The sequence below is a fragment of the Acipenser ruthenus genome, chromosome 3, assembly GCF_902713425.1.
Source record: "Acipenser ruthenus chromosome 3, fAciRut3.2 maternal haplotype, whole genome shotgun sequence".
Taxonomy (NCBI): domain Eukaryota; kingdom Metazoa; phylum Chordata; class Actinopteri; order Acipenseriformes; family Acipenseridae; genus Acipenser; species Acipenser ruthenus.
The window spans coordinates 7,552,078-7,668,337 of record NC_081191.1 but is presented as its reverse complement, the minus strand read 5'-3'; the positions used below and the strand labels follow the sequence as shown (position 1 = coordinate 7,668,337).

The 116,260-nt window shown below is 38.4% G+C and overlaps 2 protein-coding genes and 1 pseudogene across 3 annotated transcripts; 1 reads left to right on the top strand and 2 right to left on the bottom strand.

Annotated features, from left to right (window-relative positions):
- Nucleotides 1–15,968, top strand: part of LOC117435798 (dynein axonemal heavy chain 11-like) — a 52,601-nt pseudogene extending 36,633 nt beyond the window's left edge.
- A 258-nt stretch (nucleotides 15,969–16,226) lies between these two features.
- LOC117435271 (cell division cycle-associated 7-like protein) lies at nucleotides 16,227–22,633 on the bottom strand. The gene is made up of 10 exons (XM_034058315.3): nucleotides 22,366–22,633; nucleotides 21,378–21,515; nucleotides 20,357–20,491; nucleotides 19,689–20,012; nucleotides 19,437–19,508; nucleotides 18,817–18,999; nucleotides 18,481–18,621; nucleotides 18,244–18,393; nucleotides 17,345–17,481; nucleotides 16,227–17,090 (listed from the first exon to the last, which is right to left on the bottom strand). Exons 1-10 carry the CDS (start codon nucleotides 22,381–22,383, stop codon nucleotides 17,060–17,062), a joined length of 1,329 nt encoding a protein of 442 aa, XP_033914206.3. The 5' UTR covers nucleotides 22,384–22,633; the 3' UTR covers nucleotides 16,227–17,059.
- Nucleotides 22,634–35,096: 12,463 nt separating this feature from the next.
- Nucleotides 35,097–115,794, bottom strand: LOC117435465 (rap guanine nucleotide exchange factor 5-like). 2 transcript variants are annotated; one of them, XM_059011648.1, is made up of 26 exons: nucleotides 115,328–115,794; nucleotides 110,891–110,947; nucleotides 110,508–110,614; nucleotides 109,272–109,393; nucleotides 97,960–98,128; nucleotides 92,354–92,435; nucleotides 85,026–85,074; nucleotides 81,918–81,994; nucleotides 77,329–77,457; nucleotides 67,094–67,224; nucleotides 66,477–66,574; nucleotides 54,545–54,623; nucleotides 53,428–53,572; nucleotides 52,052–52,149; nucleotides 50,856–50,886; nucleotides 49,910–49,988; nucleotides 48,676–48,825; nucleotides 47,204–47,301; nucleotides 45,913–46,035; nucleotides 44,927–45,105; nucleotides 42,707–42,797; nucleotides 42,297–42,347; nucleotides 41,932–42,019; nucleotides 40,750–40,814; nucleotides 39,839–39,893; nucleotides 35,097–37,949 (listed from the first exon to the last, which is right to left on the bottom strand). In XM_059011648.1, exons 1-26 carry the CDS (start codon nucleotides 115,496–115,498, stop codon nucleotides 37,888–37,890), a joined length of 2,586 nt encoding a protein of 861 aa, XP_058867631.1. In that variant the 5' UTR covers nucleotides 115,499–115,794; the 3' UTR covers nucleotides 35,097–37,887. The 2 variants fall into 2 exon arrangements, with proteins under 2 accessions (XP_058867631.1, XP_058867623.1); XM_059011640.1 differs by having other exon boundaries at nucleotides 35,098–37,954; nucleotides 115,328–115,791.
- Nucleotides 115,795–116,260: the final 466 nt, after the last annotated feature.

The following is a 116,260-nucleotide window of genomic DNA, read 5'->3' as shown; positions in this document are numbered from 1 at the left end:
CTAAATAAATTAATTATTGCTTAGACTGATACCTGCAATTCTGTGGAATTCTTCTTTGATGAGTCTTGTAGGTCTGTGACTTGGGAACACCACAAAAGTGTACAGTAAACGTTTCAGTGCAAGAGTCACATTTCTGACAGCCCGACAGACGGTTGCCTTGGAAATATGCTCAGCATCACTGATGTTATATAGAAAACTCCCGTTGGCAAAAAAACGAAGTGCAACACAAAGAATTTGTTCCTAACTGAGAGCATGTTCACGATGTGTCATATGAACGATATGAGGGCTGAGAATATTGTCCAGATGAATGATCGATTGAGCAGAAAAACGGTAACGTTCAAACAGATGATCATCAGGGAAGGATAAAACATCCAAGCGGGGTCTGATCACCCTCTACCGACTGAGATTTCTGCGGAGTATTTGTGCTTCAATATCAACTAGCTCTTCAAGAAAAGGACACGCCATGTCTGAAACCTCCTTGTCTGCAGGCTTCAGCTAATGAGGAGGAGAAACTCAGGGTTACTTGAAGAAAACCTGCTAGCGAGCAGGTTAGCTTCACGGAGTATGTTGCCTATGTTGGTCTGAAAGTTGTATTATTATTATTATTATTATTTATTTCTTAGCAGACGCCCTTATCCAGGGCGACTTACAATCGAAAGCAAATACATTTCAAGTATCACAGTACAAGTAATAATACAATTAAGAGCAAGATAAATACAATGATATGTTTAGGGCAGAAAGGGTAAATATACAGAATCACAAACAGCTTCTTTGAAATGCAAAATATAAGTTTAAAAAAACATGTCCTGTGCCAAAATAAAATGGAATATAACAAGAATTTAGCATATCTGAAACTTGTGTCCATCTGTTTTAAAGAAGTGTTGCAAGTAATAATTTATTTTGTGCTTTTCGATATTTAGATTCTATTGCGAGAGCTGTGGCTGGTGGTGAAACTGTTGAAAACCTGGAAGAAACAGTGGAGCTTGTTCTTGATCCATTGCTGGGGCGCAACACTATTAAAAATGGAAGGTTCAAACCATTCCTTCATCAAACCAAGCATCCAGGAATACAATGACATAGTTCAGGATTAAATCTACATTAAGTGTCTTATTAAGATTATAAAATAGCGCATTATTATTTTGAAACTGTGATTTTACTGATTTGGAATGAAAGGAAAGATCTCAGCCTTTGATCTTTCTTGTGTAACCATATGGCATTGAAATTGTTGGCATCCAGTCAGGATGCAGGACATTTCTAAGACATTTTTGTAACTGAAATTGAGTCATATATCTTTTCAATACAAAACAACCGTGCAATTAATTGTTTGAACATTTAGTGTTCCTAAAGCCCTGCAAGTAATAATATATGAGAAAATATTAAAGGTTTCTGATTGATACGGACCAACATTCAATATCAGTAAATGTCACATCCCATTCCCCATACTAAAGCTGCACACAGGTTTAGGTGGAGAGGCTGTTTGATTTGTAAGCATTTCTTTTGCTTCTAAAATGTAAAGATAATTTCTTATACGTGATCAGCAATACATTGTCTGCTAAACAAACAAATAAAAATAATAAATCTTCTAGTGCTTCTTGTTTGAACACTGTATAAATATATAGCACTGGTTTAGATGATATGCTACCACATGGTCAAACTTTGCTGCAGCCTGTAATAATGTTTATCGAAGACCCCTGAGGCTGAACAGTCTTACATTCATCTCTTCCTTGCTCATTCTCAGATGCCTCTTGGTAACGAAACAGGCAGAAATTCTTTACCTAGGCCAATATCAGATAACCCCAAACAAGAAGTATGAGCAAGTCTCCTCTCAGAATAGAATAGGGGAGATTCAAGGTTACAACCCTTGCAGTTCAGGGCACCCGACTGAATTCCTATCTGATCATTGAATCTGATTGAAAAGGCCAAGGTCAATGTTGTTAGTCACAATTACAGGGCATGAGAAGGAAAGGCTCTGGTAATCTTCAGGGCAGGTCAATGTGTTCTCGGGGCTGAGGAGTGAAACACCTCCCTAAGGACGGCTTGAAGAACTGATAAATGTCAGCACCAAGCCTGAGAGGAGCCATGCATCTACCCTGCAGCATTTTGTTCAAGCAGCATAGTAATCACAGTGCTAGGAAACAATATTCCATCGAGGGATGACTACTAGAAAGGACAGGCTTTCTCATTATGGATGGAGTATTTTAAAATGCCCTGTCGATTGCATTAAAACTTGTAGGGCATCCAGCAGAATTGGACTTGATATGCAAAAGACATAACAAATTGGTTTTGTGGAACAGAAGAATTGTTCTTAGATTGGTGACAGAATGAACTCTACTTAGTTTCAACTACACAAGATTTCAAGTTAGAAGATCTGGCATTCCTTTCTTGGAGAGACAGGCAGGAAGGTAGCTAATCAAAAGTGTCAGACAGGAGGAGTTTTTGTCCAGATTTTCCCCACATCTGATTGATGCTGAATTAAGTTCATGTACAGTTAAGGTACATTTAGGAGCAATCTCAGCCAACACAGCAGGAGGTCCTCCCTTAATACTCTTCCTTCAGTATGGATCTGGTAGGTACTGTTTTAGCAAAAATATGTATTATCTGTGATATGAATTTGGTTGTGTTGCATATATATATATATATATAAAGTTTTACCAGCATTTTCTACTCACATCGTATCAAAGTTTGTAATCAGGAGATAAATTACTGCAGAAGGTACCATATCAAGCAGTTGACAATCCAACCTTTTTTTTTCATTTACATTATTATGAAAATCTGAGGACATTTTCCTATATCAGTGCTTCCTATAGTATGGGTGATTAATGGCATGGGGATATTATAGTGCAGAGTGATCCCATTTAATGACATAAATGAGTAAGTATATTAAAAGTAAATAAATGGTTCCATTCCTCAATTGAGTTCCTCCACCACTTACATTCCCAGAACCTTGCTAATTCCTGCTGGTAAATCTTATTAGAAGTGTATTCCTTGTAGATGACCTAGTACCTTGTTTTTCCTTTGATTAATAAAGGCTACTAAGTTGTTAGTGATGGATATGGTGCAGCCCAACAGCTGAAGTTCATTAATAATTGGAATGTTGTAGAGTGTGAAGTAATGAATACTAATTATTCCTTTCTTGTCTGACATAATCCCTTGGGTCAATCCATCAGCAGAGACTTTAATTTGGTCTAGTAATGGTTCCATCAATAGTGCATTAATTCTGTGTTGTAAAGATATAGAGTTGAACCTGGCACACACCGTTGAAATCAGGGCCATAAAATGCTGACAACCGTTTGGTAATTAGAAAATAAAAAATTAAAACATGGAGTTTCAGACAATCTTAGTTTAAATGAAATACATATAGTGATATATATATATATATATATATATATATATATATATATATATATATATTGACTCCAAGGAGAGAATTTATTTCTGTTCTGAAATTTAAAGGACTGCGTACGGTTTATCGGCAAGGCATCATTAACCTATGTTATTTCAAATGTACTTATAGGTCACTTGTGTTCTACGTTTCTAATTATTCACTAAAATGTGATGTCGTTGAATGCTGTAAAGGTCCCACCTATGGAGTATAGCGTATCAGATCACAAGTGGTCTTTATTGTAGATGGAGAAAAAAAAAACAACTTACAGTACAGCTGTGACCAAAAGTTTTACATCACCCTGTAGAATTAACTAATTTTGCTTCAAAAAGTCAAATGAAACCTGCTGAATAATATTACGTTAGCATATTGAATTGCATACTGCTTTGTAGTTTTGCATATCCTTAACAAAAAACTGACAATTGAAAAATGTGACTAACAGGGGGTTTTAGTACCTGCTACTTCAGTTGTGGGTGTCCACTGAATGATGAGAGAGAGACAGAGGGATGCAGTTGACAACGCCACTCAGGCGTCCAGGTTTTATTCAAATAAACAAAATGTTCTAGTGACAGGTGGCTGCCACTAGGGTACCAGCAATGATAGCCCTAGTGCACGAGGACATACACAGACAGAGTGGAATCAAAATAAGAGCTCCAAAAATGCAACACAAAACACAGTGAGAAAACAGATAAAAACAAGTGTTTGCAAAACACTGGCTTAGCGCTGCTCCCACTAAAAGGGAGGTCCTGCTCCAGAACCTACTCTGTGACACACTAAAATAAACGGTTGTGGGATCAAAATCCCCTAAATTAATCCCTACACAATCCATTCACCCTGGCGCTCCACACAGTAGTGAGGTTGCATGCTTGCTGGCACTAGAACAAAAGAACTGGCTTTCCAGCTCCTTTTTTATACCATGTGGCTGGGCTTAATTGATCATCAATTAGTCAATTAAGCCCCAGCCACATTCCACACATGGATTTGGCAGAGTTGGATTTAACCCCATCCATGCCAAACTTAAATTAAAAACTTTATAACTTTATGTACAACTGCAAAAACCTGTCATATCTAGTGCACACTTAAATTCTATATATTTTTTTAAACTATACATATACACAACAATACATTATTTACATGTGCAGGGCTTATGCCCTGCCACAGTGACATTTTAAAATCTAACTGTACTACTATTATGGCTTCCGGTAGGCTTTTATCATTCAGTAGTTTCTTTGATTGCATGATGTTTAATAAATTGTTAATAAAGTTTTTTTTTTTTTTAAATGATGTCTCAATCCTAAAATTGTAGGTGATGCAAAACATTTAGCCATAACTGTATAGTGTCCAGTTCTAGTGATAGCTTAAAATCCAACACGATCTACTCTTCAGATACATCAGGATCGGGGATAAGGAGTGCGAGTACAGTAGCATGTTCCGGTTAATTCTGCACACCAAGCTGACGAACAACCACTACAAGCCGGAGATGCAGGCCCAGAGCACACTCATCAACTGCACCGTGACCCAGGATGGGCTGGAGGAGCAGATGCTGGCTGAGGTGGTCAGCACAGAGAGGCCCGACCTGGAGAAACTCAAGGTGGGTCTTCTAGAGGCTTCACTGCACCTGACTTCACTCAAGTGCAAACACTGAATCTATTGTCACTTATCACAGGGATTAATCATCATCATCAATGTACATAACCGATAACCATTTCAAAGCCCATTCTCACACTGTAGATGCCATTGTCACAACATACAGTAAAGAGTAATCAGCTTCATTTTCATTTCTATTTCTTTTTCTTAGTTTACATTTTTACTGTCCCCTTAACACCTATACAGCTGCACCAGGAGCAGCTTTATAGGTGTACAAAGAGGTTAAACAAATAAATCAATAATACAAACAAAAGAAATACTCACACCCAAGCAATGCTAGCACGGTGCGATAGCTTGCTACTCCCAGCTCTTCCCCTAACTACCTTCACCAAACAAAGGCGTTTGTTCCCTTTATATACCTTGTGGCTGGGACTTGATTGATGATCAGTTATCCAATCAAGACCCAGCCACATTCCCAGCCACATTCCCACATGTATTCGGCAGGGATTGAATTAATCCCATTCCTGCCAAATTTAAATACAAAATACACACTATTTACATGTGCAGGTCTTGCCTATCACATTCCACTTACATTTCATTGTTTCATACATTTGAGTCCGTAAGAAAGCAGCGTCTATTCAAACAGCAAAGTCAAAGGGTAGAACTTTTTTTCTGAAAGCCACCCTTTTCCATTTTGACCAGTTTTCTATTTCCTCAGTAATGTCACACTGTATCTTTACAGGTGGTTGAAGCAAAAGAGAATGAAATAAAGATCAATGAGGCTCGTGAGTTCTACCAACCAGCAGCAGAAAGGACATCTGTTCTATACTTTATCATTAATGACCTTTATTTTAAAAAGAAAATCCAGATAATGTGGAGGAAATAAAATGTATGATTTTTATAACAATAAGCACTGGAAATTGTATTGACACATGATGCTTATTGCAATGTTGCTTGCTTTTAAGAGAGTTCAATTATTTGTAAATTCCAGTTTTTGGGAAACCAATCGCTATGGCCAATTGTCAAATTTAATGTGCTTAATTAGTTATTTTTTGTGCTGAAATAAGTTTCAGTAGATGCTTTATTTATTAATGTATACAATACCAATAACACATTGCATTGTTTGCTAGTGCCATTTGAATGTGCATTCTAATATCTCTGGTACATTTCCACCAAGGTGGCAAGTACAGGTGCAATCCACTTATAACGGACTCCAAGGGACAAAGGAAGTCAGTACTTTATCAACGAAGTATGTAGTAAACACAATTCGAAATACTGTATGTAACTGCGAACATAAGTACCTTCAATATAAACAATACAAGAAAGCTTAACTGCCAAAGAACGTGAGTTTGTTATTTGTACAAAACACCCCCCTGTGGACCGTACGATGTAATAAGTAGTAGCATTTTACAAATTTATATTTTCTCTAAATGTAATTACAATTGTCTACATTATACGTTTAAACTATGCAACAGAAACATAGAAGAATAAAAGTAAACAGCAACTGTCTTTCCTGCCTGATGTCACAAATACAGCTGTGACTGTCATTTAATGTCCCAGATGTACCTTATTTGTGCAAAATATCTACCTGTATCACAGGAAAACTGTACGTATCAAACGGTATATATTTTATAGACAAGTCAGTTATGGGGGAATAATTCCCCATTAAAACCCATGTTGTTTGGCAGGGACATACCTCAATACGTTGTAAACGGAACTCCGTTCTAACAGGATCCGTTAAGTGGAGTGCACCTGTATTTGTCAGTTTTAAAGTTACTGTGTTTACTCTGGTATGTTAACCTATCAGTGTGTTGTAACATATCCACCTGTGTATTCTGCCAGACCTTTAATACAGCGGGCTGAGAAGTGTGATGAGGTGCAGGAGAGAGTTGTCAGCTTGAAGGACTGCATCACCTACTCTGTGTTCCTGTACACCAGCCGTGGGCTCTTTGAACGAGACAAGCTAACCTTTTGTCACAAACAGCCTTCCAGGTAAGCAAGTCTGAAGCTGTGCCAACAGTCATGAAAATCCATCATCGCAAAACTCCAAAAATGCTAATTAAAAAGTATTAATACCCTTTGATGCTATGATAGTATTGTCTACAAGATGATAGAAATTTCAATATTATTATTATTATTATTATTATTATTATTATTAGTAGTAGTAGTAGTAGTAGTAGTAGTAGTAGTAGTAGTAGTAGTAGTAGTAGTAGTAGTATTTATTTATTTATTTATTAGCAGACGCTAAACAAAAATACATTTCAAGAATCACAATTAAGAATCACAATTAATATTAATCAATATTAATACAATTAAGAGCAAGATAAAATACAATGACTTTGGTTCTAGCAAGTACAAGTATATGACAAAATACGATTCAAACTATCAGTGATAGTTACATCAGGATATAATTAAATACAAAATACTACAGATTAAATAACACTTGTGACAGATTACAGTACTCTAAAGTACAGGATTAAATGCAGATAATGCAGAACCTAATGAAAAACGGTATTTGAATGATGGATATGAATTCTGGTTGAAGGTTTTGTGGAGTGATGAAACAAAAATCAAGCTATTTGGTAATGCTGATAGTCGTTACATTTGGAGAAAGTCTAGTGAGTCATACAACGAAAAGAACATCATATCTACTGTCAAGCATGGAGGTGGCAATATCCTTCTATGGGGCTTGATTTCCTCTAATGGGACAGGAAAATTAGGTCCAATGCATGGTAAAATGGATTCCATAGCAAACCAAAAGATATTGGCCAATCATCTGAAACCCTCCGCTACAAAACTTGGTTTAAAGCGCAACTGGACGCTCCAATATGACAACAATCCAAAGCACACATCAAAATCTACTTCAGAATGGTTAAAGAAGAATAAAATCAAGGTTCCGGAATGGCCTAGTCAAAGTCCCAATCTAAATCCGATTGAGAATCTTTGGTATGAGTTGAAGAAGGCTGTGCACAAGAGAAGTCCTCAGAATTTAACTGGAACAATTCATTAAATCATTAAAGCTCATTGACAAATATACTAATCGTTTAAAATAGGTTATTATTGCTAAAGGTGCCTCAAGTAGATATTAATTGCATTTTCCTTGTCAGGGTATGAATACTTTTGAATTGGCATTTTTGGAGTTTTGCAAAAGAAATTACTGAAATAAATAATTGTGGACATCTATTTCTTGTAACCAGTATTTCATGTTGGATTTCAAAATGTCACAGTTTTAAATTTGTTGTCAGTTTTTCGTTAAGTATATGGAAAAATACAAAGCAATATGTTATTCATAATGTTAACGTAACATTATTCAGCAGGTTTCATTTGACTTTATGAAGCAAAATTAGTTCATTATATAGGGTGAAGCAAACCTTTGGCTATAGCTGTAAATTTATACCTAGAAGCACCAGAAGTCCCTTAAAATCAGGAGGGGCTTTAGTTGTTCTGCCCCGTACCTCTGGAACTGTGTCCCACTTTCTATTACAAATGCTAGCACAGCTAAATCCATTAAATCAGTTTCACTGGCTTATTTTTGAGCTGGATTGATTGGCCAATGGCTTTTTATATTTTAAGAGTTTTTACTGTAAAGCATCCTGGGATACTCTGCATGAAGAGTGCTTTATAAAAGCAAATTGTATTGTATTGTATTGTATTGTATTGTATTGTATTGTATTGTATTTGAGACTTACCTTTCTCTACAATACCACAGTTCATGAAAAGTGTGGGTGCATTAGTCACTTCGAAGGTTGCAGTAATGAAGCCTCCTTTGTGCTGCAGACCATGTCCATGTGGGATGGGTCTCGGGGGCTGGACAGAGATGTCGAAGGGTCAGCAAAGCGCTGGAAGAAGCTGGTGGAGTCGGAATGTCCTGAGAGAGAGAAGTGGAAAAACAAGAGCTCTCTGCAGAAACTCATTATGTTGAGAGCTCTCCGCCCTGACAGAATGACATACGCAGTCAGGTCTGGCATTCCTGTCTTACACTGGACTTCTACAAACTGCTAGGCAATAAATGGACCAGCATATAAATGCACAGTGTGTCTTTTACAAAGTGTTCTTTAGCTAAACCCAGCAATGCCCAATGCTCAATGATTCAATTACAAGCTTTCATGGCTAGAACAGCCTGTCAGCCAATCTGTTGTGTCTCCACTGGTTTCAGAGACCATAAAGATAAATTAGGTGATTGAATCACCTATGGCTGTTTTTTAGGTTGTTGGATTATTTTTTTCCACAACATGGAAAAAGGTTTGCTCATAGACAAAGTAATGTATTGCCTGCTGCTATGTGACTGCATATTTTTAACGTGTGGAAATAAGCTGCAATAACATGCTGAACTGCTGAAAAGTGAAATAGTAAGGGCCTTTTATACAGTGACAGGTATAGTACATTAATGCAACATGGCCTGCAGTCACTGTAAATGTATTGAATATGTGAATTATCGAATTGTGGAATCACAAGAGACAGTGTTTTACAATCTCCATTGCCTGAAGCTACCTTTCCCCTGTTAAAAAGACTGCAATAAAAGGAGCCCCTGCCCCTGTAAACTACAGAAACTTCACCACAGAAACTACATAAGAGGAACAATTGTTTGTACTGCATGTAAAACAAATACGTTATAGACTATACAAAATGAAATGTCAGTGATGTAACAATTGATTTTCTTTTGAGATTATAATTGTGGTCTTTTGTACAGAAACTGAGTTGAAGAAAACATGGTCTCTAAGTATGTAGAGGGTTAGGGTTAGGGCTCTAAGTATGTTGAGGGTGCCCAGATGGAGTTTGCTAAATCATATGAGGAGAGCAGCCCTGCCATCCAAGTGTTCTTCATCCTGTCTGCAGGAGTGAACCCTCTGAAGGACGTGGAGTCTCTTGGAGTGGAGTCTCTTGGAATGGTTACAATTATAATAATAATAATAATAATAATAATAATAATAATAATAATAATAATAATAATAATAATAATAATAATAATAATAATTATTATTATTATTATTATTATTATTATTATTATTATTATTATTATTATTGAACAAATAACAGAATAATGATTCAACTAATTGTATGTCAATGGGTTTTGTGTGTGTAATTTCCATTGTAAAGGTAAGAAGCTGGGATTCACTATTGATCTCGGGAAGCTTCACAACGGAAAAGGCGTCCCGTGAAGAACACTGGGTAATTCTGCAGGTGAGAAGTAACCACTTCAGGTTTATAATTTATAATTTTTTTTCAAATGAATTATAGTATTAAGAATTTTGTGTGCTGTCAAGGTAATTTACTAAACCTTTCAATGGAGTAATCTTATATTTCCTGGAAGGTCTCTGATTTGTTGCCCTGCAGTATACATGGCTTCATTTGAAGGGTAAGGTCACTTCCATCATTCAATCATAGAGTTCTAAACAAAGAGCAGCATGAATATTGTATGGTCCTTTCACATAATGTCCATTTGGTGGCCAAGTGGGTAGGAACCCTGGAGAAGTTGCTGGAGCAGTACAGTGAAGACTACAGGGTGTTCATCAGTGCCGAACCAGCAGCAACCCCAGATGAGCACAGCATCCCACGACACATACTGGAGAACTCCATTAAAATGACCAACAAGCCCCCTACTGGCATGCTGACTAACCTGCACGCTGCCTCCTGCTAAAGACCCAGTTAATTAAAGCTATCTTTTTTGTTTTACCTTTAAATACCAACCATTTCACAGTTTGATAAAATGTAATGTCATTATTTGACCACACCTGTCTACTTGCTTTAATTTGATCATTTCCCCTCTTTCGGAGCTGCAGGTGGTCCCACTTTGCTCTGTTCAGTTCAGTGACCGTGCTCCAGGACTGAAGTGCCCTGTGCATAGTGGATATTTAGTTCACTGACTAACGATATTTGTTGCAGGGAAAAAAAATAAAAATAAGGAAGATAAGAAATGCAAAAAAATTGCCAAATGTTATGAACATTTAAAAGTAATTATTCTCTTTACATTTTTTTCTGAGTACAGGTTGCAAAATATAAAAAGTTTGGGTTGGGATTATACAATGTAAGCTACTGGTTAGGAATTAACAGAAAACGTCATTGTTGGCTAGTTAGAAGCTAAATAATTTGGAAAGGGTATTTGGGGAGGGGGGGGGGGGGGCAGGAAACTATTATCTTGTAATTTATCTTTGAAGAATTCTGTAATACCAAAACAGCTTGTCAGAATGTATATGTTGATGTTGGAAATGTGTGCCAGGGAGCAGGCGTTCAAAAGCACCCTGTTCTGTCTCTGTTACTTCCACACCTGTGTTACTGAAAGGTGCAAGTTTGGACCGCAGGGCTGGAAGTCAAGCTATTCCTTCAACACCAGGGGCCTCACCATGTGCGTCAATGTCCTGTACAACTACCTCCATGCAAACACCAAGGTATGAGATATTTCATACAACAGTACATGAATCATTACATCCATGTAGGGGCCAGTATGTGAAGCACTGGAGATAGTTTTATATTTATTTTAGAATTAAAGCAACATTGACCGCAGAACATTTAGATTTAGTACCAGCTTTGATTTAAATCAATAGATTATTAATACCCTCAGAATGGGGGCATAGCTACAGTATAAAGAAGTCCAATTGTACTGTTATCTGCTGCTGTTTTTTATAACGCTCCATATAGTTCAGGTCATAACCAGTTACTTTCTATTGGTATTTTTTCTCTCCTTTTTTCAAGAATAAATGCCCTTCATTATGTTAACAAAACAGTAAGTTGCATGTGAATATACAGAGAATTCATTAGGCAGGCAATGAAGCATTTTCTCAAATGTAATTACGTGCAGCAAATGTGACAGTTCATAGCACTGCATAAGTGATCACTGCAATTAGTGTTGATGATGGCAGCAATTTCCAGCACAATGCAGGTACAAATGATAGTGTTTCCTATATTTGTCATTGTTATGAATTTAGGACGCTGCTTTGCTGTGACTTTTTTTGTATCACTCTTCCCAACTGAAATTGTACAAAGGTTAATGGTTGTTAGAATGAATAATAAGTGTGGACTCGCATATGATCTCATGTGATCGGTTGAAGTGAAACAGACATTTTAAGCTTATAAGATTGTACTGTTTATTTAGTGGTAGTAATGAGCACTCAGAAGCAGTTTGGTTGAAACATTGAAAAATAGCAGAAGTCTTTCTTCTGATGAGCCAGATATGGGAGGGTAAATCAGTAAAAATCAGTACAACTCCCTTACTGTCTGTTTCTGGCAATAATGTTGGTGGTGTTTAAGCGCCTAAACTCGTTGGTGAAATTGAATGTTACCATAGTACTGCAAGAACAGTAAGTGCACATTTATACAAGTTTCTTTTATATTTTCATTTTATCAGTGTCTTATATTAAAATGAACATTACATTTCCTAACCATTGGCACATTATTGTGAAGTTTCTTTTTAATTATTATTATTATTATTATTATTATTATTATTATTATTATTATTATTATTATTATTATTATTATTATTATTTTATTGATTAATTTATTTAACTGCATGTTTTGTCACAACGTGTAAGATTAAAAACAAAAGTTTGTTTATACACCATGTTTAGGGGGGGGAGTAATGATTACATTAGTTGTAGTGATTGTGAGAGTAATGGTTAAAAATGGAACCAGCAGATTTGTGAATTAGTTTTCCCCCTAGTTTAAGCCTGCATTTCAAATAGGCTTATTTGTGCCTATTATTGTTGTCTTGGACTATTTCGCTGTCATTTTTAGAAAGGGAAAAGGTTATGCAATTTGATTGCAGTTTTCTAATGTGACAGTGTAGGTGCTGTGAAACGCAGGAAAGAACAAAAATGCAGCACTCTGATTGGATAAAACACTTAACAGCAGTGTCGTTATCGGCATGAGATGGGATGTCGATGTGGTTCAGTTTTGCGTACCCATGTGAAAGATTTCTGGGGGCACGCCTGGCACCTCCTGCATCAGGTCTTCCTGTAAAAATGTCTTCTAAATTCATAACATCGGCTGCTTCAAGCCAGCCTGTTCAATCAGAAACATTTCATTGGTTCCCTGACTCCTCTCAAAAGTAAGCATTCTGATTGGTTAATCTGTCTTCCATCTTTACCAGGATGTTGCCTGCTGCTTCATGAACAGGTTCAGAGGGACAGGGACAGCTTTATGAATATGCACGACAAGCCCCTTATAATGGCAATAATTAAATAAATCACATTTTGAATATAAATATTCATATGTTTGGAGGTACGCCGGGCGAGGGTCTGTAAAGTGGATGCTGAGCTTGGTCTGAGGAGTTGGGAACTAATGAAATGTTTCTGATTGAACAGGTTGGACTGAAGCTGCCAGTGCTGTGAATTCAGAAGACTTTTTGACAGGAAGAGCCAATGCATAACACTGAAACAAAAATAACAGGCCAAAACTGACCAGGGATATGTTAATAAAAATATCAAAACAATCATGAATGTTACAAAAGATATTGTAGGAATACGTACAACAAAGCAGAGGCCAAGGGAAAGTAATGTGTTGTGTTTTAAACCCTACAGCCTGTTTGTTCAGTAACACTTTGATTGAATGTTGTAATTACTTACACCACATTTCTTATGAGAATTCAATATATAGTAAAATAACAATCAACTGGTCAAATTGATTATGTGCAGAAGCTGTTTTATCAAAGACATATTCTGGAAAAGTATTGGATTACCAGGGAGCAGCATAAATGGCATTTGATTTGCAATATGTTTGGATTGAGAATTCAATATTTCTCTAAATCAGAAACTCCTGATATGTAAACCGTATTGTCAGAAGTTCTTATAAATAACATGCTGCATCTCCCCACGTGCAGATCCCTGGAGGATCTGTGCTATCTGTTTGGTGAGATCATGTATGGAGGGCACATCCCTGACGACTGGGACAGGCAACTGTGTCACACCTACCTGGAGGAGTTCATGCATCCTGATATGGTAAATATTCATTTCATCCTTAGAGGAACATTATTTCTCTTCCTGAGGATTTAAGGTATTCAGCAATCCTTCAATTTAACAACTGTGAGGAGTGTTAATACGTCATGGCCTGTTGCAGTTTTTTTAACTGATGACTCAAGAACTACACTTAATGTTTTGCAACTGTTCAGAATATGAATCTTGTTGTGAATGTGGTACATAGTGGTAAACAGCATCTAAAGAACAAACCAAAACATGTGTTGAAGGTTAATAGCACCCCCTACTGATATTTTATCTGCAGTGATTCATCTCTTGTAAGATATTGCTACTTTTCAGTTTTGCAGCAGAATAAGCACAGTATTATTTAATGAACAGCATATGGTTTTATATATCTATATAGTGTATACTGTACTTTTTATTATACAATGCTATATGCTGGGAAGAAACACAGTATTTATGACACTGGCTACCTGATACATGGGTACCACATTTATTTCCCAAATGCTGTTTTTGTGCTAAAGCTAATCATTTTGTGTAATCACATACAGTGCCATATTTCTTTGGAACAAATCTGTGCTAGTGCTTCTGTTCAATGGAGTTTCCTCTGTGTTTCTGATGACTTTCTGTTAATCATGATCCCCCCCACCCCCCTCTATAGCTAGAAGGGGATCTCTTCCTTGCCCCTGGTTTTGTTGCTGCCCCAAACCTGGATTACATTGGTTACCACAAGTATGTTGATGACGTGCACTCCTCTGAAAGCCCTGCACCCCAACACTGAAATTGAATTCATGACAGTCATTTCAGATTACCTCTTCAGGACCATCTTGGAAGAGGGCTCAGTTCAGACTGCGGAAGGTGGTCAGATATACTGTAGGCACCATGTGCACTATTCACAGCAACCGGAATCTATAGGGGTATCTAGGTGATAAGCAGCCTGACATGTGGTTTTATAATTACCATCTCTTAGCCTTCAATTCCTATGGCAGGTTTCCTCCAAACAGAATATAGTGATACACTTTTTGAAGGATCAATGATCTGCTGCTGCACTGGCGTGAGCTTGACACCTGGACACAAGACCTTGTCCTCCCTGACATTGTTTGGCTGTCTGGGTTCTCTAATCCTCATTTAATCAATATGTATTAATAAATGTAATAAGTATTAATAAATGGTACAATTTTAGTTTATGATTTCCAGTACATGAGCGTAGATGTTAAAACTTCAGGCTGATTTGAACTAAGCTCTTACCAAGTTAGTTGTTGAGCTGACATTTGATTTTCATATTAAAAAAAACTATCAAAACAGCAAGTATGGGTTATGATGTTATTTCAAATAGAAACTAAGAACATTTATGGTAATTTACTAAGTATGCAACATGTTATTGAAAAAATAAACACGTGGTTAAAATATTTTTGTTTAAAGGAACATGTTGCACATTTACAATATCTTAGCTGTTTTATTCATATCACCAGACAGAAAATGGTTTGGGTTAAGGTCATATGTACATTACATAGGTTTATTAAATAGCACACTAAAAAGGCAATGGCAATATTTCTGAAGTGGAAACAGACCAGAACCCCCGAAGTGTTAATTTCAGCTGGAAGCCTTGTAATGCATTGGTTTCTATTATTACCATGTAGGTAAGACTTTCCAAATGCAGCACCACATATCTATCTTAGTAAATCTACTTTTTTGTATTTTTACATAAAGCATGGCTCATAAAAACAAATGGCCTCAGGATAAGATGTGCCCCACTGTAGATGTAACAAAGAAAACCAAAGATGATTATGGACATCCACCAAGAGAAGGGGCTTATATTCATGGTTTATATATGGAAGGTAAACATCTCGCACTGCTTTTAGGTAACCTATTCCAAGACAAGTTATATATACGTGTGTGTGTGTGTGTGTGTGTATGTGTATATATATATGTGTATGAATATGTATATATATATAGATGTGTGTATCATCTATGTCAGAGCTATTCTGGTTAACAGGCAAGAAAAGAAGAGCATATACGCGTGCCCTGTATACAAAACCAAATCAAGAGGGCCTATCTCTGTCTGAACTTTTGATCTTCCCCAGTAATGTTGTTGAAGCTGACAGCCTGGGATCCTTCAAGAAGCTGCTTGATGAGATTTTGGGATCAATAAGTTACTAACAACCAAACGAGCAAGATGGGCTGAATGGCCTCCTCTCGTTTGTAAACTTCCTTATGTTCTTATGTTCCTCTTGTCTGTGAAATTTTTGTAAAAATCAGATTTGTAAAAAAAAAAAATCGCATTTTATACCATGACATTTGTTGGCTTACTGTGGTGTATATTTAATGTCAATTCATATCACAAAACAAGATTTAATAAAATGCATTGATGTATTTATTTAAGACTCACAAATATGTACTGAAGTAAACTGCAGTTTACATATTTAAAGTGGCTTTCTGTCCAGTGTACATAAATGACTTAACCATGCCAACAAACAAAACAGTACCACTACCATTGGTAATCATTCTATATATAAAACGTTTTTAAAAATCTGCATCTCTGTCACACTCACAAAAGTGTAGCCTATTAAAAGTCAGAAAAAGACCCTTCAATATCTTAAAAAAAAAGGTTATATATATGTTTAAGAGTGCAAATATAACTGGTAAGGGTTTAAACAAATGTGCAACTATGCATTGGGATCAACATGTTTCTTAACTAGACTTTGTCTTAAAAAAAAAAAAATCTAAAAACAGACACAACTTCTCTCAGCCTCTTTGCAGCCTTTGATATCCAATTAGAATATTTTCATACTTTTGGACCCTTATCGAAACTCCTCCAGCATTTTGTTTGTGGATAGTGTTTCAGTCACACTTAGAAAGTTAACATGTTCTTGAATAAACAGTGTGTAAACATGTGTATTCAATAACATGTTACAATTGTAGATAATTAAAAATGTAATTATCTGAAGACAAAATATAAATGGCTTAGTGGCAGTTCAGGTCTGTGAAACAAGGCATGTATTTAATTTTAGTCTCAGAGATTAAACAAGAATTAGAACTATAAACAAAGACTTTACAATACAGCTGTTGAACTGTTGAAAAGGTTTGTGTTCAACTAGAATGATCTTAAACTGCTGAAGAATGACCTGTTCCAAAACCCAACTCAGGCACAGCATATCCAAGCCCCGTTCTGTCTTTCAGGGCCTCACTTTTCCAATGATAGTTCTTTCTGAACGCTAAACAATAAGAGAAAGAGTACACGTAAACAAGTCTTGCTAAAAATAAGAAAAATTCAGACACACTAATGCAGTGTGAACAACAAAAGTAACAGGCAAGGAACAGTTTGTCGTTAGGGTTAGAAGAGAAAATAAAATCGCAAAATTACAAATAACAAAATACAAATAAAAGAGCACTAAAGCAGACACTCTACCAGCTTTGCATTGCTAAGTTAGATTGTGGCAACATTACATAAAGGAGAAATATAGCATACCTTTCCAAGTATTCCTTAACATTGCCGTGGCCGTAGAATTTGGCCATATGGATCAACATGCCGGTGGCACATCGGCCATCCCTTCTGCGACAGAAGCTGCAGTTGCAGACACCTCTACATGGAGGGCAGACCCACAGCTGAAAAATAAAAAAGTGCAGCCATTAAAATGTGACCCCATTTGGGCCCCAGTTTCTGTGTCTTTTTGTCATAAATCACAAAACCTCTATGGATACGGATAACTGGTTTAAATCTCAATAAACTGTTACACTGGCTCAAACTGGATTGTAAACTTGTTCTCTTGGGGAGGGGGGGTTACTGGACAATTCTTCCCGTTTCTTCTCAAACCATACTAAAGCTGTGTTTGGATAAACAAATATAAATGAAGGGAGCATTACTAAAGGGTATTTTGTTTTATAACAGGGATGGCAATACGACTCCCATTGCATAGCAGTTTGATCAATTCCTAAGCTAACTTAACTTGGAATTGGAGAAACTGCTATGCAATAGCTGTCTTGTTTCCACCCCTGCTATAGGAATGTTATAGCATAGTCTGGGTACATTCTTGCATGATAAATATTTTACAGAAACTTGCTTAGCTCTGATGATTTGAAAGCATGACGTGAAGTGACTTGCCTGTATAATACTGACAAGGTTTACTGTAGGTCCCTACATACAGTAACATAAAGAACTTCTTACTGCACTACTCCTGTACCCCTTTGCCCACTCCACAGCGGGATGTTTTTTACATGCCAATCAAGAACATACAACGATGATGTAATGTATGTGGGACTGCTTTTCAACTGAAAAAGTTACGAATTTCTGTGTGAAACACGTATTTCCATAGTCGTTACACCCAAACGACATAAAAAGAGACCAATCAACAAAAGCAAAACACTTACAGGGTCTAGCAGTGCTGATCGCACATCTTCCCCATAGCGATTGCGAAGGCAGGGCCCACAAAACTGGCCTCTCACACCCCAACAGTTGGGATTCCTGCAGACTGTTTTACTGTCTATGGTTTTCTGTCTGCACTGATGACAAGTGCTCCCCTACCGAGAAATACAAAGTGACACATGCTTACAAGGGTTGATTATGATCCACAAGGGTAAACAAGCTCCTAAAAATAATGAACTTACGTTAATTTTATCGTAAAGTTTGTCTTTAGAGGATATGGCTACATTCTCTAGTTCCTCTTCTGTTATGTCTTCCACAGAGCGCTGATCACTGTGTTTAGAAGCCCTCTTTCTGGGGCTGCCACTGCTCATCTCTTCATTCACCTGCAAGCATCAATTCTATTAGAAATCTGTGACTAAGAGCTGTACTGTAGCAACAGAGCATTTCACACAATGTACTCCCCACTTTTCACTCATCAACATGGTCAAAAAGACATTGCCTGAAACTTGCATCTTTTCGATATTCAGCACATTTTCTCAGTCAGATTTTGGTATAAAAGAGAAACTTTAAATGGAAACCTCAGTCAACTTCTTTCTCATTGCTGCTCTCCTGCTAATGCTGTTCAGCTGCTCCATTAGTTTGGTGGGGGACATGTAAAAGCCCTCCAAGCCAAACCGCTCAGGGGGTCGGGCTCTCCGGGAAGGGTTTCGACGCCCGCTCTGTCCTTCTGAAAATCTCTTCTTTGGGGATTTTTTCTGTTTCTAAACAATAGTAAATAAAAATAAATGATTATATTGGGACAACATACACATCAGTCTGAGTTGAAAGTAGAGGCCTTCACTGTAGCCTGTCCCGTGCTTTAAAAAAAAAAAATCAGACACCGATTTAGTTTTCACACCCTTGGAACTTTTTACAAAAATGTTTTCAAGGAAAGAAAGAAATCCCATTCATATAATGATGATGTCCATGCTATTTCTGACAGTAAGAGATCCTTTGCTTTCACAACCAATCAGCACTGAACATAAAGAAAGGTTGAAGCAGTTCAAAGAAAATTCTACATGTACAATGTGTTGTACATTGCATTCAAATGTTCAGATCTGTTCATTGCAGTTATGATCTATACAGACATTGGCACCGAAACGTAAACAATTATATTCGAAGTCTACATTACCGATTAGCTATATTGAGCTGTACTCACGGGAGTTGTACTGGGTGTCTTCACAGGGAAAAGGTCAGGCATGGAATTAAGTTCGGCCAGTAACTTAGCAAGCTGCAAAAAAAAGAAAATAATGAAACAAAGGTTTAAGCCACCCAACATGTGATTTTAAAAAATATATATTATTTATTAAATATTACTCTTTAACACATGAAAATTGTATCTGCTGATTTTGTGTTTACCCCAATTAATATTCCGTTTTGAGACACTATACACAGGTTAATAAATAAATACCATGTCTTTGTTTTCTTTGATGTTCTTTGCCCGTTTCTGTAAAGCGTTTGGCTGGTCTGCTGCATTGTCATGGTCTTCCTCAGGCTCAGAATCAGAATCAGAGACTGCTCTCTGGCGCTGTGCCTGGGCTTTCCCTTTGCGGTTACACTCCTCCTCCTCATATTTCAAAGACTCTTTCTTCCCCTTTGATAAAGGTATTCCAACGGTCTTCTTGATGGGGAATCTGAATGCAACACAAAGGCCGGAGACTCTCTTCTTTGGAGGGATTTCTTGCTCGTCATCAGAGGAGAAACCAATGTCCTCTTCAGAACCAGAATCCATGGACTTGGAAAAATAAATCATATAGGAGTACATTATGTTTTTATACAGTACTGTTATGATGATGTGCAGTTAAACAAGAACAACTAGTACAAAACAGCAGTACATCCTCCTACAAATATTAATACACCCATTAAAGTTGCTTGGTTTAAATGAAAGTTGCTTTGAAAGAGTGCATGCACACAACTGGACTTAATATCAGCAAAAATAACTGGATATAAAAACCGGTGTAGGAGGTATGCCAAGACAACATTTGCTTCGATCCCATTTTCATATTTTGTGAATAAGGCTGAATAGCTTTCGTAATGGTTTCAAGAGTACAGGTACAGCTTTAAAGAAATAGTTCTCACCATGAATTTCATCCAGTCATTCAGTTCCAGATCACCCTCTGTAAAACCCTCAAACTCCTCATCCTCGGTGTCCGTGTCCTCTGTAAAAATCTTCATCAGCTCCTCAGTGATATACTTGGAGCGAAAGCAGAGATCCTGAAAATTCAGTGAAGAAACTGTTAAAACAGCTGACCCACGGGTTAGCATGTTATATCTGCATTGCCACTTCATTCTGATTACTGTCACTAGCATATGTAATGCTACCCATGTTTGGAGTTTGTCAGTTACACAGCTGTTCATAATGCTAAACATGCCAATAACGATGGTGGAATTGTCAAGCAAACAAACTTTTTGCAAAGACTTCAGCTACGGCCAAATGTTTTGCATCACCCTATTTGCAGCACTACTATTATGGCTTTGTAGTTTCTTTGATTACATGATGTTAAATAAAAGATCTAAATTATGTTCATAATATATATATATATATATATATATATATATATATATATATATATATAGTATAACTGTGTTGCAATCCTAAAATTCTAGGTGATGCATTTTCCAAAAAAAGCAGAACTTGTGACTATTCTTTCAAGCAAGGTAAACCCTGTGATGCTCTCATGAACATCGTCTCTTTTAGTATATACGTTTTAATTGGGAAAAACACATTCAGTCTACCAGTTTGTCTGCAGTCTCTCTCAGATTAAATTACAGCACTGCTGAAGACCCAAAGCAACTATTTTTTTTTTTTGTAAAGTAGCCATGGCATGCAAGTGCAAATGTGTGTAGGTGTTCCCCACTTATGTTGCAGTGTATTGCAACCTCCACAGACATCTCAAGACTACCCTAGACCCGCCTGTGAAGGAAAGCAGAAGTTCCAGAATGGCTGGAGAAAGAGTTAGAAGTGTGGAAAGCACTGCTGTTTATTCTTTTGGTGCTGTTGCTGTGTTCTTTAGTTTTGCGGAAACAGCCTCCTGGGTCTATATATACTTATGCCTCCCAGCTCTTCAGGTGGCAATACTGTGCAGAGTGCCATGCTTACTCCCTTTCCCGAATCCAGTGACTGGAAGCTGTCCCGACTATCCTCAGATGATGTTTCCATTGGAAGGGAATTCCTGAACCCTTTGAAATCTTCATCATCACTTTGGGTTTCAAAAATCTGTAACAGTGCTTTGGGTACCTGTACATAAAATGGGCACATGGGAGAAAGGAACTGTTCTTTATATACATCTTTCCACACATTATTTAGTATATGAGAATATGGAGTTCTGTGGCTCATGGGAGTGGTATATGTTATAACTGACAGGAGAACGTCACTGGAGTATATCCACACATGTTGATGAACTTTATATATTAGAACAACATGTATTGGCCAGGTGTTTTATTTATTTATTTAACAATAATAATAATTTTATCCAAAGCGATTTAAAGGTGTTACAGCACAGTACAGGGTTACAATGGAAAATGTGCATTTAAATACAGTGTATAGTTCACATTACGTGCAAAATAATACCTCTAAATACAATACGAAAAAGTATGCAACAAGTTAAGTCCGTTAGTATGAGAGTTTTGAATGAGATTACTGGTGCCTTGGTGCTGTCCAAGTACAGTTTTATTAGTAGTAACCGCAATAGTAAATTAGAATAGAGGATACTGTAGAAATGCGCTGTGTGGATAAAGCGAGTGATGCGTGGGCGTGTGCACGAGCTTTTACCGATAAACTGAAACAAACCCGAGTGCACTTAACGTACAAAGACTGTTTACAATGTTCCCAAATCAAATACAAGCTGGTAACACTAGTCCAGTTATTTCAAATGCATAAAAGGCTCGTTTGCATTACATTTTCTTGAAATATAATAATCAATCTGTATGCAAAAAAAAAAAAAAGTCCCCAAACACAACATGCTTTCCGCAGAAGTCACAATACAGTAACTCAATTTAAGATTGTAGGCTCTCTTAACACGTAGAAACTTTATTTCAGAGGTGAGCCAGTTTCAATAACGCGACAGCAAAACGTGTATAAAACTCACCTTTGTAGATACAGGCATATTCTCCTTTTTATAAAGTTCAAAAGCCCTAATTAGAACTCTACCAAAACAAATGAATGAAGACAATTCTCAGATCCCAGGAACAGTCACAATATCTTGATCGGGGTGCCTTTGAACATTTTGTTTCGAACTTTAACTATTTCTAACATAATATATTATTTTAGTCAATGTTTGTAAGCTATTTAGTTTGATTTTATTAAGATTCATTGAAACATGTTTATAGACGGCTATAAGCTTGATTTTATCAAAACAAATACGTTCTCCCCTCCCCCCTTGCTTGTTGGAATGGGTTAGTCCAGTTTCAGTCCAGCAGCGCTCGTTGCAGTTTCGCGGGAAACCATGTGTTCTTACATAGGTGCTGTATCTCAGCTTTCTGCATGACTTACCTGCTGTGGTTTGGCCTGTTAAAATAAAGTACAACTTTCATATAATGTTGGTCATTAAAAATAAATGAATACATTACTTAAAACCCACAGGCAGAGTTTATAATATTTGCCACTCCTTAGCTCATAACACATTAAGTTTACCTCTGACAACTTTAGACTCTTAGCCTAAATATTGTCCTGTTTTAATGAGATGCTTCGATTTGTTGTTATTAATAATATATTAAATAAAACAATCACAAGATATTGAGAATAATTGGGCTCTGGGCATTTTACCACAGATGTGGTCCATCTGAAAGAGTTTACCCTTAAGGTTATTTTAACTGATGAGCAACAAATTGGGTTATCTGGAATTGTAAACATACAGTTTTGTGGGTGAGATACAGATTGTCTTGTTTGTAGTGATTTGTGCAGCAGTCAATCACAGCACTTGCGAATGAACATGTTGTACCATTTTTTGACGTTACACAGGTTAGGTTTTGGTGCATGTACCACATTATTATTATTATTATTATTATTATTATTATTATTATTTATTTCTTAGCAGACACCCTTATCCAGGACGACTTACAATTGTTACAAGATATCACATTATTTTTACATACAATTACCCATTTATACAGTTGGGTTTTTACTGGAGCAATCTAGGTAAAGTACCTTGCTCAAGGGTACAGCAGCAGTGTCCCCCACCTGGATTGAACCCGCGACCCTCCAGTCAAGAGTCCAGAGCCCTAACCACTACTCCACACTGCTTCTTACAATGTACCACTTTCTGGCCCTACACTGGTACAGGATGTCTGTATGGGATTTTTTTTTTTTACCCCGAATAAATTGGCTTCTGCAATGGTGACTCCCAATGTTACCATTGCACCCCATGTATGCTGTATGTCTTTCTTACTCATTTCTCCACACCTTGCTTCAAAGGTCAGGTAGGTAAATAAATATGGCTAATTAAAAAATTACCCTGACTGGGGTTCACCCATAGGAGTATAAAAGTGTTATCTGGGTTCGGACAATAGGTTCTACAAACTAATTGTCAAGAAATTAGCTTTTTTACTTTTAATCACATCAACCCGTTTAATTAAAGTCCATTAGAGCCAAATATATATTTAATAGAATATCTTTGATAGCGCCCACATTGGTTTAAACTGACAGGAGACAGAATCACTTTCCATTGGGTCTTGTACTGTAGCATGGTTTGAGTGGACTGAAATAGGATTCAAACACTCTTAATTTATTTGTAACCATAATAGTTAGAAACATCTGCAGTATCCCATATGCCAGACTGTTTAAAAAGGATTTGCTTGCTTAAATGTTGAATGTCTATAGGCAGCTCTAGAACTGGAAAAAAAGGAAAATAATCTTTTAGTGCTTGCTGTAAATAGGGCATCACTGCCATCTAATGGAATGAAGGAATGTTACAGTCACATTATTGGAAGGAAAGACCAGACGATTAGAACTAGGGTTACATAAGACACCTTTAAAGATCTTACTGCAAATTAGATTGTGTACGTACGCTTTTGCATTATTAAGAAATGGGCTTATTAACTGACTATTAAAACAAAATGAGTAACATCTGTTAACTTGTTAGTTCTCTAAGTTAGAAGTGTTTTTTGAACAGTTAATAAACTTAAGTGTAACCCTTAAGGCAGGAAAAAGCAAAACAAATTGATAAAAACAGCAAAGCCCAGAAATATATGGTGAATGCACAGTACACGTATGTATATATGGTGAATGCACAGTACAGGCATGTACTGTATATATGGTGAATGCACAGTACAGGCATGTGTATATGGTGAATGCACAGTACAGGCATGTACTGTATATATGGTGAATGCACAGTACAGGCATGTACTGTATATATGGTGAATGCACAGTACAGGCACGTACTGTATATATGGTGAATGCACAGTACAGGCATGTACTGTATATATGGTGAATGCACAGTACAGGCACGTACTGTATATATGGTGAATGCACAGTACAGGTATGTGTATATGGTGAATGCACAGTACAGGCATGTAAACTATGAAAGTATCATGCAGAGTTACCGTGGCATACTTTTATAAAATGTTTGCCCATGTGTACTTTGCAAAGAAACATTTTAAAAAAGAAAATGTACCTATAATTCATTTAAAACATATGGTATATATCTTCATATACCAGCCTTAATAAAGTGATGTTGTTTTTATGGGAGGGGTTGCAATTGATTTTACTTCTTACTTTTGGGAGGATGATTTGACTTGTTTCCCATAGATGCTGCTTGTACTTCTTTTGAAGGATGGGGGAATTTAAAAGTACACAGTGCATAATTGCTGAGATGTATCATCAGTTTCTACTGGCTGCAAAGAGATGTTGAAAGTAACTCATATTTACTCCCTTGACCATGGTTTTTACTTCTCATATATGTACTTGTATTGGATGGGGTTTTTAATTTAGCACACAGGGATATCAGATAGCCAAATGTTGTCATTGCAGTATAGGTTCAAAGTCAAAGTCATGCAGACATAGCCACCAATGCACCCTGGCCCTAAGTGTCGCTCATCCAAGTTGTATGTCTCCATTTTGAAGCTTTGTATTCCTGATACTGGTGTCATGTGAAGATGTTTTTTTTAAACACTGCACAAGTTGCTTGTTCCATTCTGGAGTTGGTAATAAGATATACTTTGGTGTAAATAACTAATTGGCCATAGCTGTTAGTGGAAAACCTAGAGTGGCTCTTTAAAGAATATTCCCTTCATGTGCAGCTGTATCTGGCTTTTTTTTTTTTTTTTTTACATACATTTTTTAGTAGAAAATTCTATAGGCCTCCATACATTACCAGTGTCATTACCAGGTAATGCAATCGAATATGCAAATTGGTTCTGGTAATGGGGAGAGATTTTCCAGTTCAAAACACTAGCACAATAAAGAGTTCTTACATAGCATTTTGCATCCTGAATGAGTTTATCTAATCGGGTAAATTATCCATAAAGACCACTGACAAAATGAGGTTTCCAAGAAGAAAATAAACTACAAATAATTAGTAGACAAGGGTGCTGAACGCTGCCCAAGACACTAATTGTTTTAAGTCAGGAGAAAGACAGCTGAATGCTCATCTTTTACATTTAAACCATGGATGATTGCCTGGGATGAGTATCTTTCACCCACAAATAACAGTTTTTTGTACGTAATTTTCTGCTAAATTGGAATCTAACCACATCCCGCATTGTTGCTAGAACACCTGCAGCTGGGCTGAATTTCTGCACAACGTTTCTTTGAGGTAAAACAGCGCGCTACTTCCGTCAACTCTTCTTTATTCTTGTACTCTTCCTTTCATTAGACTCCAGTACTAATGAGTCAGGCAAGCTAGTCAGTCACTATGTGACACACAAATGATACACTGTGCAAAGTGTGCCTAATCAGCCTGAATAAATGAAATCACAGACTTGCTTTATTACCTTCCCTTTTACAAGCACTCACTCAATGGTTCACAGCAGGTAGCTTCGTTAAAACTAGCTTTGTATAACCACGTTTGGGGCAGCTGTTTAAGATCACATGGTGCTGCCTTGCTTATTTTCTTTTGCAGTTGGAGAATCCACAGAAGTAAAAGAGCATCAGAAAGCTTGCTGTAGTTCAGTAGAAGCCTGACTTCACATTCTGATGGTTTAATGGTTCAGTGGTTCTGGAGAGATCCATGACCATTCTTCAGTGATTATCAACTCTGATTCCTTCAGGGATGTTGGAGGAATAATTTTGCAACAAGTCAGTTCTCCAGATGGCTCATAAAGTGATTACTGTTCCTCTGAAAAATGTGTAATTTGTGCAGTCTTAAGCACTGACTCCACCAACTGAGTGTCTCCTATAGGTTTTATACCAACATACCTAGGTGTACATTTACTAACCCCCTTACTGCCACAGTTGTCTGTCAAAAATGGGCTGATACTGTATTCTGCCTTCCCAATAGTGACTGAAATGTACTTGCAATGGTGAATTGTAGCTTTTATATATTAACAGAATGTAAAGATGCATTTGAATAACAATTTAACCAGTCTGGTGAGGGGTAGGTAGCCTAGTACATACATGTTGAGTGAAACATATTGAAGGGTTTGTTTTTTTCAGCCGTATTAGGGGTTCATGTATTACATTTAACAATTACAGTATGGAGGATGGAGGATTTGAACTACAGAATGATTGTTTGGTGTCTTCAGAGAAAAAGTCTAATAAGGTCTGCGCAAGCCGGCACCTAGCTCCTCTCGAAAAAGTGTGTGAAATACTGTGACTATATACAATATATGAGCGTTTTGAGAGGACCTGGTCCTGAAAGGTGCTATAAAAGCACATTGTTGTTGTTGACTTTCTCAAATTGTGCACGACTTCTAGTCAAAACATTTCCTAATTTTCCACCATTGAGTCTTTGTATAGTTTATGCTTGAACATATGATACATATTCCTTACTGCAGAGACTTCCCATAATTCATATTCAAAATAAATAATGTTTTCTGTACAGATCTAACCTTGTAAACATATCACAGCATTTTTATTTGTATCCATAATCAATCCCAATCATAGGTACAGTTTCATGGGACAGGAGCAAGGGCTGCATGGAAGAATTCAAATAGTAGAGAAGTCCTTTGTGACATAGAAAAGAGGGCAGGGATTTCCCTTGGCTCGCAGAGAGACGCCGTCGCGGAGGTGAGACCGAACCAATCAGCCTCCAAGGCTGGGAATCAATTGTTACTTCCCCCCATGGGGAACCTAGAGAGGGCAGAGAATGGGAAAATGAAAGAGAGTTATGAGAGATTTGGCCAGGGGTCCCCTCTGGCTCGAGGAGAACCTTCCTAGCAGAGGACAAGGCCAGTGCAGCTGGCCCTCAAAGTTTGGAAAGTGAGGTTTAAATAGGTAGATTGACAGATAGTTTAGCTGAACAGAAAGGGGGAGGAGTCCTAGCCCTGCCCTCTGAACCACACTCAAGTTTACAATACAATTAGCCAAAGTCTAGGAGTTTTTGAAAAGGAAAATAAACAGCATCAGTGTTGGTCATTAACACTTGAATGTTGGATTTGAATAGATGCCAAAGTGATATGTTCATCACACTCTGCTCCGCCTAAACCTCAATAGTAGGCTTTGTGAATCCCATATGAAACCTCTTTAGTGGAATGTGTGTGTGTGTGTGTATGTGTATCTGTAGGATGAAGACATAAGACAACACCAACAAAGGATCTTATTCAGCCACACTATTTTAAAACGTGTAAAACCAATTACCTCTACAGGGTATCAATCAGATACCTTGTCATGCTATTAGGAACATAGCGGGAACAGAAATGTTATTTGAGCCCCTGCTGAAATAAAACTGTTCCCAGGTGCAGAAAATAAACAGACACCTGGGACTGAAGGCACTTTAATTCAAATCTCTGAATGTGTCTCTTCCTGGCTTCTTTCCAGTGCCTTGACACAGCAGGGTGTGGAACAGTCAGTGAAATGCACGATTTGTAACTCAAGCACACACAACAAAATGATGCTTTAAAATGTATTATCTAAAAGTTTAACACATGATTTTAAATCTATTTGGTCTTGTTCTTTAAAAATAAAAAGGTGGTTAAAAGGCAATAGCATGTGCCATAGAGGATCTTGTTGAATTAATCCAGTGGGATATGGTAACTGAGTGACACAGCTGTAGACATAAAAACAAGATGTCTATGTCTTTTAATATAAAAAAAACAAAAACATTTGTTTAAAGAAGAAAATAAAATATTGCACAATGACAACATAATATTAAAGGTATTAACAAATATTCTTACCACTCATTAGCATGGCTGCATTCTTAACTAATGTATTCTTCATGACTAAATGCTGAATACCCCTGGGAGAAGCGCTTATCGTATTGAAAGTTCATGTTTGTATGTCCATATGTCATGATTACATTTTTGAATATATCTGCAGAAACGCCTCTCCAAATTGTCATAAAACTTGGTAATAACATTATCTCAAAGTTATTGAGAGTATTACATTTCTGGGGGATATAGGGGGTGTCTGTCTCTCCATAGATGTCTATCTGTATATCTGTCTATGTCCAGAAAAATGTATTCAGAATGTAGTGTAAAATTAAATTTTCCAGAACTGCAATTGTCAGCAGATAGTCTTTTAAAATACATGTAAAAACAATTCTAATTGTACTGATACAGTTCTTAAATTGGTGATGAATAAAAAATAACAGCGTGATTCGTAGTTATTGGATGCAGAGCTCCAGCAAAAATACGGGATATATATATATATATATATATATATATATATATATATATATATATATATATATATATATATATATATATATATATATATACACACTACAGGGCATCGTGATGATTGAAGTTCTGCGGTGGTGATGACCTCATAATCTCAAGGAATAGGAAAAATAATAATAAAAAAAACCACCAAAGCTAGTATTTACCAGCTAGATGCTTTCGAAACAAGCCAACATATGGTTCGAAAACCGCCAATTTGACACCACTGACAGGGTGGAGTAACCAATAAAAGTCGCATGCATTACCTATTTAAACTTTACCTCAAGCTCAATGAACAAATCAAACGTGAATTTGTATAATTTGTGTTTATGAAAATCTATATTTATTGGCGTTGCAGTACTTTCCGGTGTAGGACTACACCACTGTCTGCTAGAAACAATCAACACCGCATTTCCGAAGTGCAGTTCTTCCAAACTAGATCCGGCTGGAAACTGTTCCTCATTTTCAGAAATATGCTTGTGAGCAAGTACCTCTAAACTTTCTGTTAGCGAACAGCAGTGACCCCTGCTGGTAGGAAGGGTGGCTGCACTTCTAAGGAAGCTGCTACAAACGTTAACCAGGCCTTAGATGAAAACAACAACAGCATCGCACTTAAATAGCGCCTTTCAAGACCAGGTCCTCTAAAAGCGCTGAAATGGTTCACTAAAAAGGTCAACAGTGGTTTTCATATTCTGTACAATTAGCTTTTTCACATCAGTGTTACAACATGTCTTCAAAATCAACATTTATTGCATGCTATTCAGGAGAATAATATTAAAATGAATAGCGGGCAGCCATTCTGGCAAAACTGTATTCGTTTCGGCCTGTTTTTAAACTATTGCTGTTCATCAGTTGCCTTCAGGACTGAGACAGAGCTTCTACAGCACTATCCCAGGATTATTTATTTATTTATTTATTTATTTATTTATTTATTAGCAGACGCCCTTACTCAGGGCGATTTACAGTGGTATACAAAAAAATACATATCAAGAATTACAGTACCATTAAGAGCAAGATACAAAATACAATGACTTCAGTACTAATAAGAGCAAATACAAAGCACAGTACGATTTGATATTATCGGGGCAATTCAAGAGCAGATAACATTGTTGATAGTTACGTCAGGGTTAGATACGAGTGAAAGTGAAATACAAAATACTACAGATTTTGATTCCGTAGGAAGATTGTTCCACCACTTCGGGGCGAGGGTGGAGAAGGAGCGGGCTCCGGAGGCAGTCTTCTAGTGCAGGAGGAGCGGAGAGGTCGGGTGGGGGTGTAGGGAGACATGGGGGTCTGGAGGTAGCTGGGTGCAGTCTGGTCAAGGCATCGGTAGGCGAGTACAAGAGGCTTGAACTGGATGCGAGTGGTGATCGGGAGCTAGTGGAGTAGCATGGGAGAAGCGAGGCAGAAAGAACACCCAGAGAACCCCCCCCTTTCTCCCTGTGTGTGTCTCTGTCACTGCCTGGTTCTGTTCAGAGATGACCCCCCCCCCCCCCCCTTTATCCCTGTGTGTGTCTCTGTCACTGCTTGGTTCTGTTCACAGATGACCTCCCCCCCTTTCTCCCTGTGTGTGTCTCTGTCACTGCCTGGTTTTGTTCAGAGATGACCCCCCCCCTTTCTCCCTGTGTGTGTGTCTCTGTCACTGCCTGGTTCTGTTCAGAGATGACCCCCCCCCCCCCCTTTTCTCCCTGTGTGTGTCTCTGTCACTGCCTGGTTCTGTTCAGAGATGACCCCCCCCCCCCCCCCCTTTATCCCTGTGTGTGTCTCTGTCACTGCTTGGTTCTGTTCACAGATGACCTCCCCCCCTTTCTCCCTGTGTGTGTCTCTATCACTGCCTGGTTTAGTTCAGAGATGACCTCCCCCCCTTTCTCCCTGTGTGTGTCTCTGTCACTGCCTGGTTTTGTTCAGAGATGACCCCCCCCCTTTCTCCCTGTGTGTGTGTCTCTGTCACTGCCTGGTTCTGTTCAGAGATGACTCCCCCCCCCCCCCCTTTCTCCCTGTGTGTGTCTCTGTCACTGCCTGGTTCCATTCAGAGATGACCCCCCCCCCCCCCCTTTCTCCCTGTGTGTGTCTCTGTCACTGCCTGGTTCCATTCAGAGATACCCCCCCCCCCCCCCCCCTTTCTCCATGTGTGTGTCTCTGTCACTGCCTGGTTCTAGCACTTGTAAGTGCTGCATTGGCAGCTCAATAAAAGAGTGTTGTTTTCGAAGACTCCTGTCTCTTGCCTCTGCTTTACTACGCCAGCGCATTGGGCGCTACAATATATTGTGTTAATGTGATCTATGTTGGGTGTGTTTTTTGTCTGGTTTATTTTGTTCTTTTTATCCTCAACATTTTTGCAATTTATTTATATTTTTCTTTTTATCTTGCAATGTATCATTGTGCTTTCAATATGAAGGCAAAATCAGTCATGTATTTTGTTTGCTTTTGCGGTTAACATTCACCAATTGATAAAGCGCTCCTTAGTTATGCTTCAGTTATTACTATGGTTCTAGTCCAATCGAATGAAAAACTGGTGAAAATCTGAAGATATTGTAACATGTGTAGAGTGAAGACATCCTCTAGGTGGCAGTGTGGTATCATCTTTTTCACATCTTCACATGATAGTAATCAAAAAGGAAAAGATACCAAACAGTAGAGTAACATTTAAAGGTTTTCACGAAGAATACTCATACTGTGTATATAACAAAATAATGCCACAGCAGGTGGATACCTATTTACTTTTTCAAATCTAATATTACCAGAATATTGTAACCTTCTGGTTATCACAATCTTCTCTGTGTCTCAAACCCTTTAAAGATATATACTAGAGTGTTGTATGCCAGCTGGTAACTAGTTTCAATCTGGCTGCAGCCCCACCCAGATTGTGTGTGGGCGCAATCGGATTTTAAAGGGTAATTTTAAGGGTAATTTGTATGGGAATGGATTATCAGTTATCTTAACTAATGTATTGTTCTTGTCACTTTGCATCATCACAAGCGAGTAACCATTAAACTGCCAATCAGAAAGAAAAGATAGCAAGCAGCATATAGAAAAAGATCAATGCCTGTGTTTCCAGACCAGATAGAGCTACACCACGCTGATTAATGTTGTATATGTTTATGTGAGCACGGGTTTGTGCATCCAAGAAAATAAGTTATTTTGGTGTGATGGTTTAAAGAGCTTAGGGAATGATCTGATCATGTACAGTATATGCTGGCTTCCTCTGCCAGCCGCTCCCAGTGTGCTACATCGTTTTCTTCATATCCACTCATGAGCAAAGGCCTATATAACTAACTAGTGGTTGTGCCAGGACACTTTTTGTAGTCGAATGGTTTGATGGATTCAGGGCCTAAACACAGAGCTCGAGTTAACTTCTCAAATAGCCAGCTAAGAGGTGTAGGTTGAAAAACTGAAGTTCTTCAAGTGAAAAAAACACTGTGACTTGCATTTATTATTGTTTATGCAGCACTTTTTAGATGCTCACCACACCGCCCCTTCCTACCCCCCATCCCTAGTGTCTCCCTGCACGCCCTCCGGTCTCCTCTTTTACTGGTCATGCCTTCCCTCCACTCTCCATCCTGTTCCCACTCCTTCTCTTCCTTAGCCCCTCTGTGGTGGAACCAGCTGCTGTAGAACTTCAGGATTGCTCTGCCTCCTCAAGACCTGTTTGCACTCTTGATCTACCTCTCTACTATGTACCGTATTCGTCTGACCTCAGCACCACATTACTGGATCCTTGGCTGATGCACTAACCTTGCACTAATTCACTACTATTGTGTCATGGTAGATATAAATTGTTGTAATCCTAACTTGTTGCATCTTATTTCATATTGTATATTGTAATAGTATAATTTGCACATAAGAAAGTTTACAAACGAGAGGAGGCCATTCAGCCCATCTTGCTCGTTTGGTTGTTAGTAGCTTATTGATCCCAGAATCTCATCAAGCAGCTTCTTGAAGGATCCCAGGGTTTCAGCTTCTACAACATTACTGGGGAGTTGGTTCCAGACCCTCACAATTCTCTGTGTAAAAAAGTGCCTCCTATTTTCTGTTCTGAATGCCCCTTTATCAAATCTCCATTTGTGACCCCTGGTCCTTGTTTCTTTTTTCAGGTCAAAGAAGTCCCCTGGGTCGACATTGTCTATACCTTTTAGGATTTTGAATGTTTGAATCAGATCGCTGCATAGTCGTCTTTGTTCAAGACTGAATAGATTCAATTCTTTTAGCCTGTCTGCATACGACATGCCTTTTAAACCCGGGATAATTCTGGTTGCTCTTCTTTGCACTCTTTCTAAAGCAGCAATATCCTTTTTGTAACGAGGTGACCAGAACTGAACACAATATTCTAGGTGAGGTCTTACTAATGCATTGTAAAGTTTTAACATTACATCCCTTGATTTAAATTCAACACTTCTCACAATATATCCGAGCATCTTGTTGGCCTTTTTTATAGCTTCCCCACATTGTCTAGATGAAGACATTTCTGAGTCAATATAAACTCCTAGGTCTTTTTCATAGTTCCCTTCTTCAATTTCAGTATCTCCCATATGATATTTATAATGCACATTTTTATTGCCTGCATGCAATACTTTACACTTTTCTGTATTAAATTTCATTTGCCATGTGTCTGCCCAGTTCTGAACACATACTGTAAACTATACTGTATATCAAAATGGAGCCATCTTCTGCTGTCACAAATACAGTTAAGTAACAACTTGGTTACTATTCGTTTTAATGGGATGTAAACCAATTTTTTGCAAGGCACAGTTGCTATAATGGTGTGTGTGTAAGGCAACTACAAGGATTCTAGTTTAGTTTAAAATGGGTTTCCAGATGGCTTTACTTATTGAAGCTGATACATTTGATATGTACACTTTCTCTGCCATATCTTGCACATGATATACACAGTCCGTGTATCACAAAATCTTAGTTAAATATACATAATTTGACTGTGTTGGCTTCTCAATGATTGCTTAGAGAATAAGGCCAGAGCAATTCAGACCTGATGCAGTGTACCACCTGTGGCCTTTCGCAATCAATGAACAGTAATATTTAAAGATTAGCACAAACAATACTCTCTACAAAGAATATGTATAAAACAAAATGTCACCCACAGCATGTGGATAAGGGGATCAAAATTGCCATTAAAATGTATCAGGCCATCATATGCTCAAGACTGTAGGCTGTGTATATCCAGCAATTACTGTAAAATAGAACTAATAAACAAAACCTATTTCCTTTTTTAGTATCTGATGTCACCTGAGTATTATAACCTTCTGGTTATCACAACGTTCTCTGTGTCTCAAACAGATATATACTAGTGTACCAAATTGTGTGTGGGAGCAATCTGATCTTAAAGGGCAATTGGTATGGGAATGAAATATCAGTTATCTTAACTAATGTATTGTTCTTGTTATGTCACTTTGTATCATTTTTGGTTTCAGTCATCACATCATGGTGATTTTTTAAAACGTGTCTATAAAACCTCTGTGGCCTCAACAGAGCTCCCTGAATCATGCCTGAACCAAAGCGTAAGCGTAAACCTGCCCCTGTAACACATACCACATTCGCCTTATGATATTTTCTGGAGTAAATATAGCATTGCTTTATTCCACACAGGGAAGACTGAATGGTTGGTGTACTTGAGGGACATGGAGTTCAGATATGATTCAGAGACCACTGTTCAGGGTGCAGATGTGCTTTAATCACTGGGATCACCAGGGTGTGATGACTGTAACAGGAAACGATACACAGTGAATCTAAACAAAAGGCTTTGGAATAGTCTGCTGGAGGATATTAAGAATGCACAGTACTGTCTGTTTGTAGATGTAATTGCAAAGCTGCATATTATTCCCTGGCAGTAAATGTGGAATCTTTTTTCTGTTGAATTTGTTGTCTATTGTCTAATAAAACTGTTGTATATACTGTGTTGATCTATAGTAAGGAGCCACCTATTTCCTTAGCCTCAGTTTACTCAAACTCAGCTGAAACTGAGGGTTGCTTATTCCATACCTGAAAGAACCACTTGTAGTCATGCTTTTAATTAATATAAAATTTAAAAACACACACACCAAAACACAAGCTTTATTTCTTATTTTAATATTTTTAATTTAATTTTAAAAAGTCGAGGATAACCGTAACACACTTAAATGCATTGCTCATGGTTGTTGTATATTTAAATATAAATTATAGCTTTAACATATCATAAGTATATGTACAGTTACAAGGTTATTACAAAAAGAGAAAATGGTTATCATACACATTGAATAAAGAGGTCTGTGGTCCATCAATGGAATTGCCATTTCATACAGACCAGCTCACGCCACCTGAAGTCTGCATATGTGGGTGTACAGGCAGCACACAGTCAAAGAATGAATTTACAATAAACTCTAGTGTTTTAAATACATTTCAGTATAGAGGGTTCTACTTCAGTCAGAAGTAAGCAAACCCTGAGTTCATTATATTCCAGAACTCTATAATAACTAACATCTGCCAATAAATACTAGTCTTAATGCCCAAAGATCAATATTTACAGCATACTGTAAATAATCTATGCCTTATCTTTGTAAAATATTATAATTGTGTATGCCTGGCAGGAATGCAAATTGCTCAAGTTATTGAAATGACAGTAACTCTATGCACTGTACGGGCATTACAGCAACTACTATGTTACATGACACAGGTGAACCCAACAAGAATAGAAACAGGCCTGTGGCACACTATGTAGATAACCACTGCTCTATAACATTATAGTTTTGTGAAATAATACTGGTAGTTATCTGAGAACAGAGGAAGCAGCACATTTATGTATATTTTCCAGCCTAAAGTAGTTAACAATGATTCTATAATAATAATAATAACAACACAAATTATTATTAAAATCAGCACAATCTGTTTAAAGAGTTAAATAACTTTCAAAGGTAGCTGTAGGACTTATATCGTGTATTTATAAGGAGGTGAAATAATGACAATTTACCAGTGCATTCATTTACAATGCTATGATAGAATAAATGAGTGAATCCTTGAAGTAACAACTACCAGGCTTCATAAATATAAAATATTGCTAAAGTTGCCATCTCTTTTCTTGACATTGCTTTAACATATACTAACGTATACAGTGCTACAAAAGCGATTTAGCTCCAAAACTAGCAAAGTAGATCCTCAGAATGTAACTTTGTGTATTTACTCACATTTAAGTTGTATTTGTGCTTAACTTCAACATATCCCACTGAGCTGAAAATCAGAGGAAATTTAAAAATAGACTACATTGCTGTATTTTACATTTTGGCACAAAACACACTGAGGCTGTTTCGAAGATGGTAAATTCCTTGGTCAATCCAATGATAACAAAAATATTGATTAGGTGGGAGTAGATGCCATGATTCTGACATACTTCTAAGAGAATTTAATGGATTGAATTGCTTTTCGAAGGCATCCAGTGAACAGCCTGAGTGTGTGCTTCTGTAATCTTTGGCAAACTTCTTCATAAGGAAATTAGCTTGTTAAGAAACCATATGTAATATGTCTTCTTAATGGGTCATTCTGTTGTCTGTATTGCCACAAAAGTGTGCTCTGCAACATGGCAAAGTGCTGAACTATTTACAGTAAGTTGTTGCTGGAAATGATATACCTGCTCTCATCTGTACAGCACGTACATTTATCGAACATCTTTTTAAAGCACAGTTCAGTAATATACAATCTGCAAGCTGTGAATACGTTATTCTCAGAAATGTCAAATATATACATCAAACTCTCCTGTCACTGATACACCTGATGCTTTACACTGAATTTGAATGTCCTTTTATCCTGCAGCAGCACAATGTTGCAGGTCACAGGCACGTCACAATACATCACTAGATGTAATAAGAAATGGCTAAGCCGCCGCTGATACTTGGGAATCACATCAGCGATTACACAGAAGACGGCACCATGCTAGTGTTATGGCATGTTATGGTTTTATCTGGAGACTGAAACCCATAACTTTATCTGTACACATAAGGGAGTAACATGGAGCTTCTTGTCATGCATTTGAGAACAAATCTTATTAGGTTAATTTACAAAAGTCAATACTAATAAATTTAGGTACTGTATTTTTAAAATTCATGAGCTTTTTTTGCATTACCTCTTTTAATCCTATTAAACCATGTATATAGATATATAGATTAAGAAAAATGGTCCAGTGATCTGTAGCCATAAGTTATTTTTTGTATTGTTAAACTTTCAAATGATTATTGTCAACTGCTGTATAGTTATGATAAATATTGTAAAAACACATTAACTTTATCTATTTGTGTAGTTGCATTTCAAAAGTATGATATTGCGATATTTATAGCAGAGATAATGTGATACTTCCCCCCGACTGCACTAGCAGTAGTATATTATTATTACAATGCATTATATTTGTGAACATTGTCGCCCATCTAGAGTATGTAAAAAAAGTGAGAATCATTCTCCACCATTGCCATGATATTTCTGCTTTTGTGCACAGTTGTAATACAAGATGAAAGCATTCTTCAGTTTCATATTTTCTTGAACTGTTGTCAGGTAATCAAATCCGAAAGTCTGTCAGTTACTTCATTCACTAATGTGAGTCCAGGTTCCAGATTTGTTCAATCCATTGTACAGAGAGTAAAATGAATCCACTGCAGTTAGGGTTCATTGCTTTTCTGTGTCACCGCAAAGTTTGAAGTATTTGCACATATACTGTGCATATGCTCCTGGTAGCAATGTGTTTACCACACCCAGACAGTGCTTACTGATATATAACCAGCCCAGTGTTCATGCCGTATTGATGATATATATAGAATGCTCCTGTGGGTGCGGGCTACAGTCGAGGCTCCAGAGAGAGAGACAGTCCGAACAGCGTCTGCTGATTGTCAATAATGTGTAAGTGGTGAACGAACGTCTTCACATCCTGGTGGGCTTTCTGTGGTCCGTCCTGTCCTGTGTCGACAAAAGATTTTGTCAGTTAACAGCTACTATTTATCATAGAAATAGAAAGATGACAGATACACATTATATATAACAGAACATGAAACTATGCACTTCTAAACAAATAAAATCAACAGCAGCAACATCAGAATTTTTTTTTTTACTTATTTAGTTGTGGCAGTTGTATCAGATTTTCAGTGGTATCTTTTTATACTTTAATCATATTCTTGGAACAATTTGATATTATAACAGTCGTAGCACTTCTGAAGATAATGGTTACAGAAAAGCCTATATGTAATTTTTTAAAGGGTGATCAATCATGAGATGTAACAGTTCTGTTTTACCACAAGAGGGCATACAATATGCAGCATTTGTATCACATTTACATCACTAGCATGAAATACCAACAAAATCCACAGAGGAAAGAATCCCACTACACTGGCACTGTAATTGCAAACTGTTAACCCTCTCCTCTGTTTCAACAGTACCGATTCTGTTTTCCACATAGGTATGTAACTGAGAAGTCGTAAACACAGATCTCTGTTGATCTACTTCATGTAAAGATATTCTTGTATTTATATAATTCTAATATTCAATTATTCTTTCCAAAAATATCTTCTAGGCTTTCCAGTACCTGCATATGCAATATACATGGTATAACTAATAACACAGAAAACCCTAGCTAGAACTAGGGCATGAAATGTAAGCATATTTCTGTCATGACACTCGTGGGAATTCTACCTAATTTGTAACACAATAAAACTTCAATAAACCACTGGACCAGTTGCAGAAACAGGCTTTAAAAAAATCTAATTGTATTTATCTGTTTATATACTTACACTGCTGCTAAGCTGAGAGCCATGCATTATTAATAAAATACTGCCTAAATGATTTAAACACAAATGGCACCCACAGGAAAGGAACAGCAAGCCAGCATGTAAATATCACCCTTCCAGAAGAGACTGCCTGAGGCAAAACAGAGTGGAGCTCACATATTTCCATTGATCGGAGTTGTAATGAAATCTGACTCGCTATCAGGCAAATACAATGACAGCAAAAGCACATGTAACAAGAATACCAAAAACAATTCTCTGCATTTCCCCAAAACCACCTAGTAAACCGAACAAACCCAACCCTTACTTCAGCTAGAATTTAAACATTTTCAATTAATGAATTGCCAATTTAAAAACAAGGCTGAAAGACAATTACATTTTTTGCAAAAATAATCTTTGTTTGAAAAGCTACCACCCAAACATTTAAGGTATGTTTTAACATTTAACCAGTCCTGGAAAGGCTGATTTTTTTTTTTTTTTTTTTTTAAATGTACTGCAGTCTGCATTTTAAAACCTTGAGATACTTCAGCTTTAACTGCTCTTTCTTGGTTAATATCCAAAAAATGTGAAGCTGTATGCAGCTGAGGTGTATGAAAAGGCATTGTCAGCATTCCTTTAACAACACCTCAGGGATAGTCAAATGCAGGTAATATAACCCTGAGCTACTAAGACATTTCATACTTAATGTTAAATAACGAGGCCTCTTTCACAGATTTGGGCTATTGGACTTATTTATATATATATATATATATATATATATATATATATATATATACACACATTTTGGTCTTCTATCTAAACACAACACTAGCATGTTTGATGTGTACAGTTTTAGATGAACAACTAAATACATTGCATGCAAAAGCTATACTGGGAGTTTTTACATTTCCCTAAAACAAATGAACAAAATAAATGCAACAGTCACTGCAGTGTTACATTTATTCACCCTAACTGGTCACTTAAATACCCCATTGATCTGTCATGTAAAATGATATGGCACAGTTCAATAAAATAGATAAGATTTTCTTTGTTTTTGTCCCTTAAAATCAGAGGGAGTACCTACCAAGCTGGTCAGGCCGGCAGTGTCTGATGAACCGAACAGCGTCTGCAATCATGTGCTGAGTGAAGAACAAAAAGGCAATTAAAGCACACTCCTTGAGGATCCAGTTTCATACTTATAGTTCCAAGATAGATATTTCAAATAATAGTAAAACATACGCATCACAGTTTGGTTCTTCATCACCGAGATCCTATATAAAGTATTTTTGCAAATTAGTATATTGCATTTCGTAGTAACTTTAAAAAGTAATGCACTTCTGATACAGCAATAAACAGTACAGGAACATTATTTTTTTCAAACTTAAATAAAGCGGAAGACATATTTAAGATGAATGGTGTAAGATATAATAAAACATTCCTAATGAGACACTCCTTTAGGGAAGTCTGAACGAATGGAGGCACATATTGGGAAGAGTACAGACATTGTAACGTTAAATTTGCTCTTGCCTTTACAAAGTGCTGTCACTAGGTTGTTAACGAGCCACATTTAACACATTTAAACAGGCTATTACCTCTGGGAGGACTGTACTGACATATAAGCAATGGACAACCTCACAAACCCTGCCTAAGCTCTGGATTTCTACTGTTCAAATCGAATATATTATTTGATACACTGAAATTCACATTAAAATATAATAGCAGATTTACAGTAGAATTAATGGTACACAATAACACCTTAAAGAGATGTGATTTTATTACAATAACATGTTTCAGCAGCTCTCTATTATAGGGTTGGCATTGAAATGAGATCAATACAGTGTCTCTCGTTGCACTTCGGGTGGTTTACCAATAATCCTACAAAGACGTTCACTGTTTACAACATTATATGAAGGAATACGATTAAAAGTAAATGAGATCATAATTCAGAATGATTAAATCCTGGTCTTAATTGTTAAACAATCAGTCTTTACTTACCAGCTTTTCAAAGTTGACTAGGTTATCTAGAAATGTTTTGTTTCCCTCGTGGATAAAGGTGATATCTAAATAAACAACAATAGAATGCTGGTCAGTATTCTGTGCTGTATCTACCAACCACTCTGTTACTCACAGCCCATGCACTCCCCTGCAGTATGAATACAAGGTCAATCAAAATATCTGAAAGCAGCTTCTAGTAAAAGCAGGTTATGTTTTGATATGCAAGGAGCAGATGTGAAACAGATATCGTGCGAGGGTAATTCATCTGCTTTGTTTTGTTTTGTTTTGTTGTTTTCAGACATACAGTATGCCTTCTGCTAACTCTTTATTAAAAAGGTTTCTTAAAATATCCTTTTTTAACTATATTGAAAATGAATTTTGCAAAGGTGATTTGTTTCTGGACAGCTGTTTAGCATCTATTTACTTTTTATGCAAAATGAGAAGAATATCTAACACAGTAAGTTGCAGTGGTATTAATCTACTTCAAATTAAGTCAATCAGCCCTTCCGTGGTTTACCCTGTTCAAACACCGAATGTGCAAGCCTATATCTTTTTTCGTCTGTCATGTTTAAATCTTTAATTTCACAGGTGTAATTGGAGAAGCCAATTGGGATCAGCAGCTGTACAGCTGTGTGTTTCTTTGTTTCTATAGTACACCCCCCCAGGAGAGCAACTTTGTATTTCCTTACAGAAGTAAGGTCTCCCCGTTTTACAATGTTACATCCAGAAATACAAAAATACTCAATAGTGCGAAGTCAAGAAATACTAAAAGAAACTCATGTTTATTTAGTTTATTTTAGTATTTGTTTTTTTTTGTTTTACAAAACAAAATTCCAAAATAGATGTTGAGAAAAGATCTATTTCACTCTTCACTCAAGGTGCTCTCCGAAGCTCCAAATCTGTTTTATAGTTCTACAGAACAAGCACACATTTCCAGAATTTTGAACTATAATTTTGGCACCACCACTATATATAGTTACACAAATAGTCAAAGCTGACTAATATGTTCCATCTACTAGTTACAGCACTTTTTTTAATGTTTGAAACTGGCAGTGATGCATTATCATAAAATCTTGATATCGTGACCAGGCATGCAAAAAAGAGGATTCTCTCAACCAATCCTACATAATTAATATCTTTATAAAACACTTGAAAGCAGGTCAAACACTTTCATCAAGTTACCTTTCAGCAGAAGAGGCATGAAAGGGATTTTTGGAGGTTTCATTTTTCTGAAAGCATCTCTGTAGGCTTTGTGGTTTAGTGAAGGGTCCTGTAAAGACATGCATTGCTTAAAAATCAAGGGTCCAGGAAAGGCTTTATTATATAAACACCAGAGGGAATTATAGTTCTGATCTGCTATACAGTATACATTTATAAAACACACAAATACAGACATTAAAAGGATAGATACATTAATATATTTATTATTTTCCTTCATGTTGCCATTTTCATTAGATATGACACCACTGGATATGACACGTTTCCAATAGAGCAATGCTTGCAATGGCCCTTGTGGCAAACATTAATTTTTAATATAAATTACTTACTGTTAATGTTTCAAGTTCTGAAAACAACTTCCTAAATTTTCCTGGAACTTTCTGAAAATAAGAAAAAGTAAAAAAAGTAAAGCCTCTAATAAATTCAGTATCTAACTGAATCTATAACTAACTGAAAGCATTAAAATGAACATTCCTATAACAAGTCCTTTCAGGGTCATTTTGTTTAATTGTTGCGGCCCGCAGATCAGTTATTAGAGGCTGATAATACATGCGCAGCTTTACAGTCATCCCGACACTGTATTTAAAATAAGTAATTTAGTTATTATTAAAAAGAGAAATATGTGGGCTTGAAGTGAGTTCTGAGTATAACAGGGAGACATGAATTAGTGTCTGTCTATCATATGTATTACTAAGTTACGTAAATATGAGTCATAGGCCAAAAACAACAAAAACCTTACCTCCCACGTCTGGCTGAGTCGACTGACAGCTACATTATTGAGTCCCATTATGATGGCAAAAAAGGAGTTAACATTCCGCTGAGCTCTGCAACTGAACAGTGTAAAAAGCTATTTCAGAGACAGCACATATACCAGCATGCACAGAATCAGAAATCCATGGAGCTCCGTGATGTAAGCACGGAGCAAGCCCACACACATTGCATGCTGAAAGGTCATCAGCACCTTTCCTCTACCCAATGCATTAAAACATGAGGGGAACATTGAATTCAATTGAATTCTCAAAAAGTAAAAAAAAGAAATCCATCTTCAAAGGAGTTTCATCACACTCTCTATTCTATTCCGATCTGAATGCAATCAACCCATGAAATGGAACATTATCAAGGGATAACATCCGATTTGGTATAGGCCAGTAGGGTCCTGGTACCAACTAGCAGGGTGATATCAGTGATTCAAAGGGCCATACAACATTCTCAGCCCAGCCACACACACTTCAAATTCCAAATGTGCACCTTTTAACTGATACGCTTCAGTCAGAGCTGAGAATCAAGTCAAATAGAAGTGGGTGGTACAGTATTACAGGTGTTCGGTGATATTAAGATTTTTCTTCTGCTACTACAAGTCCAGAATGTGCATTGACTTACCTACATTACTGATCATCCATAAAACATTATTGATAATGACTTGCTAGCACTCAGTGGGTTGATAACAATGAGTGAGTGAACTATTTTATTATTACCTGGACAGCCCCATTATCTTTTGCGATTTCACATTTCACTTCAATATTTGAAGGAAAATTCTGCTTTTGTGACTGGCTCATGGTCTTCTTAAAAAGATCAATATTTACTTGCCATTTTCAAAATTAACTTCAATAAACAGACTTTATTTACATTAGAGCAGAGCTATTTTTGATCCAGTGTCATATAGTGACATATAGCTCATTTGAGTGAGTGCATGTGTGTTTATGTGTGGGGGTCGGGTTGCGCCTGTGTGTTACAGTTGGGACTGTCGAGGCATGAATGATGGAGGGGGTACCCTGTGTGGATGAAGTGAACTGTGTGATATACATTCATGTGACTTTATTGACCTGGGCCTACTGGTATACATGTACATGGTGCACCCACTAGGTTGGCTGGTGGTGGCCTTTGCTGTGATGGCAATTCATGAAGCGAATAAAAAGTTAATCAAATCGTGGCACTACACTCCCTAGTACCAAGGTCACAGCACAGTGTGAGGGCACAACACTGTTCAGGGTTCCCTGGTTAATCTTAAAAAGGGCTGTTCAAAATACAATGTATCGTGCTTGTTTGGACTTAATTCTCCCAATACATTTTAATAATTAAAATGGACCTTTTGCCTACCAAGGTTAAGGAAATCAAACATTCAACATAAGTGTCTTAAGTATATTGCTGTTAATCTATTGGAGGGTACTGTGTTTTAATGATTCAAAACACAACCCTGGTATTTAGATTCACTTTCACGCAACTCAATTGAATAGACCCTTAAAACCTATCAAATAAAATAAAAAGTAGTTCTTGAACATCTGCTGGCAAATGTTTGCAAATGTAACAAGAATTACTAGTAAGGGGCATGGAGGAGTCAAAAAGGTCTATTTTAATGATCTAAACAGCGGCAGATTTGAATTACCACTGTAAATGTATACACCTGATTTTCTGCTGTCCTTATTTCATTGTATCTTTATTTATCTACTACTCTTTAGATAAATAATATAGAGCTACTGCATGGCCAAAAGGTTTGTATTACCCTATAGAATTAACACATTTTGCTTCATAAAGGCAAATATAACTTGCAGAATAATGTAACGTTAACATATTGAATTACATACTGCTTTGTAGTTTTCTACGTACTTAACGAAAAACTGACAGAAATTGAAAAATGTGACATTTTGAAATCTAACATGAAATACAATACTACTATTATGGCTTCCGGTAGACTTTTGCGATATCATTTTGTAGTTTCTTTGATTACATGATGTTCAATACAATATATAAATTATGTTCATATAGTTTTTAGTTAATTGTGTCTCAATCCTAAAACTCTAGGTGATGCAACACTTTTGGTCATAGCTGTAGACCTAAAAATATTAAAATACATCTCCTGTCATAAACTGAGAAGTATGAATGATCAATAATGGGATGGATTGAGGTCACAGTGTTACACGCACAGCAGCAGAAATAGAAAAACAAAGAGGTCACGACATACTGAGCTGCAATCTTTATGAACTTCTTGACCAGCTGCACTCGTTTGCAGAGCAGACTACAGAGGAGTATTTCCGTCATCACCCACAGCTGAACCTCGTTACATCTCTGAAGAAGCAGGTCCAGGCAGACCGTGTTCCTCCCACTGCCCTGCCTGCTGAACGTGTAGTGAATCAACTCTTGCTAAAATAAATAAAAACAGAGGCACATGCATTTATTAGTAAGCGAGACAATAAAGTGTCAATTGCCAACATACCACCTTTGTCACAAATGTCATTTCTAGTATAGAGGCCAATGGTTTACTGTGATATTTATTGTATCGATCAGGCTTACGAGTACTTGAGTTTCTTTTTTTTTCCTTTGGTTACTGACAATGTAATTTAGTTCAAATGCATTTGACTTGTAGCATCAGAAGGATCTGATAAAAACACAAATATACTGTATTTCATAAAATCAGCGTTCAAGGCTGCAATGGTTCATTTTAATACCTGTGCTTATTATTTGGTTGATGTTCAATATGTCAAATAAACACAGATGACAATTTATGGTTATACTATTTTAAGTACAATTGTTTTTTTTTGCTATATTGGGTTATGTTATTTAAAAGATCTAGAAAATATCTTAACAGTCTTAGATAAAGTTTTAGTTTCCTTTGTTTTTAAAACCAATTTCACAACTGCCTAGAATCACTAGAAGTAGAGAGAGATCTGGTGCATTTTCACCCAGCCAGTGTGTCAGTTTCTTCTTGTGGGTCGATAATGTGTACATGTGCAAGATTTTCCTGATATATATATATATATATATATATATATATATATATATATATATATATATATATATATATATATATAAGCCACTGTGTTTATCACAGAGTACATGCTTGAAAATCAGTGCAGAGGGCCCAAAACAAAAGTGTAGTCATGGTACTGGCTATCACAGTTTCTGAAATTCACAAAATATTCGGAACTATATGAATTCAGAAGAAGGTACCTCATGAATGGAGTTGAACAGATTCCAGTCGAAGTTCGTCAGTGCGAGAGCCACGTCCCAGGTATTCATTCCCAGCATTCTGACAGCTCTGTGCTGCATCTTCTCATTGTCAGTGAATGGGTTCTGAATTACAGCAAGTACATTAATAAAGGCACTGTAGGAAAATACAAACGCATGCAATAAACAGAGCTAATCTGGAGCATTGCAGAATGTACTCCACTATTACCCACCAGTGACTGTGTCATATTTCAATTCAACTTAACATTGCTTTGCATACACATTCATTACATTAAGTTGTCCTAGATTAATTGAAAAGGGCACTATACCTGTTAACACTGAAACAATACATTTTAATGATAAAGAACAAAAGTTTTTTTTGTCCTTAAATTAACTATTCTATAATATAAGGCTGTATTCCGGGAGCATTAGCACACCAATTAGAGCACTGCAGTCATATGCTTATACTGGTGTGCTTATACATATGAAGGCTATATGTAGAACCACCAAGAAAAATGAATATACTTGTGTGACAGGGATGACCCTGTCGCTGGTTCTTGCACGGATGTGTGCAGCTGAGACACGTAACAGGAGACGAATTGCTAGGCAACCAATTGAGCAGGGAGGCTCGCCCGGCTGACCTAATCTAGAGGTCCTGATTGGCTGGGGGGCGTGCCCGGGGAGGCTGCACGCAGCTCAGAAAGCATCTGTGCCACAGCTCAAGGCAACTGCACCGCCATGCTACACAGAGGGGCGCTTTGTTTACATCAAGGAGAAGAGCATCTGTTCTGCAAGATTAACTACTATGAAACCCTTCATCTGCAAGATGGTGCCTGTGAAGGCCCTGCCCAGCTAGGACTGTCATAAAGACTCAGAGTCGCTGGGAGGTCAGGACTTCGGGAGCTACAGCAGTTGGTTAGTTTTGGGGATGCTGATCCCAAACAGTACAGAGAGGGTTTCGTGGTGTAGTAGGTTCCTGGAGTGGGACGTCTATTCTAGTGAGACTAGCGCTCGTCTTGTGTGGCAAGCTCTTATTTTTAGCTTTGTTTTGTTGTGTATCTTTATTAAATCTGACACTAGGGCTACCATTGCTGGTACCCTAGTGGCACCACCTGTGTTGTAATTACATCTGCATGCCTGTGTGGTGTGTTAACACCCAATGCTCTGTGTCTGACTCATCATTATCCACTGACGACCCACACACCAAACATCCCCCCCGTTACAATTGGTTACATTCACATTTGAATTAGAAAATCTAATTTAAGCTTACAAACAGTACACAAAAGGTTCTTACCAGTATTTCACTAAGATCTTTCCGGCAAACAAGCAGACGCCCAGATGCTGTGAGTGATTCTGAATTAACAATGTCATGAGGCTGCAGAATATGTTTTTCTATGGAAAATAAAGATCAGAGTAAGAAAACTAAACTAATGTGAAGCCTATTCTGCTTCAGATTGTCAGGCCTTGATCTATGTACAGTTATGGCCAAATGTTTTGCATCACCTGTAGAATTAACTCATTTTGCTTTATAAAGTCAAATTAAACCTGCTGAATAATGTTAACATATTGAATTACATACCGTTTTGAAGGTTCTATCTACTTAACGAAAAACTGACAAAAATTGAAACGTGACATTTCGAAACCTAACATGAAATACTGTACTACTATTCTTTTGCAATATATATATATATATAGTTGTCGTCAAAAGTTTTAATAATAATATTGTTTCCCAATGTATTAAGTGTTATAAATATTGTTTGACACACTTTACTTACACATCAATGATACCTCTTGTGAGTGTGTTGAACACTCATTCATCTTACCAAGTGACAGTTAGAAATCTGGTGAATTAACTGAGTTAAGGCAAACGGTACAAATATTTACAACTCAACTCTATGAAAGTCAATGCAGTTAATTCATAAATATTGCACCCTGGCCTTAACTCAGTTAATTCACCAGATTTCTAACTGTCACTTGGTAAGATGAATGAGTGTTCAACACACGCACAAGAGGTATCATTGCTGTGTAAGTAAAGTGTGTCAAACAATATTTATAACACTTAATACATTGGGAAATAACATTGTTATGTAAACTTTTGACGACAACTATATATACAGTGAAAGATTTCACTCGTTAAGGATCGTTTTATTAGGCACTTTTATTACTTACAGAACTTTAAAACAAAACAGAAAACAAAACCTAACTCACTTTGGAGAGCTAAACCAAACTTTTCACCGTTGTAACTATTACACTGGTCGACAAAGCCATTTACCAGCCAAAATCACTTCCCTTCGAACAAGGTTCACACAGTACCTTTCTCATTTTTTTGACCACACAGGTCACTTCACTCTACTAGCCTCTTACCTACCCACAGACATTTGTGTCTTTCTTATATAGACTGTGATTAGCAGGCAGGTGTCCCTCATTAAAATTAGAGCCAGGTGAACCTCCTTCTGGCTCACTCCCATGGCATTCTGGGGGATGTAGTCCTTTAGCCCATCCTGGACTACATTTCTTTTTTTCCCTAATCTGCATCTATTTTTATTTTAAACAGAGCTGACCAATTTACGGAAAATGTTCATCCCTGATCTTAATTGAAATTTATTCTTGCAGTCGCCTAGTTTATCGTTGTGATTTTGCTATTTTCACTCAAATAAAAAATGATGAGTTCAACCCCTAAATATGTGTGACACCCACCCCCCCCCCCCCCCCCCCCCCCCCCCCCTCCCTGAAGTACCCCCAGGTCATCTTGGTTTATTAAATTACCTCCAGGGAAGGTCACTGTCACCAGTGCCAGCTCCTCTTCTGCATACTCCATCATCTCAGCCACTGTTTTGAGGACCTCCTGGGCCGTGGCAGACAAGCTGGTCATGATACTCAGGTACGAGTGGTTCGTAATGTACACCCGGCACAACACTGAGAGGAGAGAAAAAGAAATGGTGAAAACATGTTTCACACAAATCCGCCTCCCTCCAGCCCCTGCAAAAGTCAATAGTGAGATTTGTAATTACGATTGCTTTCCAATACAGAGTGGTCTGCTGGAGATGCGTTTGCTGGACCAATGCAAATCAATGGCTTCCAGTCGCAGCTAATCTTGCAGCAAAGGACAAGTTTATCATCAGAGCAGGAAGCAGGGTGACCTCCCTCTGTGTATTCTGAATTTCCACATGATTAAGCAAACACGGCACTCGTTTTGCATCAATATGCAGAGCACTCGGGGGACCTAATGCTGTATGCAAATGTGGGGTTTACTATTTCATTATCACAGACTAGCAATCATTTAGTTCTGAAAAAAAGTCCCAGTCACAAAAGAACTGACTGATTGAGAAAAGCATATGGAGTTGTTAAACAAAGGGTTCATATAAATGAAATGGTATGTCTTAAAACTATATCTTAACAGGTAATCCTTAGTAACTTGCATGCAACCTCATCAGCAATTAAAAATAAATAAATAAAAACAGAATATATATATATATACTGTATATTGTACTGTATGTATTTATCAAACACAATCAATGCTGTACATTCAATTATTAAGTTTCCACATATGAGTAGATGAAGCATGTTAAGCTTTCTATTGATTTGTGGAAAAGCAAGCCTGAACCCAAGCCATTGAGCGTGTTAGAGAAGAGAAAGTATTGAATATATTGTCTTGGAATACATGAAACAGCCCTTGGTTAAGCATGCTTTGACATTTTGTACTGCTTCAATGAGCTGCCAACACAAACTTGTGTGTTGACACCTGCAGCTGTTAATAGTAACTTACTTTATTATTTATTTATTTATATATTTATTTGTTTGTTTATTTATTTATTTATTAGCAGACGCCATTATCCGGGGCGACTTACAGTTGTTACAAAGTATCACTTCTTCAGAAGAACATGCTTGTGTTGCAACAGTTATAAAGTACATAACAGTATATATATATATATATAGAGAGAGAGAGAGAGAGAGATTTAACCTTTAACATTTTTAGCAGGTCCCAGATTTTATAACCTACCTTCCTTTGTCTCATTATGCGCCTCTCTGTGCTGGAGCCAGTTCTCTTTCAGGCTGAATTGGTGGAAGAGGGCTTTACTCTGTATTGAGGAAAAGAAAAGGTTTTAAATGCAGTACACACTTTCTTATTGTTTATTAAACCTTTCCTTTCTGTAGCACAAACCAGCAACTGGGAACCAAGCTTTCCACAGGAAAGCTGAGCAGGACAATGGCTGGCTGCAGAGTGGTGGTGTGCAGTACAGAGTGAAATACATATACGGTAGAGAGCGGTCAACGCTACTTTCTTTCAGAAGGCTGATTTACCAAGAACAGCCTAACTCATATAATGGGGTCTATTCAATCTATTTAATAGGTAACAAACTCATTTTTATTGAATGACCACAGAATGATACATGCCCTGTGTGATCATATCAATCCAGTAACACAGCCACGCCCCCCTCTGTTTTATGCCCTGTGTGATCATATCAATCCAGTAACACAGCCACGCCCCCCTCTGTTTTATGCCCTGTGTGATCATATCAATCCAGTAACACAGCCACGCCCCCCTCTGTTTTATGCCCTGTGTGATCATATCAATCCAGTAGCATAGCCACGCCCCACTCTGCTTTATGCCCTGTGTGATCATATCAATCCAGTAACACAGCCACGCCTCCCTCTGTTTTATGCCCTGTGTGATCATATCAATCTAATAACACAGCCACGCCTCCCTCTGTTTTTCACATTTTACTACATTGCTGCATTTGCATTACCTCTCTGAAATAGCTGTACTTCAGCTTATTCTTTGGGGAAATTCAAACACATTGCTTTTTAAATATTTCAGTAATTGGCTAATTGAAAGACTCTTAAGGGGAATGATCATTCTCATCAAGCTGCCTTTAGGCTACGTACCTTGGAATGGCACAAGCTGGAAGGATGAAAGCTATTAGAAATACAGATTCAGCTATTACCTTTCTATGTGGTGAGTATTCATCAACAGTGCTGAAAAAAACAGAAATGCTTTAGAGCCATGCTGAAAGGCATTTACTGTACACATGCAACACATTTTACTATACAGTACAATCACTTAGATTAATCGCATAGTGATATTAGGTATTTTTTGCCTATGTAATAATTCTTTGTTTGGTTTGTTTTGATGTTAGATGTAATTTATTTTCTTCAGAAGTAGAGATCTGATCAATCAGGGGTTCTTCCTGATGTGTAATAACACTACTGTATTTGGTTTCAATATAATCTGGTGACAGTCAAATTACAATCCCCAGTTTAGAATTATACGAAGAGAAACTAGCAGTGCTGTGTAACCATGTTGTGCTTTTACTATGGTCCCTTTTCTTCCACCGTTTGTCTGATTTCTAATAATAACAATACATGTACTGTAAGTTAAAACCTCTGATGTCTTTCTAAATAGCCTTCTTTCTCCTTTTCAAGGTCACAAAGCCCCGCAGGACAGTCTCTGCTGGTAAGAAGAGGGGGCTGGGCTGGGATAAGTGACTACGGTCATGTGGATAACAGCAACATGCTACAGTATTTAAGATATGAATCTCTCTGATGCTATTCACCCTTGAATCACAGAGGACACCTAGAGAATACAGCTGCCAGTCACCATCTGGACACATGATGTCTGACACTTCCATCAGGGGGGCTATGTTCAGACCTACATATTGCATGCAGAACTTGAATGATCTCTCAGGCTCCCCATTGGCACTTGCTGTTTGCAGTGCATGCCCTGGATAAGGCTGCAGCTGTTTTGAAGCTGTGGAGACAGAACCTAGCTGTATTGCTCAGTGCAGAGAGGGCTCTTCATGAAACAATGACGCGTTTCATGAAGAACTCGGCCTTGGCACTGCTCTCAGAAGCCTGTTTGCCTCTGGATAGGAAGCAAAATCAAGTGACCTCCGTATTACATTAAATTTGATCAGGGGAACATTTTCACATTTATAACAATTAGATTATTACTCAACTAAATACAGTGTTGCCATTATGCTCCATCAAATTGTGACAGTCTCTGTCAGTGTGTTTCAAAGCGCCAATGACACACAGGACTCATAAATAAAGGCTAAGACACAAGACATCTGGCCAGAAGTCATTAATCATGGTAGGATGATCACAACAGGTCTTTCATATGTTTGTGGTTTTGGATACTCACTGTCTGCGATGAATTCGAAGGAGCTTTTGGAATTCCGTCAAATCCTTTTCCAAACTTGGATATTCATAGAGGTCATCCAGCACATATCTATACAGGGTCTGAAATAAAACAATACAATGACATATTTGCTTTTAAGTTGTTTGTTTCTAACTGAATAAAAGTATGCTCAGTGGCTATTTAAAATAAAACTGTGAACAAAACAGGTGTCCACTGCAGAGGGTAACAAAAAATATTCTAAAACCATCTAGAAATTAAAGTGCATGAAACTGAATAATGCAAGAGGGCACTCGTATGGAGTTTTCATATAGTCAAACCCAACAGCCCGACTATGAGGAAAAACTCCACCCTAACACAACACTTTGTTTCCATATATCACTGGCTGAGAGCTAGAACTTCATAACTACAAGATTTCACAAAAGAGTAAACACTCATATCTTAAAACTACATTGTTTGAGTTATGCACTCAGCCAGCATCATCATCTTTATTTACAAATGTATAGTTGAGTTTCTTCCGTCTAAAATGTTGGTTAAAATGCTAAGACTTGCTTTAGGTTAGCTTGGTTTAGTTTTGGTATCAGGGTTTACCCAATAAATCAAATAAGTCTAATTTTCAGAACACAGAGCCTCGGTGCATGTTATGTCTGTCTGATAGACTGATCTCAGCCTCCAGTATGCAGGTGATTGGGGGGCCATCACGGCAGTTTTCTCTTTACCAATATTGTTTCAAAGCAGCTGAATTGATTTCTGAAATTTGATTGAGTGGTTTTCTTTTATATAAAAGTTGGCTTATTCGAGTTTAAAGATGATCGGGTTGACAAATGGCTGTTTTTGTTTTTTTTAAAAACCACTGAATAGCTATTCAAATGTATAGATAGTGGTTACTCTATGAACATTCATGGAGTATAGTAGTTCTGTCATGAATGGCTGAAATAGACACTATTTAAAGTATATAACAAAGTACAATGTACAGTATGGAAAAGAAAGTTTAAGCCTAAATTAAAACAGAAACCTAAGGATTATTTTCACTAGCTCAAGCACTGCATCTGCAGCAATGCAGCGTAAACTGGAACAGTACAATTCACCAGGGCATTTGATTGAATGCAAGAGTCCATCAGGAGATCCAGTAAAAAATAATAATAATAATAATAATAATAATAATAATAATAATAATAATAATAATAATAATAATAATAATAATAATGCAGCCACATTAAATATAAACAGTCTCTCAACATTGTATAAAGAATATCATACAGGGTGCTGTATTACACAAAGCTGACACCCACCGCAGCAGAGGTCAGTGCTCTTAGCCCCTACACAGCGTCTGTTCAATTTATTCATTATTTAACATTTTAATCTTTTTTTTTTTAACCTACCTTTATAAATAATTTCACATGCTCGTCCTCCCGTAACACGTCTCTGTAGAGAGCTGTCCACTGGGACACCAGGTGAAGCACCTTGCGTTTTCTGAACAGAGCGTCAGAGGTCTCTTCCTTGCCCCTGTATCTCTTAGAGCAATAGGTGAGCACGAGTCAAGGATTCTTCAGCTGAATGTTTGGCATGAGATGTGGGAGTGAGGACAGAAAGGTCGACCCCTAACTTCTTTACATTGAATGGCTTAATCCCTGAAATGACCAGACCTGAAATGATAACTACCTTATGCAATCTGCTACAGACATTGTAAATGGTGGTATAATGCAGGAGCATAAACAGCAGGAGGTTTTATTTCACCTTCTGTACATAATGTAAATACCATCAGGGTACAACTCAAGTTACATCTGTGATGAACATTTTTCAGATTGTTATTCCCTTAAATAGCTCCCTTTCTCTCCATCATGGAAATACATGCAATCCCTTAAGTGACTTGTGTTAAAGGAGGGGGTCAGAAATATCAAACAGCATCAAACTCAACAGCATCTACCCCTAGGGAGGCAATCTGCTTTAACAAATACATGAATGAATTGCCTTCCCTGACCTCCTTGCAGCAATCTAGTAATGCAGAGCTAGCCATTCTGAAGTGATATACAACAGGGTTATGCTATTTACACAACTTCAAAATCAGATATTAGGATTAGCATGTATTTGGGGGATTAAAAGGTAATGTTACACAAATTGCAAGGATTTCTATCTTGGGAAATGACTGCAGTTAGTCTACATGCACACATGGTTCCTGCGCCAGCAGGGATCTGACATTGCATCCCAGGGTAAAGTGCCCTTTGTAAAACTGACATGCATGCCTTTTGCAGTAAACAGACACACAAATAACTTTGCCAACCTTTTTTTAATGGCCTCTTCTAGAAGCTGGTATCGTCATTACCCTGCATTGGAAACAAGGCAATAGGTGGCGGAATTGCCCATTGTTGTTGGAGTCAAAAGTAAGATATAGTGCTTAAGACTCTAAGCCGCTGTCTTTTGAACTCCAGTTGCTTTTCCCTCTTTAAATATATTTCATAGAAAGATACATTACTATATTAAGGCCTTGGAAAAGGATATTGCCTCAGCAGCGCCTCACACAGGTCATTTGTTGTCATGAAAACCAGGTACGTCAGCAAGAAGTCATCCAGAAGAGTTTCTGAAACACAAAAAAAGAATCACATTTTTTCAGAGCTTATCTCAAAGCATAGCGGGGCTTTCAACATAAAAGCTCTACGGCTTTCAATTACAGTTTATAATGTCGTTTTGTTCAATAAAGAAACGGTTGTCTTTCTTGAAATTAAATGAAAAGAAACAAAGAAATTGTATACAAATACTAATACTGATGAAGACATCTGCATCAATAATTGTTTAGTTTCTTACATGAATTTTAAAAATAGAACAGCACTGACTAATATACTATTTGTCACTGGTCTATCAGTGCTAGAGGATGCGTGACATTGAGTATTCTAATACATTTGTGTGTGTTAGTGTATCCTTTAAACAAACAGAATGCACCAGTACTCATGCAACTCTACTGTAATAATGTTTTGTAGTTTTGAAGCTTCAGCATTGTTGCTTGGTACCCATATCCCAGAGACTTTGCTCACTCCTCCTTGTACATGCCTTCCACAAGATGAATCAAAACCCCCTGTCATCTTTGCTACAGCAATCAGTAGCCACTGGCAATATCCATTTTAATCAAAGTCATCCAGCCACTTTGCTGTTCACACTGCTACAGGAAGGCACAATCACCGAGGAGACGATTACCTCGGCTAAATAGCAAATGCTGTTTTTAATCCCAGGACAGTTTAATGAAAAAGGCTGCGCACACGGGACTCTTTCAAGCAACCACTGAAATATTACCACCTGGGCTTAGTGACCCCCGAGGAAAAAAAAAAAGATTAAAATCTTGTGATCGTCCAGTTCAGCTGAAAAACAGAAATCCTTGCATTAGTGATTCTAAAGGAGTCCTGATTGGTGTGCTGCAGCTCCATTCTCTCAGAGGCCCTTGTCTTCTGCAAAGAGACTGATTTGCACATTTTATTTCAATCAGTGCAATGATAAAGCTGTACAGAAAATGGCATTATTGTCAGTAATGAATTTCATATATTGGCTTTTAGAAATCTGTAAAAAAAAAAAAAAAAAAAAGTAATGGATGGAGGACCTTTCAAATTTATAGTTATTAATGAATTAATTTTTGCAAGACAATTACTTATGTCCTGAGTTATTATAAGATAAGATGTTAATGTATTGGCTTGCGACACAGTGAAATGACTGCTTTGATTGTGGATGAAGTCAGGTATTAAATTCATGTTCAAGCAAATCTATTTCCAGAGGTTTCTGGCCAGATAATATTAGTATTAAACTTTTTAAAATGTATTACCGTATACATTTTAAAAAGAGGACCATAATTTCTGGTAATTGGTTATTTTATGGTTTAAATATTGTTCATCTAAAAAAACATACAAAGATTTCAAATGACACGTTTCAAACGGATATGTAATCAGTCAGTAACCGATTTTGATTAATTTGAATGATATATTATCACAAGATTCTGTAATCATAGGTTATTTGATTTGCCTTTTTATATTTTGATTTAAAATAATCTCCATAACCAGTGCCCAGGGAGCAGCTGTAGGAAACGCCCCAATAATAAAAAAAGGTATACCTCCCCCTAGGTATATACTGTGAAGGTTTGAGAAAAGGTATACGGCACCCAGGTATATACTGTGCCACATCTGTGAAGATTTCCACAGTGACTAACCTTGACATATTATATGAAGTTAATTCATTATTAATTCACCCTTCAGATAGCTGCTTAACAAATGACCTGCTTGAGTACCATTTTACATCCATAATTGCTCTTAATGATTTTTACCTTCTGTGGTACTCATGCTCAAAGGTCATCTGCACTGGCAGTGTACATTCTAGCTGTTCATTATCACCCCTAACAAATGATCGCCTCCGCCTAATACATACAAGTCGATATCCATTTTCTTTATTGTGTTAAAAATGTACAGTAGATTATAAACATCTTAACAGCAAGGGTTATCATAAAGATTTCTTACCAGAATCTAAAACTTATCAGCAAACATATATCAACATGTGAAGGTTCATTCAGAGAATGTCTGATTAGACAATGGCCTCTCAAGTTCAGTATATTAGTTGTGCTAGTTGTGGCAGGGATGAGGAAACATGGCACAGAAATGATTATACCAGACCTGATGTACCGTAAAGCAAAAAAAAAAAACACAATTACATATATATATATGAAATTTATAATTAAAGTTCGGGAGGAGGGTCAGACACCAATCTCCGCATCACCAAATTGAATCATTCAATTTACACATTAGCTAATTTAAATTGTTAGCACTATAAATACCCACTTCACTTATCTCTCAGTTGCGTTTTGATTTAATCGTAACCCACCACCTCCCCATCTCCACCTTTCTTAATAACAGTTTTTATGTTTTATCAAATGGGGGTCTCAGCCTCGTCCAGTCGGCCAGGCAGCGAACCCTCAAACCAAGTTAGGTTTGATGCCAAATGAATGTGTATATACAGCATACTTTTCTGTTAAATCGCATACTCCGCATTCTCTACAATAAATATTTGTACTAAAACATTTTGTGATTGGTGTTTGTCCCGAACTACTGAAACATATATATATATATATATATATATATATATATATATATATATATATATATATATATATATATATATATACACACACACACTATATATATATATATATATATATATATACACACACACACTATATATATATATATATATATACACACACACACACGCATATATTTCCAATTCCCCACTACATTTGGGCAATTTCTATGAATCCTTTAGGCAGTATTTGACATGAAAGGGCTTTTAATGCAGATACACAGGTACTTTGTTATCATGTCACAGTCTGCCAGAAGCTTGACGATGAACTCCAGAGGATTTTGTAGTTTCTATTTAATGGTAAAGACCACCAGGAATCTTATTAGAAAGCTTTAGGGCTTAAATCATTTGTACAAGAAAAGAAAATGTACAGCAACACTGTGGTTAAATTCAGGTCTTTAAACTGTGCAGAATTTGTTTATTCTGACAGTTTCTTACAAATGAAAGTTGTAATTATGTAAAATGCGTGACAAGTGTCCTGCGTGCCGATTTCATTTTGTTGTTCTCATCTGAGCTAGTTTAACCACATCATTGGAGTGCTTCAGAGGATCAGAGATAGGATTAATACTGGCCTTGAGCATTCTGCCATTTGTGTCAAGGCAGGAGCAAAATGCCTATATTGACAAACTGCTGGGAGTCCTTTAACAACGGCATTAATGCACTACATTTGAGAAGTGTTTGGGGGCTGTAGTTTAGTGTGTTCTCTTATGTGGATGAATGTTTATCGCCCTACTATTTGTTATGCTGTCACACATGTATAAAGTGTATGTACAGTACAAATACATGAACAGTTCATTCTTCAGTACATTCTGCTTTAAATATTATTTAAACCTCATTATACTAATCCTTGGTGCACAGGCTACCTCAGACCCTATGCCATTGACATTTCTGGACCATTTTCATCCCCCTTTGCGCCCCCACCTATTTCACCACTCTGACTTTCACCTCCCTTCACCTTTTGTTTTTACTCTTTTGAAACAGCTCTGTGTCCTTCACACACAGATGCAACATGCCCAAGAAAACACTGAACAGAATTAAATCATTATTTAATGAAAACATAATCACACCACCGATAATCAAAATTATACATATAAAAAAAACAAGACATAAAACCACAGACAATTAAATTAGTGAAATAAAACCTGATGCTTTCCTTTGAATTTCAGAAAGAGAGAGTCGTAAAACTAAACTAAGAGAAGCAATGAACCAAATGAATGAACTAAACTCCCAAACTGTTAACTGCAGGGTCAATATGCCCTATTATGACAAAAGTGTGTTTATTAATTAGATCATGAAGATATCAATAAGGTTTTAATCTTTGAAAATTAGATTAATGAGTAACTACTCAGGTAAAAGCTTTCGTTCCATAAGCACCAAGTCTCTCCATCCTTCTGAACCTCTCTGTTGCCAGTTTAAAAGCTATACTGTAGGACGAGGACAGAAGGCTCTTTAACACATGCTGTTAGTGTCTGCTGTGATGAATGGGAATCTGGTCACATAGGTGGGATCCTTGCTCCTGGAACAGCAAGTCAAAGATGTGAACCCTAACTATGGGAGAACTGGCAATCCTCCAAACACCAAGTAGTTTATGAACACTAGATTTTGGGAACACTGACCTAGTAAAAAATAGTAAAGATGTTGACCTAGTGACACCACAATAGGCTTCACCTCAATTCACCATCAACGGGTACCCAGCTGAACATGCATGTTTTTGCAATTATCTTCAAACACAACTACTGTAGCACCAGCTTCCTTTAAATGTCAGGCTCCAGGGCCTCATTCTCAAATCCTAATGCTAGCTAAGAGAGCAGACAGTGAAATGGGCAATATTCTGCCAAGTACAGTATAACAAAAGCTGTCTTTCAATGAAAATGCTTGCTCTTTGAAAGCTTTTCCACTCAGAAGTCCAAGAATTCAATTAAAATGATAATGAAATTCCACTGAGTAGAGCAGGCCAGTTTTATTTTAGCGTCCATTTCAATACCATGGAGAAGTATGCCAGATGCCCTTGTGTAACCGAGTTTCTGGGCTGTTTCTAATCGATTTCCACATCTGTTGGCAAAGCTTTGCCTTAACTTCCAGCCAATTCAGTGGATGCAGAAAGTGCAGTCTGAATGTATGGGCAAGTCAACTGCAGGGGGATGCTGCATACTTGCCTTTAACAAATGCCAGCACTCCGTTTTAGTAAGGAAGCAAGTACCACTATTTGTAGGCTTTATAGTGTTCTAAAATACTGTCTACTTAGGTTTATTTAATGTTTAAACATGTCCGCGAAATCCTAATTTTATTCCGCAACATACCCGTGAAAAATACGTAAATTTACCGCGATTTAAGTAGACCCTTAATTATATGTACTGTGAGGTAAAATGAGGTGGGCGTGGGGCAAGCACATTTAACTTTTACAATTTAATGAGTCTTTCTTTTTTTTTTTTACTGTGTGTGTGTGAAAGAGACTTCAAGTCTGCTATAAAAGTTTATAGTGGACACTAAAAAGTGAATAACAAATCTAATGTTATTACTGTTATGTTTGTGTGTTGCAGTCACATGTCTAATGAAATTAATAACTGTTTTGCACATTAGAAAGTAATTTTATCTTTAATACCTGGAAATGAGCAATAAACAGAGAGATTAAAAATTATACACACCAATAATAATAATTAAAAAATCACATACGTGATTTTAAAATCTCACTCCATTGGGAGCTGTATGTAATTAATCAAAACAAATAACTCTGCTTTAAGAGTATTGTTCTGTGAATCACTGCCATATGAATTCAGAGAGGATATGCTACATAATTACAGTATGTGTGTCTGTCAACACACTGTATCATGAACAGGATCACTTTATCCGTCTGGAATTATCTATAGGTTGATATTAAGTAATTAACTTCTTTAAAGTTGTTAACAGATGACATAAAATCATTCACAGACACAGTCTGACATGTTCTTTTGTTCTTTTATAAATAGATATATTGTCTGTATGTAAGAGCTGGCCACAGCAGCCTGATCCATCTGTTCCTGCAAGACATTCCAGACACTGACATACTCAGTGTCTCACACGCAAGACACTGCTTGGTTTATTAAATGTTTCCCTCCTCTTGTAATAATCACACAAGACACATAAAAGTTTCCCTAAACCTAGCCTGAAATCCCACTAATTATATAGATTCTCATGCCGGGCTGATTGCCTTCGGGCAGATTAAAAAGAATGTGGAAGACACAAAAAGCAAATGAATAACTAGACAAAAATTACGGAATTAAAGAAAAATCCATGTCACCAAAATGCCAAAAAGCATTTTTTTTATGTTTTATGAAAAAAGTCAGTTTATGTGCCTGTGTATTAGAGCATGGTATGTCAAGTAATGAACTAGTTCAGGTACAGGCTTTTCTCTGGACTAGGACTCAAAGTTATCAAGACTTGACTAACATGCCTAGACTCCAGAGCACAGTCCATTGATTAGATCTAAGTGTGAAAGCAGACCCTGAAATCACCACATAGTCTGGCCCTGGTGCAGCCCAATATATAGCTGGGGACTTTAATTCGGAGTTGAAAAACCATTGAAAGTCATTAATAAAATTCTGCTTAAGACCAGCATCAGTTTAATTACAGTTAGGGGCTTAATTACTACAATTAAAGACCAAGTATACTTATTAAAAGCAGAATGTACATACTGGCTCATTGTGTAATAATGCGTCCTATCTCTTCCTCTTACCAACCCGAGAACAGTCCAAAATTGTATTTACTTTGAATTCTGTGGCTAACACTTATGGCCACTATAAATTAAAAAGGACCGCACAAATCCCAAGATAGACAACTATGTATGATATTGACTCTGATATGTTATAATATTTATTAGCTTATTATAATGTCCATCACAAAGTTGCAGAATGAGTCAGCTGGGAAGTAAACAATCATAGCACACTGACGGTGTCAGTCCAATAGACCTGTATTGAGCTGTATTGAGTTTATGGTCTTGACTGGTCACATCTTTTACTCCCTCAGTCACAATCAGCAGTTAATCCTGCAGTAAATAATGACATGACAGCCATTGCTATTCTGTCTGTAAATGTTAAACTACAAGTCCTTCCGTTATTAATTATTATGGGCCTAGACGATTTGCAGCAGTCATTACACCCTGGTAAAATAAATAATATTACTGAACTGAGAGATTATAGGTTTAAACATTCCCTCTGATCTTGTTCAGTAAGACAAAAAAATGTTGATACCAAATTGTGCTCTTTCGGGAATGCAGAGGATAAGTGGTAGCATTGTGAAAAGCCAATAAATTTGAGCTTTGACTTAACCATTAGCATGGATAAAGCTCAGTGTCTAAGGCCTGCCTCAATCTCTAACACTCAGGGGAAGCAGTGTTTATTTACTAATAGAAAGTGACATTGAACCTTTCAGACTGATATCCAGTCACTACTGATAATGGCCTCAGTTCAAAAGGTTAAACTTATAATTATGCATATATAAAGGGGAAGACCTAGAAGTCAGATTTGTCCATGCTCTCAGCTTTAAATTCTGACAAACTCGTTTTTAGCCTCACACACAGATTTACCTGGATTGATCTAAGCCTGAGCCCACCCATCTTTAGCAAACAGGTGCTAAAATAACATACATAACACTTTTCTTTATACAGCAGTGTATTTGCCCCAGAGTTCAGATGAATGTGCAAACAGCAGAGGGAGCTAACAGGAACTATTGACTACCTGCTTAATCTGCAAAGTCCTGTTTATTGCAGTACAATTGGATGCATTGCAATAACATGTCTACCTTCCTGCACACATACATATTCATAATGTCCCAGTGGTACAGTAAATACATTTGACTACACTGCAGTTAATGATATTCTGTAAATACAAAATTACAAAATACAAGTAACCAAAAGTAGTAGATCATCATTACTTTTACCCACATGAAAAGCTGTAAATTTAACATACGGACAGATAGACTGCATATTCCCCCAGATTCTCTTAATTACTTGTGCTAAAAATGTCCTTGTCAAGTTTCATCATCAGTGACCTATATAGAGACAGGTGGTCGGACAGACAGACAGAAAGACAACCTCCATATACCCCCAGATTATGAGACACTCAAAAGCAAGTTTCATCCTCGTCTCCGCCATATGTGTCTCCTGTAAAAGACTATACATTTAAGTGATGAAATTGCTGATAAATCTGTAGCAGACATATAAGGTTTGCATTATTCTGTTGGAAAACTCAATCTCAAGTCAACAGAATCATCCATGTTGAGGTGGTCACAGAGAAAATGGAAGAATATAGTGAGATAAAGATTATTCTCTTGTCACTGGTTGTCCTGTACTATGGTTTCCTTCAATTTAGTGCTCTAGCCCAAGTTAGATTCTTATACTCTTTGCCTAAATAAGAACACATGACGTCACCTGATCAGGCAAAATCCTTTCCACTTGTGCCCTCAAATGTATTTGGTACCAGCTTTACCAAAGCTACTGTACTGTAGGGGTTACCTAACAGAGTTGAAATTAATTATAATTTACAACTTTCCTTTATTTTTTCACCTTTTTCTTACTTAAATAAGCATTGAAATGTAAAATAGGTTGCATTCTTTTAAAATAATAAGAAGACTATAAATATGAATATTATAATGAACAACAAGTCTGTTGGTATCATACACCCCCCTCCATAGCTGTAAATACACTGGAGCTCAGAATCTTCAGCACAGGGTGATAACATGTTCAAACTCAATAACATTAATCAGAATTAAAAGACTCAACTCATAAATACACTGGAGCTCAGAATCCTCAGCACAGGGTAATAATAACATGTTCAAACTCAATAAGATTAATAAGAATTAAAAAACTCAACTCGAAGCTTGTATTTCAGCCTCGGGCAAACCCCTGGTTTAGTGACTAGGTAGCATTTCTAGTTTTTGGCTGGGAGGCAAGGCTGATCAGTTTAAATAAGGTAAGGGTGGATTTAATGGGTGCAAAGTCAATTCAGTCATTTCATGAGACAAATGTGCACACCTGTAACCTGCAGGTAAAAGGACCTGTTTCATATCGAAGTTATGAGCTTTCTGCTGTTGTGCGCCTCGGTTGTGGAACTCTATTCCGTTTACCATTATATATATATATCAATATATATGAGCTCTCTTGATTTTACTTGGTAAGCCGCTCTGGGATGCCATTGCGTGAAGGGCACTATATAAAAATAAATGTGTCTTGTATTCTGTTTGCTTTCCTCCTCATGTTAAGACTGTACTGTACCTAAACAACCATTTCTGTATCTGGAAAGGGGTTGGATACCTTCAATATGTAGTACAAACGATTGTATACCGGTTTATCCTTCACATAACCAATTTACTTGTTATGCAAATAAATTAAGCCAGTATCAAATATGAGTGGCAAGACAGCAGCTGTGAAAGGGTTTAACAGCTGGCTCTGCAGGTGCTTCTGAATCCAACTGCACAGGCATTGTTCTTAAATATGGGACATACTGGATTAAGAACCTTACTGCAGATCTTACCCCATATTCCCCGATGGAGGGTGTAGTCAATGGAGAGCTGCAAGTATCTCTCGAGAACAATTTAAACACCTTGACTTACTGGCATTCCATGGAGGCCCAATACCTTATTGACAGTGTCATGATACAGACCCTGTAAATCATATAACTGACAGGATCAATATGTTTAGGTATTGCTGCAGTATGCATGTTTCCCTTTCATGCTAGGATCAATACAGGACTGCAAATGGCCGTTGTTGGGCCTTCAGTAAATTAACAAGTTTAAAATGATGGCAAACATTCACATTCGCACACACACACACACACACACACACACACACACACACACACACACACACACTCACACTACAGACTCACACTCATTCACATTCACACTCCACTCACTCATCCACATACACTTACACTCATTCACATCCACACTCACACTACACACTCACACTCATCCACACTACACACACACTCATTCACATCCACACTCACACTACACACTCACATTCACACTACACACTCACACTCATTCACATCCACACTCACACGCACATTCACACTCCACTCACTCGTCCACATACACTTACACTCATTCACATCCACACTCACACTACACACTCACACTCATCCACACTACACACTCACACTACACACACACACTCATTCACATCCACACTCACATTCACACGACACACTCACACTCATTCACATCCACACTCACACGCACATTCGCAGAGCCTTTTTAAATTCACAGGGACTTGTCTTGACACTTATTTACTGAACCAGAACAGTTGTTTGTTTTTTAAACGGGTTTCTGTCCACAGCATTGGTAAAGTTCTGCAATTAAACCTGGTTGAGAACTGGCAGTCAGTGACTCAACTTCTCTACATCTTGTAGCAGTGAGACCATTCCTGGATGGTAAATATACTCTCCTTAGCTTTACATTTAGATCACTATGCTTACCAACAACCTGGTTTCTACTTATGGACCTTGACTATATTAGGGGTTTTAATATTGACATTTTCTATTGATCAATTAATCATTTGATCTGTTAATTGATTAATTGATTGATCACACCTGTTTGCTAGTGATATGAAATTTTGTATTGAAAGACAATTCCAAGTAATACAAAGTATTAACATAATGATATTTACTGTTAATGTTTCACAATGCCGTATGAAGATTACAGATCTGGTTGGCTACAGCGATTTGTTTTGTTATGTGCACTCGTAAATAATATCCCCTTCTATACCTCTCCCCCTGGCTGTTTCCTACAGCTGTAATATCCTGCAGTTCTTGTTTGCCCAAGGGCTGGCTAAGCATGATCCTATATTGTTTGTATAAAATATAAATAGCCAGGCTGTTTGCAAAGGCATTGCTGATGATCATCACACATCATGTACTGTATGTACAGTATCTCCCTGCTAAAATCCTATTATTACTATTGGTTTTCATATTATTATTACTAGTAGTAGTAATAGTAGTAGTAGTAGTAATAATAGTAGTAGTAATGCTAGGGATGTAAACTCAGCAGCAGGCTAAACCAATAGCCCATACCCTCTCGCTTCCTGGATCAAACACAGCAGATGACATTGACAGTTCCCAAGACAGTAGCCTTTTCAAGACCCACAGCACAGCAGAAGCTTGTGAATGTAATCAGGAAAGCTTCTGAGGACAGCTCCAGTGGGTCTGATAATAATTGATGTAATTGTGATGACACTAACATGTACACATTCGTTCAATTTCAGGGATTAAACTATGCGCGTAGGTTTTTGTAATAATAATAATAATAATAATAATAATGAGGGCAGTGATTTGCTACGCGAGCCATTCTAAAATAACACAATGGTTAAAATTCTACTAGATAAATCAGAACTGATGGGTTCTTTGTTTGTTCTCAGTTTGTGTGTCATATGCGACTTCTCTGATTCATTTTCTCTTAAATATACCATATTATCTTGTTATAGTAAGTGGACAGATGCTGAAGTGGACAGTTCAGCAAATGTTAAAAACCCATGATAAGTCTGTTGATAATGCCGGTATTCCCATATACAGTCATGCACAGTCTCTGAAGACAAGATAGATTTATTTTGCATGAAACATCCGAGTTAAGTAGCGCAGACAGATTCGATTGCTGAAAGGAAGAGTCCAAGACCACCCATTTTAAGAAAACATTCCCACTTGTGAAATAATCTGTAACAAAACACAAAACATTTAATTCTTCAGCCTGAAGCTTTCAAAAAGGTACCAGCCTGCCCGCTTGTCTGTCTCATTGTTTGAAACAAGGACAAACAATATTGAGATTAAACAAACAGCTCCTTGATATTGCAGCAATGCTATCACTTGCCGGCGCATTGTTATTCTTCCAGAAGGTGATAACATCTGTCATTACATACAACCTTAGCATAATGTCTAATGTGTTCCAATTTTAAATTCTTTACACTTATAGCACCTTAGGTCTTCAATAAACAACTAAATTGGAATATTAAATGATCTTTAACCCATGAACAAATAAAATAAAATAAATAAATAGATTTAAAAAACAGATTACGATCCTTTATTGCACATTCTAAATAAAAAGATTGTCTTCTAATAAATAAAGGTAGGTAAAAAAAATGCTCTGGTATTTTTAGGTTGAATTTCCTGAAAACAAAACAAGAAGGCTGCAGTAACAAAGTTGGCATCTTTTTACCATGACAACAAATCCACTTACTTTCTACTAACAAAATAAAGCTGGGATCACAAGCAGCCTCAACAAGAAGTAATACAAAGTTACATGCAAACGGTTTCAATTGGTTGTTAAAGAATTGCACTTCAATGACAGGATGGCTTACCAGTCTCTTTGCATTGGGGTCCCTGGCTCTCGTCCAGCCGCAGGTCGCTCAGGAGGTGCTCCAGAATCTTCTCGGGGGTGCCAGACACCACCACGTACCTGTCGGAAACAACAGAGGAGTCGGCTGAGTCTTCCTCAGTAGAGGAGAGTGAACGGCTACTGCTCCACTCCTCTTCCTCTGTCTCCTCTCCCTCCTCCACCTCCTCCCCCTCCTCATCATCAATGTATCTGAAATAAGGCACGTCAAAGGTGGGCAAGGCTGCCTCTCCACTACTGCTGTATTCCTCCTCATCCTCTTCCTCTACCAGTGTGGCTGGGACCACTTTGCCTTCCAAACGTAGGTCAAACACCCTCAACCGGGTGCTGCCCATGATTATTGTCTCTGTTTACTGCAGCTGCTGCTATCGCTGTTGCTGCTGTACAGGAGTCCCTGCATGCTAGTAGGACATCCCCTTCTCTCCTGCTGCTGCCTCAGCTCCAGATCACTGCGAGCCGACACACTCAATCTGATTGTTAAGTGTGCTGCAGTCAGTGAGTGTGTGTGTGTGTGTGTGTGTTAGAGAAAGAGCATGAGAGAGAGAGAGAGAGAGGCAGAAAAACAGACTCAGAAATGCTTACCTCCTGTCTTTCTCCTCCTCCCTCCCTCCTCCAGCTGAAGCTGGAGGGGCCTGGCACTCTGATGACACCCTCTGAAGCACCAGGACGTCTTGGCCTCGTTCCTTCAGACACACTCTGCTCACTTCATCATTCTGTAGCAGAAACAGGGAGAGAACGGTGGTGGTGAAACAGCAGCTTTTGAAGAATCCCAGGAGCCTATTTATTTATTTATTAAACTGTTTTGAAACGCAATGCTTCAATATAACGTGCAGAGCTTTGCAAATCTATGGTGAAGTCCAACAACAACCAAAACAATTTCCTTCACGGGAAACAATATTGTGGTTTCTTTTGAGAAGAACGATAATTAGATTATGGGGTTTTTTTTTTAATGTTTTTATATTTTCAGTGTGACATTTGTAGAAAAAAAAAAAAAATCCTGTAATTTGCACAGTACAGATAAAGGAAAATTGGATCCCACCTTCCCAATTAAATGGTTAGAAAGCGATACCCTGAGGTCCACCAAGCCAAGGACAATGTATTTTACTAAGAAAGAAAGAAAGAAAGAAAGAAAGAAAGAAAGAAAGAAAGAAAGAAAGGAAACAGTTTCATGGAAGTGTGGTCCATGGATTATGATGTGTGTATTTTTTATTCCAGTGCTAATGACGTGGTTTGTGTAATGTTTTGCTAAGAAATCAGTACATTTCACATTTGTATACATTTTTCTTTAGACCACATTCATTTAGAAAAGGACTTTCCAAATCCACAATGGCCAGATGGCAACATTAGTTCCATCCGGTACAGTACATGGCTTAAATCTTCTGAATACACCTTCCTTTGATAAAAATAAAACAAACACGATTTTTGGCCGGGGGGGCAGGGGTTAGCGGATATGGAGAGTTGATCCTTTTCTTTTCCCTGTGAATATTTAAACATTTCTCTTAGGTTCTTATTTTAACTGTCCTCCTACTGTGGTATTTTAGCACAGACTGCACAGCGTGTTAATGGTTCCTGACATACAGTAGACTAGGGGCCACTAATGAGCCAATTAGGTTTAGGCTTTTACAGCTTATATCATATGTACAGTAGGCACTGCATGCTTGGTTGTCTCGCTGTCCATCATGCAACTCTAGGGGGCTCTTTCCATCTCCCCTTCAGCTATTTCATGCATCAAATATCTCTGTCTGCTTCACTGGAAAGCAGAGGGAGGTCCACAGCTTCTTCTAAATCCCTCCCTACTTCTTTGTTCTCCTTCTGAACTATTAATACTCACAACACATTCGTAATAAATCAGGGATGCCTGAATGGATGATCTCAGACACAAAAGGGGTCCACCTTGCTCTTATTGTGCATTTGAGCGCATTATTCATTGATAATTATGTTTTAAAACCTTATGCTAGTGGGCATTCTTTAATTTGAAGCACAAAGAAAGCTTCACAGAAGGATCTTGTGTTAAACTATAATGCAATTAACAATTTACAGCCCATGCGTGGTGTGGCTTCTTTGACATCATTACGTGGTATAAGCTTTTATTACCTAACATTTTCTATGTTGTTTTAAACGGTAGACCAGCATATTGTTTTAGACAGTCACTACAGACAAATAAATACTGTGCAAGGACTCCTTTACTTTGTGGTAACAAATAATCACAGTGCACTATACTATGCCACCTGCAAACAAGACATGATTTCTTCATATCTATAACATAAACTATAAAATATTGTAATGTCATATAGTGAATTCCTGTACGTATGCGGAAGTACACTACCATTTAGGCAGATTCCTGGTCTGATGTAAAAGAAAATGTCAGCCAACTCAACAAATAAATCCAAAGTGAAAAGTATCCCAATGCCAGTCCTCTTAAGGGCAGGAGTGGGTAGAGAACCCATTACTCATACCCGTGCTTATGCTCGGAAACCAATACTTTACTCGGATGATGTGACCTGATTAAGTGGGCAGGGCTAAAACCTGGAAGTGTTTTAATGTTTAGTTAACCCTCTGTCAGCAGCAATAATTGATCTCACCTGGAAAGCGGAAAGGGGTGCAAATGTACCCCACATACATAAATGCTGTTAACTTATAATATAAAGCAAAATAACGACACAAACTGGTTTATATTTAAAATCAGTTCTGTATTGAATAAATGTCGTTTTGAAGTGCTAAGCATTTACTAAATATCTGATTAACTTATTTAAACACAAACTATGCTATCAACAGTAAATGCCTTTAAAAAATATACACTACAAAAGTAAGTATTATATTGTACTTGCAAACTTCACATTTACAAAAACATTTTGTCAACACATACCTGTGCTTCAATATGAAGTCACATTGCACATAATAAAGCAGCTTCAGTCTTGTACTATAGGAAGTAATAAGCAGGCTACTGTAAAGAATGCAGTAATCAAATACAGGACTGGGGACGTACTATATGTATTATAATATGTATTATACACATAGGCTCTCATTCTAAGACAGCAATATGACATACTATTTAAAAAAATCTGTACGGCTAAATCAATAATTTTATAAGCAGTATGTCTTTTCTACATCTATCCCAGCTCCCCTGCAACTCCCAGCACTCTATTCTCGCTTCGCCCACGCTACTCCACTACTCCGCTCGCTCCACTGGCTCCCGATCACCGCTCGCATCCAGTTCAAGACTCTTGTACTAGCCTACAGATGCCTTGATCAGACTGCACCCAGCTACCTCCAGACCCTCATCTCTCCCTACACCCCCACTCGACCTCTCCGCTCCGCCTGCACTAGAAGAGTGGCTCTACCTCCGCTACGCTCCCCTGCCTCCCGAGCCCGCTCCTTCTCCACCCTTGCTCCGCAGTGGTGGAACGACCTTCCTACAGATGTCAGGACTGCCCAGTCCCTGACCACATTCCGGCGCCTCCTTAAGACTCACCTCTTCAAACAGCACCTGTAGAACTCCTCTGTTGTATCCTGGGACACTATCACCCTTCATTTAAATATGCTTTATTTTGCTCTTATCTGCCCCCTATTTTACTGCATTTAATCCTGTACCTCAGAATATTGTAATCTCCCAAGTGTTTAATCTGTAGTATTTTGTACTTAATCATATCCTGATGTAACTATCACTATTATCTGCTGTATTATTGAATTGTGGTTTGTCACACTTGAGAATTATTGTATTTCTTGTTCTTATTGTATGACTTATATTGTAACACTTGAATGTATTTGTATTTGCTTGCGATTGTAAGTCGCCCTGGATAAGGGCGTCTGCTAAGAAATAAATAATAATAATAATAATAATATTCTGCAAGTAAACAGGAGCTGAGCATGGTATCCTACACAGTATAGGAAAGACATGCCTTTTTTTGCTCACTGAGGACGGAAAATAATAAGATCATGTTTTATTCTGTAAAACACAGTGCTGGAAATGAATGTATTCAAGGTCAATGCATGTCACTGGCTACAAACCATGTCAGTCATTAAAGGAAGCACCTAGTTTGATAATGATTGAAGGGGTGGAGAGTTCAATGATCTAAGTCTATAATTGTTTAATTGAAAATGCAGATTTCCTATGACATGTCTGTTTCTTTAAAAAATGCACATGTGAGACCCATTGCGAATGAAAGGCAAGATGCATGTAAAAATGTTGTTAGCTTCACTGACTAATTATTTACATTTTTCTCCCAACATCTTGTTTCTGGTCTAGGGTCATTTTTACAGTTTGGTGAGTTACAAGGTCAAGTCAGAGAATTGTCCAAGGTGACACATGCTGGGATTAAACTGTAATTATGGCACAGCTATCCTTATGGTGACTTTAAAGAAGTACACAATCTCAAACTGAGCTGGGATTTAGAACCCAAGCATTTTGCTACAACCATCATTAGATGACAGTGCTTGGAATCATGATGATGGCTTAACAATGTGCTACAAGCCAAATAGCTGTAATAATCCAGCTGTCTGTGACCTTGGTGTTTAGATGTGCTTCTAGTGTTACACAAGATCAAAGGGTGTGGTTGCTGAGACGTACAATATACACACACACACGCACATCTCTACTGAAGAAGGGATGATTTTTATCACAACAATTTCGAAGCACATTTTACTTCAGGATTTGTTATTGAATTTTTTTAGGATAGCATATTATAAAATATAGCAAACCAGCGTAACCTATGGTGAATGCAAAGTATAACCACATGAAAATCATGGGAAAACTGCAAAAATACTATCCGCAATTAATCTTACAGCGGTAAACTTTTATAACATCTCAAACCAGAGACTGGCCACACTGCCCCAGACTGTCAGGGACAAAACACGCCCAACCTTTGTAAAGACCAAGTGCAAGAACAAATACATTGTCTACAGTAGCATCTTAGATTAATGTCTTGAGGCTGGACATGTGAGCAAAGCAGCTGATGAATTTCACAAATGTGAAGATAATAACCAAACTCCTAAAGCTAGATTTAACTGGTAACATCAGCTCTTATTACATCTTAGGATTTAGAAGTTTTGATTTACAGTATACGAGAATAAAGAAATCCAAATTGTCTTAAAACAAGCTTGTACTGCCTTGTTGTTCTGTAAACAACAAGGACTCAGGACAGCCTTTCCAAAAACATCTATGGTCTGTTATCTAATCATGTACTGTATATAAGCCCTGTTGTTTTTGGAAGGACTGTCCCGAGTCAGTTAAAAAAATATGATCCATTGATGTACCACATCTTTGCAGCAACTGGTAACTGAGATCATTCCTATTCCTACAGAGTGCTCCAATTTTCCAGTGATCTTTAGAAACAATGTAATCAGCATGTTCAACAAACCAAAGGGAAGAATTCAGCCAGATTCCAGGATGTGTAAATATTTATATTGGGTAACACACTAGACTTCTCACAGGTGTTTCTCTCAACAGTTGATTGCTTGAGTTTATATTTACTGCAGAATAATATAGGTGCAGTTTATTATAGTTCAAAGACAACTATCAATGTACCGGTACATTGAAATCAAACATTTTCAGATTAGTTCAAATCAGACTGAAAGCCATCACCCCTGGGTCCTAAATATGACAAATGGCTTCAGACAAGGCCCCATATAAATACCAGCAGCAAAGCTATGATGAAAAGTTGTGCAATGAATTTAAAGACCTGATGAACTGCATCAGTTAGCAGGATTATTTCTGTTCAAGTAAGGAAAATAAACACAGATTGCACATGTCAAGTCACACAAAACTGTTTATATCACTGTTAGCTTCAAGCACAAAATCCTATAAGGTGTACTTTGATCTCCTTAAATGCTGTTTTCCTGTAAGACCTTTTGATTATACCTTAAAAATATATTGTGAGAATTAGGTTCTTCAAGGTAATGTGCAGAGGTAGCTGGCCTGTGCAAGAGGCTAATCTTTCACTGTCACTGTGTGAAAGAACACTCCCAGGTGCAGAGAAGGTAACCTGCAGTGCTGAATGTATGCACACCTGACTTTCATGCAGCCTGTTCCACAAAACAGCCCAAAACATCCTGTAAATGGAATTCTTAATGTTGATTTCCAAAAACAGCCAAGCTGTAATACTATGATTTCATATTCTGGATCTATGGGTATAGGGGCATACAGAAAAGCTTACTATATGTGTAAGCTCCAAGACAAAGACACTACACAAGGGACATATTATACACCAAGTTTTTACAGACTAGTTTAATCTTCACATACCTATTTTCTGTACACATACATGCCTCTTGTCTTTCCTGTAACCATTATGGAATGGAGTTTGTCACTGGTATACAGACAGTAGGTATAAGTATTTAGAAGTTAGTCTTGAGGTATCAAAATGATCACTTCCAGGTGTTGCTTCATGTCTTTTAAAAGCAAATTACATGGGCCATTCATGGGGTGGGTGAAGATTGGGGTCAAAAATGGAGGGGGTGGGTTGTATGTCACCAGAGCATTGATCAGCACATGGCTCACTGAATTCTGAAGATGAGACCGGGGCACAGCAAAGGTTCTAGGAAGATGTAAAATCGAGGCCTAAAGGAATCCAATATAGCACAGCATGATGCACTGCAGGGGCAAAAACTGGCTTAAATAAAGAGGTGAATTCAAAATAAAACATATAAATCGATATTACAATACAAACTGAACACAACGGAACAAACTCATCCTGCCTGCAACTACTTTCTTTCTTGTTGTTTTTATAGTATTGATGTGGGGGGGGCAGACTTTGCAAAATTGTTAACATTATAGAGGAGGTCACTGAGCTATGAAACAAACAAGTTACAAAGAAGAAATGAAGACTGATAAAGAACACTGACAGCATTACATAAATACTCTTAAAAGCAGGAAGGAGTGCACAGGAAATTACTCAACACATGGAACAATAGTCTGGTACAAACCAGCTCAACAGAAACACACCTTAAACTGACCTTCAGTGCTTCAGAAAAGTGATCACAAATCAAGCAATTTACATTACGTACACCTACATTAATGTGGGTGGACATGGGATCTCAAGTTACGCTCAGTATATGGACTCAAATTGAATATGAAGTTGGGATTGCTGAGCTCTTACCATGACCATTTACTGACAGCAAAAATGTTTAGCCTGGATAGTGTGACACATTTGGACAAAATGTCTCAGTTCCACATCTTGACACAAATATGGACAGATCCCAAAACATGTACATTTAAAAAAAGCTCTAAACATCTACTGCAAATTAAAAGAATGTCTGTTCAACTCAATCCAACTTGCTAACATTTCTTTAAACAAGAGCTGTGACTGATGATCATTTTCAGCATTCCTAGCAATAAGACATTAGTGTCTTAAATATGCAAGGAATGGATTGTTCATTGGGTACACACTGTATCTGCAAGCCTTCTGCTTTGACAGGGTGCAGATGGCACATCTGTAAACAGCTGTGTCGAACCTGACAAGGACTTAACGCCTGAAAAGGAAGATATATGCCACTTGTCATCTGAAAGAACAGTACTGAACGATCCCAAAGTGCTCAAAGAACACCACATTTACAATCAGAAAGGTCAGCCAAACATGAGCTGACGTCTATGTGATTGGCTTGCTGCCTTCAAATTATTCTAAAGTATGTCCAAGCCACTTTAGATGGTATTAGAATTTGCAGTATGTACTGTAATCCTATCTGATAAATTAAAAAAAACGATTTTATTGCCTCTCATTGTGTACAAGTAGTATCTAGTTTAAGTTATGTTAATATATATAAAAAAAGTGTTCCCTGTAAAAGAACATTGCCACAATGGAAAATATTAATTCAAGCATCTTAACAATCTGTGTGAAATGTGTTTTTTTTTTTGTTTTATGCTGTCAGGCTTAGTTTAAAGAATACCCCAAGAGACTGCCTTGGCCAATCACAGGTCTCCACTGTGATTCTGAATTGGTAGTGCCAGCTAAGAGTTGACATGTCAACCCTTTGACTTTTTGATTTCTAATTCTGTGCTAATCTACAAGGGGACAATGTGCTTACATCACAAACTCTACTCAGGAATGAACCACTGTGTTTGGCTGATGAGTGTCTACTATTACATTTGAAATATTAAAGAAAATACCTCTAAATCTCTTGTTGTCTTCCTGCAAATAAAATCCATGTGGCTGCTCACCATCTTGCAGATGGGTCATTTTTATCCAATATAATTTCAAGGCAAATGCGATTTGCCAAACAATTAAGGGGTCACAGTGGTGGCTTATTATATTACTGCATATGCCTCAGGCATGTAATATAGATGATAGGTGTGCATTCTGCCTCAGGATAAACTGGTGGCATTCCAGCCACAATAAGCCAGCATGCTGAGTAGAGGCATGCTGTGCTAACAGAGATTTCAACTGTGATGCTACAACAAGGGCCATCTGCTTTGGGGGCATCAAAAAGAATATTGCCTCTTGCCAAATACAAATAGGTGTTACATTCCCTACAAGAAGCTTGGTGACCTCTGTCCTGTGCAACTACAGTATCTGCAAAGAACAACAACAACACATGTTAAGTAACATACCCACCCAAGGATATACAGTTAACAACACAATGCAGGTGCCTTTACCATGAGGTCACCAGGATATGACCTACATCCACAGCATGTGGACTGGAATCTCATTAAATATGGCCCCGCTCTGATTCATCAAAAACAACCAATTAGATGTCACTATTGCATAAAAACATAGTTTAATCAAAATTAAACAGTTGGCTCCCAAGATAGCCTTCAATAGCTCCCATGTAAAAAGCCCATGTCGTTTTATGAGATGCAGTTCTGAACAGAGAGCCTTTTAGTCCAACCAAGCAAAACAAGAAATAGTTAATTATGACCTACTTAATGTTATCCTTGATAACATGCAAAAGAATGTCCATACAAAGTGCCAACATAACTGGAGTATCAAGATATTGCTAAAAAATCTAAGTTGGTTAAAAAAAATGTACTGCTTAAATGCTAATGGGCACTGTAAATGCCAGGTGAATGTATTCTAAGCGCAAGGATTATTAAAATATACCATGTCTCAAGTATCACTTAATACAGTGACTTTGAAATATTTAAGGCAATCTATTTATTATTGAACATTGGAGAAAGCATTCATACATAGTGAGTTACTAGCCTTCTTTCGCACAAAGAAAGAATCACTCCCAGGACATACAAATCTTTCTGATACCATGTTAAGTAGCTACTTTGTTGATGCAGCACAGTAGCTGGCATTTGAATGACCGAACAGTCAGACAAACGATGTTATCTTTTGAATACGTGAACTCAAGTCACTTTATTAATATGCAACTTTATCTGGTTCAGCTCTAGAGGGACAATCTAGCCATTTTTGGGGCTGCAGAAAAAAATATAATATACGCGCTATTTTTAATAAACAAAATAAACAAAACAAAATAAACACCTAGCTCTTATACGAGCACTAACTAAACACACAGGAACCTAACTAAATTGCAGGGTGGCTAAGCCGTTTACCTGCTACACAAACTCTAACAAAATAAACATAGATTTCACCAACACACCTACACAGGTTTCACAGTACCTTACCCTTGGTACGCCTGCACACCCTGGCAAGTGGGCTCTACCCACAGCAGCCCCGAGTACACTGACTGTATTCGTTTAATACCTTGCACCTGGTTCTAATTTAACAATAACTACCAGGTGCAGGGGATAATTAATAATAAAACAATTAACAAATCTAATTATACAATAAACAACTAAACTAAACAAATGTGCCTACGCACATGTTTTCTGCAGGGAGGATTTAACCCCTTCCCTGCTGTCTTACAATATATGTGTATATATATATGTGTGTATATATATATATATATATATATATATATATATATATATATATATATATATATATATATATATATATATATATATATATTATGGTTCATGTGTAAATTAACCTGTATATGTGTAGATTTACCAGCTTGGTGGTACATATATAAAATAACTAAGGAGATGGTAGTTAATGCCACGGCAGGTAATGTTACAGCATTTTAGATGAATTCGGAAATAAAGTAACGTCAGGGAGCTTAATGGCAAAATAAAATAAAAAATGTGCCATAGGGCAAACTTTAGGTATGGTAATAATGACATCTCTTCAGTAAAACCCATGCCTCTACTAAGTGTGATTTAGTATTATTAAGTTGAACTTGTTTAGAAAAAAGCATAACCTAAATGCACGCAGGTTTTGCATTTCATTGAGAACATATGTAGTATACTACTTTGCTGCCAAAACACTATTTTGTATTGTGAATTGTTGCCAGACAGTGATCATGGATTTAAGTATATATAGATATATATATATATATATATAGATGTGTGTGTGTGTGTCAGTTAAATAAAATAACGCTCTACTCAATCTTCATCTACTATAATTATTATTTTTGGTCTTAAGTTTAAATCAATGACCTGCAAACAAATCCACAGTGTATGCAACATATTGTCATTTTTTTTAAGTAAAGAAAGAAAGAAACTGGGAAAAAAACAGGCTGGATTTAATTTTGCTCTTTAGCACTGAAAGAAGGAATAGGCTTCCACTGAGGATTAACACAATTCAACACATTGTGATTCACAGCCACAAACCTAGAGGCTAGTCCTTAAAATGACACTCCAAAGTCTATGAATATATTTAACAGAATGATGGCAAAGAACCGGCAGCAACCACTGAGCAATCTACCAATTAATGGACCCCTTTAAGGCAAATGGAAACAACTGTCTTGGCATTGTGTAAGAATTACAATCAGTAAGGAATTCAAACACACGGTTAAGTGATTTTCTTTTTAAACCTCACCTCAAAGGTTTTGTCTGATGCTGTGTTGTTTGGAGTCTGCAAGAATCGATAGCTGTCCTTGGCCAGCCTCTGAACCATTTCGATCCGGCTGATATCATCCCTATCGTGAAGAGTGCAGACAGCCCCTGGCTGGAGAGTTGGGGAGAGAGCAAAGAGATACTTTAATCCACAGTCCCAGGACATGATAACCTCAAAGATAAATCAAAACTAAAAGGAACACCACAGGAAAAGTATAACCAAAAGAAATGAGCCGTGTCTGGAAGCCCTTTTAACTAGGTACGTAGTGGGGGGTCCTGCCTCTTTAAAAGAAATGTGTTCGGCAACATCTTCGCAAAGTGCAGAGTGAAAGTGCAAGGCTTCACAGCTGAGAGAGGTTCCTCCTGTGCCTCTGTTAGCTGTTTCCTGTTACACACAAGGTCCCGACGATGGGAGTTAAAAAAGCTCATGGGAAGGCGGCTGCCAAGGCTGGGGGGAAAGGGATGCTGTGATGCAAGTCGTTATCGACAGGGGCTGGTGGCTATTGTTTATTTTGTTTTGCTAGATATATATTTTCACTGGAGGGACCCCTGTGCTCTCTCACGGCATACAAGGTGATAAATTATAACTCAATGCCATGAGAAAACAGAAGTGTACAATGGTTTTCAAAAGTCATAATGATCGGTTTGAAAAGAAAATACCAATATCCAGGGCAGGCCAGCAAAGCTTAGTTTTTGAAATTTGTAAAAACAACAACAGTGAAAAAAAAACACTCTCTCAAACAAAATATATAGTTTATTTACTCAAAAATAAATGGTTATTTATTCAGCACTGACTATATGCCTCTGTGAATGTTAACAGTTTTATTATTAAACATATGTGCCTGGTTCAGATGAATCATGCTGTGCCCCTTGATTATGCTTACCAAGGGAAAAAAATTATGTAAATGGATGAACAATTTATTTTACCTGAGGGACTGGGTCACAGGGGATTGTGACTATGGGCCCAGGTGTGTGAGTGTGTCTCAAGCACATTCGCTTTTTATTCCACCTCATGGGCATTTTCAATATAGGAAAACAACGTTATCATTGAATTGCTTGGTGTCATATAATTAAGGTGTAACCAACCTAAGCCAGTCACCTTTAAGCAATTGTGAATGAATATAGCCATTACCGCCAAGAAGAAATCTTCACAGTAGGATTATTTTCCTTTATATTACTTAGAACACATCACTATTTAAAAAAAAAAAATAATAGTGATGTAACAGAAGGGTAAACTTCCCCCTCTTCCAACACACCAACACACTTTACAATTTAGTTAGTGACTGCCATCCAAGGATGGTTCAGTCATGCACCTGCCTGCAAAATAATGCCAGCTTTGATTGTGTTTTCATGGTACTGTATGTCTATCCTCTACAGCTAGTCCTTAAAATGGCACTCCAAAGTCTATGAATAAATTTAGCATACAATCACTGGTGACCGATTTCCCCGAGCCTTGTTGCATCTACTGCAGGTTGAGTAAAATCCACTTAACGACGACACAGACCCAAGACTTTGTTAACCGCAAACACCAGCTGACTGTATTTTAAAGACTGATGATGTTTAAAGTCTTCAAAGGCTGCTTTATAAAAGCTTTATAAAACCAATGCCACATCTGGATCAAAATCCTGACTGGTCTTGACGACCTACATGCTAGTTTCTAGTTGAAATGTCTGCAGTTTCCCTTGGAACTTTAAACTATGATTAGATAACAAGACATATTAAAAAAAAACAAAAAAAACCAACTTGTGTTATATTTGTTTTTGCTTCACTGTGTTGGCTAAGCAGTTTCCTTGCAGTAGTAGCAAAAAGGGGGAAAAAAACTGCAGAGCCAGTGCTATCTGGGATTTTCACAGCACTCAGCATATCTCACTGGCAACATCGTCAGTCTTGGCATAGGACAATAAGCCAGCAGCACAGGCTGCCAGCTTGTAACAGCTCCTATCAGTTTACTTCAATGTTCACTGGAAACAGGCCCTGATTTGTACGAGTTCAACAATGCGTTACAGATGCAAGCAGCCTATGGTCTTTCACAGTCACTTAACCTCTGCATTCATTAGTCTCTTTTTATTGTCATCTATCACAGCAGTACACACAATTTCATTACCTATCATTTAACAAATGTCACACATTTGCACATGGCAGAAGACTATTCTTACAACTCGTTATGTAAGTCCTCCATTGCAGCATTACTTTTGCCTGCCTAATTCTGATGGTGTTTTTATTTTTGGGTGGGGGTTGGGGGGCGGGGCGGGCGTTCTTGCTGGGCACTTCTCTAGTGATGTAATAAGAAGCTTTAGATGCATAATTTAGTAAACAGTAAAAGGCTTTCCCTGGTATTTACTGGGAGTGCACTGAGGTGGAAAGAATATCTGCATGGCAACCCAACCACTGCAGTGTAGCAAGTCCCTGGGGTTCCTACTCCTGGCTCGGCAACTCAATGAATATCTGACCCTAGGTTCACCAATTTATGAATGGCTTTTAAAGTGTGACAGCGCCAACCCAACCCGTGCACTGAGACTCCAGAGAAAGAAGGACTGCAGAAATGCTGTTTGCTTTCTGAACCACAAGAACTCAAGCTTGGCTTCAAAATTTCGTAAGACAGAAAACCACTTATTAGACATCAACTAAACTGAAATGTTGCTATCTTTCAAATTACATAACACTATACAATTCTGAGTATAACACATGGACAAACATCAAACATCTAGATGATGACGATTGTAATATGTCCAGCAAACTATCCAAGTAATATGTGGTTTGTATCCTAAAAACATGAAGCACAAATACATTCAGAAGTAAATGACGTATTAGATAAACGAATACGTTTCACATTACTCCAGACAATCAAAGGTGTGGTAGTGTTGAGATTTTTATTTGTACAAAATATTTTGAAAAGGCAGATATCCTAGAAAAAGTGAAGATCATTTACATTTTAGTTTCGTCAGACCACAAAACTTTTTACCACATGGTTACAGAATCTCCCGAGTGTTTTTTTGCATACTTCAAACAGGATTCAAGGTGGGCTTTCTTGAGTAATGGCTTCCTTCTTGCCACCCTACCATACAGGCCAGATTTGTGGAGTGCTTGGGATATTGTTGTAACATGCACACTTTGACCAGTCTTGGCCATAAAAGCCTGTGGCTCTTCCAAAGTTGCCATTGGCCTCTATGATCAGTCTCCTTCTTGCTCAGTCATCCAGTTTGGAGGGATGGCCTCATCTAGGCAGGGTCTTGGTGGTGCCATACACCTTCCACTTCTTAATAATCGTCTTGACCGTGCTCCAAGGGATATTCAAGGCCTTTGATATTTTTTTTATACCCATCCCCTGATCTGTACCTTTCAATAACTTTGTACCGGAGTTCTTTTGAAAGCTCCTTGGTGCTCATGGTTGAGTCTTTGCTTTGAAATGCACTACCCAGCAGAGGGAACCTACAGGAACTGCTGAATTTATCCTGAAATCATGTGAATCACTACAATTTAACACAGGTGGAGGCCACTTAACTTGGTGTGTGATTTTGAAGGTGATTGGTTACACCTGAGCTAATTTAGGATTGCTATTACAAAGGGGGTGGACACTTATCCAACCAAACTATTTCAGTTTTTATTTTTAATTAATTTTCTACAAATTTCTAGAATATTTTTTTCACTTGGAAGTTGTGGGGTAGGATGTGTAGATAAATGAAAAAAAAACTATTTTAATGTATTTTAATTCCAGGCTATAAGGCAACAAAAGGTGACAATTTTGAAAGGGGGTGTAGACTTTCTATAGGCACTGTATATAGGAACAGTGTGTGTGTTTTAAAGAAAAGGTCCGGGTCCTTTTTAAAAAGGAGTCAGCGAGACATTTTTTTTTTCTTTATATGCATTGTTTATTTATTCATTTAATGTGAATGAATCATTGGGATAGCACCCGACATGCTACATTTCTTGGGAGTACAGAACTCCATCAATCCAATACATGAAATTGCTACATTTATAATACTTCTGTTTTACCCATCGAAAACATAGCAGTACAATGGTATTATCAAACAAAAAACTATGTGTGTAAGGGCAGAACACCAACTGTACTGTATATTATTTCAGACACACAGTCTGCAGATTCAGTGCTGGCACACTGCGTTCCCAGACAATTTTAATACAGCCTCTTTGTTTGTCATGAAAAATTGAATCTCATAAATCTTAATGTCAGAGGGGCAGAACAAATTAGAAGAGATTGCCCAGCACCTAAAACATTAAACATATCTTTATTTGTTTTCCATGCTTTTTTTCTGTGCATTTTTTAAAATCTTAAATTGTAAAATATTTGAATTTCTGTTATATATTATTTGATTGTCAATGCATTCAATTAAAAGAACAATATCAAGATAAAGAAACACTTGTGAAAGTAATGCAAACAAACATGAGGAAAAAAATACTAAGCTGCGGGTACTATTATTTTATATTCCTATTCCACTGACATTTTTTAATATTTTGAAGATTTACTTTTTAAAACAGTGTTAGGAATATATCACAAGCTAAAGACTAAGGAGTACCTGGTTGTAAGTCACAGACAGAATCAAAGTTGTATCTTACCTTTTCTTTATTAGTTGAGTTAATGAGCTCATCTGGCACAGCTTCAATTGAATCACTTCTTTCCTCTTCCTGAGCCACTAGAAATAAATAACCACAAACACTTATTAGCTGCCCCACTTTTGGAAACATACAGGGACTGGGCGGCAGTTCAGTATTCTCATAATCGCTCATATTATCTGGAGCTTTCAAACTGGCTTTTAAATCTACCCCCTACATTTTAAAGAAACCAAGACTCTGCCTAGAATGCAGCTTCCAACCCAACAGAAACTAGGGACAGAGGCACCCCTTCAGAAAGACTACAGCTTCATAACTGCACGTGACGGGGTACACCCCCCGCCCCTGTGTTTATTTGTATTATTATTATTATTGTTATTGTTTCATGTATTTGTATTGTTATTTTAATAAGTTAAATGTAGTTTGGCAGGGACGATGTTTGCCTCTCGTCTCTGCCAAATACATCACGTGAGAATGCGTGGTCGGCAGCTAGTAATTTATTGACCAACTGGCTGTCGACCATGTTCACTAGAAAAACCTGTGCGGAATGAGGGATAAACGAGGTAACTGACAACCAGTTAATCCCTCGACCACTATATATATATATATACCAGCAGTTTTGGCTAATGGGAGAAAGGGTTGTTCGGAGAATGAGAGACAGAGAGAAGTATAAAGACAGTACTGGAGTTGCACCAGCACGGTACTTGTTTTATTTTGGCCATCGTGGCGTTTTGTTTTGGATGACTTTTGTTTGTTTGACTTATTTTATTTAATAAAGAAAGAGCGCATTTGCGCCTCACCCTTGTGTTGTGTTGTGTATACTTCCTGGTCTGTGACGTCACCCACCCAGCCATCCGTGACACAGCATCAGAAATTAAACGCGTGGGTTCATTCAGAAAGGCCTGGGTCCGTATCGGGCCTATCAAGTTCACAAGTGGAATCATTGTTCTGGTTTTAACGTAGCCCTCAGTGGAAAGTATTTCACGTCACAAAACCACAATCACAATGGGCACCTTTGCAGACAGTCAGTTGGAAGGCATGGCTGGGCATGCAGGCCGAACAGTTATTTTAACAAGAGGTTGACGCATATTTGCAGGGCAATTTGGGTAACCAAATGATACGGTAGTCATTCAAAATCTATGGTAGTCATAAAATAATTGTGTGTTTCATAGAATACAACAAGGACAACTTAAGCTATTCACAAAGGCAAGAAACGATTAAGCAGGAAAGGTGTCAAAAGTGTTAACCGAACTGAATTCTTGGTTGACATCACATAAACTAGACACATCTTCCAGCCTTGCTACTTTGAGATGTAATTACCCTTTTCAAGATCAGACTGTCCTGTAACAACAGGGTGGAGATCCAAAGCACCTCTCTGCCAGTGATGTCATGGCTATATCCCAGGTGTTGGTGTTATAAACGCCAACACATCACTACTGAAGAGAATGTGTTTAAACTAGTTATATTTATTTAGTGTAAATGCCCTCTTATATAACAAAGTGAAAAATATGCCACATGTGTTGAAGCATGTTGTGGTATTAATGGCTTGCATTCCATTCTCATTCATGGTTTTTGCACTCTAATAAATGTATTAGCTTGCCCAGCAAAAAAATATATGCTTTCTATAAAGCTGTTTTGTGTCAAAATACTTTTGGTTGAACATTTAACTGGAATATTGTCTGTCACACTATACCGGGTGAACATAATAACTGCGTTAATTTTCTAAAGTTAAAATCCAGACGAAGCTAGTTAGGCATCATTTGATTTTAGTTTCCAACATGTAAAACTGAAGCAACACATATTCATTATGATATACAGTATATCACGTTAGGCTTTCATTCTTGAAAATGCCAAACACGATTGCAGCATTATAACAGGTGAAAAATAATTTCCTCACGCTATTGATATTAGCAGATTTGAATCACTGTAAACATGTTATTAATGGTTTGTGGTGTTTTGAATGGATTGTCTGCTTCGTTTCGTATCTTATTTGACTCTTCATGGTACCGGTAGGTGATCTATTACTTTTTTCGCTGGATGTTGTGATTTAATTGAGGACCTTCTGTATGTGCCTGCACTGGTTAGAAATACTATAAGAAACTTAATGCATATTCAACGATGGAGGCTTTTAACAACTGTACAGCATCATAAAATTAGTATTTGAGAATATTTGGAGCCAAGGGAATTAAATACTGCAGTAAATTAAATTCACAGAGGTTTATACAAGACACAAAATGAGGAAAAAGAATAAATAATTATGAACTGGGCATCTGAACTTGACCAGACTGCACCCAGCTACCTCCAGACCCTCATCTCTCCCTACACCCCCACTCGACCTCTCCGCTCCGCCTGCACTAGAAGACTAGCTCTACCTCCGCTACGCTCCCCTGCCTCCAGAGCCCGCTCCTTCTCCACCCTTGCTCCGCAGTGGTGGAATGACCTTCCTACAGATGTCAGGACTGCCCAGTCCCTGACCACATTCCGGCGCCTCCTTAAGACTCACCTCTTCAAAGAGCACCTGTAGAACTCCTCTGTTTGTATCCTGAGACACTATCACCCTTCATGTAAATGTGCTTTATTTTGCTCTTATCTGCCCCCTATTTCTCTGCATTTAATCCTGTACTTCAGAATACTGTAATCTGCCAAGTGTTTAACCTGTAGTACTTTGTATTTAATCACATCCTGATGTAACTATCACTATTATCTGCTGTATTATTGAATTGTGGTTTGTCACACTTGTACTTTGCTTGAACAAAAGTTATTGTATTTCTTGCTCTTATTGTATTACTTGTATTGTAACACTTGAAATGTATTTGCTTATGATTGTAAGTCGCCCTGGATAAGGGCGTCTGCTAAGAAATAAATAATAATAATAATAATAACTCTTATGCAAAATCAGCATATTAGACCCACCTTGGATAATCAGGAAACAATTGCCCTCAGAACTCCAAAGGTTTATTCACAGTTAGAGCCATAAGTGTATTTTAAGTCCCATGCTCTTCCCATTCCATTGTGAGATCCAAGGTCAGGCCTTATACTGTAGTTTCTATTGTTTTAACTATAATAAGCTACTGTTACAAGTTCACCATAGAGCATAATAGTAGCAATACTTACATGATTTCCTTGCTTTCCGTGCAAGAGCAGCTACCAATTCGTTCTGCACCTAATATCCGGAATGAAAAAATGATTTTAATTGCTAATAAAAAAAACCCTGCTCTTTATTTCAGATTAACACCAGTGTCACCTTGAGATTCAGATCAATGATGTTAGTCAACATATTTTTTTAAACTTAAATATGGTGAAAGAAGTAGCATTTTCTTTCCCAAAGTGCTTATTTTGTTTAGTACAGTGTAACACAAAATAGATATTTTAAAAACAACATGTTACTACAGAACTCTCTTACATTTCTCCATCCTTTTTATATCGTGCAGCGTCTTCACTCACACGCATATACAGTGTTTTTCAATCAACTCTATATCTCATCGGATTACAAACTATACATATCAATGTGCTATCTTTACAGTGTGTGAGTGATTCAGTATCTCACCCAAATCTCACAGGTTCACACCCAGTATAGGCTAAAACCAAGACCCACTCCAGTGATATTAAGAGACATGGTTTCAGTTTGAGTAGATATCAAAAACTAATGAGCTCCTGGGTGAAAGCATCTTTACCTTGGTTGAACAATGGTACATGGTTGGACTATAGATACATGATGCAGGGGTATATTTCCTCTAGGAAGGACTGCATTACAACATGTTATAGCCACAAGCACACCACATCCTTTGATAAGATTTCAACTGGCACACTACTTGTGAGAAGCCCAGGACTAAATAGCAAAGGTAGCCCTTTTCTTCAGTACTTGCAAGACTGTAACAAATGCTTTCACGAGGGAACAATTCCCAAATATTTACAGGGCCATTCATTTCAGAGCAGACTGTTTGTCTTCCACTCAGGTCATTACTGATGACTTGCAATCATTTCCAAGTGATACTGTTCTGCGGTTTGCATGTCTACAATTAGTGACTTTAAATCATTGCCAACTGATATTGTATTGTGGTTTATGACTACAACACAGCAGTCAAGATTTCAGTAGAGACCGTTGTCTAAACCACAGAAAACGGCTTCACAATTTGACCATGCCTGGTATCAGGAAAAGCGTGTGAAACCATGTTTGGAAAAGAACTGAGAGTAAAGCACACTGCCATCTAGAACTACTACCTTCATATGAAGGCTACTGGTGTTTATTTCTTTATTTATTTTTAAAATCTCAATGCATCAATGCACAGCCATGTGGAAAACATTTCATATGTGCATATGCATAAACTATCATTCCTACTACAAAGAGCTAATCTGCCAAAACTAAAAATGCAGCTACTGTTAATTAGGGGTGCGCCTGCAATAAAGCATGTTAAATACTCAACACAAAACCATCCAGTCCCTCTGTTTCTCTTGCTTACACTGTCATTGAGAATCAATCAATACCAATCTGGCAGTGTGATTTGATATACTTAACATCAGTTGTATTTCCTAGTTTTGCTAAATATTTTCATTGTGAGTTGGGTGACCCCACATGGTGCTATTGTGACTCTCCAACAGCCCCAGTTTCATATCAATTTCAACAAAGCAGAATTAGATGTAACAGCACTGACTGTATCATGGTTTAAGATTGTGCTAAACTGTGCTTAAATGATTATTAGTGTCTCATTAATGGCTCATAAAAAAGCTCTTTCCTCATCAGATAGCACAGCAGCATTGCACATGACATTGGTGGGCAGTAGCTATTTAGTCAAGATGTTTTTCTTTAATGAGCCACAGTGGAATTACTGCTTTAATGCTTTTCAGGTGAAAATCTACCCATCAGCGCTATTAAAAATATATATAATACAATAGGTCACAGATGTGAAAAGATATTCAGATGTGAGGATTTGATCTGACCAGTAAAACAATGTGCTGGTTTATGATGGCCCTTATTGATGTGCTCAGATGTTTACAGCTTTATGAGATGCTTGCTATTATGCATAAATGTTGCACATTATTAAAACCCACACTTTTGAATACAGTTCTCGTAATGAGGTAACAATGAACGTATATAATAGAAAAGCTTTAATGTAATATTTCACAAAGAAATGCATGTATTTCAGTTCACAGTGAGAGGCTTCTTATTCCCTTCAGCTACCAAAAGCTTTGATATGTTCAGAATACTCTAAAATGAGAAAATAACTTGTCAAACATAACACTATCTAATATAATAATAAAATACATCTGTAAAGATATATACACTGCTTCTTCCATCCAGCTGAAGAAGGACTTGAGGTCAAACATCCTGATATTATTGATTTTTGTTTTTTATTCAAATTTTTATGTACCTACATTACCTTTTTCTTTTTGCTCCTTTTGGTACACAGCCATTTTCCTAATCCAAATGTTATAAATAGATAGATAGATAGATAGATAGATAGATAGATAGATAGATAGGATAGATAGATAGATAGATAGACTTTCTTTAATGCCCTACAGAAAATACTTGAGTATATATTTTACTGAAATAATAAATAACATATACCAATAATATTATCTTTATTTATTCAACATTAAGCAGACAGTAGCAAACAGTCAATAAAAAACTTGAACACTTTACAATAAGTGAAAAAGATCAGGCAAAAATTTAATTGTGTATTACATAATATCAGTTTGCCTACTATAGCCGCAGCAGACACCTAGGCTGTTATCGTCACAGGAAAATATCTATTAATCTTTTTTTCCATTAAAAAATGAAATAAAAGGTAAGAGGTATCTGGAGTGAACCAGGAGAACAAGATCATGCCTGATTGAAGGGAGATTGGTAGCTGGAACGCTGGTGAATCATTCCAGAATAAAAAAAAGGGAAGGAAATAGAGGCACTGCCACCACCAACACACCACAGAGAAAGGAGGCCACCTGGGACCAGAGATTTGTCACTAATGGACATTCCCAAAATACATGTTCATTAGTAATGATCAAACTGGCAGCTGGTGCATATTGGTTTTGGAATTAATTTAAACTTTTACATGGAGTATTCACTGGTTTGCTGGCCGTACCTTTATCCAAGGTGACTTACAGAGACTAGGGTGTGTGAACTATGCATCAGCTGCAGAGTCACTTACAACTACATCTCACCCGAAAGGCGGAGCACAGGGAGGTTAAGTGACTTGCTCAGGGTCACACAATGAGTCAGTGGCTGAAGTGGGATTTGAACCGGGGTCCTCCTGGTTACGTACCATACGAGGGAGCACAGTATTGTGTTTTAAGGTTCAATAATCACAAATTGCATTTATTGCTCAATAATGGATTGTTCAAATATTAATTTTCAACTATATTAAACAGGAATAAGAAATGCCTGTCATCTTTTCACACAGCATAGTGCAGATGCTGCTGTAAAACGATGTCTGTGTAAGATAATGGCTGCAGATAGTGGAATGCACGGATCTAGTATTGTATGCTGATGTATTCTCCTGGGACTGATTACTTCTATGTATGCCAACATTTCAACACAAATGAGCTCTGAATATGCCACGTTGTGCAATTATACTAAATAATTGTTTCCGGGGGTTAAATTAGCGCGCAACGGTCCGGAACGGCGTTCGCCTCTTCAGGATTCCTTTCCTGGTCTTCTGATTGTAAGTAGGATTCCGTTCCTGGTCTTCTGATATAAAGTATAAATTACCAATCACAGAGCACCGTTTTATGCTACGCACAGAATCGATAGTAAAATGATATGTCAAAGTTTATTCAGTTATAATTTTCATGGTTATAGGTGCATATGTCTGCTGTTGTATCATGCTGCTACTCCAGCCCAGAACACAAGACAACCAAGTTAGAACGCACACCGAATTAACTCACTAGCACTCCCCACCCCCCTTCAACAACCTTACACGAGCCACGACCATTCCATGTCTTTTAAAATCACAATTTAAACACTGGTTGTTTCTGAATGCTGCTCTAAAGAGATAAAAGTTAAATGCGGATCATAGACGCCGCGTATAAGAGGTTAGGGGAGGCTAAGCCTCCCCAAAATAAATTGCCCAAACCCTCACAAGAAATTATTCTGACCAACACAAAAATATTTGTGAAAGAAGATCTACTTTTTTCCCGCAAGCCCGCAAAGCAGGTCTAAAACATATTTCTCATTTTCCTACTGCACAACCACCAGACCGCTAGTTGCATTTCAATGTCATTGGAGGAGACAATGCTTGGCTGGTTTATCATCAATTCTTCCCGCCAATCTGAGCCCAACATACCGCTGCAGGAGGCAGCCGACGAAAACTCGGAATCCTTTTCGCTCATTTCCTTGCCTAGAACATCCTCTGCACAATTTCTACATTTATTCGAATTGCTGTTATCCATACAAACAGCTTGATTCGAATGTGATTTTACAGAACTTGCGGCAAAATATTTTCATAGCATACTGTCTGTTTTCACGCACCACAGTTTTGTGAGAATTTGATAACTGACGCTACAGTCAGAACATACTTCCTTCGTCTGTTTGAACAAATGTCACCTTTCAGAACACTGTTTGTGGTGCCAGATTATGAATGTTTCTGAAGTTTTTTCTTCAGATTTTTCCAGTCCTTCACTCCATTTCCAGTGAAAGCAGGGTCTTTTGAAATTCTGAAAAAGTGTCTGTAAGGAAAGCAGAAAACCGCATCTGTCTGCTTACTGTACTCTAAATATGAAAATGTATTTTAATATTCTGATGAAAATGAATGGTTTTGCTTACCAAAGACAGTTTTCGGATACACAGGTAAACAAGGCTATGACGGTCCTGTTGCAGTATCACCAAGGTCCAAAATACAGGATTTAGTTGCATGTCAGTGTAATTTGAGGAGACAATGCTTGGCTGGTTTAACGTCCATTCTTCTCGCCGATCTGAGCCCCATATACATATTCGAAAGTTTACCGTAAGAGTGCAGTTATTTATTTTGCAAATATACCTTATGAAATACACTGAATGCCCCTTGCTTATAAGTACGATAGTGTGTGCTTAGAAGCTTAATAGTCAATATTAATAATTGATTTAAATTGGTGTGAAGTGATGGAAATGGTGTTTGAAATTGGTGTAGGTACTGTAGGACTGCAGAACAGGTTAACAGATTATTTATTTATTTTTTAATAAATTTAGTCTTTGCCAATTATTTTTTATTATTTTCTCCTATTTTGATATGTCCAATTATATTTAGGCTCAGCTCACTGCTACCACCCCTGCGCTGACTCGGGAGGGCGAAGACGAACACACGCTGTCCTCCGAAGCGTGTGCCTTCAGCCGACCACTTTTTTTCACGCTGCTGACTCACCATGCAGCCACCCAAGAGCTACAGCAGAAGAGGACAACGCAGCTCTCGGACAGCTTACAGACAAGTCCACAGGCGCCCGGCCAGGCTACAGGGGTCACTGGTGCACGATGAGCCGAGTTGGGGTAAGAGTGTGGAATAGCCTCCCCAAACGAAAGACTCACGCGCTGCCTATGATGCCGCCATTTTATCTAATTAATATATATATATATATATATATATATATATATATATATATATATATAAGGGCAGCTGTAATGACAGCTACCAATGGCAGGACACATCTGTTCATAAGCCTCCTTAAGTTGTTCTGGGAAACTTCCTACATAAATGAAATAGTAAATTACTGAGGAAAAAAAGTTAATTCTGTTGTTCTAGATTTTGAGACAGTCTTTGGCAAAGATAAACCTAATAAATCTTATCAACAATATTTTTCCATAATGAGCACACATTGTAAAAGTGTATTCATTTGTTGTTGCTTTTCTTCATAACTATTAATTAACTCAATTTATCTATTGTAACTTCCAGATATTTCAGTGCTATCTTTCTGCTGGGTCCCTGCATTCTAATTAACATTGGAAACTTGTCAGTCTTTGGAAAAGCACAGATTTACTGGAGTTATTTTGTTAACTCTATGTACATTAACATTTTACAAAAAGATATGAGCACTAGTAGAGTATTGTATTCGTACTACAATTTTAAAGTCCCTTTTGTATCATTTGGTCTTAAATCAGTTTCAATTTGTTTGCCTGAGACAAGGGTTGACTAATTGCTGTACATAATGCTCAATGGTGTTCAATAAAGCCAAAAAAGCAGGCAATCCTTAATACTCTTTTTGTGTTCTGGATCTGTAGGTTTACAACCTTAATTATCTGATGAATTTTAAAACAAATTGAAACCTTATTATATAATCTTTTATGAGTTGAAGCGAGAACTGCTTCAATTTAATGCAAAGCTAGTACAACAAGTCCCTGAGGCAACCACAGTTTAATCACTGCTGTTGTAGCATCTTCATTATACATTAATGAATGTCTTGGAAACCACTTAGGAAGTATGGACAATTACTAAAGTCAGGGGACCACAGCAAGGATATACTCCAGCCAGCTTTATTCCAGCACTGCATATCACAATGCCTATCATAAGGGAAATACTAAGAGAATTTGTATTAAATTATCAGCTATCTATCCCCACATCGACGGAAGGGTGGTTATATTTAACTGCTTTCTTAAAGTAAACAAAATACTTTTTTTTTTTTTTAAAGTTATAATTAAAAATACCATAAATACAAATTTCTTAAAGCTAACAAAATGATGCTAATACGTTCAATCTATCTATTTAAATTTAGAATAGCAAATAAAGTTACACATTGAAAAATAATAATAATAATAATAATAATAATAATAATAATAATGAAAACAGCGTTTACTGTCAGCAGCAATACAGTAACCACAACAGCAATAGTAACTAGTGTCACGTTTGAATGACAAGTTGTAGAAATCAGACAAGTGGATGCAGACTGATTACTTTCAGCAAGTTATTGGTAAAATGTCCCAAGCCAAAACACCACAAATCAGCATATATACAGTACGGAGGACACACGCAGTACGGAGCACACACGCAGTACGGAGCACACACGCAGTACGGAGGACACACGCAGTACGGAGGACACACGCAGTACGGAGCACACACGCAGTACGGAGGACACACGCAGTACGGAGCACACACGCAGTACGGAGCACACACGCAGTACGGAGCACACACACAGTACGGAGGACACACACAGTACGGAGGACACACGCAGTACGGAGGACACACGCAGTACGGAGCACACACAGTACGGAGGACACACGCAGTACGGAGGACACACACAGTACGGAGGACACACACAGTACGGAGCACACACACAGTACGGAGGACACACGCAGTACGAAGCACACACACAGTACGAGGACACACACAGTACGGAGGACACACACAGTACGGAGGACACACACAGTACGGAGGACACACGCAGTACGGAGCACACACGCAGTACGGAGCACACACGCAGTACGAAGCACACACGCAGTACGAAGCACACACACAGTACTGTGCATCCAAACATTTCCTTACCGTAGATGTTAAGCGTTCAAGTGCTTTCATTTGAAGAACTTCATTACAGAATTGTTTTTTATCCTCCGTTTCTTTCTCTGGCCTACAAGAAATACAAAAAATTAATTAAATGGTAACACTAATGAAATGCATTCCAGAATTGTGATTCTGCTTAGTATTGTGTTTTGAGATGCTGACACTAGAGAGATCCTATAAAGAAGGTCCCTGTGGATAATGCACTCTAGCCTTTTGTATTTTGCTTTAAAAAGAACACTTTTTGCATGTTTTATATTGTTAAAAACGTTCCTTTCAGAAAAATTGATTCTATATTTACATTTGCTTCAAATAATGTGAATCAATCAGAATATTTTCTATGATTGCTTTTTATTAGCTCAAAGTACAGGTATTATATCCATTTGTTGCAAAGTGCAACCCCCCTGCCTGATTGTCCTGCCAGCAATACAGATCACAAGGATGAGGATGTGGACCAGGCTCAAAGAATTCCTGGTATCATAAATCATTTGCTTGAAGTATCTAATAATTAATCACATTCATTCATGTACAGTAAATGCAAATGAAACAGAACAAACGAGAGCTCCCAGTTCACTGGGTGATGAACAGAATCTGTTATGCCCAGTTTCTGAGAGATGAAATGCATCTCAATGAATACAGACTTACAGTGAAACATGTGCAATGCTTTCATTCTACTCCCTGTGCAATAAGCTTTTTACACATAACTTTAAAGTCTGTTTCAAAGCTCTTTTCAAAATGTCCGCTCTAGTGCACTGATAGTGTAAGGATTATTGCCCACATTGTCAAACAGGTAACACAGCAATAATGATCCATGATGTGGTACAGAACTGAAAAGCCAGAGCACTTGTAACATTTTTTAGAGGACAGATCTCAAACCTCAGTGCACTAGAGCTGACATTTTGAAAAGAGCTTTGAAACAGACTGTAAAGTTATATGTAAAAAGTTGTCAGGACGTATAACGCTATATGTTTCGGAACCTAGCTACTTACTCTTTAATATTAACATACTCTCACTACCTAAATATACATGATCAACACATGTGAGTATTGTGCATTATTTAGGTAGTGTGAATAGGGTATAAAAAATGTTTTCACCAACAGGGAGTTTTATTTTCCAATGAGAATACTGAAGTTGTTAGATTAGTCAGATTAAACACCTCTCGGAGCTCTCTATGAGTGACAGATACAGTGCACATGAAGCCAGTACTATTGACACTCAAGAGAAAACATTGTTTAAGGGGTGAGAGGTATGGTGACCAAACGTCCCTGTTTTCAGCCACTTCATGTTGCGCGTCACACTCTAAATACCTTTTGTCAAATTACATAAACAACCACTTTTCGTTTATGGCACCTGCAGTGAAAACAAGAACATTTTAATAAAGTGATTAACACAAGACGTATGTGCTTATTCCGCAGTGCGCCATGCATTTTCATTTACTTTATGTTCAATATGAATCTACAATTGTGTGTAATACAGTAATTTTGTAGCTGTTCAGTTCTGGCAGGATTTAGCCCAGACAGAGCAGCGAGAGGTTGCAAGCATCCGAATCCACCAGGTTAAACCACATCAACACATTAATAAACTGAGCCTGACGCAGTAAAAAAAGAAAGAAAGAAATGCCAAAACATAAATGATTTATTACTATTATTATTATTATTATTATTGAACTCAATATAAATGTATACAATACATATAACACAATATGGCTACTTAAACTAATTAGCCACAAATTATACACCCAGGAGTGTCAGAAATTAGCTAGTTAGATAAACACTAAACAGTGAGAGGATGGCTATTTAAATAACCATTAAAATAGCCTATATTTAAATGGTTTAATTAGTCTTTAACACTGATTTAACAATGTGTCCCGGTTTTGAGCTTTGAAAATCTGGTCACCCTATGAGAGGACAGTTCATGTTGACAGACTTGCCTGGGGGAGGAATGTATAGGGTTAGGGTTAAATGGAGTAATTAGAACATGTATGTACAAAGCCTGTGCTTTGAAAACAATTACAAAAAATTACAGGTAATTGAAAATACATTTTGTGGTAATAGTTAATTGTTGGTTTTTTTGCGTGTTATTCTAATCCAGTGTTTTTAACCCTTCATGTTTTAGTTCTATCTTAGTATCAATCTTTATTTTTATTTTTAATCTCCTATAACCAATACAATTCCACTGAGTACATAAAGCAAGAGGGTTTCCTAGATAAGAAAGGAACAAACAACAGGGTTGCATTTTTATTATTTTATTCAAATTACTTCAAATGCTGAAAAAAAAAAATGAAGTCAACGCTCTAAATAATGCTTAGCAAAAACAGCACAGTGAAATCAAAGGTAAATCGGGATGTTCATAAAATTGTTGCATAGCATTAAGTCAATGTATTCCTGTGTTAGCCTCACTGACTGCCTCTGACAGCACTGTCTCACAGTGACACCTGCTGGCGAGGAGGAAGTCAATGTTTTGTCAAAGCCCCTGATTGTCATTCCTACTAATGTCTACCTAATTAGACCTTATTTCCGCCAAGGTTTACTTTTCCCTATTTAGTTTCGCTACCAGACTGAAATTAAAACCACCGGACTTTACTGCCTTACCAGGTACTTATGATCCCATTTTGTTATACTGTGTGAGAGGGCAGAAGCCCTGCACGGGTAGATAGTGTGTTTTGTTGGGCTGTGTGAATAAAGATTATATATTTTGAATTTAAATTTGGCAGGGATGGGGTTAAAATCTCATCCCTGCCAAATCATTTTTGACTGCCTGATATAAATATTCCCTTTCTACTTTCAACAAATTAGCTTTTGGAAATATTCACTTCAAAACAATGTGCTTATTCTGGCTGGATTCGATACCACACAAGACACATACAGCATTTTACACTGTCTCAGCTCAAGTGTTCAACGATAAACAAGTTTATTGAACGAGTTCAATAAAAAAAAAAGCCAATATTTGTAACTTTAAAAAAAAATCTGTTTTCTCTCTACATTCTCTATTTGTTAGAAGAAATGCCTGTCTTTTGTTGAGATTTGCTTTTTGATAAATGTAACCTTAGTTTTGTTTTTCAGAAGCATAATCTGTTTTTGGACTAGCTTCGGCATACTTATTGGAGTCTGGATTTTGAAATAATTTTGCATAGCATTTTTAGTTGGTGCATTTGCACCATGGTTAACTAATTGTATTTTATTTTTATTTATTTTTTTAACACCAGTTTTGCATTTACAGTAGTTAATCTAGTAATTAGAAAAGACCACATGTTTTCCTGTTTTCATAGGTATATCATGACCCTATCTCAGATGGGGGTATGCAGTAAACTAAATTATTTGGAAAGGGGTACGGGGCCTAAAAAGTTTAAAAACCACTCCTCTAATAAATGTGCACAATAGATGCACACATTGGTCCCTACTTTCCAACCAATAGGGGCGCAGATTCACAACTGTAATCACAGAACATATTTATTCACTACTAGGTAATATTTTTAATATGGTGTTCATTGAGCGTTCATGTGATTCATAATGGATTTTGCGTGAACAAATATGCACATGTGCTAATTTCCTTTTCAGAAATGTACCGTCTTCTCAAATTCATCAGTAAATCAAAGTAAATATCCCTATGGAAACTTAATGTAGGTGTTTTCATTTCTTGTTTATGTCGATGCTACTATATTTTTATGAGTTTAAACTGGGCACTGCAGTAACGGAGCACCTGTGCATAGAAATATAGGGCATATACAGCCCTTTACTACACACTGCATAGAAAAGTATATTGGCCTGTGCTGTTGTGTCACCAAACCATTCTGGTCTATTACAGGACCCTATACAACTAACAACGAGCAAAATGTAATAGAAGTGAAAGTGTTGACACTGGAAAGTCTCCTCTTTCATCTCTTTGCACAGATATTCATATTCTTACAAATGTACAAAGCAATTGTGTATTTCACTATGTGCAATTGTGAAATGTTTTATGAATTGCTTTGATATAAACTGTTCTGGAGGCTTAGCCATTTTTGCATTTTGTTTTATAATCCTTGAACTAAAAATGAAAGTAAGAGAAAAATGAGTGCATTGTCAAAAACATTTCCTCAACTGCATGCAAAAACGGTGTTATATTTATACTCAAAACACAGCATGGTTTGAGGCAGCAGCATGCAAATAATATTTAAACCAATGCAATATCTGTCAGGAGCCAGTAGAAGAAACTACACGGTTTTATTTTTAATAATAAATACAGGTGTTGAACACGAATGATTAGAAATGCTTGCAATATGCACTGTAGCACACACCCTTGTTTATGCACATGCAATTACATTATATTATGTAATATATAAAAGCTGCCTCTCCCTTTTGCAACCGTTCTAGAAAAAGTGTTTTGTTTTTTCATATGGGAAGAGCCATTAGCTTTCTATGTAGGTTTGTTAGCATGTCTCCACTCATCTACTTTACAAGCTGTCTTTGCCTCTAAGATGACAGAAATTCACTTACATGATGTGCATGTTTAGTCAGTTCACTGCATAACCCCTTGAATTTCCCTTTTCACAGCACAAATATTTAATGAAGTGGCCAAAAATGTATTCCTAACCTGTTTTAATGCTAACCCACCATAGGGTTTACAATTCCTGTGTGAAAGTTGCTATACACTTTTGACGTTATGGAGAGTGACATATTTGGGTCACCCATCTGCTCTGAATTTTGAATACATATATACATATATATACACACACACATTATATATATATGTGTGTGTGTATATATATATATATATATATATATATATATATACACACACACACACACACACATTATATATATATATATATATATGTGTGTGTGTATATATATATATATATATATATATATATATATATATATATATATATATATATATATATATATATTCAATTTCACATACAAAATGTCAAGTTTCAAAGACTTATAAATGGAAGAATTTGTAGCCTAAATTCAGTGCAGGCATGGGCTTTTGTTACTGTAGTGATGTCATTAAAAAAAGGGTACCAGGGGCTCCCGAGTAGCGCATCCAGTAAAGGCGCTCCGCGCGGAGTGCAGGATGTGCCCTATAACCTGGAGATCACAGGTTCGAATCCAGGCTATGTCACAGCCGACCGTGACCGGGAGTTCCTAGGGGGTGGCGCACAATTGGCTGAGCGCTGCCCGGGTAGGGAGGGCTTAGGTCGGCAGGGGAATCCACGGCTCACCACGCATCAGCGACCCCTGTGGCCGATAGGGCGCTGTGGCTCTGCAGTGGAGCCGCCAGATCTGTGTTGTCCTCCGGCACTATAGGTCTGGTGGCATTGCTGTGGATCTGCAGTGTGAAAAATGACGGCTTGGCAGGAGCACGTTTCGGAGGACGCGTGTTCCAGCCTCCGTTTCCCGAGTCGGCATGGGGGTTGTGAGTGGTGAGCCGGGGATACAGATAATAATTGGGCTTGCTAAATTGGGGTGAAAACCGGGGTAAAATAATTGGCGACGACTAAATTTTTCTAAAAAATAAAAGGGTACCAGACATCACTAGTTCCTCCTGATTACAAATATTAGGGCACACTTAGATATTAAAATGCAAATAAATAACATTGCTGTACTTACTGATTGACGACAGCGATCCTGAACTGAACATAAGGAACCAGCTGCATGAGAAGCTGAACCCCATTGTGCCACTCCTCCTTGTTTCGGAACGGACAGTCCTGAATGTCACACTCCTCGTAGGAGAATTGGTAGTAAGTGTTAGCATCTTCAAACACATTGTTTTGGTCAACTGTCAAAATCAATAACAAAAAAAAACACACATTCATTCATTTTATTTTTTATAAATTGACAAAGGGACATTGACACTTTGTATCATATTTTACCTGTTTTTCTAACAAATGTGTAATGCCTATTCACATGTTGTCTAACCACTGCATCCCACTAGCCGATGAGGAGGACTTCAGTTCAACAGTAGATCTCTGTTCCCACTGTCAATTCAGTCTCTTCTTTTCACCCCCTTGAACCCAAGCAACAGATTTTGCCGAGCTACACAACACTGGAAGAGGAGGGCACATTCTGGACTTGTCAGTCATCTGACCAGTAGGGGTTGATGATGTGTGATTTCTCTCCCCAGAAAATGTTCCTCCATAAAAAAAAAGCCAATACATCCCTCCCTTTTCACCCCCAGTCAAGATCTGTATTGTGGATCTCACTTCATAACCAGGCAAACAGATCTCCATATGTTCCCACCTTGCCTCCGGTAAGTGAAGGGTTTGGAACAGCATTATCTGGCATTTTGGTTCAGGATAAAACCTTAGCTTTGGGACAATGTGAAAGCTGGTGCAGTAATTTTAATAATATAATGCACACCCTCTGTATAATGCACTCCGCATGACTAAGCTGTCTTTGGTTCCATATCTTTATAGAATACCACCAGGCATACTGCACAACATTTATATAACAAACAGAACTGTAAAAGGATGTGCGTCAGAGTCTAAAAAATAAAGTAAGCACAATATCAGTGAACCAATAAACAAAGAGTTACGTTTGTCTACCCTTGAGATAGCATTGCATTAATGACCAAGTAAGGACTTGAACTTGCAACATTTTGCACTGCACCTCCAAATCTACCCGCTACCTTGTAAATTCCACACTTGCTCATCATCACTTTGTTTCTTTATTATATCACACCCTCTCTGAACTGACAAATTCAAATGTATAATTACAGACTGCTGTCACGTGGTTCCAATGCTTTTAGGGTGTTAACTCCTCCCGGACAAACACACACACCAACTCCAAACCTTTTGATGAGAAACCCGCTATACTGCATATTGATGACTGATGGTGGGTGGAGCTACATCATGCTAGACGTTATAGAGCTTTAAAAAAAAGACATTAATAACACGGTTGTCTATGCTTGTGATGGGAATCCAGGGCAAGTTTTAAAATGACTGATACAGTGGTGACCTGTCTATAAAATAATAAAACAAGGCAGGCCTTATTAATGTAACAGGTTTAAGCAGGATATTACTCACTGGGAAAGGAAAGCCTTATTTTCTGTGAAACCCTGCGGACATGTGGCTGCAGGTTACAGCATAAAAAAAAATGAAGTGAATGTGCATCTCTCAATTGGTCCTGTCCGTTCAAGACCGGTTTGTGCTAGTTCCACAGAAGTCTGTAAAATCCCCTTTTCTGATAATACAGTTACTTACTAAAAACTTTTTTTTTATACAGTTTTAAAAAAATGTAACCACTCTAAAAGTGTGCTTTTTTGGGTTATTTGTAAGAAACCAGCACAAAGCCCTTCTAAGCATTTAGCAGGCTTCTAACTAGTTAGAATTATTTTACCAATTTTACTAAATTCTAGTTATCAGTAAGGACCAGCTAAATATTTAGAATTATGCTAATAAATATCTAACAGCTTTCCAGAGGGTCTCACAAAGCGCTGTTAAGTTCTGCTACCGTTAAGTACATTCTAAACCTAGAACCTCGTCTGAGGTTTTTTTAGTGGCTACCTTTACCTCCAACGGTAGATTTGACAAATCTGAATAAATACCATATTACATTGACCTTTACATTTCAGAGGAAGAAACAGAATATTTCGGGACAGAACAAATCTGTTAAGATAAATATAATGATCATGAATTCAAACTACAATACAGACTGACTCAAAATGTTATGCAAAATGTTGTGCAATTTTGAGACCAGATTATGAGTACCAAAGAGATGCCACACTCTACCAACCAAAATACAATTGCTTGTAGCTTTGGCATTTTATGCTGCCTGCGAATTGCAAAGAAATGTTTGTGATTTACATGGCAATAGTAAGATTAGTAAGACAGCAGTTTCATGAATTATTTCATTGTTTCCCACAGCCTTGCCAAGAGACCATTTCTTCAGCAGACAGAAATTATAACAGAAAGCACAAGAAGACATGATGCACAATAGAAAGATGTTTTGGGCTAATGAAGTCCAGATTTCAGGACCAAAGCAAGTTTGGAGGAGCTCTCTGTTACTCTCCACAGCTTTTCTGTGAGCTGCTTGTTGCTGTTGCTGGAGCTCTCTGTTATCTCCACAGCGGGTCTGTGAGCTGCTTGTTGCTGTGCTGGAGCTCTCTGTTACTCTTCACAGTGTGTCTGTGGGCTGCTTGTTGCTGTGCTGGAGCTCTCTGTTACTCTTCACAGTGTGTCTGTGAGCTGCTTGTTGCTGTGCTGGAGCTCTCTGTTACTCTCCACAGCGGGTCTGTGAGCTGCTTGTTGCTGTGCTGGAGCTCTCTGTTACTCTCCACAGTGTGTCTGTGGGCTGCTTGTTGCTGTGCTGGAGCTCTCTGTTACTCTTCACAGTGTGTCTGTGGGCTGCTTGTTGCTGTGCTGGAGCTCTCTGTTACTCTTCACAGCGTGTCTGTGAGCTGCTTGTTGCTGTGCTGGAGCTCTCTGTTACTCTTCACAGTGTGTCTGTGAGCTGCTTATTGCTGTTGCTGGAGCTCTCTGTTACTCTTCACAGTGTGTCTGTGAGCTGCTTGTTGCTGTGCTGGAGCTCTCTGTTACTCTTCACAGCGTGTCTGTGAGCTGCTTGTTGCTGTAGCTGTGCTGGAGCTCTCTGTTACTCTCCACAGTGTGTCTGTGAGCTGCTTGTAGCTGTGCTGGAGCTCTCTGTTACTCTTCACAGTGTGTCTGTGAGCTGCTTGTTGCTGTGCTGGAGCTCTCTGTTACTCTTCACAGTGTGTCTGTGAGCTGCTTGTTGCTGTGCTGGAGCTCTCTGTTACTCTCCACAGCGGGTCTGTGAGCTGCTTGTTGCTGTAGCTGTGCTGGAGCTCTCTGTTACTCTCCACAGTGTGTCTGTGAGCTGCTTGTTGCTGTGCTGGAGCTCTCTGTTACTCTCCACAGCGTGTCTGTGAGCTGCTTGTTGCTGTGCTGGAGCTCTCTGTTACTCTCCACAGCGGGTCTGTGAGCTGCTTGTTGCTGTTGCTGGAGCTCTCTGTTACTCTTCACAGTGTGTCTGTGGGCTGCTTGTTGCTGTGCTGGAGCTCTCTGTTACTCTCCACAGCGTGTCTGTGAGCTGCTTGTTGCTGTGCTGGAGCTCTCTGTTACTCTCCACAGCGGGTCTGTGAGCTGCTTGTTGCTGTTGCTGGAGCTCTCTGTTACTTTCCACAGCATGTCTGTGAGCTGCTTGTTGCTGTGCTTGAGCTCTCTGTTACTCTCCACAGCGGGTCTGTGAGCTGCTTGTTGCTGTAGCTGTGCTGGAGCTCTCTGTTACTCTCCACAGTGTGTCTGTGAGCTGCTTGTTGCTGTAGCTGTGCTGGAGCTCTCTGTTACTCTTCACAGCGTGTCTGTGAGCTGCTTGTTGCTGTGCTGGAGCTCTCTGTTACTCTTCACAGTGTGTCTGTGAGCTGCTTGTTGCTGTGCTGGAGCTCTCTGTTACTCTCCACAGCGGGTCTGTGAGCTGCTTGTTGCTGTGCTTGAGCTCTCTGTTACTCTCCACAGCGGGTCTGTGAGCTGCTTGTTGCTGTAGCTGTGCTGGAGCTCTCTGTTACTCTTCACAGCGTGTCTGTGAGCTGCTTGTTGCTGTAGCTGTGCTGGAGCTCTCTGTTACTCTTCACAGCGTGTCTGTGAGCTGCTTGTTGCTGTGCTGGAGCTCTCTGTTACTCTTCACAGCATGTCTGTGAGCTGCTTGTTGCTGTGCTGGAGCTCTCTGTTACTCTTCACAGTGTGTCTGTGAGCTGCTTGTAGCTGTGCTGGAGCTCTCTGTTACTCTTCACAGTGTGTCTGTGAGCTGCTTGTTGCTGTGCTGGAGCTCTCTGTTATCTCCACAGTGGGTCTGTGAGCTGCTTGTTGCTGTAGCTGTGCTGGAGCTCTCTGTTACTCTTCACAGTGTGTCTGTGAGCTGCTTGTTGCTGTGCTGGAGCTCTCTGTTACTCTCCACAGCGTGTCTGTGAGCTGCTTGTTGCTGTAGCTGTGCTGGAGCTCTCTGTTACTCTTCACAGTGTGTCTGTGAGCTGCTTGTTGCTGTGCTGGAGCTCTCTGTTACTCTTCACAGCGTGTCTGTGAGCTGCTTGTTGCTGTAGCTGTGCTGGAGCTCTCTGTTACTCTTCACAGCGTGTCTGTGAGCTGCTTATTGCTGTTGCTGGAGCTCTCTGTTACTCTTCACAGCGGGTCTGCGAGCTGCTTGTTGCTGTGCTGGAGCTCTCTGTTACTCTCCACAGCGGGTCTGTGAGCTGCTTGTTGCTGTGCTGGAGCTCTGTTACTCTCCACAGCGGGTCTGTGAGCTGCTTGTTGCTGTCCTGGAGCTCTCTGTTACTCTCCACAGCGTGTCTGTGAGCTGCTTGTAGCTGTGCTGGAGCTCTCTGTTACTCTCCACAGCGTGTCTGTGAGCTGCTTGTTGCTGTAGCTGTGCTGGAGCTCTCTGTTACTCTTCACAGTGTGTCTGTGAGCTGCTTGTTGCTGTGCTGGAGCTCTCTGTTACTCTTCACAGCGTGTCTGTGAGCTGCTTGTTGCTGTAGCTGTGCTGGAGCTCTCTGTTACTCTTCACAGCGTGTCTGTGAGCTGCTTATTGCTGTTGCTGGAGCTCTCTGTTACTCTTCACAGTGTGTCTGTGAGCTGCTTGTTGCTGTGCTGGAGCTCTCTGTTACTCTCCACAGCGTGTCTGTGAGCTGCTTGTTGCTGTGCTGGAGCTCTCTGTTACTCTCCACAGCGGGTCTGCGAGCTGCTTGTTGCTGTGCTGGAGCTCTCTGTTACTCTCCACAGCGGGTCTGTGAGCTGCTTGTTGCTGTGCTGGAGCTCTGTTACTCTCCACAGCGGGTCTGTGAGCTGCTTGTTGCTGTCCTGGAGCTCTCTGTTACTCTCCACAGCGTGTCTGTGAGCTGCTTGTAGCTGTGCTGGAGCTCTTTGTTACTCTCCACAGCGTGTCTGTGAGCTGCTTGTTGCTGTGTTTGAGCTCTCTGTTACTCTTCACAGTGTGTCTGTGAGCTGCTTGTTGCTGTGCTGGAGCTCTGTTACTCTCCACAGCGTGTCTGTGAGCTGCTTGTAGCTGTGCTGGAGCTCTCTGTTACTCTTCACAGTGTGTCTGTGAGCTGCTTGTTGCTGTGCTGGAGCTCTCTGTTACTCTCCACAGTGTCTGTGAGCTGCTTGTTGCTGTAGCTGTGCTGGAGCTCTCTGTTACTCTTCACAGCGTGTCTGTGAGCTGCTTGTTGCTGTGCTGGAGCTCTTTGTTACTCTTCACAGCGTGTCTGTGAGCTGCTTGTTGCTGTGCTGGAGCTCTGTTACTCTTCACAGTGTGTCTGTGAGCTGCTTGTTGCTGTAGCTGTGCTGGAGCTCTCTGTTACTCTTCACAGCGTGTCTGTGAGCTGCTTGTTGCTGTGCTGGAGCTCTTTGTTACTCTTCACAGCGTGTCTGTGAGCTGCTTGTTGCTGTGCTGGAGCTCTCTGTTACTCTCCACAGCGGGTCTGTGAGCTGCTTGTTGCTGTGCTGGAGCTCTGTTACTCTCCACAGCGTGTCTGTGAGCTGCTTGTAGCTGTGCTGGAGCTCTGTTACTCTCCACAGCGTGTCTGTGAGCTGCTTGTAGCTGTGCTGGAGCTCTGTTACTCTTCACAGTGTGTCTGTGAGCTGCTTGTTGCTGTAGCTGTGCTGGAGCTCTCTGTTACTCTCCACAGTGTCTGTGAGCTGCTTGTTGCTGTTGCTGTCCTGGAGCTCTCTGTTGCTCTCCACAGCGTGTCTGTGAGCTGCTTGTAGCTGTGCTGGAGCTCTTTGTTACTCTCCACAGCGTGTCTGTGAGCTGCTTGTTGCTGTGCTGGAGCTCTTTGTTACTCTCCACAGTGTCTGTGAGCTGCTTGTTGCTGTAGCTGTGCTGGAGCTCTCTGTTACTCTTCACAGTGTGTCTGTGAGCTGCTTGTTGCTGTGTTTGAGCTCTCTGTTACTCTTCACAGTGTGTCTGTGAGCTGCTTGTTGCTGTGCTGGAGCTCTCTGTTACTCTTCACAGTGTGTCTGTGAGCTGCTTGTTGCTGTGTTTGAGCTCTCTGTTACTCTTCACAGTGTGTCTGTGAGCTGCTTGTAGCTGTGCTGGAGCTCTCTGTTACTCTTCACAGTGTGTCTGTGAGCTGCTTGTTGCTGTGCTGGAGCTCTTTGTTACTCTCCACAGTGTCTGTGAGCTGCTTGTTGCTGTAGCTGTGCTGGAGCTCTTTGTTACTCTCCACAGTGTGTCTGTGAGCTGCTTGTTGCTGTAGCTGTGCTGGAGCTCTCTGTTACTCTCCACAGTGTGTCTGTGAGCTGCTTGTTGCTGTGTTTGAGCTCTCTGTTACTCTCCACAGCGTGTCTGTGAGCTGCTTGTTGCTGTTGCTGGAGCTCTCTGTTACTCTTCACAGTGTGTCTGTGAGCTGCTTGTTGCTGTGCTGGAGCTCTGTTACTCTCCACAGCGTGTCTGTGAGCTGCTTGTAGCTGTGCTGGAGCTCTCTGTTACTCTTCACAGTGTGTCTGTGAGCTGCTTGTTGCTGTGCTGGAGCTCTTTGTTACTCTCCACAGTGTCTGTGAGCTGCTTGTTGCTGTAGCTGTGCTGGAGCTCTCTGTTACTCTTCACAGTGTGTCTGTGGGCTGCTTGTTGCTGTGCTGGAGCTCTGTTACTCTCCACAGCGGGTCTGTGAGCTGCTTGTAGGTGTGCTGGAGCTCTCTGTTACTCTTCACAGTGTGTCTGTGAGCTGCTTGTTGCTGTGTTTGAGCTCTCTGTTACTCTTCACAGTGTGTCTGTGAGCTGCTTGTTGCTGTGCTGGAGCTCTCTGTTACTCTCCACAGCGTGTCTGTGAGCTGCTTGTTGCTGTGCTGGAGCTCTTTGTTACTCTCCACAGTGTCTGTGAGCTGCTTGTTGCTGTAGCTGTGCTGGAGCTCTCTGTTACTCTTCACAGTGTGTCTGTGAGCTGCTTGTTGCTGTGCTGGAGCTCTCTGTTACTCTTCACAGTGTGTCTGTGAGCTGCTTGTTGCTGTGCTGGAGCTCTCTGTTACTCTCCACAGCTTTTCTGTGAGCTGCTTATTGCTGTTGCTGGAGCTCTCTGTTACTCTCCACAGCGTGTCTGTGGGCTGCTTGTTGCTGTGCTTGAGCTCTCTGTTACTCTCCACAGCGGGTCTGTGAGCTGCTTGTTGCTGTGCTTGAGCTCTCTGTTACTCTCCACAGCGGGTCTGTGAGCTGCTTGTTGCTGTGCTGGAGCTCTCTGTTACTCTCCACAGCGGGTCTGTGGGCTGCTTGTTGCTGTGCTTGAGCTCTCTGTTACTCTCCACAGCGGGTCTGTGAGCTGCTTGTTGCTGTGCTGGAGCTCTCTGTTACTCTCCACAGTGTCTGTGAGCTGCTTGTTGCTGTGTTTGAGCTCTCTGTTACTCTCCACAGCGTGTCTGTGAGCTGCTTGTTGCTGTGTTTGAGCTCTCTGTTACTCTTCACAGTGTGTCTGTGAGCTGCTTGTTGCTGTGCTGGAGCTCTGTTACTCTCCACAGCGTGTCTGTGAGCTGCTTGTAGCTGTGCTGGAGCTCTCTGTTACTCTTCACAGTGTGTCTGTGAGCTGCTTGTTGCTGTGCTGGAGCTCTTTGTTACTCTTCACAGTGTGTCTGTGAGCTGCTTGTTGCTGTGCTGGAGCTCTCTGTTACTCTTCACAGTGTGTCTGTGGGCTGCTTGTTGCTGTGCTGGAGCTCTGTTACTCTCCACAGCGGGTCTGTGAGCTGCTTGTAGGTGTGCTGGAGCTCTCTGTTACTCTTCACAGTGTGTCTGTGAGCTGCTTGTTGCTGTGTTTGAGCTCTCTGTTACTCTTCACAGTGTGTCTGTGAGCTGCTTGTTGCTGTGCTGGAGCTCTCTGTTACTCTCCACAGTGTGTCTGTGAGCTGCTTGTTGCTGTGCTTGAGCTCTCTGTTACTCTCCACAGCGGGTCTGTGAGCTGCTTGTTGCTGTGCTGGAGCTCTTTGTTACTCTCCACAGTGTCTGTGAGCTGCTTGTTGCTGTAGCTGTGCTGGAGCTCTCTGTTACTCTTCACAGCGTGTCTGTGAGCTGCTTGTTGCTGTGCTGGAGCTCTCTGTTACTCTCCACAGCTTTTCTGTGAGCTGCTTATTGCTGTGCTGGAGCTCTCTGTTACTCTTCACAGTGTGTCTGTGAGCTGCTTATTGCTGTTGCTGGAGCTCTCTGTTACTCTTCACAGTGTGTCTGTGAGCTGCTTGTTGCTGTGCTGGAGCTCTCTGTTACTCTCCACAGCGTGTCTGTGAGCTGCTTGTTGCTGTAGCTGTGCTGGAGCTCTCTGTTACTCTTCACAGTGTGTCTGTGAGCTGCTTATTGCTGTTGCTGGAGCTCTCTGTTACTCTTCACAGCGTGTCTGTGAGCTGCTTGTTGCTGTGCTGGAGCTCTCTGTTACTCTCCACAGCGGGTCTGTGAGCTGCTTGTTGCTGTAGCTGTGCTGGAGCTCTCTGTTACTCTTCACAGTGTGTCTGTGAGCTGCTTGTTGCTGTGCTGGAGCTCTCTGTTACTCTTCACAGTGTGTCTGTGAGCTGCTTGTTGCTGTGCTGGAGCTCTCTGTTACTCTCCACAGCTTTTCTGTGAGCTGCTTATTGCTGTTGCTGGAGCTCTCTGTTACTCTCCACAGCGTGTCTGTGGGCTGCTTGTTGCTGTGCTTGAGCTCTCTGTTACTCTCCACAGCGGGTCTGTGAGCTGCTTGTTGCTGTGCTTGAGCTCTCTGTTACTCTCCACAGCGGGTCTGTGAGCTGCTTGTTGCTGTGCTGGAGCTCTCTGTTACTCTCCACAGCGGGTCTGTGGGCTGCTTGTTGCTGTGCTTGAGCTCTCTGTTACTCTCCACAGCGGGTCTGTGAGCTGCTTGTTGCTGTGCTGGAGCTCTCTGTTACTCTCCACAGTGTCTGTGAGCTGCTTGTTGCTGTGTTTGAGCTCTCTGTTACTCTCCACAGCGTGTCTGTGAGCTGCTTGTTGCTGTGTTTGAGCTCTCTGTTACTCTTCACAGTGTGTCTGTGAGCTGCTTGTTGCTGTGCTGGAGCTCTGTTACTCTCCACAGCGTGTCTGTGAGCTGCTTGTAGCTGTGCTGGAGCTCTCTGTTACTCTTCACAGTGTGTCTGTGAGCTGCTTGTTGCTGTGCTGGAGCTCTTTGTTACTCTCCACAGTGTCTGTGAGCTGCTTGTAGGTGTGCTGGAGCTCTCTGTTACTCTTCACAGTGTGTCTGTGAGCTGCTTGTTGCTGTGTTTGAGCTCTCTGTTACTCTTCACAGTGTGTCTGTGAGCTGCTTGTTGCTGTGCTGGAGCTCTCTGTTACTCTCCACAGTGTGTCTGTGAGCTGCTTGTTGCTGTGCTTGAGCTCTCTGTTACTCTCCACAGCGGGTCTGTGAGCTGCTTGTTGCTGTGCTTGAGCTCTCTGTTACTCTCCACAGCGTGTCTGTGAGCTGCTTGTTGCTGTGCTGGAGCTCTCTGTTACTCTCCACAGCGGGTCTGTGAGCTGCTTGTTGCTGTGCTGGAGCTCTCTGTTACTCTTCACAGTGTGTCTGTGAGCTGCTTGTTGCTGTAGCTGTGCTGGAGCTCTCTGTTACTCTTCACAGCGTGTCTGTGAGCTGCTTGTTGCTGTGCTGGAGCTCTCTGTTACTCTCCACAGCTTTTCTGTGAGCTGCTTATTGCTGTTGCTGGAGCTCTCTGTTACTCTTCACAGTGTGTCTGTGAGCTGCTTGTTGCTGTGCTGGAGCTCTCTGTTACTCTCCACAGCGTGTCTGTGAGCTGCTTGTTGCTGTGCTGGAGCTCTCTGTTACTCTTCACAGTGTGTCTGTGAGCTGCTTATTGCTGTTGCTGGAGCTCTCTGTTACTCTTCACAGTGTGTCTGTGAGCTGCTTGTTGCTGTGCTGGAGCTCTCTGTTACTCTCCACAGCGTGTCTGTGAGCTGCTTGTTGCTGTAGCTGTGCTGGAGCTCTCTGTTACTCTTCACAGTGTGTCTGTGAGCTGCTTATTGCTGTTGCTGGAGCTCTCTGTTACTCTTCACAGCGTGTCTGTGAGCTGCTTGTTGCTGTGCTGGAGCTCTCTGTTACTCTCCACAGCGGGTCTGTGAGCTGCTTGTTGCTGTGCTGGAGCTCTCTGTTACTCTCCACAGCGGGTCTTTTAGCTGCTTGTTGCTGTATCTGTGCTGTACACTATTTGTACTGATGTGTCTTTTTATTAAGGTGATATTAGGTTGTACATACAAAGCAAAGACGATTGTTTTATTACTGGAGAACAACAAGATGGATTAACAACAAAAGAGGAATTCATTCAAAGGATGTTTCAAAGACAAATATAAATGAATGCAAAGATAATGTGTGCTTTCTCTTTAGCTACACTTTAAGCATAACCGATGCATGCATGTATTTATCCTTAATGTAGTGTCACATTTATTTTATTTATATGCTTAATAAATGTTAATTACCGTGGCTATATTTGCATTAATTCATACATCAGTATGATTTGTATTTGCTAGATTTGTATTAAAAGTCATCATATTGTACTATCTAAATAAACTAAAATAGTCAAATACAGAAAATTTCCTTCTGAACTGTACACTTCTTGATGGTCACCTCTAGATTTTGGAATTGATTTTATAGTTTCTACGCTTTTTAGTTTTTTGCCCGTTGAGTAAAGTACTCCAACTTCAACTTGTATTTGTTTAGACGTCCTGCGCCAAGTACAGTTACCATGGTAATTATCCTTTGCAAAGACTTTGTGAAACCAGACGTAACAGCTTCAAGACTCCTATTAAATCTTGATTTAGCAGCCTTTTAGCTTCTAACTTTAAAAGCGCTTTGTGAAACATTTGTCATGGGAAATATGCTAAATGAAACTTAGCATATTTAGGTGTGAAATGGAAGGGTAATCTGAAATACAACGCTGACATTTTCACTGTTTGCTTCATTGCTCCTCCCCAATAAACAAAGCACTGCTTACAGAAACACCTACCTGAAAGCAGAATCCCCAGCTCCAGCAGGATCTGCCAAACCCCGGCAGCAACAACCCTGCATTGGATAAACAGGCACTGCTGCAGGATCCACTCAACCAGCTCCAACCCAACATAGCTTCTCCTAGAGCAGAAACATTAGAACACTCTGTACTGCACGGCGCTCAGAGGGCAAACAAAGCAAGGTGCAGCACAGTCAAAACTATTCAAAGCATTCAAACCTAAACCTCGAAAACTATTCAAGGTTTAGGGTTAACATGGCACATATACTGTGTGTATATATATATATATATATGTGTGTGTGTGTGTGTGTCTGTCAGTTAACCCTCAGTATAGCAATCGATTAATTGGGCACACAAAATATAATCGTTCGAATAAATATCGATGATTGTACCACACATTTTCAATGCATTCCTCTTCCTGCGACGTTGTTATTTTAATATCATGAAGTAAAAGCTTGTGCACAACAACTGAATGTGAGGGGTAATTACGCCTTGGTATTGATACTGTTAAATATTCAGTATATAACAGTTCATTTTGAAACTCCAAAGAGGCGCAAACCTATATACAGTCAGTTTTCTTCAATGTGCACAATTTATTTGCATGTTGTTTGCCAGGAATACAAGCCTGTCGTCCTGCTCTGGATTCAAGGTGACGCGCTTTCTTTTTTTTTTTTTGTTTGTTCTTACAGTCAATACACAGAGGGTATTTTAAAAATTGATTCACTGGTAGGATGGGACCAGCAAATCAGATGCTAGTTAACACGAGCAGGAGAAGAAGAGAATGCCCACTGCTTGTCTGTGGCAGAAATACTGTAAATAGCAAGGGTTCGGTGCAGATAATTGAATCAATTATACAGTGTTTATATTGATGTATATAATGAGGAATGGAATCGACTGAAAAATTGATTTTCGATTTAATCGTAGCAGCCCTAATATATATATTATATATATATATATATATAATATATATATAATATATATATATATATATATATATATATATATATATATATATATATATATATATATATATATATGCATTTATCAGGTGGTCCCTCTACAGTATACAGGTGGTCTTTAATAAGGATTTGAATTAATTTAGAAATTGCAGTGCAGCATTACTGACATGCAATACCTTGTCACTGAAGTCCTTCTTGCACGTTTAAAAAGCCAGATCTATCAAAAGTACAGGGACTGGTTTCCTTGATTATTTTAACAATCAACATTTGAAGTTACCTTATAATCCGTGCCAGCTGCATTTGGTCTTTTGCAGGATGAGGGCTGGCAGCTAAAAAAGCATTTCTCAAAGCTCTTCCAGCGCACGGGAAACTCTGAGAGCAGGCCTAGTGGAAATCAAACAGGAAGAATGGAAATAATATAGTCTTCTGTTTGCCCTATACACAATCAAATGACATGCATGTGTCAGATTTACAGTTTGTTGTTTATCCTGTACATTTTTCAGATACAGAATGCGTAGTTGTAGATACTTACATAAATGTCCTAACAAATCAATACAACACCATCTCTAATAACATAGTGGCTTAGTTAAAGTAAGATGCATTAGTAGACCACAGAAACTCAATAAACTTGCAAGCAGGCATGCAAAAACAAAACCTTACCTTCCATTTCGAAATTCCTGTGCCTGGGCCTGGAGTGGCATCTGGTACTACAATCTGCTTTAGAGACAAAACAATAGCACTTTAGAACCACTGGACTCCAAGGGAAAGGCAGGATAGCAAATGCACCTTTCCATTCAAACCCTACCAACAGGAACTATAAGCACTAGTCAAGCAAAAGTACAGTACTGCAGCCAAGACAAATATCTGAAAACAGGCATTGATTGAATGTTGAAAAGTATTCTGAAGTATAAATTACCACATTCCTGTCCTTCAGAAGTATTGAAATATAATATATAAAATATACTACATGATCCCATAAAAATGTCAACAGGTTTGTTGGGGTACAGGGTATATTTCATACTAGAGATTTGTTTAATACTGTATTATAGCGTATGAGCTAAATTTGACTTTCCCTAAAAGTGAAAGCAAAATAAAAATGTGAATCCCCTGCAGTAACACTCCTGCATCCTTTGAAAAGCAAATAGAATACAGTACAATACACAAATAAATTGAATTTGTTAAATATTTATATCATGAAAATGTAAAACTGGCTTTCACTGCTCATACACCTACATACATATATTCTAAAACCTATGAGCAATTAGGTCCATTAAGCTTGCATAACTAACAAAATCCATTATTTAGCTCTACCCCAAGCATATCTCAACATCAGCAATGTTTGTGTTAGCTCTGTTTTTATTGCAGGTTAACTGCGTCATGTTAGTCATGCTGACTTTTTTCAAAAGCTACAGCATAATTTTCCTTCTTTATTATTAATTTATTCAGCAGATGCCTTTATCCAAGGCAACTTACAGAGACTATGGTGTGTGAACTATGCATCAGCTGCTGAGTCACTTACAACAACGCCTCACCCAAAAGGGAGCACAAGGAAGTTAAGCGACTTGCTCAGGGTCACACAGTGATTCAGTGAGTGAGCTGGGATTTAACCACTGGACCACACAGCCTCCTACTGGACCACATGGCCTCTTTTAAAATTTAAGCATCATGAAAACAATATAGGATTTTTTTTTTTTTTTTTTTTTTTTTTTTACAATAACAATAATTAATTGAATGGACTGAAAATGACTTGGGACAGTTAATGTCCAAAGTCTTGTAGTTGTTTTAGAAGCTCGCACTTCCATCAGAGGAGATGGGGTACAAAACACACCTGTTGACACACTTCTATGTCAGCACAGATGTGTTGCATACATTTTTAATGTCCCTCCAACTTCATAGCCGATCATAAAGAATCTTATGTTTCACCTTGACAGCTATCTAAGTTTATTATTATTATTATTATTATTATTATTATTATTATTATTATTATTATTATTATTATTATTTATTTATTTATTAGCAGACGCCCTTATACAGGGCAACTTACAATCGTAAACAAAAATACATTTCAAGAATCACAGTACAAGTATTAATACAATTAAGAGCAAGATAAAATACAATAACTTTAAAATACGATTTAAAATATGATTCAATACTGTCAGGGTTATGTACTTTGTTGACACTTCCTCTTTATAACCACACACTGTAACACAAGAACTTGCACAGGCATGAAAATTCCAGACCACAATGAAGGTTATTCCCATGGGATTAAACATTAGAAGAACCTAAAGGGACTATCTGAGACACATGTGACATCAATGTGATAAAGTGGCTGTATTATCACCGTCAATGGAACAGGCTTTGTATGTTTAAACTTTAAAACTTAGCTTTGTAAAAAATACATGAAAATTCCTTTTAACAGCCTTTATAATCGTTAACAGCGGTGGATTGCAGTAAAAGTGCTGTAAATCTCAGTGAAAGCGTGGTAAAGCACAGAAGAGCATGGTGCGAAGTAGGATTAAGCATTGTAAAAACCACGGTCAACCACAATAAACTGTGGTTATATGAAAGTATATAGTACATGCATCATAAAAGTATAATAAACAGTGCAAATATCTTTTCCCTGGAAGAAGACAAATGTTTTCATTTAATGTAGACTTTTAGATTAATGATTGTCTATACTAATACTGTAAAAGAAGGTAACTTTTGTACTGTGTAATCAAAACTACAAGGTAATCAGTGTGACTCATTGAACTACAGAAGCACAGTTGTGTGGATGCATTGCTTCATCTAAAGTACATATCAAAATGTTTACACTAAATGAATGCCTTTGTTTGTTTTTAATAGAAAGGGCCCAAATCCCTAGAAATGTAAACCTCATTTAAAACAATTTACTCTTTTACCCCTTTGATAAATCACAAGTTCCACATGTTGCCATTTCAGATACATGTGTCTGATTACAGAATTTAAATTAGCCTACAGAGGCACATTGTACAACCTGTTAATAATGCTTGTTCAAAGGACAGTCTAAAGGTGTTTTATTTGGGGTGAATTAAACAATTGACAACCAATTAACCCTGGTCACCTGCCTTTAAAAAGAGACTGAGACTGTTTTATTTTTTTTGGGGGGGGGGGGGGGCGGGGGGGTTCTGGGTCTGGGTAATAAGAAGAAGAAGAACTCAGGACTGCAGGTTTAACCGGGATCCTTAGGACCAGCGGTAGGGATTCATTTAGGGGATTTATTAATTAATCCTACCCAAGTTTATTTTTGTTTATGTAGGGAGAAGGTTCCTGAAGTGGAGCCTCCCTTTTAGTGGGTGTAGATCTTGACCACCTTTTATTTCCTAGTTGTGTTTGTACAGTGTTTTGTTTTTGTATTTTTGATATTCAGGTACTGCAAATGGATATACTGCCTCCTACACTAGGGCTACCATTGCTGGTACCCTAGTGGCGGCCACCAATAACTGCCTGCCTGCTTGTAATTAAATAAAGCCTGGACGCCTGAGCGGTGGTTCGACTTCAAACCTCTCTCTCTCTAGTTTCTCAGCGGATACCCACACAGTAACAGTACACCCTGTTACATGCACATTGAGAGCCAATATCAAATGATGTAACATTGTATATTGCCTCTCAGTTAATAATTAAAAGCTGAGGCACAATAAATGCTTCTTTTCTGTATCGGTTTCATTTAGCAGCCAGGTGCATTGTGTTAAATCCCAGCCCATATGTATGCGGGGGAACAAGCAGGGAGGCTCAACAGTGAACGCAGTTCTGTTCTTAAAAGGAAGTACAAATCTGAAAACAAATACTGTACTGAAGTACACATTGATCCATAACTCTGAATATTGTCAGTGAACACTCCTAGCTATGCAGTGCTGTGCGTTTGTGGCACAGCAATACCAGAAATATCAAACAGACTTCCACTTTCTCTTCAATATTATAGCTTTAGTATTTTTTATTTTTCTTTCTCCCCGCCAAAGCAACCTTTAACCCTTGTCGGAGGCTGTGTTTTAGTATTGGGTAGTGAGTGAGATTAATTTCTCATCATGCTTTAACTTGTACACACATCAATACATTTCCCTTAGGGCTGACTCTTTCTAACCTCGGCAACTATGCTGATTGTAGATATTTAAATATCGTTCAAAATATATGTCCCAGTTGTTTTTATTTTATTTTATCAGAAACTATAAGATTTGCAATGTTTGCTAAATAATGGGATTTAAATTGGCACATTAAATATTAAATAGATTTTTGCAATAGCAAAAGCAGCTGCTTAAAAGTACAAGGTGACTCATTTAAAAAGTACAAGGTAACTAATTTAATGCGTGTCATTTAGGGCTACATTTTTACACTTATGTTTAAAGGGGGGAACAATGTTTAGAGCAAGAAAAATGTCTTATTTCAGTCCAATGGAGAAGGTTGAAAAGGTGCATTTTCACAATACAAGTAATCACATATTGAGTGCACATCTCTCCATTTTCTGTTACCGTTTCCTAAGCATTCTCACACATACAGTAAGGTACTGAACATTGTAAGTTCATACAACTGACTCAATATAATATCTTTGCTCAAAAATTGACATGCATTTAATATTGTAATTAATGATGAGATATTGTTTTAAGGAAAACAAATTTCTATATAACAAAAAAGTGAAATGTGTATTACTGCTCCAGCGACATGACTTCTCAGCTGCCAGTACACGTTGAATTGACTTTACAGTGAAGTTGAAAAGAAATATAATACATGCGGTTTTGTTTTGTTTTTCGCCAAACCCAGGGTAAGTTAGACAAACATGATCTATTATTTTAGCGTTTTTACAACATAACTCTGACTGGGTGCCTTTCAGGTTACACAGTGAAACAGCTGGCAGGCATTTAATTAATTTAGTTAAGAGCTTTTGTATCACTAAAAATATATTGTAAAAATATTACTACTACTACTACTACTACTACTACTACTACTAATAATAATAATAATAATAATAATAATAATAATAATAATAATAATAATAATAATAATAATAATAATTTGCATTGCATCCACATCTTAACTCGCCCCTTATTACGATTAATCAGGAGGAGTCAGACTGTCGCTACTTACTGTCTCCGCAGTTTTCTTCCTTAAATGCAATCCCTGTTTCAGCAGTGCAGGTAAATCCTTTATCTTTTGCTTCAGATGGACTTGCTCCTTTGCACTTTTACTCCATCTCCAGGTAGCCGGCTGTCCAACTTCTGGTGTACAGGTGCCGGGAATGTCCCCTGACCCTTCCATTCCCAGTCAGTTTGGGAGAATCATTTTGAAATCGGACTTTTCAAAACCATCTGCACTGGGAGCTCTTGTGATGACTACCGATTTCCTGCCGCACGCGCCGCCTCTCTTCGCTTCTGCATGTGACTGCTAGTGCTATGCATGCTATACCATATATAACATATAGAGAGAGAGAGTGGATGAGATCATCCACAGAGTGCAGGAAAACCTCACGCTGCATCACTTACACCTTTTCCGCGTGACATATCCTGGCTGGAGTACGGCTGGCACTAGTTTACATGTCGGTTTCCCTTTACTCTTGAGAATAACAAATATGGGAAAACAATAACTCAAAGAAATTACTTTTTTTTTGTATCAACGCTTTCAGACCAAATGTTCTGTATTATTATTTAAAATGAACCGAATGGGGTAAGGTACAGAGAGACAATACAGGCGCGTGTCTTCCTGTTATGCAGATATTATCAAGCAGGTTTTCTACGCAACGTCAACTTTTGAATGAAAGAGATAGGACGTTACTACATGGAAACGTTTGGGCAATGGTCAGCATAACGAGGTCTGCTTTGTTACAGTTTTATTTAAAAATGTGCTGGTAGACCTAAACATCAAAAAAAAAAAATAGCACATATGTATTTTTTTCTGAACAAGAGATTACATTAAAAAAAAAAAAAAAAACGTAAAACTTCAAATACCAGACCTGCCCGTTTCATAAAATCGATTTACAAGGAATCGCTGTCGCAGACCCCTCGCAGGTAGCAATTTGTGTTT

Bases quoted from the DNA above. Each gene is read 5' to 3' on its own strand.
- LOC117435271 (XM_034058315.3), bottom strand. The intron at 20,492-21,377 runs GTAAGCATGGCA...CTGAATTTTCAG, and splicing joins CACTGGATTCGGGAAAGGGA to GATCTCTGCTTTCGCTCCAA. The intron at 18,394-18,480 runs GTAAGTTCATTA...ATTTCTCGGTAG, and splicing joins AACTTTACGATAAAATTAAC to GGGAGCACTTGTCATCAGTG.
- LOC117435465 (XM_059011640.1), bottom strand. From the start codon at position 115,498: ATGGAAGGGTCAGGGGACATTCCCGGCACCTGTACACCAGAAGTTGGA. The intron at 67,225-77,328 runs GTGAGGTTTAAA...TTTCTGCTACAG, and splicing joins CATCAGACAAAACCTTTGAG to AATGATGAAGTGAGCAGAGT. The intron at 47,302-48,675 runs GTAATTTAATAA...TATTTTCCATAG, and splicing joins GACAGTGACCTTCCCTGGAG to AAAAACATATTCTGCAGCCT.